This window comes from Mustela putorius, unplaced genomic scaffold (genome assembly GCF_011764305.1).
Source record: "Mustela putorius furo isolate JIRA1106 unplaced genomic scaffold, ASM1176430v1.1 tig00003976_pilon_pilon_pilon, whole genome shotgun sequence".
Taxonomy (NCBI): domain Eukaryota; kingdom Metazoa; phylum Chordata; class Mammalia; order Carnivora; family Mustelidae; genus Mustela; species Mustela putorius.
In genome coordinates, this window is record NW_025422118.1 from 8849365 (window position 1) to 8993543 (window position 144179).

The following is a 144179-nucleotide window of genomic DNA, read 5'->3' on the forward strand; positions in this document are numbered from 1 at the left end:
TGGGGAGGGTATGTGCTATGGTGAGTGCTGTGAAGTGTGTAAACCTGGCAATTCACAGACCTGCACCCCTGGGGCTAATAACACATTACATGTTTTAAAAAAATTAAAAAATTATAATTAAAAAAATGCATATCGCTAAGTGGAAGAAGCCAATCTGGAAAAGCTATATACTGTATGGATCCAGCTCTATCACATTCTGGAAATGGCAAAGCTATAGAGACAGTAAGATCAGTGGATACCAGGGTTGAGGATGAGGGAAGAGATGAATAGGTAGAGCACAGAGGATTTTTAGGGCATCACATTTCTTTGTATATTATAATGATGCATACATGTTATTATTCATTTGCCCAAACTCATGAAATTTACAACACCAAGAATAAGCCCTAAGGTAAACTATGGGCTTTGGATGGCTAAAATGTGTCAATGCAGGTTCATCAAATGTAGCAAATGTACCACTCTGGTCTGTGATGTGATAATGGGGCAGACTGCCCTTGTGTGAGGGCAAGAAGTTATATGGAAAAAAAAAAGCGTGCTAACTTAAATTCTTAAATTTCCCAGCATTTTGGTAGCATAAAGGGAACATCTGAAACAGCAAACCTCAGAGCTCAATTAAAAATAGGTAAAAAGAGAGGAGGCTAAGTGTCTCAGTAGGTTAAGCCTCTGAATCTTGATTTTGGCACAGGTCATGATCTCAGGGTTGTGAGACTGCCATGAGATCGAGTCCTGCATCAGCCCCACACTGAGCATGGAGCCTGCTGCAGCCTGCTTAAGATTCTCTCTTTCCCTCTCCCTCTGTCCCATCCCCACCCAGGCACATACTCAGTCTCTTTTTCTCTATCTCTAAATTTTTTAAAAAGGGGGGGAAAAAAAAGCTAAAAAGAAAAAGGAGTTAAAAAACCAAGTCCAGGGGCACCTGGGTGGCTCAGTGGGTTAAAGCCTCTGCCTTCAGCTTGGGTCATGGTCTCGGGGTCCTCGGATGGAGCCCTGCATCGGGCTCTCTGCTCAGCGGGGAGCCTGCTTTCCTTCCTCTCTCTCTGCCTGCCTCTCTGCCTACTTGTGATCTCTGTCAAATAAATAAATAAAATTTAAAAAAAAAAAAAAAAGCAAGTCTGATGTCATTTGGCTACTTCTACCCAAGGGACCTTGGGAAGCTCCTCCAACCATTCTGGAGTTTGTCATTAAGGACTCTTCCAACTCATGGGTCAATGAGTCAAAAGGATCCTGATTACTGAAAATCTATCATCTGTTTTCCAATTGTTCTCTTTATTTTCGCTGAAATCAGTCTTTTTTTGTTTGATTAGTGGATGTCACCTTCTCCATACACTGATGGAATTAAGTTTCTGAATTAATGGTGGAACACTACGCAGCTACCCCAAAGTCACACTAAAGGAGTTCCCAAGAAATCCCAGCATAAAACAAACAGAGAGCAGCTAAAAGCCTTGGGGAACCTGCTGAATTAGTCAGGGAGGTGTAGATGTTTCATGTAAGTTACATATTACGTATATAATGCTCTGGACTGAATGTTTCTGTTCCCTCAAAATTCATACGTTGGAATCCTAATACCCCAGAATGATAGCATTAGGAAGTGGGCTTTGGGAGGTGATTAGGTCATGTGGATGGAACCCTGGATTAGTGTCTTTACAGAATGGAATGGATTAGTGTCTTTACAGAAAAGACCCCAGAGAGCTCCTTCTCCCCTTCACCATGTGAGAACATAGCAAGAGGGTGTCAGCTATGACCTGAGATGAAAGCTCTCACCAGAACGCAGCCAGGCTGACACCTTGATGTTGGACTTCCCAGCCTCCAGAACTGTGAGAAATAAATTTCATTTGTTTGTTAGCTACCTAGTCTGCGCTGTTTTGTGATAGCAGCCCAAACAGGCTATGACTTTTTTGGAAGATCATAGGCTTAGGAAGATAATAGGAAGAAAATAGGCTATGCAATTTTTTTTTAAAAAATGATAGTTATATATACAAAATCTAAAAACAGGGGAAAAAATCATTTGTTCCACCCATAATCACCACTAACATTTTGCTACAGATCCATCTTTTTGCTATGCAGAGAAATAAATGCTTTTAAAACAGACACAGACACACACACACACACATACACACACCACTGGAATCTGGTCTATTGACTCCTTTCTTCTTCTCCTAATAACATCATAAGCATTTTCCCATAGCTTTAAAAAAATACTTTGAGATCATTATTTTTAATGATCACACAGCACTCTGGATATAGATGTACCATCATTTATTTAACCAACCCCCTATTGTTTGACATCTAGGTTATTCCTACTGTTTGCTATTATTTTTTTTTAAATGTCGTGGTAAGTATCATCATACATAAATCCTTGGGCACATCTCTGATTATTGCCTTAAGATAAATTCCCAGGCACGGAATTTCTGGGTCAAATTGAGGGGTGTGGGGGGGGGGTGTTAAGGTCTTTGACACATATTGCCAAATTACTCTCTGAGAAGCTTGTTCATGATTACAACCCACAAGCTATGTTGAAAACTGCCAAGGAATTCTGATAAATGCTTGGTATGCCTAAAGAACCCCGGACACATATTACAGAAGAAATGCATTATTTTAAGTGGCATGCAACACATACCGCTTACCTTATTCTCACTTGGGATTAATTCCAGGAGAACTTGGTTTTGGGTATATCATCTTAGTGGATGGCTTATTTAAACACTGAAACTGGTAGATTATCAAAAGAAATGGTCTGAGTTATGGGAGACTCTGTGCATTAGTGATCACGTATGACTTTGTGCCTTGAGTTTTTCCTGCCATGAACATATTTTGCTTTTATAAAGGAAATCGCTAGAAAAACATCTTTTTATTTGCTGACCATATCCTATAGCTAAAATTTATAGAACTAAATTCTAGTCCAGAGACTGAGATATACCTGTTTTCATGTAAAAAGCTAGGGTCAAACGAATACCTCACAACTTACTTGTTTTCTCATCTTCTATGGACAGCAGAAACAAACCAATGTTAACATTCCCATTTTCCAAGGCGAGAAACTGAGACCTGGAGATGCAGACTGACTTTGCTAAAATCACCGAAGGTAGTGGAATCACCACAAAAGTCCCATTTCTTTATTGTAGGATGGTATCATCAGATACTTTGCTACACTTTTTTCATTTAGAAAAAAAAAAAAAAAAAAAAACCACCTCAGAACCCAAAACCTAGCAATACCTGTGTTATACACATTCAACACAGAAAGGTCTTTTCCAAGGTGACAGACAGCTGGCAGGAGCAGATGGCTGGGGGGAAAATGTTCCAGCCAGGGGCTCTGAAGGACAGATGGGTCACAGTGCCACATGCTCAGGGGTCCACAGGCTCTAGGAGCTTTCAAGAGGTTGTTCTGTGTTCTGGGGTTTGCCAGTGTAAAACAGTGTAAAACAACACAGACCACAAACACAGAGATCAGAGTTATTATTGGCATGAAATGTGGTGTCTAATTGGAAATGGACCTGGTTCTCTAGCAAGACCCTAAGAAAAATAATTTAATTAGAGGTTGATACAACTTTGATCACTGTGCTACTTTTGCTGAAGGGTATCGCTGCCCATTTCTGCATGTCAGAATCCTAGCTATTTCTCCGTGTTCACCTCAAAGACTGTCTCTTCCCAGATTCTCCAGCCAGAAGTAATCTCTGTTGCCCCTGGCCTCTCAAAGTCCTTCATCTCTATCTCTCATTATACTTAATCATTTTTATCTTGTATTAAACTGACTTACACATGGGGTGCCTAGATAGCTCAGTCAATTAAGCATTAGACTCTTGGTTTTGGCTCAGGTCACCATCTCAGTGTCATGAGATCCAGTGCCAAGTTGGGCTCCACACTGAGCGTGGAGCCTGTTTAAGATTCTCTCTCTCACTCTGCCTCTGTCCCTCACCTGCTTGCTCTAACTCTCTCCCTAAGAAAAAATAAAGAAAAATAAAATTACTTACACATGCATCCTATCTTGGCCTCAATGAGTTGGGATCCTAGCTGAGGAGAGTGCTGCGAATTTTTTCACACACACCTAACTGCACTTTGCACAATACCCTGGGGCAGAAACCGTTCAGTAATTATTTATGAAATAACTGAATGAATGAAACTGTATCATGTAGTCATTTCCTGCCAATTCTATTAAGTAGCTCAGATGCTAATCACGAATTCTCTCAGACTTTTGAAAGTTGCCTCACAGGCCAGAGGGGAATTATTATCACAACATAAATTTCCTCTAAAATACAAAGCTCAATTAGTCTAACTTTACTTGTTTTGTTTTTATTTAAAAACGGACACCAAAGGGAAAGATGAGAAATTACTGATTGCACATTGCACTAAGACATTCACCATTCTGGGAAGTTTTCCTCATCTGGTTTCCAATCAGCCAGATTTTTAGCATTATCAGTATTACTGAAGTTTCCCATACTTGTCCAGGAGGACCAAATTGCAATATCTCAGCAGATACTAACAATCTTGGTGGTAAAAATAAAAATACTGCCCATGTCAAAATGGTAGGCTCCGGGGCACCTGGGTGGCTCAGTGGGTTAAAGCCTCTGCCTTCGGCTCAGGTCATGATCCCAGGGTCCTGGGATCGAGCCCCACATCAGGCTCTCTGCTAGGCAGGGAGCCTGCTTCCCTTCCTCTCTCTCTGCCTCTCTCTCTGCCTACTTGTGATCTCTTTCTCTCTCTCTGTCAAATAAATAAATAAAATTTTTTTTAAAAAAATGGTAGGCTCCTTCTAGAAACAGCTGTTACTATCCACCCCTTCCCTTAGGAGGACTAGCTTTTCAGAGGCTTAGCAAGGCTCTATGCCTTCAGCAGAAGCCAAAAAAGCTGGGTAGATTATCTAGAAAGACAGTACACAAAACAATATTTCATTTTCAAATCACAGGACCTCTCTGAATATTCTTTTTTTTTTTAAGATTTTATTTATTTATTTGACAGAGAGAAATCACAAGTAGATGGAGAGGCAGACAGAGAGAGAGAGAGGGAAGCAGGCTCCCTGCTGCGCAGAGAGCCCGATGCGGGACTCGATCCCAGGACCCTGAGATCATGACCTGAGCCGAAGGCAGCGGCTTAACCCACTGAGCCACCCAGGCGCCCCCCTGAATATTCTTTAAGTAAGAATGTTTCAGTTTAACATTACAAATGACATGTGACTGGAAAGGGAAATATTCAGAGTATATCAAACACCCGGTGAAGCTTTCAACTGATTGGAGTTTGCAGACAGAGGACCGGCAAAAACCCCAGTCCTCAAAATGCATGTAACCACATTCACGACCGGTTAGAAGAAACGCATATGTAGTGCCGTGCCTGAGGGGATTGTGGGACCCGAGCTATTAGATTAGTACCCAGGAGATGTCAGCACAGAGTTGGTACAGATGGGTCTAAGGTGGGGAAAAAGCTGAGCTGAGGCTTTTTGTAAGGAAAAAGGGTTTTTTGGAAGCTGTCCTTTGCAGCAGTCATCTTGTGTGGGCAAGATAGTTATGCAAGACAGAAGAGACCAATCAATCAAACACACTTTACACGGTGAGCCTTCAGAAGGCTGAGTATGAAGATTTGGAAAATTGCTAAAGCCACTGGAAAAGTCAGTGCCCGAGCCACTGCCCGAGTCAGAAAACCAGTGAAAGGCAACAAATCTTGGAATGTTAAGTCAAAGGAAGAGCTTCTCTATCGCCACAGTACTTGCATCTGCTGAGGAAAAGCTGTGTGGCTCAGAGAAATGAAGGGCTGGGATTCAGGAGATATGAGTTCAATTCCTAGTGCTGTTACAAACCAGCAGGAATACATCGTCGTCCTCTAAAGCAAATCTCTGTGAGTTATGAGTATGTTGCAGGAGAAGATCCAAGATGCTGGCTGCGTGTGCCGGCTAGTCCCTTACGAGCCCAAGTGCGTTACAACTGAAAGTATTATTACTGAAATCATCTCTGAGAGCTGATTTATGATTCCAGGTTCTCCTTAGTTCCTTTGCTAGAAAATGGTAAAATTGGTTATAACTACAGCTGCCCAGACAACTGTAATCAGAACAATGTTTTCTCTGAAATAACAATGGGAAAAGTAGTTTGATATTGAAAGGAAACTTGTTCGCGCTGCCAATGTAATAATACAGCTCTCATTTCTTGATCCAAAGGTTTTCAGTTGATGAAACTCTATGGTTTCAGGGAAACTTACCAAAATTATGGGGTAGATGCTTCTAGAAATTGCTGATTTTTTCCACACAGTAAATTTTAGTGAACGCGTACAACCAATTTTTAAAAAATATTTCATGGATTTGAATGGATATGTGCTTGGATAAGTGTACATATGAATACCCTCATTATTTATATTGTTAAAAACCCAATGTAATTTTAGTTATTTTTTATTTATATCACCTGTCATGGTTATCCCATGAGCAGTGCATTAGAGATTCCTACCACTGGAACATCTATCAAATTCTCATTTACTTACTGCAATTTTAGCCTTAAATACTTTGATGCCCTATTAGTTGGTATAGAAAGATTAATAAGTTTAATTCTCAAGGTAGTGTACACCCTTTACTAAGATAAACTATTTATTTTGGTTTTATGTAATGCTTTTAGGTTTTCAATTCACTGTTCTCTAATATGAATAGTTACCACTCCTGCTTTTTTAACCTGTTGCTTGGTTTTGGTTTGGGGGTTGGTTTTTGTAGTCTATTTTCTGCATGGGTATATTCAGCTGCCTGGAATGCCTTTGCCTGTTGGTTTATATTTGATATTTTGAGGTTATTTTCTTTTAATCTGCCCCTCATATAATCTGAGACATTTTGCTTTATCAAATGCATTTGTTCCATCTGGACTCTTTTATGAGACACATGCTGAGTTTCCACTTTCCGTCTTATTTTATGTTGCTGTTTCCGAAGGTCTGTCCTCTGCCACCTTTTTCTTGGGGTCTGTATTTTCTTTTTTTTTCTTTTCTCTTTTTTTTAAGATTTTATTTATTTATTTATTTGACAGACAGAGATTACAAGTAGGCAGAGAGAGAGGGAAAAGTAGGCTTCTCGCTGAGCAGAGATGCCCACCCCCCCCCCACACACACACACGGGGCTCAATCCCAGGACCCTGAGATCATGACCTGAACTGAAGGCAGAGGCTTAACCCACTGAGCCTCCCAGGTGCCCCAATGGTCTGTATTTTCTTCATGGTAATTTCTTGCTCTGTTCTGATAAGGTAAAAGATTTGGTGTCAGTATCTCTCTCAAGGTCTTTATAACTTTAAATTAAATGCCACAACATCTACTTACTGACTTATCAATCTTGTGCAGAGTCTTTTGACTTCCAACTATGAAAGACAAGGAAATCAGTATAACCTCTTATACCTCCACTCCCCTAACACTCTTGCAGATTTTCTGGTTATGTTATTATCACTTTACGTGGTCAAGGTTTACATCAACTGCATCCCCTTCTGTTACCAAAACCCCCACTGCTCTTTTTTTTTTTAAACTTCCTTAAGTAATTAAATGAATTCATTGTTTTACCTTCAGATTTTGCCTACTGCTGCTTCCCCATCCCTGAACTCTTTATCTAAAATAATTTCATTTAGTTGGCCACTGGTTTCCATCATGAAATAATTATTTCAAAAGGCTTTTGGGGCATTATCCTTCTCAGTTACTTGCATGTTTAAGAATGCCTTTCTTTTTCACTGGAAAGATGAGTTGGTATGGAATACAATACTTAGGTTTCCTTTTTACCCCTATAGAAACCTATATACATTTATCCATTCTATTTTAAAATTGCATGATTACAGCAAATTGTATTCAACCTCACATCTTCTCTCTTTCTTCTTCTCTCCCTGGATTTCTATAGGATTTCTCCTTCCTTTGAAGGTTACTAAGTTCATTAGGCTACATCCCAATGTCCACTGTTGTACATTATTTTTCTTCTCTTGAAACTTTACACCTTTAAGACAATGGATCATTGAACAGTTTATTAAACATATCTTTTTCTCTCAATAAAAAGGATAATTAACATGTTGGATTCCACTCTGTCCCACATATCTGTTTTCCTCTTTGGAATGATCTTTACTTTTTGGTTCTTCATCTGTGATCTTCCCAAGCACATTCTCTATATCCCTGACTCTCTATCTTCTATATCCTGCTCCCAGCATGGATGGTTCTCCATTCTGGTAAAATGCTGGTGGTTATTTTCGATTCCTTTCCTGAATTCTACCACCCACTTTTTTTTTTTTTTAACTCTACCTTTGAATTCTTACATCTTTTTATGTCAGTTATTTTTTTCAAAATTCAGAGCATTTTCTTTTTCTCTCTAGAATAAAAACATAGTAGCTATATAATCCTAAGCAAGCCAGTTGCATAAGAAAACAGTTTTCTTATCTCCGTAACAAAAGAGAGTGCTATCTTCCTACCCAACTACAGACTTGCTATGAATATATTTTTAAAATTATGTCTGGGGCAGCTGGGTGGCACAGTGGGTTAAAGCCTCTGCCTTGGGCTCAGGTCATGATCCCAGGGTCCTGGGATCCAGCCCCACACCAGGCTCTCTGCTCAGCGGGGAGCCTGCTTCCCTTCTTCTTTCTCTGCCTGCCTCTCTGCTACTTGTGATCTCTGTTTGTCAAATAAATAAATAAAATCTTTTAAAAAATAAAAAAATAATAAATAAATAAAATAAAAAATGGTGTCCAAAACACAACTTGTTAACCTATTTTTTAAAACCTACTTTACAAACATGATTATCCATAAATGTCACATCATATCACACAGTAGCACATTTGTTCATAACCACTGCAAAGGTCATTGTTACAACTGCAGTCACTACTAGCCACCATTTACTGAGAACTTCTCATGTACCATGTGCTATATTTATCACTGAGGTCATTTAATCTTACTGATATCACAATGAAACTAGTATTGGGATGTATATAGGGCATGTTTTATAAATGGGATTACTGAGACAGAGACTTCAAGTATTTTACCCAAGGTCATAGAGTTTGTAAATAACTGGGATTCAAATGAATGTGTCTGATCCATCATTCTAAGCACAGATAAAGAGAAGCAAACAAAAAAATCAATTTCAAATTCCATATCCGTCGTAACACCCTCTAGTAACCTCAAATTTATTTATTAATTGACATTTATCCTTGTATTTTAGGTCTTGTTTTTTAACACATTTTTTAAAAAGATTTTATTTATTTAATTGTAAGAGAGACCACACACAAACAGAAGGGAGCAACAGACAGAAGGAAAAGCAGGCTCCCCGCTGAGGTAGGAGCCTGATGCGAGACTATTCTAGCACCGGGGATCATGACCTGAGCCAAAGGCAGACGCTTAACCAACTGAGCCACCCAGGCGTCCCTAGGCTTTATTTTTTAAAGCAGTTTTAGACTTTCAGGAAAACTGAGAGCAAAGTATAGAGATTTCCCATCCACCACTGCCCCACACATGTGCAGCCTACCACAGCATCCTGCACCAGACTTGCCACACTCATAAATTAGTTTCAACTGATAAACCTATATTGACATCTTATGACCTGAAGTCCATAATTTACATCAGGGTTCACTCTTGGTGTTGTGTAATGGATTTGTACAAATACATAAGGGTATGGATCCATCATGAATGTTTGATTAATTGATTAATAATCAATAACTCTACAGGACAATTTACTCCCAGAACCTCTGTGCTCTGCCCATTCTCCTCCTTCCTCTCTGACCTCAGGCAACCACTGTTTTTTATTGCCTCCACAGTGTTCCCTTTTCCAGGATGTCATAGAGATGGGAACATAGGTTATATACCCATTTTAGACTCCGACTTAATAATACGCATTTAAGTGTCTTCCACGTCTTTTCATGGCTTGGCACCTCATTCCTTTATACCCCTGAATAAATATCTCACTGTCTGGATGTACCAGTTTATCCACTCATCTTCTGAAGAACACCTTTGTTGCTTCCGAATTTTGGCAATTTTATCATTTATCAAATGTGTATGGTTATTTGTGTGGACGTAAGTTTTCAATTTATCCTGGGTAGACATCAGGAAGCTTGGTTGCTGGATTGTATAGTAAGAATAATTTTGTAAGAAAGTGCCAAACTGAAAAAGGGAGGAATCAAATGGTGGAGAAGTAGCAGGCTGAGACTACTTCAGCTAGCCGGACATCAGCTAGATAGCTTATCTAAAGATTGCAAACACCTGCAAATCCATCGGCAGATCAAAGAGAAGAAGAACAGCAATTCTGGAAACAGAAAAACAACCACTTTCTGAAAGGTAGGACCGGCGGAGAAGTGAATCCAAAGCGACGGGAAGATAGACCCCGGGGGGAGGGGCCGGCTCCCGGCAAGCGGCGGTGCAACGGCGCACAAAATCAAGACTTTTAAAAGTCTGTTCCGCTGAGGGACATCGCTCCAGAGGCTAAACCAGGGCGAAGCCCATGTGGGGTCAGCGTGGCCTCAGGTCCCGCAGGGTCACAGAAGGATCGGGGGTGTTTGAGTGTCGCAGAGCTTGCGGGTATTGGAACGGGAAAGCCGGCTACAGAGACAAAGCCGACAGTAAGCTCACAGCTCGGGGTTACCTTGAACCGGTCGCAGGCTCGGTGAGCTCGGAGCGCGGCCGGAGGTCAGGCAGACGGGAGTAATTGGGCGCTGTTCTCTGAGGGGGCACTGAGGAGTGGGGCCCTGTGCTCGGGGCTCCTCCGGGCTGGAGACCAGGAGGCCGCCATTTGTATTCCCCGTCCTCCGGAACTCTACGGAAAGCGCTCAGGGAACAAAAGCTCCTGAAAGCAAACCCGAGCGGATTACTCACCCCGGCCCCTGATAAGGGCGGTGCAATTCCGCCTCGGGCAAAGACACTTGAGAATCACTACACCAGGCCCCTCCCCCAGAAGATCAACAAGAAATCCAGCCAAGACCAAGTTCACCTACGAAGGAGTGCAGTTTCAAAACCAAGGAGAGCAGCAGAATTCCAGAGGAGGAGAAAGCAAAGCACGGAACTCATGGCTTTTTCCCTGTAATTTTTTCTGGTCTTGCAGTTAATTTAATTTTTTTCTTTTTCAATTTTTGTTTTTCTTCTCGCCTTCTGGTTAAATTTTTTTTTTTTTTTACCATTTTGTTTTTTAACGTTTTTTAACTAGTTTATCTAATATATATATATTTTTTTTCTTTTTTATATTTTTCTTATTTGTTTTCTTTTTTTTAATTCTTTTCTTTTCTTTTTTCTTTTTTTTTTTTTCTTTCTTCTTTTTTGAACCTCTTTTTATCCCCTTTCTCCCCCTCACGATTTGGGATCTCTTCTAATTTGGTTAAAGCTTATTTTCCTGGGGTTGTTACCACCCTTTTAGTATTTTACTTGCTCCTTCATATACTCTTATCTGGACAAAATGACAAAACGGAAAAATTCAACACAAAAAAAAGAACAAGAGGCAGTACCGAAGGCTAGGGTAATAGGTAATAGGTCAGATCTAGAGTTCAGAATGACAATTCTCAAGGTTCTAGCCGGGCTCGAAAAAGGCATGGAAGATATTAGAGAAACCCTCTCAAGAGATATAAAAGCCCTTTCTGGAGAAATAAAAGAACTAAAATCTAACCAAGTTGAAATCAAAAAATCTATTAATGAGGGGCAATCAAAAATGGAGGCTCTCACTGCTAGGATAAATGAGGCAGAAGAAAGAACTAGTGATATAGAAGACCAAATGACAGAGAATAAAGAAGCTGAGCAAAAGAGGGACAAATAGCTACTGGACCACGAGGAGAGAATTCGAGACATAAGTGACACCATAAGACAAAACAACATTAGAATAATTGGGATTCCAGAAGAAGAAGAAAGAGAGAGGGGAGCAGAAGGTATACTGGAGAGAATTATTGGGGAGAATTTCCCAAATATGGCAAAGGGAACAAGCATCAAAATTCAGGAGGTTCAGAGAACACCCTTCAAAATCAATAAGAATAGGCCCACACCCCGTCACCTAATAGTAAAATTTATAAGTCTCAGTGACAAAGAGAAAATCCTGAAAGCAGCCCGGGAAAAGAAGTCTGTAACATACAATGGTAAAAATATTAGATTGGCAGCTGACTTATCCACAGAGACCTGGCAGGCCAGAAAGAGCTGGCATGATATTTTCAGAGCACTAAACGAAAAAAACATGCAGCCAAGAATACTATACCAGCTAGGCTATCATTGAAAATAGAAGGAGAGATTAAAAGCTTCCAGGACAAACAAAAACTGAAAGAATTTGCAAACACCAAAAAAGCTCTACAGGAAGTATTGAAAGGGGTCCTCTAAGCAAAGAGAGAGCCTACAAGTGGTAGATCAGAAAGGAACAGAGACCATATACAGTAACAGTCACCTTACAGGCAATACAATGGCACTAAATTCATATCTCTCAATAGTTACCCTGAATGTTAATGGGCTAAATGCCCCTGTCAAAAGACACAGGGTATCAGAATGGATAAAAAAACAAAACCCATCTATATGTTGCCTCCAAGAAACTCATTTTAAGCCCAAAGACACCTCCAGATTTAAAGTGAGGGAGTGGAAAGGAATTTACCATGCTAATGGACATCAGAAGAAAGCAGGAGTGGCAATCCTTATATCAGATCAATTAGATTTTAAGCCAAAGACTATAATAAGACATGAGGAAGGACACTATATCATACTCAAAGGGTTTGTCCAACAAGAAGATTTAACAATTTTAAATATCTATTCCCCCAACGTGGGAGCAGCCAACTATATAAACCAATTAATAACAAAATCAAAGAAACACATCAACAATAATACAATAATAGTAGGGGACTTTAACACTCCCCTCACTGAAATGGACAGATCATCCAAGCAAAAGATCAGCAAGGAAATAAAGGCCTTAAACGACACACTGGACCAGATGGACATCACAGATATATTCAGAACATTTCATCCCAAAGCAACAGAATACACATTCTTCTCTAGTGAACATGGAACATTCTCCATAACAGATCACATCCTCGGTCCTAAATCAGGACTCAACCGGTATCAAAAGATTGGGATCATTCCCTGCATATTTTCAGACCACAATGCTCTAAAGCTAGAACTCAACCACAAAAGGAAGTTTGAAAAGAACCCAAATACATGGAGACTGAACAGCATCCTTCTAAAGAATGAATGGGTCAACCGGGAAATTAAAGAAGAATTGAAAAAAATCATGGAAAAAAATGATAATGAAAATACAACGGTTCAGAATCTGTGGGACACAGCAAAGGAATTCTTGAGAGGAAAATATATAGCGGTACAAGCCTTTCTCAAGAAACAAGAAAGGTCTCAGGTACACAACCTAACCCTACACCTAAAGGACCTGGAGAAAGAACAAGAAAGAAACCCTAAGCCCAGCAGAAGAGAAATCATAAAGATCAGAGCAGAAATCAATGAAATAGAAACCAAAAAAACAATAGAACAAATCAACGAAACTAGGAGCTGGTTCTTTGAAAGAATTAATAAAATTGATAAATCCCTGGCCCGACTTATCAAAAAGAAAAGAGAAAGGACCCAAATAAATAAAATCATGAATGAAAGAGGAGAGAGCACAACTAACACCAAAGAAATACAAACTATTATAAGAACATACTATGAGCAACTCTACGCCAATAAATTTGACAATCTGGAAGAAATGGATGCATTCCTAGAAACATATAAACTACCACAACTGAACCAGGAAGAAATAGAAAGCCTGAACAGACCCATAACCAGTAAGGAGATTGAAACAGTCATTAAAAATCTCCAAACAAACAAAAGCCCAGGGCCAGACGGCTTCCCGGGAGAATTCTACCAAACATTTAAAGAAGAACTAATTCCTATTCTCCTGAAACTGTTCCAAAAAATAGAAATGGAGGGAAAAGTTCCAAACTCATTTTATGAGGCCAGCATCACCTTGATCCCCAAACCAGACAAGGATGCCATCAAAAGAGAGAGCTATAGACCAATATCCTTGTTGAACACAGATGCGAAAATACTCAACAAAATACTAGCCAATAGGATTCAACAGTACATTACAAGGATTATTCACCACAACCAAGTGGGATTTATTCCAGGGCTGCAAGGTTGGTTCAACATCCGCAAATCAGTCAATGTGATACAACACATCAATAAAAGAAAGAACAAGAACCATATGATACTCTCAATAGATGCTGAAAAAGCATTTGACAAAGTACAGCATCCCTTCCTGATCAAAACTCTTCAAAGTGTAGGGATAGAGGGCACATACCTCAATATCATCAAAGCCATCTATGAAAAACCCACCGCAAATATCATTCTCAATGGAGAAAAACTGAAAGCTTTTCCGCTAAGGTCAGGAACACGGCAGGGATGTCCATTATCAACACTGCTATTCAACATAGTACTAGAGGTCCTAGCCTCAGCAATCAGACAACAAAAGGAAATTAAAGGCATCCAAATCGGCAAAGAAGAAGTCAAATTATCACTCTTCGCAGATGATATGATACTATATGTGGAAAACCCAAAAGACTCCACTCCAAAACTGCTAGAACTTATACAGGAATTCAGTAAAGTGTCAGGATATAAAATCAATGCACAGAAATCAGTTGCATTTCTCTACACCAACAGCAAGACAGAAGAAAGAGAAATTAAGGAGTCAATCCCATTTACAATTGCACCCCAAACCATAAGATACCTAGGAATAAACCTAACCAAAGAGGCACAGAATCTATACTCAGAAAACTATAAAGTACTCATGAAAGAAATTGAGGAAGACACAAAGAAATGGAAAAATGTTCCATGCTCCTGGATTGGAAGAATAAATATTGTGAAAATGTCTATGCTACCTAAAGCAATCTACACATTTAATGCAATTCCTATCAAAGTACCATCCATCTTTTTCAAAGAAATGGAACAAATAATTCTAAAATTTATATGGAACCAGAAAAGACCTCGAATAGCCAAAGGGATATTGAAAAAGAAAGCCAACGTTGGTGGCATCACAATTCCGGACTTCAAGCTCTATTACAAAGCTGTCATCATCAAGACAGCATGGTACTGGCACAAAAACAGACACATAGATCACTGGAACAGAATAGAGAGCCCAGAAATAGACCCTCAACTCTACAGTCAACTAATCTTCGACAAAACAGGAAAGAATGTCCAATGGAAAAAAGGCAGCCTCTTCAATAAATGGTGCTGGGAAAATTGGACAGCCATGCAGAAAAATGAAATTGGACCACTTCCTTACACCACACACGAAAATAGACTCAAAATGGATGAAGGACCTCAATGTGAGAAAGGAATCCATCAAAATCCTTGAGGAGAACACAGGCAGCAACCTCTTCGACCTCAGCCGCAGCAACATCTTCCTAGGAACAACGCCAAAGGCAAGGGAAGCAAGGGCAAAAATGAACTATTGGGATTTCATCAAGATCAAAAGCTTTTGCACAGCAAAGGAAACAGTTAACAAAATCAAAAGACAACTGACAGAATGGGAGAAGATATTTGCAAACGACATATCAGATAAAGGACTAGTGTCCAAAATCTATAAAGAACTTAGCAAACTCAACACCCAAAGAACAAATAATCCAATCAAGAAATGGGCAGAGGACATGAACAGACATTTCTGCAAAGAAGACATCCAGATGGCCAACAGACACATGAAAAAGTGCTCCATATCACTCGGCATCAGGGAAATACAAATCAAAACCACAATGAGATATCACCTCACACCAGTCAGAATGGCTAAAATCAACAAGTCAGGAAATGACAGATGCTGGCGAGGATGCGGAGAAAGGGGAACCCTCCTACACTGTTGGTGGGAATGCAAGCTGGTGCAGCCACTCTGGAAAACAGCATGGAGGTTCCTCAAAATGTTGAAAATAGAACTGCCCTATGACCCAGCAATTGCACTACTGGGTATTTACCCTAAAGATACAAACGTAGTGATCCAAAGGGGCACGTGCACCCGAATGTTTATAGCAGCAATGTCCACAATAGCCAAACTATGGAAAGAACCTAGATGTCCATCAACAAATGAATGGATAAAGAAGAAGTGGTATATATACACAATGGAATACTATGCAGCCATCAAAAGAAATGAAATCTTGCCATTTGCGACAACATGGATGGAACTAGAGCATATCATGCTTAGCGAAATAAGTCAAGCGGAGAAAGACTACTATCATATGATCTCCCTGATATGACGAAGTGGTGATGCAACATGGGGGCTTAAGTGGGTAGGAGAAGAATAAATGAAACAAGATGGGATTGGGAGGGAGACAAATCACAAGTGACTCTTAATCTCACAAAACAAACTGAGGGTTGCTGGGGGGAGGGGGTTTGGGAGAAGGGGGTGGGATTATGGACATTGGGGAAGGTATGTGCTTTGGTGAGTTCTGTGAAGTGTGTAAACCTGGTGATTCACAGACCTGTACCCCTGGGGATAAAAATATATGTTTATAAAAAATAAAAAATGATATTAAAAAAAAAAAAAAAAGAAAGTGCCAAACTGTCTTCCAAAGTAGTTACACCATATCACATTCTCACCAGCGATGAATGAGAGTTTCTGGTGCATCATAACATCGCCGGCCTATGGTATACCAGCTTTGGATTTGGGCTATTCTACTAGTTGTGTAGTGTGTCTTATTGTTGTAATCTGCAATCCCTAATGACGTGTGACATTCACATCTTACCAAATGTTTATTTGCCATCTGTATGTCTTCTTTGGTCAGGTGTCCAGATTTTTTTCCCTCGTTTTAAGGCAGGTTATTCATTTTCTTATTGTTGAGTTTTAAGAGTCCTTTGGATATTTTGGATAATAATGCTTTATCAGATGTTTTTGCAACTATTTTCTCCCAGTCTGTGGCTAGTCTTCTCATTCTCTTGACAGTGTAGTTCACAGACTGGAATGTCAGATGTTAATGACTCCAGCTTATCAGTTATTTCTTTCACAGATTGTGCCTTTGGTTCTGTATCATTACCAAACCCAAGATCATCTAGACTTTTCCTGTGTTATCTTCTAGGAGTTCAAATTTATACTTTATTGTTCTTTCAAGAACTCCAACTCCTTAATGCATATTATTGATATCCACCTGGTGCCAACTTTATTTTTCACTCAACTTTTATTTTAAGGACAAAAGTTACATATACATGAAATGTATATATCTGTATGTTTGTGTGTGTTGGTTTCCATTTCAAAAATTTTAAATTTTTTCCAAAAATAATTCCATAAAATAAAAGCACTTGTAAGATGGATGATGTGCTTAGGCATCATGGCAATATCAAATTCCCAGGAAAGTTTCTAAACACTGTCAATTTCTAGCTCTTAGCACATCTCAAACTGGTAAGAAACACTTCACAGATCACCACCAATCTACAGACAACACTTCGAACAGTCTCATGAAATGGATTAGCAAAGTCAAAAAAAAGTTGCTTTCTTGAAAAGAAAAACAAAATTATTATATTTCTGCAATAATGGATCAAGGGGGAAAAAAAAGATTTGGAAAGAGATCTCTACACAGAAAACAAAAGACTCGAAAGCTAAAAGAAGATCCAGATGAACGGACAGGTGTTACCATGTCCATAGATTAAAAGGCTAAATATTGTGAAGATGCCATTTTCAAACATTTTATCTAGATATTCAATGCAATTTCAATGGAAGTCTCAGCAAGGATTTTTCTTTTGTTTGTGGAGGTTGGCATGCTGATTCTAAAATGAATATAGAAATACAAAGGACAGGGCACCTGGGTGGCTCAGTTGATTAAGCTTCCTACTCTTGATCTCAGCTTAGGTCTTCATCTCAGGGTCATGAGTTTGAGTGCACACTGGGCTCCATGCTGGTCATGGAGACTACTTTAAAAAAAAAAAAAAAGGAAAAGGAAATAATTACAAGAGGCAAGAATTGTTGAGACAATTTTAAAGAGGAAAAAAAAAATCAGAGAGAATTCAAATAATATACAACAGGAGACACATACACAAATGGAATAGAAAAGAGATTCCAAAACCTATGAGGATCCACAGCTTGGCTTCTGTTTTTTGAAAAAGGCACTGCAGAGTGGGGACAGTTTATCTTCTAAACCAATGACACTAAGCCAGTGGAATACCCTACCGAGAAACGTTTATGTTCTGTGAAGTTGAGATATTAAAAACCAGATGGCATGAACCAGGAAGGTATTCTATGGGGTGTGCCTGTAGCCACTTCATGCAATGAGTGAACAGAATCACCAGAAAATGTCGCCTGTTAATTTAAGGTTTAGCAATCACCTACTGAAAGTGAAGTCAATGTCCTGTAGCACGATTATTTCTCCAGATACATGTTGCTGTGGGACAGACAGACAGAAGGCGGAGTTGGGTTTGGGGAGAGAGACATGCCGTGGGTATGTATAATGAAGTGATTATAATGCCGGATCATGGACTTCAGGCTGGGGGACAGCAGTAGGCACAGATGACTAGTGAGAAGATACCCCAGGACTTTCTTTTCATGAGTGGTTTGAAGGTTCTAAAAAAGTTTTTGATGCTTCCAAGACTGAAAATGATGTATGAGGCTGAGCTTGACACAGGGTGGTCAGGATGGACAGGCTGACTGAGAAAATTTAAGGTTGTCCCCACTACCTTTTTTAGCCCCCTGCATTTGTCTGATTCTTCCTTTCCTCTTCTCCTTTCCCTCTTTTCTTTCTCCCCTACTTTCTATGTTCTCGACTTGCTACTTCTCCAGCCTAATTTACTTCTTTTCTGATTCTCTTTCCTTCCCTTTCCTTCCAACTCCTGATTCAATCTTCTGCCTTCTGTCCATCTTCCCAGGAAATACCAGGATCAGCAGACAGCGGTGATAAAAGGGACGAATGAGTAAAGAGCTGCTCTCTGAGCTCCTTGTCCTTCTGCTACTCACATCCCTTCGATTCAACTGTTATTTTTGTAGTTTGTCATGTCTTCTTAAATAGTATTTTGCCAAGACACCTGGGTAGCTCAGTCAGTTAAGCATCTGCCTTTGGCTCAGGTCCTGATTCTGGGGTCATGAGATAGAACACCCCCAACGCTGCCCCCCTCCGGATCCCTGCTCAGAGAGGAATCTGCTTCTCCCTTTGCCGCTGCCCTTCCCTGCCCCCACCGTACTCTCTCCTCTCATGCTCTCTCCAACAAATCAAATCTTGATAAATAAATAAGTAAATAAATAGCATCTTGCCTATACCCTTTCAAAGGTTCTCACACCCATTAGGTCATGCAGGTCCCACAATATCTCCTTAGCAAGTTCAAGGCAGCCAGTGCCTTCCTGTCTTGTGCTCAGCAGAGAAGGAGAGCAGTTTTGGACACGATCCTCTGAAGACCAGCCACAGCTCTTCTTTGAGAGAGAGTTAATAATGTGCCCCTCAGCCTTAATTTAAAAGTTTCTAATTCATTACCAGTGCAATTTTCAAAATGAGGTTTGGTATGAGATACTGAATAACTAAAACGCGCCATCCGTCTTCTCCCCTGTAGAACCTAGATTCTAGGCTGGGAGTTCCGAGAGCCTGGCTCAGAATGGCCGGGCGGGGACTGGAACTCCGCCACCAGCCTCGTCCTGACACGACAGTCTCAAGCAGCACTTTACAGTTTAGGAAACACGTCCACAGGCATCAGGTCACTTCTTCTGGCAACACCTTGGCTGTAATTAACGAGCGTGGCTACAGTTCTCCCGTCTCGACTCGGAGGCAGCAGCGTTAGCCCAACCCAGATGGGGGCCTCTGGCCACAGCCCATACGTTATGCTGCACTAATGATGCAACTTATCCCTACATTAGCTGACACATCAGTCCTTAAAGTAAAATTTCCAAGTAGAAACCTTACAAAAAAAGAAAAAAAAATCGAAAAGGCAAAGCGGAGGGCCAACTTAAAAAGACCGTACAAAGAATCTTAATTCATTCCTAGCTTCTGCCTATTATACTGACAAATACACTACTTTAATCTCTCCCTACCAGACCCCGTACACAGTAGTCAAGAGGCCACTTTATTAGAGTTTCTTTTTTCATCCGTTGGTTGTGAGAAAGGTTATGGGTACAAATACCTCAGAGCCAGTATTAAAAGGACATACTGGCAGGAAAAAAAATTATATAGTCAGTCTTGCTAAATTAGTTTACCTAAAATTGTATGTGTGAGTGATTTTAATCAAAATCTAATTTCCCCTCTTTTTAGAGTAACTGAAATGAGATTTTTCTAATTTACTTTTTGCGGTTCAAGTTTCTCATAATTCTTCTATGGTCGTGACAGCACCGTGAACGCGTCTGCTTCTACAAAGCATTAAAAAAAAATTAGATTTTCAAATTGATGTGCTAAATTAAAAATGTTTAATGTTTCTCATCAAAAGGCACAGAGTATGCAAGGGGCCTCCAGTACAGTTAAAGGCGTAATATTTTTTTCATCTGTTTCTTTAATTCACAACCCAGGGCAACTGTACTGTGAAAATTAACAAGCTCTAAGTAAAGCAATCCTTGTAAGCAGTGTCCTCTATGAAGCTTCTTTTTAATTTCCTTCCATCCCTTGACATGGTGACCTTAAGGATGTCATAATAAAAATGGATGATGGTGCCTTGGGTTTGTTTTTTTGTTTGTTTATTTGCTCATTGTTGCATATGGTGTAGGGTTTTTTGGTTTGGGTTTTTTGGGGTTTTTTTTTTTTTTTTGGATTTTTGTTTTTGTTTTTGTTGTTTTCTCTTCTGCCCCAGTTGGAGTTTGCCAGATGTTATTAGGGCTTGTGAGCCTCTGAGTAATTGTAACTCTCAGGCTTGACTAGCTAATTCCAATGATTTAGAAAATCATATTACTTCTGTAAATTGGATCCAGTTGTTATATTAAAATTCAAGCTACTGCCCATCGTAGATGTCTGCTGCCTCACTCAGGGGCAAGGCTGGGCACATCCCAGGAGCCACAAACCCAGACTTCGGAAGATGACTCGGTGGGCATAAAGGCTTGGGAAAGCCTCAGATATGCAGCCTTTTACTCAACTTCTACACAATACTTCCCCAAGTAGAGTTTAGAACCACATCTTGGTATGAAATTCAAATTCATTTATTTCTGAGATAATGAAGTGTGAGACCCAGTTCTCAAAAACTACAACCTCCTCTGCTTTTATAAACCACAGGGACAAGTTTCAGTGAAGGACAAGGCAGGTACTCCCGTGCTGCTCCTCTCTCCACCACCCCTGACTCAGACAGGTAAAGAAACAGGGTCTCTACAAAGAAAAACAGGTTTGCCGCAGGCCACCCAGTAATTCCTGGCGGAGCCAGACCAATGCTAATGCTCTCTGGCCCCTATGAGAAGTGGTGCATTTTGGTTCACAGCAAAACAAGCAAGCACGCAGGATGCAAATTACCGTTTTTCAGCCACACTTCTTTTTTTTTTTTTTTAATTAACATACAATGTATTATTAGCCTCAGGGGTACAGGTCTGTGAATCACCAGGTTTACACACTTTACGGCACTCACCATAGCACATACTCTCCCCAATGTCCATAACCCCACCACCCTCTTCCTACCCCTCTCCCCCTGGCCACCCTCAGTTTGTTTTGTGACATTGAGATTCTCTTATGGCCTGTCTCCCTCCCCATCCAAAAGAAATGAAATCTTGCCATTTGCGACGACGTGAATGGAACTAGAGGGTTTTATGCTTAGCAAAATATATCAATCGGAAAAAGACAACTATCACATGATCTCCCTGATATGAGGAAGTGGAGATGCAACATGGGGGGTTTGGGGGGTAGGAAAAGAATAAATGAAATCAGCCATACTTCTTGATGAGGAAATAGCAAGAGGAGAGAAGGCAGAAACCATGGCTCCCCCTAGCCCCTGGAGGACCAAAGACTTCAACAAGTTTTTCTAAAGCCACCAAAACTTGAGAGCAGCCCTAGAGTTTCTCTCCTCTGTCTCCCATATGTACAGCATTAAACCTCCTCAACTCCTTTTCCCCAGCTCACTTCTCTCCCTTAGATGAAACTGAACCCTAACAGACTCTCTAGATAAGTAAAGCCCTGCTAGGTAGAAGCTATTCAAGACATTAGCCTCTGGGGTAATAAGGTCTTAATCCATTTATAGAGCAAATGTCTCCAGAAAGCACCTACCTGCAAATTTTTAGTAGGGACTTGGGCTGCTGCTGGCCAGGAGAAGAACTATTGCACTTCATCTTGACCTTGAGGTTTCTTGGGTCACACCACATAGACAGCAGGTCTGGCGTTGCTCCTCTGTCAACAGACAAAGCAGTGGGTTATAAACTTGTGTGCTGCCTCTTTCTAACAACATTGGAAGCAGTGCAGTTTTAGAGAGAGGTCAGCCCAGACTCTGTCTTCATGGAAGGCAGTGGGGACATCTTAATTCATGCGGTTTTTTTTTTTCCTCCCTCATGCGGTCTATCCGTTGATGCTGCCCTGAGCAGAGATCCTTCCCCTCCCCAACCTTCTCCAAACAACTCAGTTTAATTCATGTTTCAAAAAAAAAAAAAAATCCCATTATTCTTCCTCCCTGTTTACTGGTTGTAGGATTTTCAATATCTCATCAGGCTATTTTGTGATTTCTAATACTTCTGTAAATTATTTGTTTTGTGGATGCTGCAATTAAGCCAAGCAATATTGTCTTGAGGCCATTCCTCCCTCACTATAGTTTAAGCCTAATGAAAAGCATGCCTTTTGCTGTCATCAATGTGGAGAAGGTGATAGTTTCTGCAGAGTGCAGTGGATATTGAAGGCAGAGGACAAAGGAAAAATCAGCTCCCTAGAAACCAGAAACATAATTATGAAGGGACTAGCCTCCTCCACTCGGTTGCAAGCAAGCTCCTAAGAACAGGACTGTGTCTTACTCACCTCTGTTCAGGTCTCCGTAGTTGATTCACGGTAGGTATTCTGTGAATAGCTACTGACTTAATGAGGACTTCACTTCCTCAGCTGCAATGCTTTGCCCTGCAGAAATTGGTGTTTCCTGGATGATATGGAGAAGCTCTGCAACTGAGAGGTCCTATGGGCTGACGACAACACAGGAAGGAGCCTAAGGTTCCAGTAGGTGCTCAGAAACATGGGACCTGAGGGCTTAGGGTGTGGAAGCAGGAGGGATGGCCAGTGACTCACTGAGTTAAACAGATGCAACTGCAAAGAATCTCTTGGAGTTTTCAACATAAGCCTGCATATCGAGTCAAACCAGACAAAGAAATGAAACTTCTAAATCAATGGCCTACACATAAAGGCGAACCTTGTGAGAATTCAGGATTCCAGGGCTTACTATGATGTTTACATAGAAGAAATGTGCACACACACACCCAAATCTTGGAAAAACCACCTTGTCACCACTCAAAACAGCATAAATATCATCTGTCTTTGAGTTTTGATAGTAGAGCCCCTCTGCCCCAACCAATTCTACATAAGATCCTGTGTAAGCACGAGTCCAGTGACAAAGGTCCTCGCTAAACCACTTAGAGGATAAATTGTTCTAAGCACTTTAGTCACTCACACTGATGTATAAACAATAAAAGTTAATTACATATCATTCTGATACATTCACACAAAGATCTATATTTGGCAAAATATCCTGGCAACGTTTTGTTTGCCTAGCGTATTTACGGTGCCCATTTGAAAGTAATAAAAACAGCATTTCTGAAAAAGTATCTCATAATTCAAACTATTCACTGCCCCCTGTGTGAGAAGAAACCAGGGAGATTTCACTGTAAATCTTGAGAAAATTCTCTGCCTAATCAAGTGCTACTGGCTGGTGTTTTAGGTTATGAGAATACAGGAGTTGGGAGGTATTAAGTAGTCACAGACTCTTAGACTGTTACAGCCAGACTGGGGAACCGACCACTCGCTCTAAGCCCCACGTTATACTAATGAAATTTCAGAAAAAGTTCAGCAGTTTGCCCAATGTCAAACAAACACTAATAAGGAGTTGGGACTTGAACCCTGGGACCTCCTGCCTCCCACACAATCCAAGTTCAGAGGATGGCAGATCCTACTGTTATCTCTTAGTCTGTAACAAATAATCTCGGACTAACAAAGCTGACCGCTGTGGACCACTGACTGTCTTGCGGACACTCTAACTGCACAGTGATACCGTCTGCCCCTGTTCCATTCTTCCAGGACATGGCTAGACATGTTGTGTTCCTCCTCTTCTCAAAGACAGCATGGGCTTCTATACCCTCCATGAGCCTGTTTTGTGGATGGGTTCAATCAGAGGAAAACTTCCTTCCTTCCTTGAGAGTGACATGGGGAGATAATGCATTTTTTCCAACTTAGCCCCAAAGCAATCAGTTGACAAGTCCAGAGCAGACCCCTGCAGTAAAGTGAAATATAAAGACTCTCTGGGTAGCAGGTGTTTCCCTTTTAATGACGGCTTAACTGGCGAAGTGTTGAGCCCGACCCTGCCGTTTCTCCCTGCTGTTTGCATTGGGCTGGGAGCCAACACAAACCTGCCTCAGTGACATTTCAGGTCAGACCATTATGTCAGGAATTTCCCACACAGCCCGTGGAGGGAGGGGGGCTGCGCCCTGCACACTTGTAACCGGAGTGGGAAAAGGACAAATCTGAGGGAAGGACGACATGCTCGGGGCTGTGACTTCACGGCGAAGGCTCGAAGGTGGCAACCAGGACAAAGGGTGGGCTCTGCCTGAAAACCGCGGCCCATTTACAAACATGGGGTAAAGAAGACAGACACTTTTCAGTAGGGTGACGGGATGAATGGAGAACAAATGAAACGATGTGTATGGCTGCGGTGGCTCTTCCTCCCGTCATGCCTTCATGCGATAGATTTATGTCATTCGGCTCCTGCAAGTGGCAAAGTGCCTGCTGGAAAGTGGGCGGGAAACGAAAAGCTAGTATGTTTTAACTTCTACCTTCGTAAATTTATAATCTGGCAGAGTAGGAAAGAGATATATGAATAACTCTAAAGCACAGTAAAATACGATCTAAAAACAGAATAATTCTCTAGTTTAAAGGCAGCAGGGAATACTGTCCTGATTTGTAGGGGGTGGGGTGGGGGAGTACGGAACTCTTAAAGGAAACCTGCATTTGCTTAAGGAGCAGAATCTCTCTAGGGGAAATAAAAGAACTTTCTAAGTTTAGCAAAAGGGATAAACCAAAGACTGGCACATGGCATGGAATACCGGGAGAGAAAGAAGACCCTATTTTAACCAGAACAGGGCTTTTTGTAGGGAAAGCATAAAAGTTAAGCCTGAAAATATTGTCTTGGCCAAGATGGTGACGTGCTAATATATCTACCTGGGAAGTGTTTGCTTTCACTGGAAGATGCTGAAATTTTGATCGAAAGGGTGATGGCAACGTCTACATGTCCACTCAAGACAAGCACAAGAGAAAGGAAAGAACAAAAGAGAACGGAACGGGAAGGTAAAGGAAAGGGAGAGAAGGGAAATGAGGTCGAGTCAGGTTGGATTCATGGTGAAAAAAGAAGAAAAAGGGGATTCCCGGGTGACTTAGTCGGTTAAGTGTCTGCCCTCGGCTTGGGTCATGATCCCGGGGTCCTGGGATTGAGTCCCACATTGGGCTCCCTGCTCAGCGGGGAGTCTGCTTCTCCCTCTGCCTGCCACTCCTCCTTTTTGTGTGCTCGCTCTCTCTCTCTCTCTCTGACAAATCAATAAATAAAATCTTCAAGGAAAAAAAAAAAGAAAAGAAAAAGAAGATGAGGAAGGAGCAGGTGCTGGAAAGGATGAGAATACGTAGGACTATCTTAGGATAACAGGAAGAGGCATAGGGCACAGAGGAGTGGCATCTCACCACTAGGCAGGCTCAGGCATTGAGGATGCGTCGAAGCATTTAAGTCCAAAGGAAACAGACAACCAAAGACAGAAATGACTAGAGTGGCAACCTGGACAGATAAAGTTGCTGGGACTCAATGGCAAACAGAAGGGCCACGAGGAGTCCTTGAGCCAACACAAGGGAGGAGAAGGGTCTGCTGCTTAAGAGCCTGTTGCGCCAATCATGGTGTAACAGAGCCCGGGTAAGGCGTCTGATGACGTCGCTAATTGGTTGATCATGAAAAGGAGAGTGAATTTAGCGAGTTCAGGTCATCAACTCCCTTTGCATCCAGAAGAGAAGAGATGAAAGCTTAAGCAACAGCAGTGGTCTTCAGAACTAAGCATCCAAGGGCAAGAAAGAACTGGATGTATAAGGAATTCTTCGTGCAATGTGTCAACTTCTTGGGTGTGGAAAAAAATGAGAATAGAGATGACATTCTGGAATGGCCGAGATGCTGCCAGTTGCATTGATTTCAAATATAAGCAGATCAAAAATAAGAGCCAATTTGTGAGCAGAAAATGACAAATTTGGCCCAAGTCATATTGGGTTTGAGAGGCTAGCAAAATGTTCAGATGGTGACGTCTAACCAATTAAAATTCATGAATTTAATTTAGCTCAGGAGAGAAAATGTGTTGTATAAAAAACTTAGACCTAAAAAGTGTTCACACTTTGGCTATAGTTGACTGGGGTTGTGGAGAGACAAATGAAAATACATAACCACACAAATTCAAAGAATACAGGTTCTAAGTACAGGGGAACCACAGTGAGGTGACCCAAGGCTGCCTTGGGTCAAGGCTACCCTCAGAAGGTTATACCATATACTGACACAAAATAAACCCTAGAGATATTTCAAAATCTGAAAAGGGTAGAGTGACTCCTAAAATGAAAGCTATCCCCTACCTCTAGAATAATCTTGGCTCATAATAGGCGATAAACAAATGTTAGGCTGTTAAAGAGGACTAGGAATTGATTAAATTAGATTGAAGATCCACATCTAAGGAAAGAAGGTATCAGTAAGAAGTTGGATTGATCAGAGGTGGAGTAATGAAAGGGCAGATGTGGAATGTGCCCACCCAGAGCACCTGATCCTTTTCATGGCCCCTGGGCAGGCTGATGCGTACTGCAGAAATGAACACAAAATGCCAGGACTTCACTTTATGGCTGAGTGCTTAAAGGCTTCAGGCTATTAAAAGCAGAAAACTCTCCTACTTACTTATGTTTCTAGGCACACCTGGAAACCTGATTAGAATTTGGCTCCCATGGAGTTTTTCTACAGGGATAAGATACCTGTCAAATGAAAATGAATATTTGCTCCCTCTGGTCATTCTGCTTCTCACTGTAACTTAATAAATTGCTATGGTGTTTAACATATCATGTCTTACGAACTTGGTATCCCAGGTCTTCCAGCATGGCTAAGTCCAGTTACTTCTGGGACATCAAACAAATCAAGTTTCAGGGTTTGCAGAGCTGAAGGCAGGACACTGGACCACTGGGAATCCAGCAAGTTCCTAGCATTCTGAAAGACCTCTCAGGAGCCAGCCTACTGACATTCTTTAATTAGTTGATGGAATGTCCTATGCTGAACCACACTACATTTTTGGAAAGTTAAATTGAGATTCAATAAATTTTAGCCAACTTTCCAGGACCAGAAATAGATGAACTTTCAAACTGGCAGTAGAAGTATTTCAAGCCTTTCTTTCCTGTATTGATTGAAATAAAATCATAGCATAGTACATTACGAGCATCTGTTCTGGGTTAGATGCCTGAGCTCTGCCCCTTACGAGCTGCACAACCTTGAGCCAGTAACTTGATGTCCCCTGCCGTTTCTTCATCAGTAAAATTGATGAGATATTTATTATTAAATAATTATCAAATTGTTATGACTGCTATTTACCATGAGGTATAGATAAATAATAGCATCTACCTCAGGGTTGAATGAGTTAGTATTGGTAAACATTTCAAAGAGCAGCTGCTGAAATGTAAACGTAACTGACAAGAGCAAGTGCAGACAAGGAGGCGGAGTGACTGGAATTCTCATACATTACGGACAGGAATGCAAAATGGTACAGTCATTTTGGAAAACACTTTGACAGCTTCTTACAAAGTTAATATGAACGGGGGGACACCTGGATAGCTCAGTTGGCTGAGCATCAAACTCTTGATTATGGCTCCAATCAGGATCCTATGGTCCTGGGACTGAGCTCCGCACTGGGCTCCCTGCCCAGCAGGGAGTCAGCCTGAGATTCTCTCTCCCCCTCTCCCTCCGCCCCTCCCCCAACTCAGGCTCACACTCTCTCTCAAATAAATAAATAAATCCTTTTTTTTTTTTTAAGTTAATATAAACCATATGACCCAGCAATCTCACTGCTAGGTAATTCCACAAGAGGAATGAAAACTTATGTCCATGTAAAAACCTATATGCACATGTTTACAGCTGCTCTATTCATAACGGTCAAAAACCAACACAACTCAAAACTTCTTCAGGGGATGATGATTAAACACAGTATAGAAGATCCATACAAATGAATACTACTCAGCAATAAAAAAGAACAATGTACGGATCCCAAATGGATTATGCTAAGTAAAAGAAGCCAGACTCTAAAGGTTATGTACTGTATGACTTCAATTATATGACATTCGGGAAAAGGCAAAACTATAGGACAGGAAACAGATCTGTGGCTTCCAGGAGCTGGAGGGTGAGGGTGTACGAATTTACTACAAAGAAGGACAAGGACATCTGCAGGGGTCAGAAGGTGAGGAAACTCTTCTGTATCTCAGTGATTTTGGTGGTTTTACCTCTGTATGGGTTTAACAAGACTCATAGACCTGTACTCCAATAGTCGTAAATTTTAGTTCGATTAAAATATAAGTAAAAGACAGGGAAACAGAGATATAGTCAGGGAGACAGAGAGAAAATTCTGTCTGGCATATAATAATATAGTAAGTGCTATAGAAATGCTTGTTGAATAACAAATTACATTTCTTTCCTTGACGTGTTTCAGATAATAATATGACTCTACTCTCCCCCAAAAAATGGTGGTAGAATAGTGATTTCCTAAGCTCTTACAAGGAAAATATCTGGGGTAGATCATTACATAAGTCATTTGTGATCCTTATGAGAAAAAAATAGAATATACAGATAAATAAAAGGGAAAACAATCACCTATAATTCCACCATCTAAACATAACCATAGTTGAAAACTGATTTATAGCCTGCCAGACTTTTCACTATAGATGAGAACAATCAATTTTTTAAATTAGAAAATGGTTTCATACCATGCATTTTGTTTGAAAACTACTTTTTCACTCAGCAATATATTCTGAAAAAAAATAAGGATCTGCATCATCAGTTTGTTTTTTTTTTTTAAGATTTTATTTATTTATTTGACAGACAGAGATCACAAGTAGACAGAGAGGCGGGCAGAGAGAGAGGAGGAAGCAGGCTCCCTGCTGAGCAGAGAGCTCGATGCGGGGCTCGATCCCAGGACCCTGGGATCATGACCTGAGCCGAAGGCAGAGGCTTTAACCCACTGAGCCACCCAGGCACCCCTGCATCATCAGTTTTAATGATTGCTAATTTATACTACCAAGTCTCTCTTGCTGAACATTTAACTTGACTCCAATTTCTGGTAAACCAAACCATGTGGAATATTCTTGGTATATTCAATGTATCTTTATGGACACAGCGTTATTTCTTCATTGTAAATTCTTAGAATGGGAACTGCTATGTTGAAAAAAATGCATATTATACAACTTTTCATTCATATTAGCAAATTCCTCTCCAGAAGATTATAGAATTTACTTACACAAATGTGGAAGGGGACTTAGGGCTGTGTTTCAGTGGTCCTTTTCTGACAGATCTTTTCTCTTAATTACTTTGTAGATTATAAATGTTCATTTTTTTAGTGACAGTATTTTTAAGCCATCCTTAAATAGATTTTTGTATTGGGTATCAAGCAATGTAAAACATAATTAGGAAGGCGTACCAACTGCTCATCTAATATTACCTTGGGATTATTTGAGAATATCACCTACTGTCCTACTACCTACCTTTACTGGGCAGTTTGGGGAGAAGTGACTTCATTTTGCAGGTAGGGACACTCCCTAGAAAAACGGTAGTGTTATACTCTGATTATTTCTAGGACAATTGATCATGACACTTTCCAATCTCATTTTACTGTTTAGCATACTTATAAATGGTCTTAAGTTATACTCATCACAGTGACCTTTTGGGCAGGGCCCTAAATCAATGAGCAACAACATTCCTCTAAGGTAGACCAATGGATACTGTCTATACTTCTTTGGTCTATTTAAATCAAATGTTTTGGAAGCCAGTGAATAAGCACCACCCACTGCGACCTCTCTGAAGCTAGAAACGAATAAACAGAAATCTGAATTTCATTCTGCACAACAGATCTATTCCTCAACTCATAAAACATGGATTTCAACCCCATACTCAATCCTGCATTAAATCCTAACCTAGTTTTGAAAGTCACCTCTAGGCTTGGTTCAAGTAAGTCTTGGCCAAAGGAAGAGAAAGTCAGTTGAATTTTAACAACCCTGAAGATCAGAAATAGTTAAGTAGAAAAGAGTATTATGCCTCCATCAGAAAGGATGAATACCCAAATTTTGTATCAACATGGACAGGACTGGAAGAGATTATGCTGAGTGAAATAAGTCAAGCAGATTCAAGTATCATATGGTTTCACTTATTTGCAGAGCATAAGAAATAACACAGAGGACATGGGGAGATGGAGAGAAGGGAGTTGGGGGAAACTGGAGGGGGAGAAGAACCATGAGAGACTATGGACACTGAAACAATCCGAGGGTTTTGAAGGGGCGGGGGGTGGGAGGTTGGGTGGGCCTGGTGGTGGGTATTAAGGAGGGCACGTATTTCATGGAGCACTGGGTGTGATGCATAAACAATGAAATCTGGTACACTGAAAAGAAATTTAAAAAGTAAAAAAGTTTTTTAAAAAAAGTGACTATATACTTACTTCAGACAGAAAACTAGGTTTTTTCAGTGAATTGACTTGTACAACTGCTAACCTGTAACTTTCTAAAAATACACTGCTTTTTTTTTTTTAAGATTTTATTTATTTATTTGACAGAGAGCGAGAGATCACAAGTAGGCAGAGAGAGAAGGGGAAGCAGGCTCCCCGCTGGGCAGAGATCCTGATGCGGGGTTCTATCCCAGGACCCTGAGACCATGACCCGAGCCAAAGGCAGAGGCTTTAACCCACTGAGCCACCCAGGCGCCCCAAAAAATACTGCTTTTAAGGCCTTGAATTACTTTCCTTAAAGTCTGAACTTTCCAAATAACCAAATTCTAATTCATGCTGCATTAAGATAATTCAGAAGATGTCGGTTAAGCATCTGACTCTTGATTTCTGCTCAAGACATGATCTCAGCGTGGTGACATCGAGCCCCATATTGGGCTCCATGCTGGGTGTGGAGCCTGCTTGAGACTCTCTCCCTCTCGCTCTGCCCCCTCCCCCTACCATGTGCACAGGTGAGCAAACATGCACGCTCTCTCTCGCTCTCTCTCTCTCTCTTCCTCTCTCAAAAATAAATAAATAAGGGTGCCTGGGTGGCTCAGTTGGTTCAGCATCTGCCTTCAGCTCAGGTCATGACCCTGCAGCCCTAGGATCGAGTCTGGCATCGGGCTCCCTGCTCATCAGGGAGCCTGCTTCTCTCTCTGACCCTCCCCCTTCTCATGCTCTCTCTCAAATAAATAAAATCTTAAAAAATAAAAAAGAAAGAGAGAGAGAGAAAGAATTATAAATAAATAAATAAATAAATAAATAAAGACTTGTAATGTCTTAAAACTAAATGGTGTCTTAATCTCTCAAGGGGTGTCTGAACCCTTCATTTTATAGCGTTGTTCCCTGGCCTGCCCCAACTTCTAGTTATTAAGGGAAACAGGCTGTGCTTGATCTCCTGCACTCCCATTTGGGATCTTCCAATAATACCCAGACCTTCTTTCCACTGTTCCCACTTTTAAATAACTTATAAAGTGATGTCACTTGTAAAGTCTTTTAGGGAACTATACCTCAACTCCTTCTACCTATGTCTAACTATGTAATCTTAGATCTGTTAATATTATTCAGAGGTCAACTACAAATTCCCACGCTGAATCCACAATACGATCAAAAAGCAAATTACTAATAATCATCAATATGAGAACAAGAAAATACTTATAGGATAAAATGGACCTTTTCTGGGTCAAAATCTTAACTAAAAATGTTGACTCCACATATCAGCATTCTTGGGGTCCAGTAATTTACATAGCCTAAAAATGCTTAAGCTTCTTTTCTGTTTTTTAAAAAAGGAATACTTAGAGGTATATTCATTCTAGTTTTAATACATATCTTGGAATAATACATATCTTGGAGTAATCCAAAGATGTATAAATTCTAGCACCTGCTTGCAGGAACTCATTCACCAATAGTGAAGATGTGTACAGAAAAATATCGAGAAAATAAGTCTAGGATTTTCAAGAAGGAAGAGGGGTCTTTTTACTGGGGTGATAAGAAAATGCTTCCTGGCAGAGGTAGCATTTATGCTGGGTCTTAAAGAATAAGATTCAGGCCGGAGATGCACTGATGGATGGGTCATTTCCGATGAAGGGAAGAACAGGGTAACAGGAAATTGTAGGTTTTGCTTAGCAAAAGATGAGTATCCTAGATGACTGAGTTGCGGGATACACAAAGTGCACAGTGGGAGAAAAAGAGTCCAGTTAACATTAAAACACTTTACGGACATTAAAGCCCAAACTTTAGGGCTCTTTTGCTCTTTCTTTTTTTTTTTTTTTTTAATATTTATTTATTTATTTATTTATTTGATAGACAGAGAGAGATCACAAGTAGGCAGAGAGGCAGGCAGAGAGAGAGGGGGAAGCAGGCTCCCTGCTGAGCAGAGAGCCCGATGTGGGGCTCGATCCCAGGACCCTGAGATCATGACCCGAGCTGAAGGCAGAGGCTTAAACCACTGAGCCACCCAGGCGCCCTGCTCTTTCTTCATTGTGTAGGCATTTCAGGCTTCAGAGGGGTTAGGATACGCTTATGGAACCATTTGACCTATTTATGAAGTCTTGCCTGGATGAAGTTTGCATCCTGTATGGAGCTGTATTGTTTTATCAGTTAACTAACAATTACCTCATTCTGTGTGGGTAGACAGGAAGCAGAGTCTACATTTTATTTTGGTGTAGTTCAAAGCTAATCTGAACATGTCTGTGGCTTCCTACTACTGTTCAAGAGCTTACACACAGGGAGGTTTGGCCATCCTTACCCGACAGAAGACTTTGGGAGTTAATAGATTAGGTTTCATCATTTAATTGAGCTTCATCTTTATAACCTTTCAAATATTGTTGTAGTTGCCCATTTAGCACTTTCAATCATCGGCAATAAATTGTTGCAAATCCAGGATATCTAGAACCTCAGCCTAGCGCCTCAGATGGAAATGGTCCCACAATTCTATGCCAATGATCCTAAGGGAGAAACGGGATTTTCTGAACCTTTTTCTGGATCCTGTCTTGTTTGAGATTTATCTGTTCTCCAGGGAGCTCAGAATCAGGGAGCAATGCTCTGTGTGGGAGGCAGAGGCCTGACAAATCCTTCTGTTCTTATCACTGTTTTCTTTTGCTATGCTGATGAGAACCTTGAAATGACTCGGTTATTGACATGTGTATTATCTCCCTATGAACCATGGGAAACTCACCCACATACCATTCTTCCAGATTCACTCTTGCATCAGTCTTAGCTCTACTTGGACATGAGCATAAACTTCTTGGTCCTTCCTTAGATTTGGTCCAAGACTGTAAGCCCTTTTACTGGACAGAGGATGGTATTGGGTTTTCCCCTATTTCCTGGTAATTCTATTCATTCCTCTTCCTCCTACATCAGTCTTTCTTAGCTCCCCGGCACACTGTATGGCCAACAGAGCTGAAACATCTAGGGGTAGGGTGGAGAAAGCTCACTACAGAGAGCTAAGCAGATCATAAGCTACCCATGTGCCCAAAGAAGCCTTTGGCCAACTAAATTCAGACAGAACAAAACTGTCCAGGCAATATCTTCAAAGGAAAAGCAGCACTTTCTACTATGTTCTAATTGATCGCAATCAAAGTTCATTCCTCTAGATACCTACTTTCATCTACTTAGTTATATATGATTTAATTTAGGTTGTATATTACAGAACGGGAGATAGAATGCTTAACTTCTGCTGTACCAATTGCATTATATAATAAATACTTCTAGTATCAATTACGTCAATGCCAAATACTGAGCAGGTTACAAACTAAATCTGAAATGACTTCTCTACCCTATACTAGAGTGAAGATCATATATTGTTTCCTCCCTAAACCAATGCTAGAATAACCCAGCCAGTTATTATCAACTCCAGGGTGCAAAGTAATAGCAGTTCTCTTTATGGGTATGTGATGTGAACTATTTACAAAATTACACTGTAATTACTATGTGGAGTTAAGGTAATTACATAGCAATTGTCCTATAATCATTGGATTTTTTATCTGATTTATAAAATGCTGTATGAATTACATGGTAATTAATACTGGGTCTTCCTGGTGTAATTTAGTTATTATTCATTAGTTCATTAGTAAATCCTGTATCCACAGAGATCTGTGTGTTTCAACAATAGCAATCAGTATTTAAGCCTCTAAGACGTGGGGATCTGACTTAGGCATTAAATAACTGGAAAAACTGGTGTAAAGCAATATATGGTTCAGCAAAATTAACCAAGAAGTGCTCCGACGTGATCCTAATACAAATTACGATATTTAGGAAATACACCCACATACCCACACACACATATATTTATACTTTGTGTTTATTTATTTCTGTGAGTTACCACCAGTTCCACATCTGTTCCTACCCAGCTGATGAATGTGGGGCGAGGTTTACTAGGGAGCCAGGGACTAAAAAAAAAAAAAAATCCTCTCCAGCACCACTCAAATGTCTTCATACAGTTGTCTCCAACCCTGATCAGATGTTGTAATCACCTGGAGAGATTTAAAGATATCCGGATCCACCTCCAGAGATTCTGATTTAAATTGGTCTGGAGCAGAGCTGGGGTGTTAGGAATTTTAAGAGCTCCCCAAGTAACTACAATGTATATCCCAGATTATTTTTATTTGAAGCCCAGGTTGAGCGCCATTAGCTTTGAAATACCACTAGAGACAAGACCTAAAGATTGCTGACTATTTGCAACTTCTAAAACTCTGGAGTTGATTTTTTCCTCTATAGCTTATAGCTTTGGGACAACAGAGTCAAAGAATGTTAAATATAACACGATTGATAATAAAGTGTATGTGACTTGCCAGCTTCACTAAATGTGTTCTATGACATGTTAATTTAATTAATCATTTAAAAACTTTTTATCAAAGCATGCATGTGCATACTTCAAAAAGTCATGGAGTATTAGGTGCCCGGGTGGCTCAGTGGGTTAAGTCTCTGCCTTCGACTCAGGTCATGATCCCAGGGTCCTGGGATTGAGTCCCACATCAGGCTCTCTGCTCAGCAGGGAGCCTGCTTCCTCCTCTCTCTCTCTCTCTGCCTGCCTCTCTGCCTACTTGTGATCTCTCTCTGTCAAATAAATAAATAAATTCTTGAAAAAAAAAAAAGTCAAGGAGTATCATTGGGCTTATAATGGAAATCAATAGTTTCTCATCTTACTTTTGCCCCACGCCAGTACCATAACCCCAGAAACAATCAATGTTACCTCTTTTAACTGTATCTAAATAATACAGTTGCTCTGCTATAACTTGATTTTACAATTTGATGCCTTATCATTTGAAGTCCTATCCACACAACTCATTTCCCCCAACACATACACATACACACACCACCCTCTACAACCTTCCAAAACACTTAAACCACAATGTTAGTTAAATCAGTAGTTAATGCTTATATAATCACGACAGTAAATAACCTTGACATCTGGAATTTGTACTATGAAACTGTAATCGTCTCACAGAGAGGTCTATTTGTTCAATATTCCACATGCCTATCAGGAATTCCTCCCCCCAAATATCCAACAGAACTCTGAAACATTTTTAATAACAAAAATGTAGCGACAATTGAGCACTCACGTACCAGAAGCTATTTTTAAGAACGCCACATGATTCACGTAATCCTCCCGTCAACACGATGTGGTAGAACTATTATTATTTCTCTTCCGTGAAAAAAGAAAACTGAGTTAAGTAATTTGGCTACCTGGTAAGGGATGAAATGAAGCTGAAACCCAGACCCTCTGGCTTCCTAAGGCTAGGGTCTCCGCCCTCACACAGAGCAGGCCACCAAAAGACCAACCATCAAGCCTTGTTTTCCCCGCCTGGTTCTGCTTCCGTCTGGAGCGATTGCCCTCGCAAACCTGCACGGTTATAAACCTTGCCCTTCCTCTTATTGGTCTGTTTCCTGGACCCCACTTCAGACTCTTTCTTACGCTGGGCCCTCACTAAATAGAAGCCATTCTCTAGTAAATTCCTGATCAAAGGAAAAGGGAGGTGAAAATTTTGAGGCAAGCCTATCTAAATGTTTTTACTTGGCCTGCAAACTTTGTTAATAATCTGGCCTGTACATTGGTTTCTTCTTGCTGCGATAACGAATGAGCACAACCTTAATGGCTCACAACACACATGTAGTAAGTATCTTTCTGTTCTGGAGGTCAGAGGTCTGAAATAGATCCACAGGGCTGATTTCTTTGAACAGTTCCAGGGTACAATCCATTTTCTCATCTATTCCAGCTTCCAGAAAACATCTACGTCCTTTGGCTTGTGGTTCCCTCCCCACAGCTTCAGAGCCAGCCCTATCAAACCTTTTTCTCCCAGTGTCTCTGCTCCACCTCTACAACGTGTTACCCTGTGCTGCTCTGGAGAAGCTCGGGGCCAATCTGATGCCTGAACTTGTTGTGTATGTGGCCTGGGAAATTTTCAGGATCTGACTTTTCAAACCACAGTGAATGTGCTGGGGCAAGATTCTTTCCTTAATTATGAGTATTTGGGAGGCTTTTCATACTTTTCAGTTCTGGGAAATGTTGTAGAGATGTTATTTCCTTCCTAAACCCTCCACATTTTCTTTCATTCTACAACTCATTCTACAACTTTGAAATCAGTGCTCCTAAATGGACCCCCAATTTTCTATCGTTCTATTATTTCATGCCTCTAGGTGATTTCTTCAACTTTATCTTCTAAATCAACAACTATATCTTCTTTATCTTTATCTTCTAACTCATCAACTTTATCTTCTAAATCATCAACTGATTTTTTTTTGTTTCCACTGTTAATATTTTTACATTCTGAGAGTTCTGCCTGGTTCTCTTATGTTGTCTTACTCGTTGGTTCATTGTGGTTGTTGCTTTTGTTAAAACGACCCTATTTTGTTTTTATGGATATAGTGCTATATGTATCTAAGAATATGAATCACAGCTATGTTTGTTGTTTTGTGTGTTTCATTTTATTATCAAGTTCTCATTTGCTCCCTGCCTGGTTTCCTTATTCTCAGATTTACTTTTATTCACTTTGCTTGGTTTTTGTCACTGTCTTTCCTCTTTGGGGCTTTTCTCAATTGTGAGGTAATCCTTGGCTCAACAGAACTTCTAGGATGGAGGCACTGACAAGCTCAATGGAATTTCTGTGCACGAAGACCACCTAACAATTAAGTGAGCAGTACTCTCCTATGTCAGGGCCTGACCTTTTCACAGGGGGACGTCCAAATGTTAGTGTCTACCATCTTTTGTCTAGGGTCAGACAATTTATAGAGAAGAATGTTCCAATCCTCTACCTTGCCAAGACAGACACAGACACACACCTGGCTGCAAGCATTCTAGGAACCAGGAGGTCTGGGAGACAAACACGGGCAGCCATGGGTTCTAACATTTTAGTGAATGGACTTTCACTGCATTCCTCCTGTTATCTTTAAGATAAATTGCTCCTGTTCATTTCCATGCCAATTGTCCCCAAATCCACATTCTCATTGACTTGTTTTCTCTAGAAAAATCTATCTGAGGCAAGGGTTTAAAAGGCTTTGTGGGGATCCCACCACTGCCCCTCACACAGACCTTCATTCATTGCTCCTGATTTTACTTCATCCTTCATCTCTGCCTTCAGGTTCCTGATGCCTCAGTTCCCTTAGGCTCTCTATGGGCGCCTGCAAAGGGACTTCACTTGCTTACCCTTTCTGCCAATTCTTAATTTCAGAATATTCTGCTCTATTCAGATTTCTATGCTTCTATTGATATAAATGGAAAGTGTCCCATCTTTCAAAAATATTGTTTGATTACTTTTATCATCTTTCACATTATTTTTGCCCATATGGACTTAAAGCTTCTTATCCCCCTAAAAGCAAGATTTCCAAAGGTATAAACAGATGTTCAGTTTTCTGTGTTTAATAGAAAGACTCCAACATGTCAGTCCAGGCCTTGGCAGGGAACAGAAGACAAACAAGCTGGATGACTGAGGACAGTTGAATAAAGTGTCCAGACAGTTCCAATGATGACATAGAGCCCTTTTTACCCCCAAAGAATAATAAACAAACAGAGAGAGAAGTTACCAGAACCCAAAAGAGAGCTGTGTGGACACAGTTGTTGGACAAGAAATGTGACTTCTGCTAAATCATCAAAATGGCCATGGTTCTTTACTTCTTCCCATCACTGTGTCATTTCTAGTGTTGTAGTTGTTTTTACTAAAAGCCAGAGTCTACCTCCCCCACCCCTTGAATGTAAGCTGATCTCATGCAACATTAGCCAATGGAATGTAGTAGAAGTGAGGGCCAGGCAGCTCTAAGGGAAGAAGAGGCCTCAAGACACCCAGTGGGTTTCAGCTTGCTCTCTGAAGCCCTGTCCTGCTGCCATGAGAATGACCTTGAGCTGGCTTGATGGAGGATAGGACACAAATGTCCCCTCCTCCCCTTTGGTCCCAAATGACAGCCAGCCAACTGCCAGATTTTAAGTGAAAGCATGCCAGGCCAGCGGGTACCTAGCCAACCAACAAGTGGACACAGATTCAAAAATGACCTAGCCAAGCCAGGCCCTGGCCAGAGCCAGCCAATGGAACTCAGCACAATTTTTGAAACCACAGAATCATGACTAAATAAATGGTTGTTTAAATCACAAAGTTGGGAAAAACTTCTAAATACAACAACAGAAGCTTTTAATCAAGGGGAACAGCTAACATGTAGTAATAAGGTAGGAGGAAGTCATAAAAATAAGTGCCCTGACCCTCCTCTTCCTGTCTTTCCAATTACCTGTGAGTACCGTCTGTTCATCTAGCTGGAGAGGGACAGAATGCATTCATGCACTTCATGTGGGTCAGGCTCCCGGCAATCACAGCAAGATGAATAAAGTAACAGCATAGACCTGGAAGAACAAAATAGGAGAGATTCAACATACCTACTCATCTTTCAATTCATAGAACATCTGGAGATTTTTGTCAAATGTCTGCAGTAACACTGGAGGCTCCAAAAAGAATCCTAAAGCTAGATTTGGGAGCAAAGAATTTTAGCCAATTATAGTAGCAAATGGATGGGAGAGACTGTGTTTATTCCAAGTGTATTATTCCAGTACTACTTTCTGATATAGACCAGGCCAAGGATTCGTATTTTGTTCTGTCTTCTCAACACATAGTCATAATAATAAATTATAAATTATACACCCAAGCTAGGATCTGTTTAAAATATTATGTCAGGTCTCAATGAAACAAAAATCCAGCTAATCTTAACAAAATTCCAATAAACAGGATTGAAGTCATACTTAATGTTTAAAGGGAAAAAAGTATGACACTATTAATCATTTTGGATTGGGCATAGCTGCAAATCAAACCATTCTGAACACCTACAAACACAACAGGAGATCAAAGAGAAGAAGAGCAGCAATTCTAGGAACAGAGAAGTGACCACTTTCCAGAAGGTAGGACGTGCGGAGAAGTGAATCCAAGGCAAAATATTGGAAACTAGACCATGGGGGAGGGGCCAGCTCCCACAAGTGAGAGAGCAGCATAGGACACATTCGGAACTTTTAGAAGTCTGCTCCACTGAGGGACATCACTCCAGAGGCTAAGTGGGGGTGGAGCCTTCATGGGGACAATGTGGTCTCAGGACTCTCGGGGTCACAGAAAGACCAGGGGTGTCTGAGTACAACAGAGCTCCCATATTAGAGCAGGGAAGTCAGCTGCAGAGACGGAGCCAGGGAGTGAGCTCTCAGCTCGGGGTTACCTCAAACCGTGATCTAAGGCACAGTCAGGCCACTGCTCTTCAAGCAGAGACCCCACAAGTGGCAGTTCCAGGGAGACTCACCTTCCTCCGCTGGAGGGAGTGGTGTGGGAGTGCTGTAGGAATCTGCTGGCTTTGGAGACTCCAAACAGGGCCATGCGCCAGAGACAGAAATGCTCGGTCACAGACTAGGTGAGCACGGAGTGTGGCCAGAGACCAGGGAGACAGGAGTGATTGCCTGCTTTTCTCCAAGGGCCCACTGAGGAATGGAGCCCCGAGCTCTCGGCTCCTCCAGGCCAGAGATTGGGAGGCCACCATTTTCATTCTCCTCCTTCAGAGCTCTACCGCAGGCTCTGTTCCATAAAGCTTTTGTTCCCTTGAAAGCTCCTGAGAGAGAACCGAGCAGATTAAGATGACTTAGCCCGGCCCCTGGCAAGGGCAGTGCACTTCTGCCTCCGGCAAAGACATGTGAGAATCACTGCAATATTCCCCTCCCCCAGAAGATCAGCAAAAACATCCAGCCAAAACCAAGCTCACTGATCAAGGAGAACTACAGAACTCGAGGGCTAGGGGAAAGCAACACATAGAATTCATAGGGTTTTTTTCCCATGATTCTTAAGTCTTTCAAACTTAAATTTTTTCAATCTTCATTATTTTTTCTTTTTATCTTTCTTTAAAGTTTTCTCTTTCCTATTTTAACTTATTTTAAATATTTTATCAAAAAGTTTTTTTTAAGATTATTTATTTATTTATTTATTTGACAGACAGAGATCACAAGTAAGCAGAGAGGCAGGCAGAGAAAGAGGGGGCAAGCAGGCTCCCGGCTGAGCTGAGAGCAGGGCTTGATCCCAGGACCCTGGGATCATGACCTGAGCTGAAGGCAGAGGCTTTAACCCACTGAGCCACCCAGGCACCCCTTATCAAAAATTTTTTTTAAATATTTTTAAATTTTCATCATTATAGTCCCATTCTATATACCTTCATTGTATTTAACCTTATTTTTTGTATACATTTAAGTTTTTCCTTCTTTAAAATTCTGGAATACAGTTTCTTCTAACAGAACAAAATATACCCTAAGTCAAGTGTGTGGCTTTGTTCTACTCTCCAGCCTGATCACATTTTCTCCTTTTTTCTTCCTTTTTTCAACCAACTTCTTATCAACTCCTTTTTTTTAAATATGTTATTTATTCATTTGAGAGGGAGAGACAGAGAGAGCGTGAGCAACGGGAGCAGCAGAGGCAGAAGGAGAAGCAGACTCCCCGCTGAGCAGGGTGCCTAACATGGGGCTAGATCCCAGGACCCTGAGATCATGGCCCAAGCCAAAAGCAGACACTTAACCCTCTGAGCCACCCAGGTGCCCCTTATCAATTCATTTTTTTAAATTTTTAAATTTTCATCTTTAGAGTCATATTCTACCCCTTCGGCATGTTTACCCTTATTTTTGTATACATGTGTTTTTCTTTCTTTAAAATTTTGGGAGGCAATGTCTTTTAACAGGCCAAAATACACCCAAAATCAAGTGAGTGGCTCTGTTCTATTCACCAGCCTAATCATATTTTTTTTTCCTTTCTTCTCTGCCCAGTTTCAGGTCTCTTCTGATTTGACCCCAGAAAAATTTAGACCCCAGAAAAATATACACTAACCAAATCAGAAAAGACCCAATAATTTAGGCTGGTGCAGCCACTCTGGAAAACAGTATGGAGGTTCCTCAAAAAGTTGAAAAAAGAGCTTCCCTGTGACCCAGTAATTGTACTACTGGGTATTTATCCGAAAGATACAAATGTGGTGATCTGAAGGGGCACATGCAACCCAATGTTTATAGCAGCAATGTCCACAATAGCCAAACTATGGAAAGGACCTAAATGTCCATCAAAGATGAATGGATAAAGAAGATGTGGTGTACACACACATACACACACACACACACACACACACACACACACACACAATGGAATACTATGCAGCCATCAAAAGAAATAAAATCTTGCCATTTGCAATGACGTGGACGGAACTAGAGGATATTATACTAAGCAAAGTAAATTAATCAGAGAAAGACAATTATCATAGGGTCTCACTGATATAAGGAATTTGAGAAACAAGACAGAGGACCATAGGGGAAGGGAGAGAAAAATGAAATGAGATGAATCCAGAGAGGGAGACAAACCATAAGAGACTCTCGATCTCAGGAAACAAACTGATGCTTTTGGAGGGGAGGAGGATGCAAGGAATAGGGTGGCTGGGTGATGGACATTGGGGAGGGTATGTGTTACAGAGAGAAAAAATAAATTGAAAATGAAAAGGAACGAAAAACAGACAATAGGGAACAACCTGTAAGTAGTCTCTGCTTCGACTTTTATTAACTAATTATTCACCCAATACCCAACTTCGAAGGTCATGTTATAAAAGAGTCATAGTTTATTGATAGCCTTTGTACATGGATTCTACTGTGAAGTATTGGTTGATAATTCGGAACCTGTGAGCATCTTCAATTATCAAATATTTAATGTTTTGTATAACCCTGAATTTACTAAGGCAGGAAGATGGACAAGAATGCTTTGGTGTGGCTTTGTTTTGATAACCACAGCCCGACAGGGTCTTCTCTTCATTTCTTCTTTAAAGATTTTTTTATTTATTGACAGAGATCACAAGCAGGCAGAGAGGCGGGCAGAGAGAGAGGAGGAAGCAGGCTCCCCACTGAGCAGAGAGCCCGATGCGGGACTTGATTCCAGGACCCTGAGATCATGACCTGAGCTGAAGGCAGAGGCTTAACCCGCTGAGCCACCCAGGCGCTCCCCAGGGTCTTCTCTTTAATCCACTGCAAACATTCGAGAGAATTTAGCCTGGAAGTCATGAGATAATGGATTAAACTTTGTAGAAATGTATTTCTCTTCCACATAAAAGTCTAGCAGCATATAGTCCAGGATGTGAGGATGACTTCATATAGACACCAAGAGCCCAGGGTCCTTCTTTCTTTTTTTCTCTGCTGTCCTCATCCTGTGGCTTTTACCTCTGGTGCAAGACAATGACTTAAGATTCACTTGTCTTGCACATATTCCAGCTGGCAGGAAGTAAACAGGGTACCAGGACAGATGTATGGCCAGTGGAGGATGGTGGAGTGTGGTGGGTGTGGAGAGTGGGCAGAGGAACATAAAGAAATGAAGTAAGATTTAATTTATATCTATATATAAGACATTTGGTCTTCAAAATCATTAGGGAAAAGAAGTTAACATAATGTCAACGTCTACTCCTGGCCCCTTCTCTGGTCCTAATCTGGCTATCATTTACATCCTTTTATACGGATGCTGGACAGTATTCCATCTTCATGTTACTGAGGGGATAGAGAGACACAGATGTTCAATATTCCCTTTGGGCCCACAATCTTTCCCCCGTTACAGATGCTACCTTCCTTTCCATGTGATAAAATAAAGCTATTTGTAACTGGACACAGGGACCCAAGGAGTAATGACCATGTTATCCAGCCTTCCTTGTAGCCAGACGTGGGCACGTGAGAAAGTTTTGCTCTTTGTATGTAAAGAGAATCCAAAGCAGCACTTTGATAATACAAACAACTTCACGAGTATAAAAGAGTACTTATCCTCGGTGAATTAGAAACCTTTATCCAGCACTCCTGTGTCTTCGGGTGTAAATCATCATGGTATCTGAGCTTTTACACTTTATCTTTAAGGGGAGTGTCCGAACACTGGTGCATAAGAATCTTCTAGGTGCTTGTACAATGCGAAGCTTCCTTGCTTTCACCCCGGACCTACTGAACCAGAATTTTCCCAGGGGTTTTAGAAATCTGTATTTTCCTATGTAACTTTTATAAGTAACTCCAAGGGAGTTGATTTCCAACAGAGGGGGATAAGAAAGGGTAGGCAATGCATGCCCTGAGCTGCCACCAAGACGCTAGTAAGAAAAAAGAGATTTGTTGATCTTCGGATTTGTTTTCCTAGGACTGTAGAAACTTTTTTTTTTTTCTGTGTGTTAATTTCCAAGGAAAATTCTAGCAGCAGCTTGGAAGAACAAGTGCAAATATATTGCATTGCCCCTCAAGTGCCATTTGCCCTTTGCTAAAGCCTTGGTCTCCAGACCACACTTTCAGAAATACCACTTTAAAATAAAAGGATAGTCCTTTAACTTTATCTCACTGAAAACTCGCTGTGAGCAGTGTAGCCATCTACCCTGGCTTTCTGATTCCGTAATTTTCACAGAGAAGGCGGTGTGGGTGGTGGAGCTCGCGTTAGGGCTGTAATTTTAGAATTATTTATGAGCACAAAGAAGAGTCCTTAAGCAAATGGCTTAGAAAGAAAGTCAATGAAGTTCTTCACACCCCTTCCCTGCCATGCCAGGTGTCGTTACAGTGCAAGGAGCACCTGTCACAGCATGCCAACAGCCTCACCTGCTTCCTTGCCAGTTGTGTTTTCTCCTTCTGGGTGCAAAGAAAGCCATCTAACCTGGGGACTCTGGCTGGGGTGTTCAGCAAATAGCATTTTGCTTCACATCAAGTGATTTCTTCCTAAGGAATCCTCACGTTATAGAGATGGGAAGCAGTGAGAAAGATGTGGTTAATACTGCTTCCAATTCTTCGCATCTAACATGAATGTGGGTTTCTGCACCAGAATCCATCAAGAAGTTTAAGTCCCAGGGGCACTGGGTGGCTCAGTCAGTTAAGCGTCTGCCCTGGGCTCAGGTCATGATTCCAGGGTCCTGAGCAGGGAGTCTGGTGCTGCCCCTCCCCATCCCCTTCTCCCAGCTTACTGCTCTCACGCTCTCTCTCTTGCTCTCTTTCTCTCTCATTTAGGTCCCAAATGGGTACAACAGTGGTGGTGTCTTCTAATGTGTGCTATGCAGCTCTGCGTACAGGTGTGTGGTGTGTGTGTCTGTGTGTACATTTTAATTGCTTTTCATAAATCAAACATAATTAGGTGTATATTTATGCATAGCTTCCTCACCACTTTGCAGATCTGCAGGAAGTGTTTACTGCACGAAGATTCATTTTGTTTCATTGCAAACAGAAGCTATGTGTGTACGCAGAAAAAGTTCTTCGGAGGACGAGGTGGGTAACCCACAGACTGCTACTGAAGTCTCAGGACGCTCAATGACAGTACAAGTTGCTGTGCAATCCCAGCTTATAGAACTTCTTAGCTATGGAAAGTGCATTTTGCAAACACATTCATGTATGCACACACACACACATTAGAGAAAATGTTTTAAACACAGCTAAGTGTTGCTTTACAAACATAATTCTCATTGTGAATATTTTAAATTCACTGTCTCTTCCTATATTTTGGGAAAAGTCTATTTTTTCTGTGTTCTTGTAGCTTAAAAAGAAAAAAAGCAGAATATCATAGGACAGTCAATGGGCAATTTGATGTCAAAACAAGATTGTGTGCTTTTTAAGGTCCCTTTTTCCTTTGGGGCCCCAGCATGACACATTTAATTTGCAAAGAATTTCCAACAATATAGAGAAAAAAAAATAAAAAGAACCCTAGGAACAAATCCCTGGAATACCAACGTTTTTAGTAATCTGACTTTTAATTATGAGCCAATGCTTAGATATCCCATGTAGATTGTTTTAATCATCAGGTCTTAAACTCAGAAGTTAGCTTGTTTCTACCACCTGTGCTGTTTAGTACACCACCACCCACTGAGAACCATCGCTTCCTCTAATCATTTTCCTGTTCTCTACCCCCTGCCCTCATTCTCTCTGGATATGCACACACGCAACACACACATGCACACCCATACATCTTCTCCAGTTTCCCCGTTACACGTATTCTTTCACTTAATCTTGGAAATCTCTAACCACCTTTAGTTATACAATACGTGCACACAGGGTCCTAAATGATGGCGTAGGTTTTGGGCGTGCCTTATGGAAAGCAGTCTCATTTCCATATAGTCCCATTTTTTCTTTATTTCCATCTTTATTCACATATAACTGACATCTAACACTGTGTAAGCTTAAGGTATACAATGTGATGGTTTGATATACATATATATCACCAAATAATTACCATGATAAGCTCAGTCAGTATCTCCATCACCACACATAACTACCGTGTGTGTGTGTGTGTGTTGCGTGTGTGCATATCCAGAGAGAATGTATGAGGAAAAAATGAGAGCATGTATGAGAGAAAATATGAGAAGTATGTAATACAGTATTGCTAAACATAGTCACCATGCTGTATATTACATCCTCAAAACTTACTCATCTTATAATCGGAAGTTTGTGCCCTTTAACCAGTATCTCCCCATTTCTGGCACCCACAGGCCTTGGCAACCATCATTGTACTCTCTCCTACACAGTGATGTTTTAATGTATATGGGCATGGACAATTATAAGTCTACATGTTACTCTCAAACATCTGCACGGAAGATCTAAGATCCTAGACTGTTTCAGTTATCACTGTTGTCCAACCAACCTCCCCAAATTCGCTACTTTTAAAAGAAACATAACTTTATCTTTCACAATCCAAAAGTTGACCGGGTGGTTCTTTTGATGATCTCTGGTGACCGCTCATGTGATTACATTCAGCTGACAGGACAGCTAGCCACTGGGCCCCGCTGAAGCAGCTAGCATGTGGGCCTGGTTATCCCCAACAACACAGGGCAACATTCCAAGAGGAAAACCCCAGAACGCAAGTGCTTGACAAGGTCCTACTTGGGTCTCATTTGTGACATCACATTGGCCAAAGTAAGCCAGTGGCCAAGTCCAGAGTCCCTGTGGAAGAGGCCTATGTAGTGCTTGGATCCTGGAAAGTGGAACTCATTGGAAGTCATTATAATAACAATCTACCATGTGGCCCAGTGTCAAATAGTTGCCCAGAGATATTGGATAGTGTCCCTCCAAAGATGAGATGAGAATCTGAACCCAGACAATCTAAACACCTCCTTAAGGTGTGTTCTCTGAGGCACACTTCACCTTGAAGACAGGCTTACCAAATGAAATTCACTCCCAGGTTATTAACAACAATTGATAGCTTCTCTAACACAGGATACACATACTTCCTGCTGTGAACAAAAATGAGAAAGAGAGAACGAACAAGAGAAATGGGAAGAAGACAATTCAGAATAGATTTCTTTTCTCTGTTAGCTAACACTTCCTGTCCGTACGCCCCCTCCGAGACCCTGTGTCCGCCGCTGTGGCTGTCTGGATTGGTATTAGATTTGAAGGGGTCCAGCTCCACCTTTTCCTCTCTATCTGGCATCCTTATCCTACGGTGTCAACAAGTCGTTATTGGGGGACCTGGGTGGCTCAGTGAGTTAAGCCTCTGCCTTTGGCTCAGGTCATGATCCCAGAGTCCTGGGATCAAGCCCCACATCGGGCTCTCTGCTCAACAGGGAGCCTGACTTCCTCCTCTCTCTCTGCCTGCCTCTCTGAGTACCTTCCAAAGAAGCAAACTTTATGAACTGAACCAAACACCTTCATTTCTAAGCACATGTGGACATCCTTTATCAAATTTTTATTATCAACCCCAGGAGGGGAGGTTTTCCTTGGCTAGATTTTTGAGGTTGCCTCATTAACAGACCCCCTACCATGACCTTCTTTGTGAGCTCATTTGAAGCACTACTGTACCCTAATCTTCCATAAAAACCAAGACCTTCCAACCCAACATAGGATGAGACATGGGGAAGGACTGCTTGGAATGTATTTCAGATAAAAGTCACTTCCTGGAAACACCCTATGGGAGCAACACTTTCCCTTTTGCCAAATTTCAGATCCCAGGCACAAGCAGCTAGAGCCAGGAGCTTGGGCTGAAAGCCTATTTTAATAGATTGGGCCAACTAATCCTGTGACCAGATACTATCCACTGTTAATTAAGTATTAAATACAGTCAGACTCCCTCAGAGGCATAAACATCTGCTGTGGCATAAGATGAAATCTCTGTATTAATAAAAAACCAGACTGAATGGAAAATAATCAGGTGGCATGGATCACCAAGGATAATTTTGTTGGACATTAAAGGAACTAGAGTGAGTTCATATTTTAGCCCCAAAATACCAGGGTATGTTTATGGAGCCAACTCTACATAAAACCTTGAATTCGTATTTAATTTGCACTTAAACCATCCTAATGGTGAGAACTCGGGGTCCATCCTGTCAGCACATGCTTGTCCCAGCCATGCCAAAGTATACTCGCTAAAGACCTGAAATCTAGTATTGTAGTCCCACCTAGGCCCAGGAACAGTGAGCATCTTTGCTTTGAGCCTTCATTCTTTGTACTCACTTGCAAATCCATTCTAATCCGACTTCTGCCACTATCATTCTTTCTCGGCAGCTCTCCCTAAATGCATCAGTGGCTACATCCCAAATTCACAGATTATGTTTGGTCTTCATCTTATCTAACTTCTCTATTGACTATCTCTTTCTTCCTTGGTTTTATAATCTGTTTTTCAACTAATATACAATTTTTTATATTTCAGATTACATAATATCTCCACACCTACTTTTTCTAGTCTTCCCCTTGAGCTCCCTTTCTGCCCAACATGAAGCTAGCCAATAAAAAAGATCTGTAAATTACAAAATCCCAGCCCCACCATCAGAAAGCAAAGCATACAAGAATGAACTCGGGGTGGAGACACAATAGCTTAATGACCAGGGAGAAGGACAGATCGTGCTATGTTATTTTTTCTAGTAGTTATTTGGTAGGATGCTCATATGAAATGATCTGGGTCTGCAGTTCTCTTTGTGGGAAAGAAAACAGTAGATTTGAGATTTTGTATAACTATAAAATTATTTCTTCTTGTATCAGTTTTGACAAGTCACATTTTTAAAATATTATCTGCTTTATTCAGATAATATTAAAATATTATTAAAATATTCATTCATATGAAATTATTTATAATTTCTTTTTAAATATCTGTCAAAAATGTAGTAATGTCTTGATATTGATTTTTTATTTTTTCTCAACCTTCCCCAAAATATATAAATCTATTAATATTTTGAAGGAACCAATTTTTAAATTTGAATTTAAGGATACACTCATGTATATGATTTAACTAACTGTATTAATTTCTGCCCTTTTTATTTTATCCTACTTACTTTGGGCTAAATTTGTGAGTTTTTTCTAACTTCTTGACATAAACACATACATCATCGGTTTTTAGCCTTTCTTTTTTATTTCAATATGTGTGTTAAGACTATATATTTCCCTTTAATGTAATTTTAGCTCTACCTTGCACATTTTTATATCTCACATTTTATATCTCATATTTTCATACTCTTTGAATTAAAAATATTTTCTAATTTTTTTTAAGATTTTATTTATTGGGGCACCTGGGTGGCTCAGTTGGTTGGGCAACTGAGCTCAGGCTCAGGTCATGCTCTTGGAATCCCAGGATCAATTCCTGCACCAGGCTCCCAGCTCCACGGGGAGTCTGCTTCTCCCTCTGACCTTCTCCCCTCTCATGCTCTCTCTCACTCTCTCTCAAATGGATAAATAAAATCTCTTTTAAAAACTTTTTTTAAAGATTTTATTTATTTATTTGACAGAGACACAGCAAGAGAGGGAACCCAGGCATCAGAGTGGGACAGGAGAAGCAGGCTTCCCACTGAGCAGGGAGCCTGACTCAGGGCCTGATCCCAGCACCCTGGAATCATGACCTGAGCCAAAGGCTGACACTTAATGAGAGCCACCCAGGCACCCCAATATTGTCCAATTTTGATTGTGATTCTTGTTTGACCCAAGAATTCTTAGAAGTCTCTTTTATACTGTGAAAATATCTAAGGACTTTTCTGTTATATTTTATTATTAGTGTCTAATTTAATTTTTGTAAATAGTCCAAGTGCAATTGAAAAATAGAATAACAGAAAAAATGTTGCTGTGAAGTGTGTTACAAATGTAAATTATATCAGCTTATTAATAACTATTGAGTTCTAGAGTCTTACTGATATTTTGTCTTTTCATTGGTTTACCACTTGTTGGGGAAAGTATATTAAGATCTCTCATAATAATGAGTCTGCTTATTTACCCTTTTAGTTCTGTCTTTGTCATCTTAAAATATATCTTCTGACTAGTACAAATTTAGTATTATTATGTATTTCTAATGGACTGACCCTTTCATCTTTATAAAAGGCCCCCCCTTTTTAGCTAGTGATGTTTTTAGTCTTATTGTTGTATCCTAGAAGGTGATGTATCTTTTTTCTCCCACTTCTTTTATGACTTAATCTTCATCTCTTGTTTTCAGCAGTCTGAGTATGATACGTGAGTAGGTGTCATTTTCTTTGCATGTATCCTACTTGCATTTGTGGCTTGATGCCTGTAATTTCTGGAAAATTTGTGGTTGTTATCTCCTGAAAGATTGCTTTGTCCATTTTTTCTCTTCCTGGGACTTCAACTGCATGCATGTTAGAAGATTTTCACCTTGTCCCACATATTTTCTATGCCTTTTCGTGTATTTTCTTTCTATCTCTCTCTCTTGCTTTTCAGTTCAACCTTTTAGCCACCGCTTTTTAGGTGACAAATGCCTCAAAGAGGACAACGATGTCATGGGTGACTCACTTCTCTGGGCTTTCTCCCTATCTGAGATCTTATACTCACAAGTCCTCACTGTCTCAATTGCCCTCCACTACTTCAAACTTATTAATCTTCTCTTTTTTTTCAGAACTTTTTTTAGTTTTTCTTGGTAGAGGACTGATATGAAACAAGCTATTTTGTCATTGCTTGAAACAGGACTTCCACAGAATTAATACCTCAGGTTTTCATTAGTTTTCAGGTTTAAGTATTTTATTTTTTAATCAGTATTTATTTTATGATTTGTGAGTTATTTAGAAGACTTCTTTTCAATAATATAGGAATTAAACCCATATACATGTGATCAACCGACTTTTCAACCAGATTGCTGTGGAAAGGGAAAGAACAGTCTTTTTAAGAAATGATGTTAGGACAGCTGAATAACCATAGCAGTAGAATGAGGGTGTGCCTTACCTCACACCACATGAAGAAATTAACCCCATATGGATCAAAGACCTATATGTTAAGAGCTAAAACTATAAAACTCTTAAAAGGAAATTTAACCAGTGAATCATCATGACTTTAGATCTGGCAATGGATTCTTGGATGTGACAGCAAAAGCCCAAGCAACAAAAGAAAAAAATTGCTAAATAAGACTTCCAAATTAAAAACTTTTATGTATTGGGGCACCTGGGTGGCTGTCAGTTAAGCCTCCGACTCTTGCTTTTGGCTCAAGTCACGATCTCAGGGTTGGGGGATTGAACCCTACATTAGGCTCTGTGTTCAGTGTAGAGTTTACTTGGGATCCCTTTCTGCCTCTCCTTCTGCCCCTCCCCCTGTCCACATTAAATAAATACATAACATCTTTTAAAAAATAAAATAAATGAAAACCTTTATGTATCAAATGACACTATCAAGAGAGTAAAAAGACACTCCACAGAATGGGGAAAAAATATTTTCAAATTATATATCTGATAAGGGTCTAGTTTCCAGAAGAAGTAAAGAACTCTTATAACTCAACAACCAAAAGACAAATAACAAATGCACAAAGACCTTGAACAGACATGTCTCACAAGAAGATATACTAATGGCCAATAAGAACATGGAAATATGCTTCATATAAGTCATTAAGAAAATGCAAATCAAGAGGCACCTAAGTGGCTCAGTCAGTTAAGCACCTGCCTTCAGTTTGAGTCATGATCCCAGGAATCTGGGATTGAACTCCGCATCAGGATCCCTGCACAGTGGGGAGCCTGTTTCTCCCTCTCCCTCTGCCCCTTCTCCTGCTTATGCTCCCTCTCATTCACTGTCTCTCAAATAAATAAATAAAATCTTTAAAAAAAAAAAAAAGAAAATGCAAATCAAAATCATAATAAAAGATTAAACCAGTTCATACTCACAAAGATCACTATAATTCTTTTAATAGAAAATACCAAGTGTTGGTAAGGATATAGAGAAATTGAAACCTTCATATGTTATCAATGGGAATATAAAATGATGCATCCACCATGGAAAACAATTTGGTAGTTTATCAAAAAGTGTATACATAGCATTATTATATAACCCAGAAACTGTATTCTTAGATATTTACCCTAAAAAAATGAAAACATGTATCCAAATTAAAATTTATATATCAACGTTCATAGCAGCATTATTATAATAACTAAGAAATGGAAACAACCCAAATGTTGTTCATCAACTGATGAATGGATAAATAAAATATGATATACCCATACAATGAGATATTATTCAGCAACAAAAGAAGTATTGATATGTGCTACAATCTGGATAAATTTGGAAAACATTATGCTAAGTGAAAGAAGCCAGGCACAAAAGACAACACATTGTATAATTCCATTTATGTGAATGTCCAGAATAGACAAACCCATAGAGACAGAAAGCGGACTAATGGTTACCAGAGTTGGAGCCAAGGGGGGAAATGAAGAAAAATTGTTAACAAATACAGGGTTTCTTTTGCTGTTGATGAAAATGTTCTAGGATAGTGGTGATTTATCCAACACTGTGAATGCAGCACAAGCCACTGAACTGCACATTTTAATATGGTTAAAACAGTGAATGTTATGTCATGCTAATTTTACCTCAACAACAAAAAAAGGGTTTTTTTGTTTGTTTTAAGATTTTATTTATTTATTTGACAGATATAGATCACAAGTAGCCAGAGAGGCAGGCAGAGAGAGAGAGAGAGGAGGAAGCAGGCTCCTCGCTGAGCAGAGAGAGTCCAAGGGGGCTGGATCCCAGGACCTTGGGAACATGACCTGAGCTGAAGGCAGAGGCTTTAACCCACTGAGCCACCCAGGTGCCCCAAAAAAGTTTTAATAAATAAAATAAAATACAGGGATTACTTCTGGGTTTTGCTATGAATTTAATAAAACTGTGATCAGAGAATGTGATCTCTGTAACAAGTCATTGAAATTTGCTGAAACTTGCTTTGTGACTTCACACATGGCTGATTCTCATAAATATTCACGTGTGCTTTGAAAGAATGTGTGCTTTCTAATGATTGAGGACAGAGTTTTATATATGTCCAAAGCACCAAGAATGTTGATTACATTGTTGAAATACTTTATTTCTCCAATGGCTTTTTATTTGCTTCATCTACCAAAAGAAAACACACATCAAAATTTCCTATTCTGATGGTAGATTTCTCAATTTCTTCCTGAAGAAGTTCCATCAAGTTTTACTTTCTATATTATTGATGATATTAGTTAGAAGAAAGCTCAGAAATGTTATATTTTCCGGATAAATTAAATTTCTTTTTTTTTTAAGATTTGATTTATTTATTTGCCAGACAGAGATCACAAGTAGGCAGAGATGGGTATTGTTTGGCAGCTTCCCCGCCAAGCAGAGAGCCCCATGTGGGGCTCGATGCCAGGACCCCTGGACCATGTCCGGAGCTGAACGCAGAAGCTTTAATCCACTGAGCCACCCAGGTACCCCCTGGTAATTTAAATTTCTTATCATTAGGTTAATGACCTCCATTATTTCTTGCCATGTTTGCTCATTCAAAAGTCAGTTTTATTGACTACAGTAAGTTTTATTTGCTTTTGGTTTGGATTTATTTTTTTCCTTTGCTTTATTTTCAACGTGTTTATGTCTTTTCTTAAAAGATTTTATTTATTTATTCGAGAGAAAGAGAATGAGAGAGAGCATGAGAGGAGAGAGGTCAGCAGGAGAAGCAGACTCCCCCACAGAGCAGGCAGCCTGATGTCGGACTCGATCCTGGGACTCCAGGATCATGACCTGAGCCAAAGGCAGTTGCTTAACCAACTGAGCCACCCAGGTATCCCTCAGCCTGTTTATGTCTTTATGCTTTAGATTGTCTTTAAAAGGTCAGGTAGCTGCATTTGTTATTGTTCTTAATCCAATTTGACAAACTCTATATTTTTGTTTTGTTTTTTATCATGTTTAGCAGTTTTACTGATACATAATTCATATGTCACATAATTTACCCATTTAAAATGTGTAATTCAATACTTCTTCACATATGCACAATCATCACTAGAATCTAATTTTAATACATTTTTGTCCACTACAAAACAAACAAGCAGAAACCCCATTTGCAATTATTCCCTATTTCTTCATGATAAGCCCTACTTCTTGGCCCTAGGCATACTCTAATCAATTTTCTGTCTCTATATATTTGCCTATTCTAGACATTTCATATAGATGGGAATCGTACAATATATGATATTTTGGGATTGGCTTCTGTCACTTAATGTAATGTTTTCAAGGTTCATCCATGTGGTAGTACTTCATTCTTTTCCTTTTTTTTTTCCTCATTCTTTTTTATGCGAAATAGTATTCCATTGCATATATGTACTTTTTTTATCTTTTCATCAGTTAATAGACATTTTGTTGTTTCAACTTTTTGACTGTTATGAATAATGTTGCTATGATTATTCATGTACAAGTTTTTGTGTGCCCATATGTTTTTATTTCTCTTAAGTATATACTTAGGAGCAGAATTACTGGGCCATATGGCAATTCTATCTTCCAGACTGGTTTTCAATCGGTTACACCATTTTACATTCCCACCAGCTATGATGGGGGTTCTAACTTCTCCATATCCTCTACAGTATTTGTCATTGTCTGCCTTTTCTGTTATAGCTGTCCTAGTGCTTGTAAAATAATATATTGCTGTGATTTTGATTTGCATTTCCTAATAACACTGACCATCTTTTTATGTGTTTATTGGCAATTTGTATTCTTCTTTGGAGAAATATCCATTCAGATCCTTTGGCTATTTATTCATTGGGTTCTCTTTTTTATTGTTATATAATTGACACATAAAATTATATTAGTTTTAGTTGTACAGCATAATGATTCACTATGTGTATATATTGCAAAATAATCACCACAATAAGTCTAGTTAATATCTGTCATCGTATTTCTTTGTCTTGACTAATTATTCTGGATGAGATTTCTAATACTGGGTTGAATAAGGTGGTAAGGGTGGGCATCCTTGTCTTGTTCCTGATCTTAAAAGAAAAGCTTTCAGCTTTCAGCTGAGTAAGATAATTAATAGCTGTGGGCTTATCATATATGGCCTTTCATATGTTGAAGTATGTTCTTTCTATATTCACTTCATTGAGAGTTTTTATCATAAATGGATCTTGAATTTCCTCAGATGCTTTTCCTGCATCTATTGAAATAATGTGATTTTATCCTTCATTTTGTTAATTTCAGGTATCACACTGAATGATTTGCACATGCTTTTTCATCCTTGCCTCCTTTTAATGTATTACCAAATTCAGTGTGCTAATATTTTGCTGAGAATTTCTGCATCTAAGTTCATCAGAGATTTTGATCTGTAATTTCCTTTTTTGTGTGTGGCATCCTTGTCTAGTTTCAGTAATGGTAAATGCTGGCCTCATTAACGAACTCTGTATTTTGATCAAGCTTAGTCCCTTTAAATTTATTGTGATCACAGATGTTATTTCAACCTGTTTTTATCTTAAACTTTGCTTTTGATTTATTGTCTTCACTTCCTTTTTTATAGAATTTTTGTTTGAGGCCACCTGGGTGGCTCAGTCAGTTAAGCATCTGCCCCTCAGCTCAGGTCATGATCCCAGGTCCTGGGATCAAGCCCCATATAGGGCTCCCTGCTCAGTGGGGTGTTTGTTTCACCTCCTTCCTCTTTCCCTACCCATGTTCATGCTCTCACTCTCTCTCAAATAAATAAAAAATAATTTTTGTTTGAATAATTTTCTTTTCCCAGTTATTTACTACTTATTTGGAAATCACACACCCTAGTTCTATTGTTTTAGAGGCTGACATTGAAATTTAGCATTTATACATAACAAATCTAAAGTTAAAGAGATTCCCCCTTATTATGATCAATTCAAGAACTCTTAGAACATCTTAACTCTGTTCACCTCAATTCTGCCTTATAAGCTATTTCTCTCCAATATTCTGTCTGTCTTTTTTTTTTGCTATAACAAGCTATTTGTTGTCATTACAATAGACATTATTTATCTACATGTTTAAATGTTCCTTTTTCTCCCATTTCTTATTTTGCATTTCAGAACTTCTTCCTAGAATAATTGTTCTTCTTCCTGAAGCATGTCTTTCAAGAGTTTCCTTAGGTCTGTTTGCAATTAACACTCTCACTATGTGATCAACATTGACTTATATGCAAATGTCTTCATATTACTCTTGCTCTTAAGCTAGATGTAATTCTAAAAGAACAGTTTTACCTCTCTGAATTCAAAACACATTATATTATATTATCATTATTATACGTAGTTATTCTGCATCCCATCTTTTTTCTATTAAAAAAAAAAAAAGCCTGTTCTCAATCTTGGGTGGGGAGAGGCAATCTTGCCTTTCTTGCCTAGATGCACCTTGGAACTCTCCATCTCTGACATACTACAGTTACCCATCCTCTTAATTAGAAGCAGGTTTCTTTTCAATTTATTCTGCTTGGTAAACATTGTTCCTAGATCTGTGGATTTATATCTTTCATCATTTTTGGAAAGTCCTCAAACATTTATTGTTCCTAGATCTGTGGATATATATCTTTCATCACTTTTGGAAACTCCTCAAACATCGTTTTCTAATATTGTCTCTCCTCTGGTGTTTTTATGTTCTCTTCCTAGGGCTTCTGTTAGAAGCAGATTAGACATTCTTGTTCTCATTCTCTTTCATACTTCCCACTTAAGCATTCTGGATGGCATCCTGAAATAGTCTTCGGTTTTATCTTCCAGTTCACTAATTCTTCATCTGCATCTACTCTGTTGTTTAGCCCATGCTTTAAGGTTTTTTTTTTTTTTTTTTTTTAATTGACAAGCACATTTTATTTTAAATCTATGGTTATTCTTACATATTGCCATGGTGCTTGTCTTTTTTGTCACTCTATTCTTTGAACATTCATGCATAGGGTAGTACACAGAATAATGCAACCCCACACACACAGACAATGATGTCCTCAATCTAATCCCCAAAACCTGTAAATATATTATCTTGCATGGCAAAAGGGACTTTGTAGATGTGACTAAGTATCTTGAAAAGGGGGAGACTGGGTGCCTGGGTGTCTCTCTCGGTTAAGCATATGCCTTCAACTCATAATCCTAGGATCCTGACTCCCTGCTTAGCAGGGACTCTGCCTCTTTCTCTGCCCCTCCTGCTGCTCATGCACTCTTTCTTTCTCTCTTAAAAATAAATAAATAAACTCTTAAAAGAAGAGAGAGAGAAGGGGGAGAGCATCCTGGATTATCTGGGTGGAGCCAATGAAATAATAATAGTTGGTATAATAAGAAAGCAAGAGAACAAACAGATAAAGGAGATGGGACAATAGAACCAGAAGTTGGGATGATACACACTGATTATGGAGAAAAGGGCTGTGAGACAATGAATCCAGACAGCCTCTGGAAGCTAGAAAAGGCAAAGAATCTTACAAAGCCTCTAAGAGGAACACACTTCAACCAGCACCTTGATTCTGGATTTCTGAAGTCCAGAACTGTAAGAAAATAAATTTGTATTGTTTGAACCTACTAAATTTGTGGTAATAAGTTGCAACAGCAATAGATAACTAATATACAAAGTTATACCCACAGATAGTAATTCCATTATCTGAACTCCTTGGAGAACTAAATCTATTGTTTCTCTCTTCAGGATGATTTATGAGTTCATATTGGTTGGTTTTAACCTATGGAAATCAGAGGCTCCATCTATCCAGCATCACTCCAGTTCATTCTTAATCTTACAGATTAAATCTGGGAGTCTTGAATTCAACTCCCTCAATTTGTCACCTGCACAAAGCACTTTTTCTACTATAGTAAAGGTATATTCATATGTCCTCAGAGAAACAGAGCCACAAAGAAAAGATATGCAGGTTGTATAAAAGGCCCTACAGAGAACCTCCTTAAATGTGCCCATTGCTTAACTTTTAGTTTCAGTTTATATTATTTCCTTCCCTTTTTTTCCTTCCTCCTTGAAGATCTTAGGTCATGTGAGTCCAGCTATACAATAAAATCTTTTTGAATGAAAGTTTTTTTTTTTTTTAATTTGAAGAGACTCCCTACCCAGAATATCTAAAAATCAAACCTACTGAAGATTAAGTTTCTACTCCATCCTTCATAACACATTTTTTTTTAATTTCTAAGGCACAACACTTATTATTCTGGCTTTCTAGCCATTGTTATTTTGCCTATTTTTTAGACTTATTCTCCTCTATCTGATCAAAAAGTTTCAGAGTTTTTCAATGATTTGTCATAGAGTCTATCTTTTCTCCCAATACTCTTTTCCTAGATAATCTCCTCCACTCAGCTAGTGAAATTTCCCTGTTACATAGGGATTAGTATCTAATAGCAGACTGACAGGTAGGAAGAAGAAAGAAAGAAAGAAAGAAAGAAAGAAAGAAAGAAAGAAAGAAAGAAAGGCAAAAGCAAAATGAAAATGGAGAAGGAAAGGAAAGGAAAAACAACTAGTCAAAATTATCCTCCCAAAATCCCTCAGGAAATACCATATTTGGATTTGGTATTCCATCTCTTCTTTTTTTTTTTTAAGTTTTTATTTACTTATTTGATAGAGAGAGGGCACAAGTAGGCAGAGCTACAGACAGAGAGAGGGAGAAGCAGGCTCCCTGCTGAGCAGAGAGCCCCATGTGGGACTCGATCCCAGGACCCTGAGATCCTGACCTGAGCCAAAGGCAGAGGCTTAACCTACTGAGCCAACCAGGTGCCCCTTGATATCCCATCTCTTAACAAACTCAACACAGATGATTTTTTTTTTACCCAAGATTTAAAAGATTGCTGATTTATTAGGTATCTCCAGAAGATGTTGGCTTGCATTTATATATTATATTGTGTGGAATCTCTGTGCAGTATTTTTAAATATTAGAATCACATTCAACTCAGTGAAATACTCACATTAGTGCTGGACTGAGTGAAGAAATAGCTAATTCTTATCTCCCAAATCCCACTTAATCCAGGGCATGTACTCACTGAATGAAATGACACCAAGAAAATTCCACACTATTTAAAGCACTGCATTCCTTTTTTATTTTTGTTTTTTGATTTCTGTATTGGTTTCTGGGAGATTGTGTATGTTTAATGTCTTTCTCCTCCACTGAAAGCTCATTAAAAAAGGACTATTTATACATTATTTCAACAAATATTTACTAAGTACCTACCATCAGCCAAACACTTTTTTAGGCACTGAGTATACAACAGTGATGAACACAAATTTTCCCACTCTCACTTTAGTGGATTGAGTTGAGCAATAAACAAAATAAGATAGTACATATATCACATATATATATATGTACATATGTACACAGATTATGTAATGTATATATATATATTATACATATATAATATTTTTAGTGTGATAAAGAACAAGAAAAATAAAACACAAATAGAGGATGGGGAATATTGGTGTGGAAGTTGAGACTGGACCATGCAGACTCATTCAATCAGTCTTAGTACCTCTTTTTAAAGATTTTATTTATTTATTTGAGAGAAGCATGAGAGAGGAGAAGGTCAGAGGGAGAAGCAGACTCACCAAGGAGCTGGGAGCCCAATGAGGGACTCGATCCTGGAAGTCCGGGATCATGACCTGAGCCGAAGGCAGTCACTCAACCAACTGAACCATCCAGGCACCCAGCCCTAATACCTCTTAATTTTCTGCCTATCCAGAAAATTTTATAGCCTATTTATTAAATCACATTGCACTTAAGCTATCTATACTAAGAAATCCTGATTTATAAAGTAATTTATAACAGAAAAATTGCAGGCAACAAGGCTTCAAAGAAATGATAATACATAATTACCTAAACTAGTAGGGTTTTGAAACTAATGGATATCTTTTTAGTTTGGAGGATAAGATATTGGCTTTCTATGGCACACAGTGACAAAAGCAATTACTTAAATTTTTAACTGTGCTCACCTGAATGGAGTGCCTAGTGAAGTCAAACCTTTCTTTAAATGTTTTATTTAAATTCAATTTAGTTAACATATAGTGTATTGTAAGTTTTTGGAGTAAAATTTAGTGCTTAATCAGTTGCATATAACACCCAGTGCACATTACATCAAGTGCCCTCAATGCCCATCACCCAGTTACTCCATCCTCCACACTCCCCACCTCCAGCAACCCTCGGTTTGTTTTCTATGATTAAGAGTCTCTTATGGTTTATTTCCCTCTCTGTTTTTATCTTATTTTTCCTTCCCTTCCCCTATATTCATCTGTTTTCTTTCTTAATTTCCACATGAGTGAAATCATATGGTATTTGTCTTTCTCTGACTGACTTACTTTTCTTAGCTTAATACCCTTCATGTCATTGCAAGTGACAAGATTTCATCTTTTTGATGGCTGATTTGATATTTCAGTAATATCCCTTTGTGTGTATATATACTGCATCTTCTTTATCCATTCATCTGTCAATGGATATCTGGGCCCTTTCCTTATGTTGGCTACCGTGGACGTTGCTGCTATAAACATTGGGATGAAGGTGGCCCTCAAATCACTATTTTTGTATCCTTTGGATAAATACCATTCAGTGTAATTGCTGAGTCACAGGGTAATTCTATTTTTAACTTTTTGAGGATGTTCCATACTGTTTTCAAGTGTGTGTAGCAGTTTTCATTCCCACCAATAGTATAAGAGGGTTCCATTTTCTCCATACCCTTGTCAACATCTGTTGTTTCCTAAGTTGTTAATTTTAGCCATTTTGACTGGTGTAAGGTGGTATCTCATTGTAGTTTTGATTTGTATTTCCCTGATACCAAGTGATGTGGAGCATTTTTTTCATGTATCTGTTGGTCATCTGGGTGTCTTATTTGGAGAAATATCTGTTCATGTCTTCTGCCCATTTCTTAACTGAATTATTTGGGTTTTTTGGTATTGAGTTTGACAAGTTCCAAAAATTGTTAGAAATGATACAGAAATTCAGCAAAGTCACAGGATATAAAATCAATGCACAGAAGTCAGTTGCATTTCTATACACTAACAATGAAGCAACAGAAAGAGAAATCAAAGAATCAATCCTATTTACAACTGCACCAAAAACCATAAGATACCTCAGAATAAACCTAAACAAACAGGTAAAAAATCTGTTCTCTGAAAACTAGAGAACACTTTTGAAAAAAACTGAGGAAGACACCAAAAAATGGGAAAGCATTCCATGCTCATTGGAAGACCAACTCATGTTAAAATGTCTATGCTACTCAAAGCAATCTACACATTCAATGTAATCCCTATCAAAATACCACCAGCATTTTTCACAGAGCTGGAACAAATAACCCTAAAATTTGTATTGAACCAGAAAATACCCCAAATAGCCAAAGTAATATTGAAAAAGAAAACCAAAGCTGAAGATATCGGTCTCCAAGCTGTATTACAAAACTGTAATCATCAAGACAGTATGGACTGACACAGAAACAGACACACAGGTCAATGGAACAGAACACAGAACCCAGAAATGGACCCTCAACTCTCTGGTCAACTATTCTTCAACAAAGCAAGAAAAAATAAGTAAGTCAGAGCAGGACAAATACCAGTAGAGAAAAGACAATCTCTTCAACAAATGGTGTTGGGATAATTAGACAGCCATATGCAGAAGAATGAAACTAAACCACTTTCTTATACCATACACAAAATAAAATCAAAATGGATGAGAGACATAATTATGAGACAGGACTCCATCAAAATCCTAGAGGAGAACAAAGGAACCAACTTCTCTGGCCTCAGCCTCAGCAACTTCTTGCTAAACACATCTCCAAAGGCAAGGGAAGCAAGGGCAAAAATGGACTACTGGGCCTTCATTAAGATAAAAAGTTTTTGCACAGCAAAGGAAATAATCAACAAAACTAAAGAGATCCTACAGAATGGGAGAAGATATTTGCAGATCTTATCAGATAAAGGGCTGTTATCCAAAAAATTTGTGAAGTCTAAACTTCAAAGGCTAAGGAAGTAGCTCCTATAGACCATGATGAATAGCATGGAAAATATAGGTACTGAGTGAGGAAAATGAAGGAAGGAAAACGGAAGGGAGGAAGAGAGGAAGGAAGGAAGAAAATGATGCAATCAAAACTTTAAGTTCTCAATTCAAGGCATAGTCAAGAACCTATAGCTTCTATGCCCTAAATGTATATCATGTCTTCTGGTCATGGACCTGGTATCAACTAAAATCAACTCATGTTCTGATTTCAGGGATGCTGGCCACTCTGTGGGTTAAATTCCAGTATCGACATCTCTTCTGTGAAAAACGTAAGAGCAGAACACTGAGAATTTGAATGAAGATATTTGACAGGATTTGGTAAGTTCATTTTCCCTAAATTCCAAGGGTTGATGAGACTTGTTACCAGCGAAAGCACTGAGTTCTCCCTGTCTGATAAGGTTGATCATGGCTTGTTCAAATGCCCTAACACACATTACCCATAGAAGTCACCTGAAAAATAAGTAATAATGTTACTTATTCTCCACTCCTATCATATATATGTTTCAGCTGGTTAAAATATAGACTTAGTGTAAGCTATTTAAATAATGTTGACCTATTATAAATTCTTGGATGTGATAAAGAAGAAGGAGGTAAAAGTATGGGAATGAATTTATTACAGGAAATATGATGGTTAATTTTGTGTTTCAGTTTAAGTGGGCCATGGGATGCTCAGATTAAATATTATTTCTGGCTGTGTCTGTAAGGGTGTTTCCAGGTAAGATTATCATTTGAATCAAGGGACCCCATAAAGTAGACCACCCTCTTCAATGTGGGCTAGCAACTTTCAACCTACTGAAGGTCTGAACTGAACAAAAAGCAGAGAAAGGAAGGATTCATTCTTTTCTGCCTGGCTGGCTGAGCTGGGACATCAGTCTTTTCCTGTCCTTGGGCTGGGATTTACACCACAGTTCCATTGGCTCTCAGGCCTTTGGACTCAACCTGGGATTATACCACCATTTTTCTTGGGTTTCTAGCCTTCAAGCAGCAGGTTGTGGGACCATTCAGCCTCCATGAACCAATTGCTTATAGTAAAAATTTCACATATATGGAGCGAGGCTTGGTGAAATCAGAGTGGTCTGACAAAAGATATTCTTGGCAGTGGATAACTGCCATAAGGTCTCTACAGCCAAACTGAATAGCCTACACTCTAAGGTCCTCCCTACAGCAGGCATATAGAGACCAGATTTGCAGCCTCCTCTAATTCCAGAGGTGATTATTTCGTGGAGGTCTATGAGTAAAGAGAAAACTCTGTACCATTAAGGAAGGCCCTCTCGATTTTGTGACATTTATGTCTTTTAAGTAATCTGTCTGTTCTTCTTCAAAGGAATCTGTCACCACTTACTACGATGATGATGTCCAAAAGAAAACAATCAGATATTTCAGGGATTATTGGACACTGGCTCTGAGCTCATTTTTTTTTCATTGTTTATACTCAAAGAATATCCTAAGATCTACCAGAGCTCATATGGGCTTGATAATAAATTTTGGTCTCAGCCTATTTTATAATAGGTCCAGTTCATCCTATGGTTATTTCCCCCAGAATAAACATGCAGTTGGAATAGATATGCTCAACAGCTAGCAAAACATCTACATTGGTTCCCTGGCCTACAGTATAAAGACTAGAGTATAGGAAACACCCAAATGGAGGCGCATCAAGCCCCATCTCCCTTCCACCATAGTAAACAAGAACCAATTCCATATCCCTGAGGAAAGATTAGTGCCACTATGAAAAACCTGAAATATTCAGGGATGATGATTCTTAGCACCCACATTTCTCTCCGCTTTGGTTTGTGGAAAAGGCAGATGAGATTCGGAGAAGGACAGTAAATTATCATAAACTGAATCACAAAATTAATCCGCTGCTCCAGATGTGGTCTCTTTACTGGAGCAAATCAACACATACTGAAACACCTGGTATACAGCTTTTATCTGGAAATTATTTTCTAAAACATGAAGTAAAAAATCACGAGAAGTGATTGACTTTCACTTTTTGGTCAGGAGAATAATTTCACTCTCTTGCTCAACTATCTCAACTTGTGCCATAATTTTGTTTAAAGAGACTTTATCTCACCATTTCATAGAACATCATGCTGGTCCCCTTTACTGATGTCATCACATGGATAGAAATAAGTAAACAAGGGATGCCTGAGTGGCTCAGTTAGTTAAGCGGCTGCCTTCAGCTCAGGTCATGATCCCAGGGTCCTAGGATCGAGTCCCACATCGGGCTCCTTGCTCAGTGGAGAGCCTCTGCCTGCCACTCTACCTGCTTGTGTTCTCTCTCTCTCTCTCTCTCTCTGACAAATAAATAAATAAATAAAACCTTTAAAAAAAGAAAGAAAGAAAGAAAGGACAAAGTAAACAAGAAGTGGCAGTTACCCTAAATGCCTTGGTAAGACATAATTGTGATACTGGATGGACAATAAGCTCCAAGATGATTCAATTCAGTGAACTTTCTGGAATTCTGGTGTCTAGACTGGATATCCTCCAAAGTGAAAGACAGTTTTCTCTACCTTACATCTCCCACCATTGCAAAATAGAATGAATACTTGATTGAGCCTTTTGAATCAACACATGGCACATTGGCTGTGTTGCTTTGAGTCATTTACCAAGGATGGAACTTTTCACTGAAGTGCAGAAAGAACAAGAGAACGTCTCTAGCTGGCCCAGACTGTACTGTAGCAGCTCTGGCAGTGGGTCCTTTTAGCCCAAAGGATCCAATGATACTATCCCTATAACAACTTGGAATTCTGTGAGTAATGCTATTTTATGAAAAGTTCCACAAAAGTTCCACCACTTTAAAAAGTGGTGGTTTATTTTTGGTTTGTTTTTTTTTAATTTTTTTTTAATTTTTTTATTTTTTTTAAAGATTTTATTTATTTATTTGACAGAGAGAGATCACAAGTAGGCAGAGAGGCAGGCAGAGAGAGAGAGAGAGAGAAGCAGGCTCCCTGCTGAGCAGAGAGCCCGATGTGGGACTCGATCCCAGGACCCTGAGATCATGACCTGAGCCGAAGGCAGCGGCTTAACCCACTGAGCCACCCAGGCGCCCTAAAAAGTGGTTTTTAAGCAGAAATTATGTTGGGGCACCTGGGTGGCTCAGTGGGTTAAGCCTCTGCCTTCGGCTCAGGTCATGGTCTCAGGGTCCTGTGATCGAGCCCTGCATCGGCCTCTCTGCTCAGCAGGGAGCCTGCTTGATCCTCTCTCTCTCCCTGCCTCTCTGCCTACTTGTGATCTCTCTCTGTCAAATAAATAAATAAAATCTAAAAAAAAAGAAAGAAAGGATGTTACTATCTCATTGGGAATTAAAGATGTTTCATTATCATGATAGACTTCAAGTCCATTTCCCTCACATCACTAGGTTCCTTTTGTAAACTTGATCACAATATGACATTGTTTAATAGTTTTAAATTACTTCTGAACCATCCATGATAAATCTTAATGACACAGAGGGGCCAGCAGTTGAGAATTTAGTCTAGTTCAATTCCTAGAAATTTTTAGTAGCAAAGATGGCTTATTCGATAGCTTTAAGACATACAAAACTGAATAACATGAAGGTACATTTTTAAAAAGTGATGCATGAGCTATCGAAGAACACATTGGAAGAGCTTTTCTTCCACTTAAACAATATTATCTAATTCTCATTCTATGATCCCAGAGTTTTTTCTCGCACACACTGGGGAATTTGGTAATACACACAGCCCAAAGGAAAGCCAGAAAATTTAAAGTTTTTAGTTGTCTTTCTAAGCAAAAGACAATGAGAAGAAATATATTGAGACGTGTAACACCCACAGTCTGCCTGTAGTCATTCTTTGCCAGGGGTGGATATAAAATGACTTGTCGAGAGACTAAAACTGAGTAACCACAGTAAGATTTTTTTTTTCCTGTATTTTAGAATACTGGTTATTCTTAAATTCATTCCTTCCAGCTCCCTAATTCATATGTAGCTCAAATTCAAGTTTTAAATACAAGGATATCCAGTCTAGACACTGGACTTCGAGAAATTTCACTGAACTGAATCATCTTGGAGCTTACTGTCCATCCAGTATCACAACTATGTCTTACCAAGGCATTTAGGGTAACTGTTACTTCTTGTTTACTAATTTCTATCCATATGATGACATCCATTAATACAATTTGGTTCTTGTTGTTGTTGTTGTTGCTGTTTTTGTTTTTAGAGGTGAGGCCTGGGGCAGTGGGAGAAGGAGAAAGAGAATCTTGAGCTGTCTCCGTGCCCAGCACAGAGCCGAACTCTGGGCTCATCTCACAACCATGAGATCCATGACCTGAGCAGAAATCAAGGGTCAGACACTTAACTGACTAAGCCACCCAGGTGCCCCTACAATCTCCTTTATTAAAACAATTAGAAGAGAAAATTTTCTAGTCTTAAGAAGATATGATTTCCATGGTAATCACAACAAATTATAAGAATAAAAGAAAAAAATATGTTCTTACTACTGGTATGTCTTCAATGAGATTAATCTCTGCTTCTCCAAAGAAACTGAGTGGGAACACCAATGGCAAGTGCAAGAACACATTGGCCGGACCTGATGAAACTACTGGTAATGGGAAGGGTCTTAAAATTAAGCAATAATAGGTACATGCAGCACTTAAAATTGGAAAACTGAAATCTTATTACAACAATTACTTTGTCGCAATGATTTTATTTCAGGGTTTAAAGCCACATTATCAAAGGAAGGAAAAAAGAAACATCTTGTTTCTTTTAACTGGTGAGTTAACGTATTCATGTAAGTACCAGAAATGTTCCCCTTTTAAAAGGCGATGCTTTATCTCAGTGATGTTATCATGGCAAAAGCATGGCTGGGCTTGAGTCCTAGCTCTGCCCTTTCTGGTTATGTGACCTTGACAGATACTTGATATTTCTAACCCTGTTTTCATCTGAAATATAACTATAAAAATATTAATTCACAAGGCTATTTTGCAGATTAAAAGTATGTTCACTTCCCTTATTATTACATCAATTAGCTTCACAGTTTCATCTGGCAACTCTCAACTGGTCTTAAATTCAGGAACCATTCAAAGATATCAATGTAGGATGGGGAAAAATCCAAGACTCTTTTCAGGTCTGTCAGTATGTTTCCCCATTCCAGGAGTATTTCTGGCAATATTGCAAAGATCATAATTTGCCCCTGGTAGCTTGACCTCTACTTCCTTTGTCATTTTGACTTCACCGGAACATCGGTGGTAGATGTTAGATGGTAGAAGGCAGTGGAGGACACAGAGCCCTGAACTCAGCAGCCAAGAAACCTGGATTTAGTCCCAGCTGTGCCATAGTCTTGAGGGGAGGCCTTGAACAAACCTCAACTTTAACCACTAACATGTTATAAGTCATGTTCATTCCTTGGCAAAGCCACACTGGCACACTTGGCAAAGCCACACTGGAGTTTCTGAGTACTTGGTAGGCTCCAGGTAATTCTAGAACTCTAGATAAAAGTGTTCCTCAGTCTCACTTTTCTTACAAACCACTTCTGGTTTTCTCTACCAGCTATGCCCAGTGCCAATCTGCGTGGCTTTCCATTTTGGTTTTCCTAAATTTTTTTTGTCATTTTCCTGTTTTTTGGAATATGATAGTCTGATACTAGGCTTCTTACCAAACTTTGAACCCCATATTTCATGGTAATAATAACAAAAAAAATAGCAACAAACATTTATTGAGTCCCTACAATGTACTAGGCATTGCATGAAATGCCTTAGAAACCACTTCATTTCATTCCAACTAAGGCTCTTTGAGGGAGGCATGTTTATTATCCCCATTATGCAGATGAACAAACTGAGGCAGAGAAAGACGTAAATGTATGTTTGAGAAGAGAATTCCAGTTAGCAACAGCAAAGCCAATACTTTTACTCAGCTTTTAGAGGATCCAAATGAGACTCACTCTTTCCAATCAGCTGGTATGTCACTTGGCTCTTCAGTCTCTTTTAATTTATAAATGCTTCTTTCTCTTTCTTTTTTTCTTATAATTTATTTATCAAGGAAACCAGATCATTTGTGTTATAGACTTTCCAATAATCTGAAATCCCACTGATTACAGCTCCATGGTATTGTTGATCATGTTCCTTTGTTCTCTGAGTTTCTTATACGCCTGGGTAGACCTATAGGATGGATCAGATTCAGGTTTGATTTCTTAGCAAGACGGCTTCATTTGCAGCTATGTGCTCTTCCATTAGGAGTTACAGATGCCTGGTTCTTTCTCATTTTATAATGTTTTCATTCTAATTTTATAATTTAACAGCTGCTCATGTTCAAGGCCTAGGTCCAATAGTTGATCACAAATGGTGATATTCTAATTGTATCATTCCTTCTTCATTTATTAGCAGGACTACTTCTATAAAGATTAATCCCCTATAGCAACTATTCAATTATCCAATTTTATAGTTCAGGGGAATGGCGGCCTGATTCTCTCCCTTTATAAACCAGCTTCCTAAATGAGAAGTGGATTCACAAGTTTCCTTCCATGATGAACAGTTAAATGTGTTTTCCTGGGGTCATTATAAATTCATTGTAAACCCATAAATAAATTCATGGGTTTAATTATATGTACCTTTAATTTCATTGTGGTTATCCTTATTGATGTTCATTTATTCCATGTTTGGCTTAACTTTGTTTCCTAAAACTTTAGGACAAAACCCTAGGGGTTTTTAATATTTGCCTTGCTGTCTGTTCGAACAAGGCTTTCCAAGTTAATCTTGTGCATTACCTTTCCCAGATATCTTTCCAAAAGTCTCCGGTTCCTTCTGATGGAAAATGGTATTGCAGGACTCCAATCTCCACATCACCACCAAATTAATCATTTCTTTTAGGTCTTTTCCTTGGAAAGAACCAAGGAAAAAATTTTTAAGACAAAATACATCATGAGTTTATACTCCTTTCAATGCCACTTCAAATTCAGACCTCAAACTTTTTACCTAATAACTTCAAATTGTTACCTGTGTTTCCTCTCCCCTACATGAAGAATTACAGTTCTCAATGACACCCAGAATGAAAGAAGTATACACATAATCATTTCTTTTACTTACTCGACAAAACACAGAAGAATAACACAAGAGTAAAGAGTAACCAAAATTATGAATAGTAATATAAGAACTATGATCAATTTAAGTTTGGGGTTTTGGGTTTTTTGTTTTATTTTGTTTGTTTTTGCAGTTCTTTTTGTTTGTGGACTATATGCCACTAGAAATGTAGTCAGATCACTGTGTTTTAAAGTCCCTTGGAAAAACTAGAATTCTAACTCGGGCAGTGTGACTCAAAAGTTGGCTCCTAACCATTTGCCCGACTCTGTAACCCATTGCTCAGGACCCGCAACTCCCTCACCCCTTTGGAACAGGTGATCAGAACTTTGAGGCACGACAAACTCTGACATGCCTCCAACCTCTAATATTATACAACCCTAACACCACAAGTACAACTCCCATAAAAGGTGTGGATTGCAGATCTATGTTGCAATTACTTTACTTACATAAATCCATTCTTAGAACCAAAGATTTTTAAGATTGATGAAATTTCACCTATTTTCCTAAGAAACGAATTGACCGATGCAAAACTGCCAAGCTTCTAAAATCCCATTGAGCATTCTCCCAACAAAGAATAAACTCCAATCTTCCCCGTACAGTGCAACTTCTAAGAGCATCTAGAGATAATTCTGGGGACCCAATACCTTCCTCGTCACCTCTTTTTACTATTAGTAAGGTAAAATAATATGGCATGTTTACGTTTATTAGATAGTGTCACTCTGTGTGGAACCATTTCACACTCCACCAGAATGAGATAAGAGATCCTGTCCTGTTTCTCCACATTTTCACAAATGTTTGGTAGAGAACTTTTATTGACTTTTGCCAATCTGGTAAATATGAAATGAAGTCTCACTGTGATTTCAATTTGCATTTCACTGAATACTAATGAAGTCAAACATCTTTTCATAAGTTTATAGGTTATAGGTTGCCTCTTCTCTGAAATTTATGTTCATAACTTTTGCCCATTTTAAGATTTAGTTGTTTTCCTTTTGCTTAATGATTCATAGGAGGTCTTTATATGTTCAGGATACTAAATCTTTGTTGGTTACATTTGTTGCAAATATCTTTTCTCAGCTTATGGTTTGTCCCTTTATGGTATCTGTGGATGAACCAAGTTCTTATTTTTAATGAATTGAATTTATCAGCCTTTTATGTTTGTGCTTTTTTATTAATCTTATAAAAGAAGTCATTCATAGCCAAAGCTGATAAAGATATTCTTATATCTTCTCAAGTGTTTATTCTTTTAACTTTCTTAACTTTCATATTCATCTTTAATTCAATGGGCATGTATTATTGCATATTATTTGAAGCAAAGATCCAATTTATTTTTGCCCATATGGATGATGGTTTGCTAGATAGTTCATTTTTCTTCCTTGTAGCCCTCAGTGCAGCTTCTGTTATATATCAAGTTCCTGTATAATCATGGGTCTGTTTCTGGCCTAACTATCCTTTTCCATGGGTCCTTTCCCACTGTCTTAATTGCTCCAGCTTAACAATAAATTCTGATATCTGTTAGGGAAAGGCTCCCATCCATCATGCACATAACTTTTCCTACGTTCTCCGAAGTACCTTGGCTATTTTTGACTCTTTGCTAACTCTGTATGAATTTTAGAATCATACTTTCAAGCTCTACGTAAATACTTACTGAGATTTTTATTGGAATTTGCTGAATCTATGTCAATTTAGTTCAGTCTGGGAATCAAATTTAATTCAACCTGGAAATAACTGACATCTTTATGATATTAAATCTTACATTGCATACAATTTAGAAAACACGAAACAATACCGTGTTTACTATCTACCAGTAGATCTATACTAATTAAAGGTATATAGAAAAGAAATTTGAAGTATAAAGAATAACCAGGGAATGATTCATTCAACATTCAGTGATCACCTATGAAGGGGAAGGAGGAATGTAAGGTGTGCTCAAAGGGAAAGCACAAAGAGATCTCTTAGGTAGTAGTTTATTTCTTAATTTGGATGTATATCATTCCTTAAGCTAGATGTATACATTTTATAGGCCTTATACATTGTATAGACCTTTTATACATACAGCATGTTCTGCAAGACAAAATTTAAGGCATGCAATAAAGGAGATAATTGCCAAACCACTGATTTAGGACAAAAGTATTAAATGTTTTATTTTTTCTTCACATTATATAAATCTGCAGGTAATGAATGGTTAGCCCAACATTTTCTGGAAGAGCCTTGCCCCTCTAAGTACCATGGGGAAAAGTCTTTGTTTAAAAAAATTATTTTTTCTGTTCACAACCACCACCATTTTAGAGTTTACTATCTCTTCGAATTTCAGTGATTCTTGTTCTACACACAATCTAGCACAATTCAAATTGACTTGTGCATACATTCATTCATGCATTTCTTTGCAAAACATATTCATGATTCATTGTGCTAGTGGGCTGGAAAATATGACGACAACTATTGAAGATAAATATAAACATTCCACTGTACAAAAGGATAGACAAAGTAAAATGAAATAAATAGCCAAATAACTACCATGGTTCACTGAAGAAGTAAAAGTAATAACAATAATACAAAAGGAAGGAAGTTCAAAGGAGGGTGAGTTGACATCAGATTGAAGAAGACAGGGTTTAGGGATAATCACTAATCATTACTTTTTGTTTTAAAAATATGCAAGAAAATGTGTATATGTTTCAGCCCTTTTGCTCATATTTCAAGTTTCTGCCTAGTTAAAGGGCTAACAGCTGGATTCATGATCACTGGACCATTCTCTTTTGGCTCTGAACTGTGTTGGTTTGGGGTTTTCAAACTAGAAAGAATTTCAGCGCTGTTCTAACCCTACCACAACAGAGAACTACACAGCCTTAGGCATTGCAAATATAGCACATTTTGAGAGGGCAAAGAGACTGCTTTCTTGCAAAGGTTTTACCTGCCCAAAAGCATGTAGCCAACCCTGCATAATTTATATGCACCTCTGAGAACAAGCCTGAAAAGAAGCCAGTGCTAATTGACTGAATTGACCATGTCAGCTGGCTTCATAGAAACCTGCTCACACATCCAATAAATTCACTGAGGGGAATAAATTAAAAAACTGATTATCTGATATTGTATTGCCTATTCCCTGCTGTCTATTGCCTCTCCACCCCCCTCCCCTAGATTCTAAATGGTTGTTTGACTAAATTTTTCTGTTTTCAATTCATTTCACTGGTTCTCTGTTTATATAACTTGTTAATACCCTGTAGTCAGTGGAAGGTGTGTTCAGTTGCCAAAAGAGCTTAAAATATTCCCGAGATATGGACGTGAAGACAGAAACAGCATGCATGTTATACAGAGAGGCCTACAAAGCTAATGGCACTTTTCCCACTTCATATCCCAGAGTCAAAGTGTTCCATGGGACACGCTCAGCAATCATTGACATTTCCAAAACGGCAATACTAGTGATATGAAGAGGCCTGCTCTTCTGAAGGTGCTGGTGATTTTTAAGCCTGGGCACAGATTGAAGGCTATATTCTTGGCCCAGTACAACTACATTCACACTTATCGATGCAAGGGTTTATAATAATTAAATCCAGGACCAGTCACAACTGCTGCCATGAGAAATTTGTCTCCCAAATGTGTACAGAAGGAGAGTCCAATTGCCCACTGAAAGGATTAGTAGAGCCATGAACTATCCTGAATCCTCGGCACTGTTTCAACCTTGCCCAAAGTATGTGAATCGATAATAAGAAACGGTCTGAGACATTGGCAGAGTAGGTATGAGTTGGGAAAGCAGAGCAGATGAAAATTTACACCACCTCTTTGAAACAGTTCTTTCTTTAGGTTGTTTAGGAGATCACAATTTGTAGAACTACATCACCCTATGGTGCACTATGTTCAGCTTTAAGAAATTATTTCCCAGGGATTTTAATAGAGAGTGTAAAGAAGACACATGGAGCTCTACCATGCTCTTGGGGTGGTTAATGGCATGCGTCAACTTGACTGGGTCATAGTATGCACAGATATTCGACTAACCAGTATTCTGGATGTGTCTGTGAGGGTGTTTCTGAATGAGATTAACATTTGAATCAATAGGCAGAGTAAAGCAGACTGCTCCTCCTAATGTGGGTGGGTTTCATAGTGTTAAAGGCCTACACAGATCAAAAGGGCAAAGGAAGAGAAAAGACTCTCTCTGTCTGGTGATCCTCAAGCTGGGACAGTGGTCTTCTCCTGTCTTTGGCTTAGCACTCAGAATGGAACTTCCATCTCAGCTCTCGATTCTCAGGCCCTTGGACTTGGATACAACTACTCTATCAGCTCTCTTGGGTCTCCACCTTGCCCCTACAGATCTTGGAACTTCTCAGCTTACATAATTGCATGAGCTAATTCTTCATAACAAGACATTCTACATCCTTCTATTGGTTCTGTTTCTCTGGAGAGCCCAGACTCACACAGACCATGTTCACACAATTTCTGAATGAGGACTCCATTTTGGAGAGTGTAGGCTTCCACATGTCCATTGAGCAACTGGAGGTCATAACCACGGCACTCTAAAAAGTTCTTGATTTTTTTGTTTAAAAGAAATAGAAAAAAAACTGTGACCAAATAGCATATACATCACTCAAGTACAAAGGACCTCAAGTCATCTTATTCAACTGCCCTACCTCACAGCATCATCGACACAAACAAAATATGTAACTCTCAAACTTATTAAATCAAATCTCTCAAGCATTTGTTTGAATCTTTTTAATTTTCACTTCAATTTTCCTATTGATGTACACAAGACTTGACCTACTCTGGTTTGACCCATGAAGCAATTAAGACATATAATCACACACACAGACACACACACACACACACACACACACAAAAAAAAAAAAAAAAACAGGACCTAAGGGGAGCCTGGGTGGCTCAGTTGGTTAAGAGCCTGCCATGGCTCAGGACATGATCGTAGGATCCTGAACTGAGCCCCGCATTGGGCTCCCTGCTTAACGTGAAGATTGCTTCTCCCTCTCCCTCTGCTGCTCCCCCTGCTTGTATGCTCTCTTTCTCTCTGTCAAATAAATAAAATCTTTTTAAAAAGAAAAAAAGAGGGGCACCTGGGTGGCCAGTTGGTTAAGTGTTGCCTTTGGCTCAGGTCATGATCCCAGGGTCCTGGAATCAAGCCCCGCATCCGGCTCTGTGCTCAGCAGGGAGCCTGCTTCCTCCTTTCTCTCTGCCTGCCTCTCTGCCTACTTGTGATCTCTGTCTGTCAAATAAATAAATAAAATCTTTTAAAAAAAAATAAAAAATAGAAAGAAAGAAACAGGGGCTAAGCCTTATCACTGAACTTTCCAGAAAGGAACAGCCTGCACAATAGTAAATCAACATCTTCAGGGACAAGAATACCATGAAACTAAAAAAAGGGGGGGAGGCTTTAAATTCTATACAGGAAATTCCTGTTTAAATCAAAGTTGATTTGATAGAATATGACTTTAAATATACAACACAGCATTGGTAATACTTTCCTCGCTCCTCAAATGAAGATATAATATGTGGAAATAAAATACTTATGTGAATCTCAAATACATTTGGCCATAGCAGCCTTCTAAAAATAAAATCTTTCTGAACAGGTAAAAACTGATCTACTTGATGAAGTGGGTAATCTTTGTTCTCCAAGTTAGTTGCCTTGTCCTTCTTCCCACAAATGCATCCCGAGGCACTTCTGCCATACTTGGGGGTTGGGAGGATCTTTATTTGTTTTACTCAGATGTCATCTCTGGAGTACATCACCGAGAGCACAAGCAACAAAGAAAAATATAGATAGATTGAACTTCACCAACATTAAAAACTCTTATGCTACAAATGATGAAATATCAAACTTCATAATGGGAGGAAATATTTGCAGATGTCATATAGAAGGGATCTGAATCCTAATTACATAAAGAACTCTTAAAACTCAATAATAAAAAGATAAATGACCCAATTTTAAAAGGGACGAAGAATCTAAACAGACGCATCCCAAAAGAAGATGAACACATAGCAAATGAGCACAGGAAAAGATGCTCAACATCATTAGTCATTAAAGAAATGTAAATGAAAACCACACTGAAACATTACCTCCTCCCCCTATAATGACTACAACAAAAAAGACAAATGATAACAAGCATTACTGAGGATATGCAGAAAATAGAACTCTCACACAATGCTTGTAAGAACATACATGCATTATTCAGAATAGCCAAAAAGTGGAAACAACTCAAATGTCCATCAACTGATGAATGGATAAATAAAACATGGTCTGTGGGACAATGGAATATTATTTATCAATAAAAAGAATGAAGTTGGGGTGCCTGGGTGGCTCAGTGGGTTAAAGCCTCTGCCTTTGGTTCGGGTCGTGATCCCAGGGTCCTGGGATTGAGCGCACATTGGGCTCTATGCTCAGCAGGGAGCCTGCTTCCTCCTCTCTCTCTGCCTACCTCTCTGCCTACTTGTGATCTCTGTTAAATTTAAAAAAAAAAAAAAAAAAGAATGAAGTAATGACACATGCTATAACATGGATAAACCCTGAAGACATTACACTAAGTGAAAGAAGTCAATCACGACAGAATGCGTGTATTACAGGATTCCATTTATACGAAAAGTCTAGAAGACAAATTTAGAGACAGGAAGTAGATTAGCAATGGCCAGGGACTGGGGAGCAATTGCTAATGGATATGGGGTTTCATTTTTGAAGAGATGGCAATATTCCAAAATAGATGCGGTGAGGTTACCCAACTCTGTGAATATGTTAAAAAAAAAAAAAAAAAAACATTGAATTGTATAGTGCGTGAATTACATCTTCATAAACCTGTTGTTGTTGTTAATCATCTCAGGATCAAAAACTCCATTACTCTGTGGGGGTTCTTTGGAACTGGGAGTTGTGGAAACACTGCAAAAGAGATTGGAGGGTTAAAATCACCATTTGTGGAAGTCTGAAGGAGTACATTTGTGGAATCTCCTGATATTTCTCTTTTGTTTGTTTGTTTTAAAAATTTTATTTATTTATTTGAGAGAGAGACAGTGAGAGAGAGCATGAACGAGAAGGTCAGAGGAAGAAGCAGACTCCCCGTGGAGCTGGGAGCCCAATGTGGGACTTGATCCCGGAACTCCAGGATCATGACCTGAGCTGGACGCAGTCACATAACCAACTGAGCCACCCGGGCACCCCTCTCCTGATATTTCTAACCTACCTTTCTTCCCTACTATTCACTCTAAAAAGTTTTGAGTCACTAACACAAAAGCAGATATGGGAAACTGTCCAAAATTCCTGAAAGTCCCTTAATTTAAGACACAGCCAAACCTAGGAAGGAAGACCTTTGTACCATGTGGCTGTGAGTTTCTGAGTACCCCACAATTTTGGCAGATGCTCTCTCTCAATAGGATGCTTCACCCCAACCCACCCTCCCAGTCTGATACACTACTGCTGATACTCTCTCATCCTCACACCAGGAAGGTTCACTGGCCAAGTCTCACAAAATAGTATAAGAACACAGTTTCAAGGAGGGAGGAGTAAGATGGCAGAGGAGTGGGAAACCTAAATTTTGTCTAGACCAGGAGTTCAGCTAGATAGTTATCAAACCATTCTGAATACCTAAAAATTCAACAGGAGATCAAAGAGAAGAGGAGCAGCAATTGTAGGAACAGAAAAGTGACCACTTTCTAGAAGGTAGGATGTGCAGATAAGTGAATCCAAGGTGACATATGGGAAGATAGACTGTGGGGGGGGGGGTGGTCAGCTCCCAGCAAGTGGTAGAGCAGCAAAGCACAAAATCAGAACTTTTAGAAGTCTGCTCCACATAGGGGCATTGCTCCAGAGGTTAAGTGTAGTGGGGGAGAACCCTTGTGGGGACAGTGTGGTCTCAGGACCCATGGGGTCACAGAGAGACCAGAGGTGTCTGAATGTGGCAGAGTTCCCAGGTATTGGAGTGAGGAAGCTGGCTGTAGAGACAGAGCAGAGCAGTGGGCTCTCAGTTCGGGGTTCTCTTAAACCATGATCTGAGGCAGAGTCAGGCCACCACTCCTCGAGAAGGGACCCCACAAGTGGCAGATCCAGGGAGACTCACCTTCTGTCCTTCTCTGGGACATGCAGTGCAGGAGCACTGCAGGATCTGCTGGGTTTGGATTCCAATCTCTGGGGCTGTGTGCCAGAGATAGAAACACTTGGTCACAGGCCAGTTGAGCACAGAGCGTGGCCAGAGATCAAGGAGATGGGAAGGATTGACTGCTTTTCTCTGAGAGTACATTGAGGAGTGGGGACTTGAGCTCTAAGCTCCTCCGGGGCCAAATATTAGGAGGCTACCATCTTCATTCCCATTCTCCAAAGCTGTACAGAAAGTGTTTAGGGAACAAAAGGTCCCAAGAGCGAATCCCAGCAGATTACTTAGCCTGGCAAGGGCAGTGTAATTCTGCCGTGGGCAAAGACATTTGAGAATCAAGGCAACAGTCCCCTCCCTTAGATCAGCAAGAATATCCAGCCAAAACCAACTTCACCAGTCAAAGAGAACTGCGAAACTCCAGAGCTAGGAGAATACAGCATATACAATTCATGGCTTTTTTCCTATGATTTCTTGGTCTTTCAAAGTTAACTTTTCTTAATTTTATTTTTGTCTTATTCCATATTTTTTATTTTTCCTCTTTCCTATTTTAACCATTTTTAACTATGTTATCTTAACAATGCCCTTTTGAAAATCATTTTTAATTTCATTATTATAGTCATATTCTATACCTTCATTGTATTGAATCTTATTTTTTGTATACATATAGGTTTTCTTTCTTTAAAATTTTAGGGTAGAGTTTCTTCTAACAGATCAAAATATACCCTAAATCTAGCACATGGCTTCCTTCTAGTCTCCAGCCTGATTACATTCCTTCCTCTTTTTTTTCTTTAAAGATTTTATTTATTCATTTGACAGATCACAAGTAGGCAGAGAGGCAGGCAGAGAGAGAGAGGGAAGGGAGCAGGCTCCCTGCTGAGCAGAGAGCCCAATGCGGGACTCAAGCCCAGGACCCTGGGATCATGACCTGAGCCGCAGGCAGAGGCTTAACCCACTGAGCCACCCAGGCGCCCCCCCCCACTTTTTTTGTTAACCAACTTCTTATCAATTCCTTTTTTAGAATCCTTTTTAATTTTTATCTTTACATTCATATTACATCCCATCATTGTGTTTACCCTTATTTGTGTGTGTGTGTGCATTTCTATCTTTAAAATTTTGGGAGGTAGTTTCTTCTAACAGACCAAAACACACTCAAAATCAAGTGTGTGGGTCTGTTCTATTTACCAGTCTTTTCTTTTTTTTTTTTCCCCCATATTTCTTGGCCCCTCCCAGTTTCAAGTCTCTTCCAATTTGGATAGTGTATATTTTTCTGGAGTCATTGCTACCCTTTTAGTATTTTGTTCTATCATTCACCTATTCTTTTTTTTTTTAAGAGTTTTTTTTTAATATTTTATTTATTTATTTGTCAGAGAGAGAGAGAGAGAAATTGAGCATGCTAGCACAGACAGACAGAGTGGCAGGCAGAGGCAGAGGGAGAAGCAGGCTCCCTGCCGAGCAAGGAGCCTGATGTGGGACTCGATCCCAGGACGCTAGGATCATGACCTGAGCCAAAGGCAGCCGCTTAACCAACTGAGCCACCCAGGCGTCCCTATCATTCACCTATTCTTATCTGGATAAAATGACAAGGCAGAAAAACTCACCTCAAAAAAAAAAAAAAAAAAAAAAAAAGAACAAGAGGCAGTACTGATGGCTAGGGATCTAATCATTATGAACATTAGTAAGATGTCAGAACTAGAATTCAGAAAGATGATTATCAAGGTGCTATCTGGGCTTAAAAAAAAAAAAGCATGGAGATATTACAGAATCCCTTTCTGGAGAAATAAAATCCCTTTCTGGAGAAATAAAAAAAACTAAAATATAACCAAGTCAAAATTTTAAAAGCTATTAATGAGGTGTAATAAAAAATGGAGGCTCTCACTGCTAGGATAAATGAGGCATAAGACAGAATTTGTGATATAGAAGCCCAAATGATAGAGAATAAAGAAGCTGAGAGAAAGAGAAATAAACAATTACTGGAGCACAAAGGAAGAATTCGAGAGATAAGTGATACCATTAGACAAAACAATATTAGTATAATCAGGATCCCAGAAAAAGAAGAAGGAGACAGAGGGGCAGAAGATACATTAGAGCAAATTATACCAGAGAATTTCCCTAATTTGGCAAAGGGAACAAGCATCAGAATCCAGGAGGCACAGGGAACTCCCCTCAAAATCAATGAAAATACATCACCACACCAGCATCTAATAGTAAAACTTACAAATCTCAGAGACAAAGAGAAAATCCTAAAATCAGCTAAGTACAAGAGTTCTGTAACCTACTATGGTAGAAATATTGGATTCAAAGCAGACCTATCCACAGAGACCTGGCAGGGCAGAAAGGACGGAATGATATATTCAGAACACTAAATGAAAAACTTACGCAGCCAAGAATATTATATCCAGCTAGGCTGTCATTGAAAACAGAAGGAGAGATAAAAAACCTCCAGAAAAAAACAAAACTAAAAGAATTTGCAAACACCAAACCAGCCTTACAGGAAATATTTAAAGCAGTCCTCAAAGCAAAGAGAGCCGAAAAGTAACAGACCTGAAAGGAAGAGTGATGTTATACAGTAGCAGTCACCTTACAGGAAATACAATGGCACTAAATTCATATCTTTCAATAGTTACTCTGAATGTAAATAGGTTAAATATGCCAATCAAAAGACACAGAGTATCAGAATTAAAAAAAAAAAATGACCCATCCATAGCTGTCTGCAAGAAATTCATTTTACACCCAAAGACACCTCCAGATTTAAAGGGAGTGGGTGGAAAACAATTTACCATGCTAATGGACATCAAAAGACACCTGGGTTATATCAGAAAAATTTGATTTTATGCCAAAGACTATAATAAGAGATGAGGAAGGACACTGTATCATACTCAAAGGGTCTGTCCAACAAGAAGATCTAACAATTTTAAATATCTATGTCCCTAACAAAAGAGAAGCCAATTATATAAACCAATTAATAACAAAACCAAAGAAACACATCAACACTAATACAATAATAGTAAGGGACTTTAACAGCCCCCTCACCGAAATGAAAAGATCATCTAAACAAAAGTTCAACAAGGAAAAAAAAAGCTTTAAATGACACACTGGACCAGAGGGACATCATAGATATATTTAGAACATTCCATCCCAAAAAACAGAATACATATTCTTCTCCAGTGCACATGGAACGTTCTCCAGAATAAATCACATCCTGGGGCATAAATCAGGTCTCAACTGGTACCAAAAGACTGGGATTGTTCCCTGAATATTTTGAGACCACAATGCTCTGAAACTAGAACTCAACCACAAGAGGAAAGTTGGAAAGAACTCAAATACATGGAAGCTAAAGAGTGTCCTACTAAAGAATGAATGGGTCAACCAGGAAATTAAAAAAGAATTTTAAAAATTCATAGAAACAAATGAAAATGAAAGCACAACTTTTCAAAAATTATTGGGACACAGCAAAGGCAGTCCTGAGAGGAACGTATTCAGTGATACAAGGCCTTCTCATGAAACAAAAAAGGTCTCAAGTGCACAACCTAACCCTACACCTAAAAGAGCTGGAGAAAGAACAGCAAAGAAACCTAAACCTAAATGCAGCAGGACAAAGCATAAAGATCACAGCAGAAATCAATGAAATAGAAACCAAAAGAACAGAACAGATCAATGAAACTAGGAGTTGGTTCTTTGAAAGAATTAATTAAGATTGATAAACCCCTGGCCAGACTTATCAAAAAGAAAAGAGAAAGGACCCAAATAAATAAAATTGTGAATGAAAGAGGAGAGATCACAACCAACACCAAAGAAATATAATTATAAGAACATATTAGATGAACTCTACACCAGCAAATTTAACAATCTGGAAGAAATGGATGCATTCCTAGAGACATAAAAACTACCAACACTAACCCAAGAAGAAATAGAAAACCTGAACAGACCCATAACCAGTAAGGATATTGAAGCAGTCATAAAAAATCTCCAAGCAAACAAGAGCCTAGGGCCAGACAGCTTCCCAGGGGAATTCTACCAAACATTTATTTGTTTTTGTGGGGTTTTTTTTGAAGATTTTTATTTATTTATTTGTTAGGGGGAGAGAGAGAGAGAGCACGAGGACAGGCAGGCGGAATTGTAGGCAGAGGCAGAGGGAGAAGCAGGCTCCCCGCCAAGCAAGGAGCCCGATGTGGGACTCCATCCCAGGACGCTGGGATCATAACCTGAGCCGGAGGCAGCCGCCCAACTAACTGAGCCACCCAGGCATCCCACTCTACCAAACATTTAAAGAAAAATGAATACCTATTCTCCTGAAACTGTTCCAAAAAATTGAAATGGCTGAAAACTTCCAAACTCATTTCATGAGGCCAGCATCACCTTGATCCCAAAACCAGACAAAGACCCCTTCAAAAAGGAGAATTATAGACCAATATCCTTGATGAACACAGATGCAAAAATTCTCACCAAAATATTAGCCAATAGGATCCAATAGTCCATTAAAAGGATTATTTACCACAACCAAGTGGGATTTATTCCTGGGCTACAAGGTTGGTTCAACATCTACAAGTCAAACAATGTGTTATAATACATTAATAAAAGAAATAATAAGGACTATATGATACTCTCAATAGATGCTAAAAAAGCATTTGACAAAGTACAGCATCCTTTCTTGATCAAAACTCTTTGCATTGTAGGGATAGAGGACACATACCTCAATATCATCAAAGCCATCTATAAAAAACCCTCAGTGAATATCATTCTCAATGGGGAAAAACTTAGAGCTCCTCCCCTAAGGTCAGGAACATGACAGGGCTGTCCACGATCACCACTGCGATTCAACACAGTACTAGAAGTCCTAGCCTCAGCAATAAGACAACAAAAAGAAATTAAAGGCATCTGAATTGCCAAAGAAGTCAACCTCTCACTCTTTGCAGATGATATGATACTTTCTGTGGAAAACCCAAAAGACTCCACTCCAAAACTGCTAGAACTCACATAGGAATTCAGTAAAGTGTTAGGATATAAAATCAATGCACAGAAATCAGTTGTATTTTTATACACCAACAGCAAGACAGAAGAAAGAAAAATAAAGGACTCAATCCCATTTACAACTGCACCCATAACCATAAGATACCTAGGAATAAACCTAACCAATGAGGCAAAAAATCTGTACTCAGAAAACTATAAAGTACTCATGAAAGAAACTGAGGAAGACACAAAGAAATGGAAAAGAGTTCTATGCTCATGAATTGGAAAAACAAATATTATGAAAATGTCTATGCTACCTAAAGCAATCTACACATTTAATGCAATCCCAATCAAAATACCACCCATTTTTTTTCTAGGAAATGGAACAAATAATCCTAAAATTTATAGGGAACCAGAAAAGACCTCCAATAGCCAGAGGAATGTTGAAAAAGAAAGCCAAAGTTGGTGGCATAACAATTCCAGACTTCAAGCTCTATTACAAAGCTGTCATCATCAAGGCAGTACGGTACTGGCACAAAAACAGACATATAGATCAGTGGAACAGAAGAGAGAGCCCAGAAATAGACCCTCAACTCTATGGTCAACTAATCTTTGACAAAGCAGGAAAGAATGTCCAATGGAAAAAAGACAGTCTCTTCAACAAAGGGTGTTGGAACAATTGGACAGTCACATGCAGAAGAATGAAATTGGACCATTTACTTATACCACACACAAAAACACACTCCAAATGGATGAAAGACCTCAAAGTGAGACAGGAATCCATCAAAATCCTTGAGGAGAACACAAGTAGCAACTTCTTCGACCTCAGTCACAGCATCTTCTTCCTAGAAACATTGCCAAAAGCAAGGCAAAAATGAACTATTGGGACTTCATCAAGATCAAAAGTTTCTGCACAGCAAAAGAAACAGTCAACAAAACCAAAGACAATCAGCAGAAAGGGAGAGGATATTTGCAGATGACATATCAGATAAAGAGCTAGTACCCAAAATCTATGAAGAACTTATCAAACTCAGCACCCAAAGAACAAATAATTTAACCAAGAAATGGGCAGAAGACATGAACAGACATTTCTGCAAAGAAGACATCCAAATGGCTAAAAGACACATGAAAAAGTGCTCAGCATCACTCAGCATCAGCAAAATACAAATCAAACCACAATGAGATATCACCTCACACCAGTCAGAATGGCTAAAATTAACAAGTCAGGAAATGACAAATGCTGGCAAGGATGTGGAGAAAGGGGCACCCTCCTACACTGTTGATGGGAATGCAAGCTGGTGCAGCCACTCTGGAAAACAGTATGGAGGTTCCTCAAAAAGTTGAAAAGAGAGCTACCCTAGGACCCAGCAACTGAACTACACAGTGTATTCACCCTAAAGATACAAACGTCGTGATCCAAAGGCAGACATGCACCTGAATGTTTATAGCAGCAATGTCCACAACAGCCAAACTATGGAAGAAAGACCCTAGATGTCCATCAATCGATGAATGGATAAAGAAGTTTTACATATATATATATATGTATATATATATATGTGTATATATACATATATATATAGTATTCTATATTATATATTATTATATATATTATAGTATATATATAGTATTCTATATAATATGGAATACTATGCAGCCATCAAAAAATGAAATCTTCCATTTGCAATGACGTAGATGGAACTAGAGGGTACTATGCTAAGCAAAATAAGTCAATCATTGAAAGACAATTATAATATGATCTCTCTGATATGAGGAAGTTGAGAGGCAGGGCAGAGGTCATGGGGGGAAGGGAGGAAAAATATGAAACAAGATGGGACTAGGGAGGGAGACAAACCATAAGAGACTCTTAATTTCAGGAAATAAACTGAGGGTTGCTGGAGGGGAAGGGCAGTTGGAGGGATAGGGTGGCTGTGTTGTGGACATTGGGGAGGGTATGTGCTATGGTTAGTGCCGTGAATTGTATAAGACTGGATTCACAGATCTGTACCCCTGAAGCAAATAATACATTATATGTTGAAAAAAGAAAAAGAATACAATTTCCATTGATTTACTACTCCCATCTCTCATGCAAAAGTCAGGATCAAAATTTGTGCCCATTATTGAAGCCACCCTAAGTAGCAAACTGAATATGTGAGGAGGCACATTTACCCCGTGGACTTTCAAATGTCAATGCACTTGCCGAGAGAGCCAAGAATCCTGAGATGTTTTGCCATTGTCCCCATAGACTCAATTTAATTCTCAAAAGGCATTGCCCCCCCTCTCTTGTACCTTACAAGGAGTCCCACTAAAAGAATAAATTGAATTATCATTTTCAGTTAGTATATTGAACACTTAATGCAAAGCAAATGAAATCATTGCAAGAATAGGTCCTTTTTTAAAAAAATTTATTTACTTGAGAGAATGCAAGGTGGGGGTGGGGGGTGGAAAGAGGGAGAAGCAGAAAAACCCCACACGGGGCTCAACCCCAGGACCCTGAGATCATGACATGAGCTCAAGGCAGACGTTTAAACAACCGAGCCATCCAGGCAGCCCATGACTACTTCCTTCTAAAAAATGTTTAAATGGGGGGAAAGGATTTAATGATTCTGTCTAGGTAGCAACATTTGATTTTACTGAAATTCAGGAAAGATTTTTATAGTTCTTTATCTGGTGAAATATTCACAGATAAGATAGATGATGGATATATAAGACGCCTTCCTCTCCACTGCCCTCTCCCCAAATTTGGGTAATGGCTGAAGCGAACCATCTCAGAAAGGCTTTGCCCTCTGAAGTGTGGGTGTCCCTGCCATCCTGGAAACCAAAGGAACGCACAGGGGCCTCGGCAGAAACAGACCTTGAGTGGAAAAGCAGCTCTCAGAAATGAGATGAGGCAAGGGAAAAAAATTTAGCACTGCATGTCTTGCTGATGAATCCTGGCAAAGCAGATCAGTGGCTGGCAAGAACAGTCTCAAATGAGAGTTAATAAAACACAGAATATACATTGCCCATTTACATTTATTGCACATTAAACTTCCTCACATACAAAAGATAATGACAGATGCAAAGCAAATGCTGAATACGGCAGGTCTGTCAGCAGGGAATGGACCAGGCGCCAGCTCCCCAGAGTAGACCCAACAGGCAACTCTTCAAGGAGGCGGGCGTCCACGGGACCAGGGAGGGAACGGAGTCAGGGCCTCTGGGGCTGCACTGAAATGGACATCTTCCTAAAATAGGAACTTAAGCCTCCTGTGCGCCTGCCTTCCTGGCTACCATGGTACATGGGCCAGCCCCCAGGAACGGAGTGCCCTGCCCATCACTTAGGTCTCAAGTAGATGCCAGATGGTCCACACAGTGTGATTTGGCCTTTTTTTTGGAACATCTTCTGCAAAATTTTCCATCTAGACCACGTTATCTATTGTATCCAAGTTCCCTGAGCCCCAGAAAGGGCAGCAGAGCCAGTACTCAGGCAAAGCACATGGGAAGGGTTTATGCTGTGAGGCAGCCCAGCGCATGCCCCGGAGAACCCGCTGTGAAGAGGGTTCTCATGTAAGTCCTTGTGACACCTCGGCTCCTGTCTAGTGCTGTTGGCAGAGTGACTGTCTTCTTGACAGTTCAGACACCCTTTCTCTGGCCGCTTTCCTCCAGCTTTGCTACCAGTGTCCGAACACCACCTATTCTGATGAGACCCTGATTTTTCTCAAGAGAACAGACACATTCCAGATGTGTTTGTGATGCTGAGCTGGTGGACGGGTAGATGCTACTGAGCCAACTTTAAGCCCCGTGACGTAACACCGTCCAAGGTTTGCACTCCAGGGCCAGAACAAGCAAGGGAAAAAGCCATGAAAGCCCTCAGGCAAACCTCTCAGCTCTCTCTCTCTCTCTCTCTCTCTGCATCTGCAAAGAGCAGCGAAGCAGGTGTTCCCACGGGGGCCCTGTTAACTCAGTCCTGCTCAGTTGGAACCAGGGGGATCCACTTTCCTCCTGGACTGCGTCCCCCTGGGGCAACGCCTGCTGGAGTCACGTTGCCATCTCCGACACTCTGAGACGCTTGCAAGCTTCTGCACAGCTGGGAGCCGAGCTGCAGCCTCCTTAGCACAGCTGAAGAGAACAAAAGCTTCCAGGGGCTGGGAGGTAATGAGTCCCCATCGCTCTCACCCCCTCCATCTGCACCCGTCGCACCCCCCTTTCCTCAGACAAGTCCAAAATCGCCCAGAACCTCCACTCACCCCCCCCCACCCGGGGCCTTTATTTATTTATTTCCTCACGGAGGCTGATGGCGTTGCTTCCCTTGCTTTTCAGAAGCTAAAATGCTTTGGCAGCCAAGAATGAAAGTGTTTGTCTTAATTCTGCCCTCTCGGCAGGAGCCGGTGCAGAAAATGGCTTGCCTGTTTCCTGTGCTGCCGCCGCTGCCCCTGTAGTGGTGGCAAAGATAAACAGCCCATCAGTGCGGAGCTGAAAAGAAATATAGAAAAGGGGACGGGAGTAGTTTAATTACTTTGAATGGCTTTTTGTGTTCTGTGTGATTGCTTCCTATGATACAGTAGTTTCTCATTCTCCATGCAAGCTCCGTGTTTCTATTCATAAGAATAAGATTGCAGCAGGAAATTGGCTTTCAAGAGGAGAAGAGAGAGGGCGGAGAGGTGGGCCGTTTCCATCAGGGGAAAGCCAGCGGTGGAGGGTTCCCACAGTGGCTGAACTCAGCCAGGAGCTGGGCCAACTCAGCTTGCCCTGCCTTGGGGAATGCAGATGACCTGGTCCCAGCCAGAGTTACACCCTGAAGCAAAGATGGGTTCTCATGGAGCTTAGGACAGGTCAGAGCAGGGTTGAGGAAGGTATGGGAACAAAGCCAGAATCATTCTAGGGCTTCAGGCTGGGGCCATCTGGGCCTTCTTCCTATCTGAAAAAGTAGAGATAGTGTGTGTGTGTGTGTGTGTGTCTGTGTGTGTGTGTGTGTATGCGTGTGTTTGTGTACACGTGTATACACACGCACATATATGTATGCATCTCCAATTCCATTCAAGTTATCTACCCTGGGAGAGATTTTGGGCTCTGCACTGGAACCAAGGAGAATGCTGCTTCTTCCCTCCTAGCTACCCTTGCATAGTCTCCATTTCCACCAACTAAGAGCTCGTGGTTTATAATAAGTAAAGTCACCTTTCGATATGACATAACTGTAGGATCAAAAGAGATACCACTAGGGCCATTAGTCACTGACTAAGAATCAAGAGCTCTTACCCCAAAGACAACTCTTTGTCAAATCCCCGGTTTTTTCTGTGTAAATTGAATAGCCTTGTAAAACGACAAAAATAACTTGAATACACCAGAGGAGTTTCCTATTAAAGGAAGTCCTGTGATAAATCCTTTTGTAATACAAATAATATATGCTGCTGTAAATTCTACTTTTATGTACTGGATTTTCTTAAATTACAGTAAATCTGTACTAGGGACATTTGAGTTAGGGACTGAGATTTACAAGCCCATCCAGAAAACTGAGTGCCCCTTGTGTGCAAGGCATTCTTCAACCAGAGGGTGAAGTTTGGAAAGGAGGAATTAATGGCATCTCTACTCCTGAGTCTGGAGTCTTAAGAGGGGTAGAACCATCAGGTGCTTGGAACATTCCCTCAGACTGGCAGTTTGAAGAGCCACAGGAGGCAGGCCTGCAGATATCCCTACAGTCTTCAAGGTAATAATCAGATGACAACATCCACCATTGTTGTTACAAGATTCCCATAAACATAGAGATAAGAAGTTTGGGGAATAAACTGAGACTCACATGCTTCCAATGGAAAGAGCAGATACCAAGCCTTGAAATGCTATGTTATGTACTCTTGAATGCAAAGGGAGTCAATGTTTGCTTCACATTCAGAATCCCAAACAGCCTGGGCAAAGGCAAGGACCAGCTAAAGCCAGCCACCCTCAGTGGAGAACTAGAGAGAGTTCACCAGGGGAGACCTCTTGGCAACAATGTAACACAGACACGCTGCTCACGGTTTCCAGAAGAAATGTGTCCAAGAGGGCACTGCAGGAAGCAGAACAGGAAAAACACTGAAAACAGGTTACAAACTATAAAACAAAACAGAACAACAAAACAAGGAAGGGAACCAGAAACCGTGGGAGGAGAGAAGTGACACAAAATGATCAATAGGCAGCAATGAGGTGACCTGGACGAGCCATCTTCGGTGGTGCTTTCCACCCTGCTGTTCCCCGCACTCTCCTCCCTAAAGGCTCCTGCCTTTACTCCCCCTTTGCCGGGTGCCCTTGAGCTAATCCCAGCACAAGTTTTATGTCCTGTCGCATTGACAGTCATTTTCTTTTTTTTTTTTTAATTTTATTTATTTATTTATTTGACAGACAGAGATTACAAGTAGGCAAGAGAGGTAGGCAGGGAGAGAGAGGAGGAAGCAGGCTCTCCTCAGAGCAGAGAGCCTGATGTGGGGCTCAATCCCAAGATCCTGGGATCATGGCTCGAGCCGAAAGCAGAGGCTTTAAGCCACTGAGCCCCCCAGGTGCCTTTGACATCATTTTCAATCCCATGCTCTCCTCCTGGAAGAGAAAGGGCTGAAGAGCAGGGTGGACATGACGGAGTTGTAGCCTCTGTGCAAAAAGTGGGTTCAGAATCACAGCTGCAGCCCGGGCTAACGCCTAAGAGCTACAGATAGTGGAAAAGATCCCTCTGTCCAAAGTCATCTTCCCCTTAGGGCAGTCAGGATTTCCACAGTTCCACTTTTTCTATAATTGTCATAAGAGGAGGAGAGAGGAAAAAACACAAACTTGGGGTTCTGGGTATCTCAGCTGAAAACAGGGCTTCCTGTTAGTGTTACCTTCAGGGTCCCAAGGTCAGAGTATGGTACCAGAATGGGAAGTCTGGATGTAGGAGCCATGTAGCAAGTTCATAGAACTAAGGGAAAGAGCAAGCCTCTTGTTTTATTGTATCCCATTCCTGGGATACAATAAAACAAGATGAAACCAGAGAGGGAGACAAACCATAATCTCAGGAAACAAACTGAGGGTTGCTGGAGGGGCAGGGGTGGGAGGGATGGGGTGGCTGCGTGATGGACACTGGGGAGGGTCTGTGCTATGGTGAGCGCTGTGAACCGTGTAAGACTGATGAATCACAGACCTGTACCTCTGAAACAAATAATATACTATATGTTAATTAAGAAAGAAAGATAGTTAGTTACAAGAAGTACAGCCCAGGGGCGCCTGGGTGGCTCAGTCGGTAAAGTGTCTGCCTTCGGCTTAGGTCATGATCCCAGGGTCCTGGGATCCAGTCCGGTGTTGGGCAGTCTACCCCTCCCCCTACCCAAACCCCGCTTGTGCTCTCTCATTTGCTTGCTCTCACTCTATCTCAGATAAATAAATAAAATAAAAAACAAAATAAACAAAGTAGAGCCCATCAGAGTCACAGGGATGCATCTGGTGGCCAGAGGCAGACAGGAAGTAGCACCAAGCCCCTGCCTGCGTGCTTGGCAAGAGCACAACCAGGCACACCTTTCATCAGAATGGGGAGACGTGATGGGGAATGGAAAAGTACTGAAGGAAAGAATAGCCTACTTTACAGTTTTACTCTTGATATTTTTTGACTGAACTTTTAACCACATGTGGATAATATGAAAAAACAAGAGTTGTCCATTTGACCTTAGGCAAGACTTTGCAAAGAATGTTGGTCTGAGTGCCCAGTTCTAATCCAGACCTGTTATACATGTTTAAATGGTCTTCACTCTTATTATCTAAACTGATGGATTTTGCCAGGCATCTCTGTTACAGCTGTATGACTTATAAAGATTATATTTACCTTTTCTCCTTATGACAACCTAATTAGACCAAACTGGCAGCATGCAATCCAGGTTTCTCTTTAACTATAATATGACCTGACTTCTTTAAGCCTGACTTTCTTCAGCCTACAGTAAGGGTGGCCTCTAACATTTTCTGATTCCATAATTGCTTTTGCCCTTTACTATATGTTATTCTAGACTAATTTAGTCCAATCTAGGTGAAGGAAACAAACATCCAGAGCAAAGGCCTGAATCACTAAATAAATAATCCAAATATTTCTCTCCTAGTGGGATAACTTGAAGAGAAAGTTTCACAAACCAACTGGAGGTCCAAGGTCTTGGGGTGTTAGTTGCCTGGAAATGCAAAGACTGGAGAGGGAACATGATCTCAAACGATAAAATCTTCCATAATACAAGTAAGGTGAAAACAGATTTATTTGCCAAATCTCAAAATACTAGTATGAGAGGACACCCTTTGAAACTCTATAGGGGAAGCTATTCACCCAAAGAGTAATAAACGTACCAATGCATTACACCAGCAGGTGGTACAGGATGGAAAGAGATGTATAAATGGCTTCCCACATGGTTTGAGAAGGTCTTACAAATGGCCAAGTCATCACAGGGTAGAGCATTACAGAGGACCGGAAACATGTAAGATTGACATCTGGGAAAACAATAAAGCTGTCCCTCATCCCTAAGGTCCTTCTGAGTCATATTAAAAGTTCTACTTCTGGAAGGGCAGTGAATGTTTTGTCTTAGTAAAATGGAAGGAGCCTCCTAACAAGGGAGGGAAGAAGGTACTCTGGACTAAGAGCTAGCCAACAGGCTATCCACTGACAAGACAGCACTGATGTTAGCCACTGAGGCCAACTATGTCGTCATATGCTTATCTGTCTTTGAGGGGAAGATCGACACATACTAAACTCTAACTTGGGTCGTATTTTGCGCTGGCTCTAAGAGGAAATAACGATGGGAGTCTCAATTATTTATTTCAGCTGTTGAAGTGAATGAACTCATAGTTTCTCATCACGAATGGTTGGGGGAAGGGGGGGTCATCTAATCTTCAGGGCCACAGTCCCCTGGGCCAGGGGCGAGCGGAAGATGCCAACCCTACACTATGGGAAAATAAAGCAAAGAACTCAGCTGTCATTTTCTGAGATGTGTGTCTCATCCCAGCCCTCTGGACGAGCTGATGTTCTTAGGTTGAAAACATGTTAATGGGTGCTCTGCCTAGGTAAGGATTTTCGAAACAGGCCCTGAGAGCATTTACGTTTCTCCTTGCATTTGTAATCAGCCTGTCATTTCATTATCTGCATTCTGTGTTGGGTGTTTGGGATCATTAGGCAAAACCTAGCTATTGCTGCATATTACTCAGTACGTTTGCTCTAATAAGCTTTCGTAAATAAAACCCGAAGAGATGAAAAAGGCCAGTGTCTGATTACATGCAACCAATTTGGTCTCATTAGGTTCTTATAAGGAGAAAAAGTAAATATAATCTTTATAAATCATACAGCTATAACAGAGATGCCTGGCAAAATTCATTAGTTAAGATAATAAGAGTGAAGACCATTTAAATGTGCGTAACAGTTTGGTTTATGAAGCTGTTAAGTACTATTTCATCCATTATAAACTTTTACAAAGCTCAAAGATGTAATCAGGCAGAGGAAATCATATATTCTTACATGATTCCCTAAGGTTTGGGTTTAAAAAGTTGCAATTAAAACAATGATAAAAACTAATGCTTGTCTTGAATCTTTCAATTCAAAGACCCCTGAGTAGACTCATGAAACATTAATTTATTTTCCCTAGATGTTCAAAGTTTGTTCAACCTATTTTACAGAGGGTACCGTTGAGGCACAAACAGATCAAATGATAAACAAAAAACCAAACACACCACAAAACTGAGAGTGAAGAGAATAAACCCTAAGGTTATTGCTTCTCAAGCCAATATAAAGCCAGAATTATCATTTTAAAACAAACAAAGATGAAAGCTGCTTTTATCAGCTTGTCCCTAAGCAAAGTGTTTTGATTTAATTCTTGGATAGCAAGTAAGGCAAGGGTTGATCAGTGATACTTGAATATTATTGCTTCCCAACTGAGGAATTTGCTCAGGAAAATAATAAAACAATCGCTAGTTAGGAAAAAACTTACAGTTGGACAACTGCCTTAACTCTGTGACCTTGAGCAAAGTCACAGAGTGGAGCCAGTATTGTCTTACATGAATTAAGGAAAGCAACACTGTGAGGAAGAAATGAAATGATTAACATTAGGGGGGAAAAGTCCTTACAAACTTTTTCATGCTGCACATGTTACCTATTTTCCCTGTATCTCTTCCTCCTATTCATTATATGCTATGATGTTTTAAGAATTAGCTCTTTAAAAAAGAAAAAGGAAAAAAAATTAGCTCTTATCTCTAGAAACTATTACTGCTGCTGCTGCTGCTGCTGCTATTATTTTACAAATACCCTTAATACTGCCCTCAAGGCTTTGCGGATTGGGTCAGTAGGATGTCCCCATCTCAGCACTGGGGAAACTGAGGCAACCCTAATGAGTGAGCTCTTCATCTCACCCTTCAGCCTCACCACCTCTAACTAGAGTCAAAACTATCATTCTTACACTTGGCCCAAACCCATCAGCCCTGGAGGAAACAGGTTCTCTAGACTACCAGAAAGAATGGAATGAGAGAAGCAGCAACTGGCTTCCCTCCCATTCCCTTTCGCATTTCAGCCAGTTTGCCATCTTCCTGGCCATAGGGACTGCCAAGCTGCTCCCTTCAGCCCCAACCCCACACCTCACCCAATGCCTCCCCAGGCTGCCAGGAACCCCTATGCCCTGGCACAGCGTGGATGTCAGCAGCAGCATGGAAGGGAAAATGGGAGGATTGGGGCAGGAGTAGCAAAACCAGGAAAGGCAGGTACTATCCTAGGCTCTCAAATGAATGCTCTCTGCGCTTGATCTGTGCCTACACAGCAAAGGAAGTCAGAGAAACGCTGATTTTAAATAAATCATTTGAGGTTCAACAATATACAGTGTCCTTGGACAGAACGGAGGAGGTGTGCCTAGGAAGAGCAGGCTGTGATGTTAGGAGCTCCAGGCTGGCATGGGGGAAGTTGAATTTTACTTTTTTTTTTCTTCTCTTTTTTTCTTCTCCATCATAAATAGCAGGGACGCGGCCAACCCAAGCGCAGCGCCACTTACAATAGATACAACAGTGCCACCTAGAGGCCAAGCAGCAATTGTCCTCTCAACCCGCGAGAGGCCAGGACGGAAACCAAGATCACAGGCCACCAGCACGGCAGAACTGAAGCTGCCGCGTCACCACACGACCGGGCCTGATGGCTGCTTCACGAGCAATCCACACCCAACACTTGGCGGAACTGCTTGCAAAGCCAAGCATAGGAGGGCTGTCTTTGCTGACATTAGGCAGGTCAAGGCCACTTCTCTGGCGTGTAGTTCCAAAACATAAAAGGAGGAAGGACCTTCTGGATTATAGCCTCAGAGCCTCCATCTCCACCCCTCACCAAAATGCAAATTTCCTTGAGTTTTTCCTTCCTGTGTCCTATTCTTTGCATGTTAAGATAATTCATGCAAATTTTATGCATTTTGCTCAGAGGCATCTAATTAGACAGATTAGCTCGTGGACTCAGTAACCTTCTATTTTATTCTTCTGAAAAAGAAGGTTATGTCAGTTAGGAACCTCTCACTCTTAATAGGCATCAGGCACAGAGTGTGCCTATGTATGAGCAAGAGCTCACTGGGCTCTGTGGGTGTGGAAAACATAAACATCTGCATTTTGTGTGTGTATCTCCCTATGTTTGCATTTGGGGGCTTGGTATGGCTTCACATCCCAAGTCCAGCAAGGGTACATGGGCACCAGTGCAATCGACCTTTCCACAAGAAAAAGGGAAACGAAAAGTTAGCTCACAGAGGTCCAAGAAGTCTGAACATCTGATTGGCATCATAGCTGAACAAAGGAAATGCAAGAGAAAAAAACATATATATACTTCCTCCTTTGTTCTGAAAATGGATTGCAATTCTTGTTGGCATACTGCCAGGCTACATTCCAGAAGAAAAGAAAACTCACTTACCAGGGGAAGATAAACTAGAGACGCTAACAAGCTCTCAAATTGGCAAAAGCATTGTGGGTTGCCATGGAAAGCGATCTTTTAAACTGTGAGGGTCATTATCCCCTGCCTCTAAAAATCTACCAGGTGTACCAGCCTAGGATCTAATTAGATGAACCAGATTCCTCAGAGCAGCATCTGGGATGACTTCCTGACACTCTTCCTTCCGTGAAGAGTCAGCCAAGTCCCAAGAGCCATCCAGATGTGTGTTTCAGTCAACCGCTATATAATGCTCCCTGAAACAGACACCAGCTCTCCCAAAACACAGCCATCCGTAAAGGTTTTGGGTCAAAGAGGGACAACACAAATACCTGCCTGTACCATTTGATCGGGGCCAGTTAGCAGCGGGGACAGTGGCAAGGCAAAGAAGTCAGCTTGCCTGTCTAAGAAGAACTGTCATTATTCAATTCTAGCCAGTTGTCGCCTTAAGGAAAGGCAGGCACAGTTTCGCTGGGTTGTTTTCAAGAAAAGCCTGACATCTAAATGTGTATGTGAAATCTCACGATTTTTTTTTCTTTAGGCTCCCTGCTGAGCAGAGAGCCCGATGCGGGACTCCATCCCAGGACACTGAGATCATGACCTGAGCCGAAGGCAGCGGCTCAGCCCACTAAGCCACGCAGGCGCCCCAAATCTCACGATTTTTAAAGGTTGGCAGCAACTCAGAAAAATTTAAAACCTTGTGCAAGGCCAAACAAAATATGGCCAAAGGCCTGATTTGACCCGGAGAATAATAGCATGACCCCAGCCTCAGGTCATTCACAGCCCTTGAAAATCTGTGTTCAAACCACACCCAGTGGTTCCACCTCTGATGCATATCTAGGGCAGAAACTTTCACACTTCTGCTTTGTCTATCCTCTTCTCACTTTTCTGAGTTGGTCTTTTCCTCCAGTGTCTGCTTGTCAAAATCCAATATCAGGGGCCAACTCAAATGTCAATTTGTTTGTGAAGTCAGCCGGAATCACTTTAGTCAAAATTAATCATTACTGTAACACTTGGTTTTTATCTCTGTGCTTGTACTTAGTGGAGTCTGCCTCCCAGTAGGGGGGAAGCAGTGTTGGAATGAGTCCCAGCAGGGGGTCCCTGAAACCTAGTAATGTAGCCAATATTCTCTCTCTCTCTCTCTCTCTGCCCAGTGCCCACCATGGAGCCTATGCTGACAGTTGCTTCAAATTTACATTTGAGTAAGTTACTAAGTGGGAAGTAGGCACAAAATTCATTGGCTAAAATACTCCCACACTTAACTTCAATCCCAGCCTTGCAGTAAACATGTCAGGTGTGTGTTTGGTATGGCTTGGTATGGCAGTGCCCAGGTCTATATAATGATGATTCAGACAACAGCTATTTGAATAAGGTGCATCTCCCTGCCAGACCCCAGGGGTATGTTACTACTATCAAGCTATATTTTGACTTCCTAGAGGACAGGTTTCGTTCCCCCTCCCGCCACCCCCTCCCACTCCAGTGTTTTCATTCTGTAGACCTACCACACTCTCTGGCACAGAGAAGGGATTCGATAAAATGCTTGTGGAGTTTAATCATCATCAAAACAAGTCTATAATGAACACCCACCTCATGCAAAGAACAGCATGCTCTGGGTAGTGATGTGGTAAAACGCCCTGGGGTGGCTACAATCTGGTTGGAAAGCAAAACATATTTAAATGGGCGAAAAAAAATGTAGTTGCGCCATCAACACACGGTATATGCTGAAAAGTGTTTTTTGAGTTCCAGGTCTGTATGTCTCTTGCTAAGTGCTGGGCATCCAAAGAGCACCCCACCCACGCACTCACCCACCTCATGGAGACCAGGTATCATACAGGGGAGTTTGAAATAGAAAGAACATTGTACTCTGAGCAAGTCAGAAAAAGTGCCACTCGAAATCCCAGGAAGCAGGAAACTAACAAAAGTTTTAGATGGAAATTGGTGTCCTATTGTTTTAACATTAGGATGTTAATGGGGGAGGGTGTTGAATAAATTGAAATGTTGCTAAAGGAAAATATTCAAAACTAAGCTATCTCCTAGATCCCCTTGGGCTTTCTGGGACCTATGTATGTAAAATTCCCTCTCAGTCAACCTTGGGATCACACCCAGTTAAGAACTACACTGAAGCTCCCAGGAAGTGGATGCTGAGCTCTGAGGGGTAGGAGAACTCTGCTGCGGCCACAGTGACCCCTGACTCTGACTGCCTCTGGGAACCCCTGAACTGATGGGAAGAGATACAGTGAGACTGTCCCTCTTCTACCCTAGCATCACCGCGTTCCTGCCTTTCATGTCTCCCAAACACGACTCCCTGTCTGTCTCAGTCCGTGCGGGGGGCTATCACAAAAAAACACTATCAACTGGGTGGTTTACAAACAACAGAATTTTTTTTCTTATAGTCTGGAGCTTGGGGTCAAGTTCAAGGGGACGGCAGATTCCATGTCTGGTGAGGACAGCTTTCCGCAATGATGGCCATCACAGGGCAAAAGGGACAAGCTAGCTCTTTGGGGCCTCTTCTTGTCAGGGCATGAATCCCAGTCATAAGGGATCTGCCCTTATGATGCAACATCTCCTAAAGGCCCCACCTCCTAACGCCATCACCTTGGGGGTGACAGTTTCAACAAAGGAATGTGGGAGAGACTCAAGCATCAGATCCCAGCAGTGTAGAAACTCCCTATGCCCTCATGGATCTCCTCCGTCCATGCCCACACTTCACGACCCATGCATCACTTCCCGGCTGTGGGTAGCCAGAGAGAATAACGGTGACCACTGTCCACCCTTTCTTTTGGCCCCAACTTCAATCTGGCCAATTGGTCTAGAAAAGCAGTGACAAAAGGAGAAAGGGCACTGCTTTCAGTGAAAGCTTTCTCTTCCAACTGGGGAAATTAATGTCATGAACTCTAGCTGTGACCCCCTAGCCCACTCTGCAGAACAATCCATCCATGACCCGGAAGAGGATATAGCTTAAAACTGTCCTGTAATAAAGGGGCGCCTGGGTGGCTCAGTGGGTTAAAGCCACTGCCTTCGGCTCAGGTCATGATCTCAGGGTCCTGGGATCGAACCCCACATCAGGCTCTCTGTTCAACGAGGAGCCTGCTTTCCCCTCTCTCTCTGCCTGCCTCTCTGCCTGCTTGTGATCTCTGTCTGTCAAATAAATAAATAAAATCTTTAAGAAAAAAAAAAAAAAAAAGTCTTGTAAAATGGGAGAAACCCTAGGGAAGGAAATAAGGAAAATCTGGGTGGAAGGGGAGGGAGGGGGAAGAGAGATCAGTATGGCAGGTGAAAATTTAAAATGAAAATTTATTGAGAGACTCTGAGCTGGATCTGGAGCTTAAGATCAGGAACTGCTGGAAATAAACATAAAGAAATGTAGAAAAGAAAAAAAATAGAATCAAATCTCTGCTTTGCAAGCTCATAGTCTGCCAATTTATCCTTTAAAAAAAAAAAAAAAGGCAGAAGGAGATCAGAAGACGGGAGGAAAATAATCAACAGGAAAGTGGAGGTGTCAACCTGAACAGATTTCAAACTGAAACAAAGAATTTATATGATTAGCTACAATTACATGGAGAGATGTAAACAACTTGGGCCAAATGGTACCAGCAACACTCTAGCACTTCACGGTGCCTTATGTATAGCTTAGTCTTTTGATATTTATTGTGCATCCTGCCAGCAAAATTTTTGTCATATCTGATGTGTTTTGCCAAGTCTTTTATTTGGGATGCTTCCTGATTTAAATATTTTTAGCTGCAGTGGTCTTTTAATCATGAGGGTATTGTTTCAAAAAGCAATTATTCTATGTGCATCTAAAAGCAAAATTGAAGCCCAACCCAAATTCATCTGAGATCATCCTGTAAGTGAGGGGCACTGTGGAAAGGGGCAGAAAAGTACCCTTGAGGACTATTCTATGAAGGGATCTCAGATTTCTCTCATAAAATATGGCTACTGGGGTGACCTTTGCTGATGTCTCCCAAAGCTGTTGATTGAAAATGGTAAATTGCAACTTCATCTGTGTTCATCAGAAAATAAGGTCCTTTCGCTCCTCCCACCCCCAAATCCAGACTCTTTGCAATCAGCCAGCCTTCTGAGTGGCCTATAATTTGGATAAGAGGAGTATGAATGGATGACTTTCTAGAAAGAAACATAATGTCTTGCCATGTAATTGCTTTTGTAAGGAAGGAAGCAACGCCGCCCTGGTTTGGAGTTTAGAGGCTTAGGACAAACCTCCTGGAAGGAAAAAGAACTAAAACATCCAGACTTACCTATTCTTGAGCCATCCCCTGGGTGGGAATCTTCCTCCAGAGCCCAACTCTGCAGAGTTAGGAACAAATCCGTTTGGTCCCTGAGGAAGCTGCTGCTGGTTTCCCAGTGACCCTCAGCACCACGGTCCACTGCCACACAAAAATTACAGGAAAGACAGGGTCAAGTTCTTTATGGCAAAGCAGACATACATACAACTGTCAGAGAGCAAAGAAACACCCCTTAAAGCCTTGGCCTTGGCTACAGGGACATCTTGATTTTTCAAGCTCCCATATAGGCATTGGGTAGCTTTCTTCAGAAAATGCTCTTTCTTGTATATTTGAGTTGATCCAATAAAAGCGTGGTTCAGAGAGGAGATGTGTAGCACAACCAACTCGGTCATTTTTACAGCAAATGAATTATGGGCCTGAGAAACAATGAGAAGTCTCTTTTCCGACCATTCCTAGGAGTGTGTTCATTCCAAGCCATTACCACATGTGTCTGTCAGAGGGAATATCTGCATCAGGCTATAATGAGGCACATTAACTTTCTTTTCACAGCAGAGAGTTCTGTGCCCCAGCTCTATGGCAGGTCCAACGCTGTGGTTCGGGGAGCTGCTTTAGATGCAGCTCTTTCTGAAAAGTCCGTGGCCAACCAGCCAGCAGTTATTACAGCAGCTCTTAAAACCACAGGCAAGGAAGGAAAGAGGGAGTCAGCCTAGAAAGTTCCCTCTGGGAGGAGCCCTGCCGCAAGGTGTAGATGGGAGCCGCTGCCTGTGGAGATGGGAGAGAATGTCCCGAGAGCTGCAGCTGGTGCCTGGAGAAAGCGCAGGAGGGCAGCGAAACGAGATGAGGCAGGGAAGCCTGAAGGTCTAACCAGTACCTCTCCTGCCAGCATCTACTCTTTCTGCCTCAGAGTCTACCTCAGACACCAGGGCTGCTTTGCTCTCTCATGATGTCACCCTTGTGCTCCGAAACTCTCCTGGTTCCCACTGCCCTGGCAACCAAATTTCATTCCTACACAGCGTTCTCAAGAGCTGGCAAGACTGGGCACCAGCAAGCCCTTCTCAGAGTGGTGCTTCCACCCTGAGCCAGATACCGTCTGTCTGCCCCTCCAGATCCACACACCACCAGCTTTCATCTGCTCCCAAGGATGCAAGGACAGAGACGTGGGTTGGGCTTGGCCAATAGGGAGAGAGGGGCGGGGCCAGGCAGGGGGTCCAAGGGATGGAGCCGAGAGAAGGCATTTGCAGTGCTGGCTCCTTGGTGCTGAGGTTCCTTCTAACCGTGCCCTCACCTGACCCGCACTGCTCCGTGAGAGGTGGCTTCCTCTACACTACGTTTGCTGGCTCTGGTGACCGACCTGTCCCCTCAGTCCCAGAGGTCAGAGGATAATATCCCATTCCCTCCCTGAACCACCACTGCTCAGGGTTACTGCACTATCATTTGTAAATAACTCATCCTCCTCTTATCCATTTAAATACTCCACCGGTGTCCTGTTGGGATCCCAACTGAAACTCTCTTTCCCTCTTTCTACCTCCTTACAGATGAAAAATTATTGAGGCTAAAAGGAATGGGAACAGGCTCTGAACCCAGTCTAGCTCCAGAATTCTCTCTCGTAGCCCCTGAGCTGTATACCGCCCCACTCACACACTGGGCTAGTATTGCATTGTCGCTTCTCTGCTCCCAACAAAATCCACCTAATCCTCATTATGATATTTCTCTTGTCCCTCCAGGTCCATCAGAAGCTCAGTCTCCAGTAAGCAGAGTGTCTATGCCATCCCCCCAAACACATACACGATCCTTTTGGGATTCACATGCATATTCTTGTTTCCCTGCAGGATGGAAGACTTCCATAAAGACAGAAATCGTGGTTCCATATAATCTCCACTGTCCTAGCTCACAGCAGATACAGTGACCTCACCACTCAGCTGAATAAATGAATGGGAAGGAAGTTCTGCGGCTACTTATGTTGTCAAGATGAATAATTGCTCATGTAATTTATGAGTTCTTAAAAAAAAAAAAATTGAGCAGTGGAAGAAAAGGTGACAAACTCTAAATAAGTAACAGTCATTCAGAAGCAATTCTAGCATTTTCTTTACCAGCAAAGCTCACTAAAGATTCCTATAAAAGTCTCATTGTATACTAACTGCTGCTGGAGAGCCCTTATAGCTTGGTGACCACGAAGCAATTCCTGGAGCTCTACCGCCAAGGTTCACATCCAGGTTCTGTTCCCTGTTAGCTGTCAATCTTGGGAAATGGCAATTTAATCTCCCTGCAGCTCAGTTTTCTCATCTATAAGGTAGGGCTGCTAGTAGTACTGACCCAAGTGGCGCTGTGAGGATGAAATGAATTCATACACTTCGGAGTCAACACGGAACCTGGATGCATTGTGTGCACTATGTATCGGTTATTACTGCCAAATATGCAACATTGACACGGTTATGCTGTCCTGCCAGCCCTCTGTCCTGGACTTCCTAATCCCTGGAAGTTTCCAGGGAAGGCAACTATGACTCTCTAGCACTCATTTGTAACAACGAACTGTAACTGCAAGGAGTTAAAACTGCAGATTTCTAGTGACTAACATGCTGATGAAGAATTTTCATGTATAGCAGGAAGAAGGAACAGGGAGGCTATTTTTAGTGTATTCTACTATTATACAATAGTAAAATGAGCCATCAAAGGCACAGGGGAGACTAATTAACTTCTAAATGAGTCTTTACTTGGCACCTACAGTGTACCCAGCTGTGTAGTCAAAGAGATGGAGGAGGCAAATAAACCGTACGGCACCTGTCTACGGTGACCCAGTTGGTCACCTCAGTGCGACGTAGAGCCCAGGAGTTGTGACCCAGTTTGCTGCCATGCCGTTAGAGCACTCAGAGAGCGAGGAGCAGCTCTGATTTCTGAGAACTAGCTATTAATCTCTCAAGGTAGATGAGTGGGTTTCCATCCCCCAAAAAGAAAAGCCTGTGACAACACTGGGGACATTGCAAATTTATCTAACAATCCATCTGACCCTCATTTGTTCTTCTGATACCTGCCAGCCAGCCAGCCAGCCTGGCCCCGCCCCCATGTGTCGAAATGGCAGCAGAAAGGGAAGAAGACCAGGACAGGGAGCCCATACACAGTCTTCTCTCCTTGATAGGCCTCCTCCTCCCTTATAATCGGACCTTTTTATTGCCTTTACTAAGCTCGGCATGCACAGAGGGCCTTAAAAAAGCACGAAAGAAACAATTTGACTGTCGGTTTTGCAGCGGCTCCCCCTCCCCTGAGAACTGCGCTTACACACAGAGTTTATTACCTTCTCATGCTCCTCAACACTGCTTAAAGCCATATAATATCTTTTGCTGGGTAAATGAGTAGCAGCTCTCTCTCACCTGCCAATCAAGCCCATTTCCCCCTTGAATAAAGGAGGCGAACATCTTACCCCTCTGAGAGTTGAGAGAAGTGAGCTTCGTCTTGCTCTCTGACAGGAATTTTATGGCAGGAGGAGAGAGGGAAGGGGTGTCCTGGCAGTCCTGGGGTGCCTTGGCTGTGTGGGCCCCGCGGAACGGGGAAGGGTCTCTACATACTCCCGTGGTGGCACTAGCTAGACTTTGGCTGTTGAATCAAAAAATCACAGCCACTCTAGTATTTCCTCCAGAGCCATAGCTTGGCCAAGGCCACACCAGTGGCATTTCATTGGCGTGACTAAGACGGACTCCAGATGGCAGTGGGTTGAAGAGCAAGAGGAGAGTAAAGCTGTGAAGAAAACGGAGAGACAGATGAAGGGGGGAAATGTCTATCTCCTTTTCTGGGCAAAGCCATCCCACCCCATACGGATGAAATGTTTGGTCAGGTTTTTTGTTTTTTCTTTTAATATTTATTTATGTATTCAAGGTGGGGGGCATGAGCAAGAGAGCGAGAAAGAACATGAGTTGGGGGGAGGGGCAGAGGGAGAAGCAGACACCTTCTGAGCAGGGAGCCCGATGCAGGCTCCATCCCAGGACCCCTGGATCATGACCTGAGCCAAAGGCAGACTCTTAACTGAGCCACCCAGGTGCCCCGTTTGGTCATATTTAATTCAAATTATATCAAAAATGGTTTATGAAGCTGCTACTATGACAAACTTTTTTTTATATTTATCTACTTTATTATGTTTATTTCTACCTGTCAGTTTCCAAACACACACCCCACCCTCAGGACAGGAATCGGTGAGATTTATCCCCTCACGTACTTTAAGTGCCTAGAACAGTGCCTGGTATGTAATAAACGATCAAGAAATAGTTGTTGAATGAAAAAGAATTGTTTCTCCCAGAGCTCAGATACTTTCTTAACTACTTCCTGAAGAAGCTTCTGGGATTGTTGAGAACTTATAACAAAAATGGCCATTTTCCCCAGTGAATGCTCCCAAGGGTGAGAGCAGTGAAAGGGTTTTGGCGAATGAGTGGAGCATTCTTACAGCTCACTCATCTCGCTGTGCAGCTAGCTGACTTTGCAGGACTCAATATCCCACAGTTTTCCCTCCCAGGTCATCCCTCAATCACTCTACAGCTGGGTCATCCCTCAGTCTGGCTCTGATGTTTCATTCTTGAGACTGATGCAATTAAAACATCATGTGTATGTATACTCCTGGTGTGATACAGAGAATTGATTCGGCTACATGCCAACAAACATGCATTTCAAAGGTATGTAATAACCTTCAACATATAAGACAGTTTCATCATTAATAGACTCCTACAGTCTGGCCCCATATGATGCCATAAATATCCACCGCTCCCCCAGGCCCACCACCCAGGTTCTAAAGAGGCAGATCCCACCCCAACCCAAACACTCTCATTGACTAGGGTGGATTCCAAAATGCTCCTAACCAACCCCACTCTCACAGGCAAGTCTCTGAACCGGTTCATCCCAACCTCATGACAAGTTCTAGAACACCCATCTAGAAATGGTGGCAGGTAGCCAGGTATTTGTGCTTTACGATAAATAATCTGAAGATCCCAGATATGAAAAGTTTCACTCGAGGTCACAAAATTGGCTCATGGTAGTGAAATGAGCTCATGTTTCCTACATGGCTGGATTTCATAAGTGACCCCCACAACTTAGGGCTACAGCAGGCTTTGATTTTCAATATTTCTTCTTTTCCTGGGGCCCCTGCCTTTCATCTGTGAGGGGATTCCTTCTGAGATGAGCAACATCAGGGAAAACAGATGCCCACCTGGTGGGCATTCCCTTCCATAACTTCCCAAAGACTAGAGCTCTATCATCTTTACCTTTACCTTCCTAGAAAAAAAAAAAAAAAAATGTATGCAATTCTCTTGCTATTATGACCTGCCTTGCTCAGGTCCTAAAAGGCAGAGAGACACACACCTGCTTTACACACATGCCTCTGTATTTCCAAAGAGAAAGCATACCAGGAGAAGTAATTCACTGCACAGAAGAAGCCTCATTCAAGACCAAGTATATCTGCTCTGTGGCTCAGCAGGGATCATACTCCTTGAGCTAGACCTGGCTATTGTAATTATGAAATCTTACACTAGCATCTGCTAACCTCAATGAAAATCCCTTCCTCTTGACCCCTCCTACACTGTTGATGGGAATGCAAGCTGGTGCCGCCACTCTGGGAAACAGTATGGAAGTTCCTCAAAAAGTTGAAAATAGACCCAGCAATTGCACCACTGGGTATTTACACTAAAGATAAAAATTTAGTGATCTGAAAAGGGCATGTCTACCCAAATGTTTATAGCAGCAATGTCCCCAATAGCCAAACTATGGAAAGACTATAGATGTCCATCAAGAGATTAATGGATAAAGATGTGATATATATATACACAATGGAATACGATGCAGCCATCATAAAATGAAATCTTGCCATTTGCAACAACGTGGATGGAACTAGAGGGTATTATGTTAAGCAAAGTAAGTCAATCAGAGAAAGACAATTATCATATGATCTCTCTGATGTGAGGAATTTGAGAGGCGGGGTGGGGGGGCAGGGGGGCTGGGGAGGAAAAAATGAAACAAGATGGGACCGGGAAGGGAGACAAACCATAAGAGACTCTTAATCTCAGGAAACAAACTGAGGGTTGCTGGAGTGGGGGAGGGTGTGAGGGATGGGGTGGCTGGGCTGTGGACATTGGGGAGGGTCTGTGCTATGGTGAGTGCTGTGAATTGTGTAAGACGGATGATTGACAGACCTGAAGCAAATAATACCCCTGAAGCAAATAATATAGGTTAGTAAAAAAAGAAAAAGGAAGGAAGGAAGGAAGGAAATCGCTTTCACTGTTTAACTCTGCTCATATATATATCAGAAACTAGCTTTTGCCATGAAACCAACCACTCCAAACTTGGTGACCATTTATGTCATGCAACTTGAACTCGTTGAGCCGGCAGCTCCTGTCATGGTCTTTTGTCTGAAGACAGTGACTCAGCTTCTAAGTGTGAGGCTTGTTGCCCACTGGGGCTCCAGGGCTACTGGACCACATGCCTCTTACTCTGCTTGAGGCCAGTCACATCTTGCTCACGAGGGTCCAGGGCCTCGGGAGCAGCAGGGCTGCATTGTGCAAACATTTTTCAGGTCTGTATGTGTTCTATGACTGCTAGTGTCATTGGCCAAAGTGAGTCCCAAGCTTAGTTCAAGAGTGGTGACACTTTTTAAAAGAAGCTTCAAAGTCACATTGCAAGGGCAGGAATACAGAGAGGGAAATAAGTGGTGACCATTTTTTTGCAATGCTCCATCAAGAGATGTGTAGAAGGGTTGAGAGATATGGAAGTCCTGTTAGAGGAAGATGACTGGGAGCTTAGCAATCACCAAATTATCTAGTCACACCTGCTCTCCAGAAGGGACTACTGGCTTGGGGCACCTTATACACTCATTCCTTCAACAAATATTGATTGAGCACCTACTATTCCCCAGCCCCTATTCTGGGCACTTATGATAGAAACAGACAATGTCCCTGCTCATATTAAGCTGACAAACTAGCAGGGTACATTCAGACAATAAACAAACAAACGTACAGCAGATCTGACTGTAAGTGCTATAAAAAACTAAAAAGAGTTAAGAGTGTGAAGAGTAACAGGAATGTGCTGTTATTTTATTTAGGGTAATTGTGGATGATCTCACTGATAGTATCTTGAAGGAACACTTGAAGGAAGCAAGGGAACAATTTGATATAGGTCGCTGGAAAGGAGCATTCCGGGCAGAGGGAGGAGTAAAAGCGTCGCTCTGAGGTAAGACCATCTCTGCTTCTTGAGTTGCGGCAAAGAGGCAGATGGGGCTGGTGTGGGGTGAGTGAGGGGAGAGAGAGGGTAAGGGAGAAGTGTCAATGGGCCAAAAGGCATTGTGAGAGATAAGCCACGATCAGAAGTTTGCATTTTATGGAGTGAGAAGGGAATCTCTGGCCGGTTTAGAACACAGATGTGCTATGACGTGATCACTCTGTTAACTTTGTACAAATGCACTCGGGGGAGGTACGGGTAGGAGCAGGAAGCCAGCTGTGAGTTTGGTGTTCTGTCGTACTGGGTTCCCAGGCTACACAGATCAGAGCTAATAAATACATTACTCAGTTCCGTCTCTGGTCTCCTGTGTTGGATTAGGGGTGAATTTGGCAAAATGGCCAGGGGAGAGAAGTCCTTCAAGACCTTGCTCACAAAGAAAGATATGAGCTTCTTTTCACCCACCTGTTGGGTAGTTGAGGAATGGAAGGGGGGAAAGAACATGTCCATCTGGAGTCTAGCTCTTCAGCCACGTAAGAATCCATCTCTCCTTCCTTCACTGAGTGGACCATGGGAGGGACGGGGGCTGACAGCTGGTGCTGGGGAGCAGAAAGGGATAGGACTGGAAAGGAATCATCGCCATGTGACTAAGGCCAAGGCTATTGGTATTTACCACAGGGCTGGCCTTTCAAGGCACAAGGAGCTCTGATGAGTTTAAAAAAAAAAAAAAAAACAGTGGGACTGACCCTCAGAGGGACTGACCCTTGAGAGGAGTGACCCACTGGACCAGAGGAGGAAGTTGGTGTCTATGGCCTGCTGTTTGGGAAATGGATTTCACCAAGAGACATGACTTAGCACCAAGACATGTCTAATTTTCCAAAGTTCACATCTTCCGTCCTTCCATTTCCATCTCTCCCCACATTCTGATGCTCCCCACATTCTGATGCTCTCTGAACCCCTAAGAGTTAAAATCAAGCAAAACTCCCTGGGAAACTGAGGACTTTCATTCTCTTGTCAACTGGGTCCAACCAAATGACATTCTCTCTACTTTCCCAGATCGCTCACCCTGTGGTTTTTTTTTTTTTTTTCTCACCTCTATTGTCTCCACTTCTTTTTTTTTTTTTTTTTTTTTTTTTTTTAAAGATTTTATTTATTTATTTGACAGAGAGAGATCACAAGTAGGCAGAGAGGCAGGCAGAGAGAGAGAGAGGAGGAAACAGGCTCCCTGCTGAGCAGAGAGCCCGATGCGGGACTCGATCCCAGGACCCTGAGATCATGACCTGAGCCGAAGGCAGCGGCTTAACCCACTGAGCCACCCAGGCGCCCAATTGTCTCCACTTCTTTCTTTCTTTCTTTTAAGATTTTATTTATGTGCCAGAGAGGGAGAGCACAAGCAGGGGGAGTGGCAGGCAGAGGGAGAAGCAGCAGCAGACCCCCACTGAGCAATGTGGGACTCAGTCCCAGGACGCTGGGATCATGACCTGAGCCAAAGGCAGACACTTAACTGAGCCACCCAGGTGCCCCTCTTGTCTCCATTTCTAACAAAGGAGGCCCTGAAGCAGGTTGCAGTTGCCAAATATGGGAGAGACGTCATGAACAGGAGGAACCATGATGGACCCCAAGCACCAAACCTATTGTTCCATCCCCACCCTATGCAAGGTGTGCCCATCCCAGGCAGGAGTGGGTAGGCAGAGTTTTTACAAAATACAGAACACACTGATCAAGAATACGGGCCTAGCAGGGGCATCTGGATGGCTTAGTCAGTTAATCATCTACCTTTGGCTCTGGTCATGATCTCAAGGTCCTGGGATCGAGCCCCGTGTCAGACTTCCTGCTTTGCAGGGAATCTGCTTCTCTCTCTCTCTCTCTCTCCCCTCACCTGACCCTCCCCCCAACTGTCTCTCTTTCTCTCAAAAACAAATAAAAATAAAATCTTGGAAAAAAAAAACAAGTCTAACAGTCAGGGGGTCTTACCTTGCTTCAGTTCCTTTCTCAAGGACGCACTTGCAGTGTAACCTTGGACAAATAACTTAACCTCACCAAACCTCAGTGTTACATTTATAAAATGGTAATAATACTATCTATTCCACAGGGGTTTTGTGTGGATTCAATGAGAAATTACATATAGCATGCTTTTAGCATAGTATCTGACACACTGTAAAAAATGGGATATATTATTGTCATTAACATTATTTTACTAAGAAGGGCAGCTGGTATCCAGCTCCTTTGCACAGAAAGCCAACCAATGAGTGGTTGCACGGCCAGTATGAGTTGGAGGATGCAAGCTGTGTTCAGAGTGGGTTTGCTAGCAGGGGGTTAAGGAGTGAAGTCTATCTTCTCACTATTAAGTTCATTTAAAAATAGGGGCGCCTGAGTGGCTCAGTAGGTTGAGCACCTGACTCTTGATTTCAGCTCAGGTCATGATCTTAGGGTCAGGAGATGGAGCCCTGTGTCACGTGCTGTGCTGGGTGTGGAGCCTGCTTAAGGTTTTCTCTCTTCCTCCGCACCTTCCCGCTCAAGCACTATCTCTCTCTCTCAAAAAAAAAAAAAAAAGAGGGATCTCTGAGCCACACAACAGCTGCTTCTGATGACCACCACTACCCACCTGGAGGAAGGCTCTAACAAGCTTTGTTTCTCCTCCTGGGGCATCTGCCATCAACAAGAGAGATATGATTGTGAGCACAGCAGTAAATGGAAGTGACACCTGAGGTGTCCTTAAAGAGCAGGAGCGCTGTCTTCCCTGTGGTACTTTCCCAGCCAGGACCTCCCCGACTGGTCACAAAAGCCCGCTAGCTCTGACAGCCACTGTTCCTCCCAGACTCAAGTCCAGCTCGTACTGAGTGTGGGCCACATGTGCACGCACACTCACATGCACACTCAAAGCAAAGGTTTACAAAGCCTTGGTCTCGTGTCAGTCTCTCACAGGTATTAACTTCATTAACCATCAACACAATCCTGTGCAGTGCATACTGCCTTGTCCGTTTTAATCATGACAACGCGGTAGCAGGAGGCTCAGTAATGTGTGCACGATCGCCCAGCTAAAAAGGGTAGGAACCTGGATTCAAACCCAAATAGTAAGATGCCAGAATGAGCACTTTTATGTTCCCATCCGTAACTTAATCTCCGGTGGTAGAATTCTAGGCACCGTTTTATGAGAGAGTCCTAAAGGGTCACAAATCCCTACACTTCATCCGTGAAATAAGGAGAATTGGAGGCACAGACTTTAGCTATTCTTTTCAACCTTAAAAGTCAATTAAACTGAACAAAGTTTTGTGACCCCCCCATTACCCAGGCCAACAGATCTCCACGTGGAGAGGGCAATCTGGAAACATGCAGGAGTATTTTAGGTGGTCACAATGACCAGGGACTCAGAGCATGAAGAACCTTCAGCTGCTGAATGGTCCGAAGCTCTGGAAACAGGTTCGCACTGAAAATTGCCCTCCTGGGGTGCCTGGGTGGCTCAGCCAGTTAAATGTCTGCCTTCAGCTCAAGTCATGATCTCAGGGTGGTGGGATGGAGCCCTGCCTCGTCCTCCCTGCTCAGCGGGGAGCCTGCTTCTCCCTCTGCCTCTGCTTCCTCACCACCCTCACTGCTCACGCTCTCTCTCAAATACATAATAAAATCTTGCTAATTTTTTTTAACCTGACCCCTGAGTTTTTTTTTTATTTTATTATGTTAGTCACCACAGAGTATATCATCAGTTTTTGATATCGTGTTCCATGACTGTTTGCATATAACCCCCAGTGCTCTATGCAATCCGTGCCCTCCTTAATACCCATCACGAGGCTCACCCATTCCCCCCAAAACCCTCAGTGTGTTTGCCAGAGTCTTTTTAAAACTTTAAAAAGAAAAAAGAATCGCCCTCCCCCTGCAGAGACAGCACCCATGGAGGAACTCCCGCAGGCAATAGAGGAGCGACGTCCATTTGAAGAGTTCTAACAGTGCTCCCCCAAGACAGGGAGGACTATGAGCAAACAGTCTCCTCGAGCCCTCTCTTACAGAGTTTCAGCAGTCTGACCATTCTTGTTACAAGATTCTGTTTATGAGAACTTGGGCAATTTCAGACAAGGTTATCTCTGTCAGAAAGAAAAGAAAAGAAAAGAAAAGAAAAGAAAAGCCCTACCAGCATGTGGGTGTCATCCCATCATCTACCTGAATTATACTGAATGTCTTTTTGTCGATGATCTATGTGGGTAACTAGGGCATGAAAGATTGCACCAGCATAAACAAAGGCAGGATAAAAATGTGCTCCTTCTTTGAGTCTGCACCCAGTAATGGTTATATTAATCACCATTATCATTATAGTTACCCTCCCCGGTATCATCAGAATCAATTCAGCAACTGTTTCTCGTGGTGACGTCTCCTTATTACAACATGGTATTAATTGTATCCGAGTTGATTTTCTGCTCCTACTGCTGAACAGCTGTGTGGGAGTAAATATCCTTCAGTGAAACACCAGCTCAGGCTGTCAGGACTCAGGAAATTGATCCGCATGTGAGCAGGAATGGCGGGGGGAGGGGGGACCACTTGCAGATATTCCAGTGTCTGTGCTAAATTTAGTGACCAGTGTCCAGTTTGAGGGATTCTAGTTCTTCTTTTCAAATACAGCGAGCCATCAAAGAGTTAACAGCTGGGGTTTTGCTTTTTATTAGTTTAATCTAGGTCAGAAACATTCATCCTGAGGAACTTTGTCCAGTGCCTTCCTTATAAAAAAAAAAAAAAAAAAAAGGAGAAAGTACAACCACCAAGAGAAAAACCACACAGATCCCTTAAACATATGACTGAAACTGTAACTATCCCAAATTTCTATTGTGGTTATTGGGGAACAAAGCCATCTCAGCACTTTGATTTTTTTTTTTTTTAAGTACATTGCAAAGCACTTTAGTTTGTGACTTCCGCAAATTAGAGCTCTCACGCTTTTTTCCCTAGATAGACTGAGCCAATTACATACCACGCCAACAGCAATTTTGGTCCCTTCTCTTAGAGTCTCCAACTGACCAGCAAAACTACCAGAAGACCTGTTGATTTGTATCTCTCTTGTTGCTTTTTATCATGGCTCTGGGCATCATGAACTGTGTTTATTTTACTTTATTTTGTTTTAAGGATCTAACAATGAGTTAAGATTCCAATCACTTAACTACCCCTTTTAACTGTTCGTTTATCCACGTAACCTTTGTGAGCTTATCTGGACCACCATTTCTTCATCAATTAGAAATGGAAGCAATCTGGGGAGCCTGGGAGGCTCAATCAGTTAAGCGCCTGACTCTTGGTTTCGGCTCAGTTCATGATCTCAGGGTCCTGGGATCGAGCCCCACTTTGGGCTCCCTGCTCAGCGGAGACTGTCCGGTTGAACATTCTCTCCCTCCGCACCTCCCCCAACTTGCATGTTTGCTCTCCCTCTAAAATAAACAAATCTTTTAAAAGTAAAAAAAATTTTAAATAAATAAAAATGGCAGCAATTCCACTTCTGGACTATCTATCTGAAGAAAATGAAAAACACTAATTCAGAAAGATACATGCTTTCCTGCATCCACTGTAGCATCATATATAATATATAAGACACTGAAACAACTTCAGTGTCCATTGATAGATGAATGGATAAAGTTATGATATGTATTTTTGCATATATATATATATATATATATTTGTATATAAGTATATATATTTCCATATATATATGGAATGGAGTGCCACTCAACAAAAAAAAAAAGAAGGAAACTTTGCCATTTACAACACAGATGGATCTTGAAGGTATTATGCTAACTGAATAAGACAGAGAAAAACAAGTATCCCATGATTTCACTTGTAAGTGGAATCTAAAACACAAAACAAAACAAACAAAATAAAACAAGACCCAGACTCATAGATACAGGGAAAAGTGGTGTCTGCCTCAGAGAGGGGGTATGGGGGAGAGGGAGGGGGTGCAGGCATAATGGGTGAAGGTGGTCAAGAAGTATAAACATCCAGTTACAAGATAAATAAGTCCTGGGGATGTAACGTACAGCATGGGGAATACAGTCAGGAACGCTGCATTAACTTTAAGAATACATGGTAACCAGACTGATTGTGGTAATCAGTTTGCAATGTACACAAATGTCAAATCACTATGCTGTACACATAAAATTAATAGAATATCATATCAATTATCTCTGTTCAGTAAAAAAATGTTTATTTTAGTTTTAAAAAATAAGAAGAATAGCAGGTCTTTGCTCACTAGTTGAGCAGCAGTAAGGGAGACAGAGGAGGGGCACCTGGGTGGCTCAGTGGGTTAAAGCCTCTGCCTTCGGCTCAGGTCATGATCCCAGGGTCCTGGGATCGAGCCCCGCATCGGGCTGTCTGCTCCGCGGAGAGCCTGCTTCCTCCTCTCTCTCTCTCTCTCTGCCTGCCTCTCTGCCTACTTGTCATCTCTGTCTGTCAAATAAATAAATAAAATCTTTTAAAAAAAAGGAGACAGAGGACACCACATGGCTGAGCTCAGGGCAACTCAGAAGCTGCTGGAGTTTCTGGGAAGGTAGAGAAAAGCTTCTAGAAAGTCATTGGCAGTACCTGGCAGGAACCTCGCCGTGTTACCTTTGGCCCTACCATTCCCCTTCTAAGAAAATGTCCTGGGAAAGGTCATACTAATGGGCTCATAACCTTTTACATATGGATGCATTTCCTTCAATATTTACAATAATGAAAAGTTTCAACCAATCTACATATCAGTAATATGAGTTAAGTAAATTATGACATATTATAATGAAATATTATATAGATAATGAAATATTATGTAGCCATTAAATTGTGGTTTTCAAAAATTTGGTAATGCCACTGGAAAAATTCATATAGCTAAGTTTAAAAAAAAAAAAGATTAAAAAGCAATCCTTTTTTTTTTTTTTTTTTTTTTTTCAAAATTTGTCACATCCACAGACATGGATAATCATAGTGCCTATGTGCATGTGAGGGCATGTGTATAACATGTATACTTATATAAAAGGAGGGAAGGAGGGGAGGAAATTGAGAGAGAGAGAAAGGCACCAAAAATATTAATAACTGCTTATCACTTGATGGGCTCTGGTATGATTATATTCTTTCTGTTTTCAATTGTCCAAATTTTCTAATAGGAATATGAATTACTTTTACAATCAAGAAAAGTAAGTATTTTAAAGCTCATTTTGTGTGAAATGATTTTTTTTTTAAGATTTTATTGATTTATTTGAGAAAGAGAGAGAACACATGAGCCGGGAAGGGCAGAGGGACAAACAGACTTCACAGTGAGTGTGGAGCAGGACGCAGAACTTGGTCCCAAGACCCTGGGATCATGATCTGAGCCAAAGGCAGACACTTAACCAACTGAGCCACCGAGGCACCCTTGTATGAAACAATTAAAATCATATTTTAAAGTAGTTTTGATGTGGAAAATGCCTCTACAAAAAAAATCAAGGTGAACACTTATTTCACTGAGGGATATACATGTACGTTTCCTCCATGTGTTTTCATAGAGAATAAATTCTTCTGATTGCAACTCTATCCAAAGGTATAAATGAAAAAAAGGTAAATACATTAAAATATTAACATTGGTTATTTCTGAATAACAGAATTGGGGTGATCTTAACTTTCTTCTTAATTTTTTTAGATTAGAACATAACAAACAACAAAAATGTGTTTTCAAGAGTAAAAAAAATAGAAGTTCTGATATTGGCAAAAATGTGTTCTTTCTAAATTTAATACTTAACATGTTAAAAATATTTTTTTAAGATTTTATTTATTTATTTGACAGACAGAAATCACAAGCAGGCAGAGAGGCAGGCAGCAGTGAGGGGGAAACAGGCTCCCCGCTGAGCAGAGAGCCCGATGCAGGGCTCGATCCCAGGACCCTGAGATCATGACCTGAGCCAAAGGGAAAGGCTTTAACCCACTGAACCACCCAAGCGCCCTAAAATTATTTTTAAAAACATTTGTGGACCCAGTTATATGAATTCCTTCCTCATACATAAAATATATATTCTAATATATAGAATGAGAAGGGACTTTCCTTATTCTGGACCAAGTACCATGTGTCCAAGCAAAGTAACTCAATAGCCCCAGAGAAGAGCCAAAACACCATTGCCCAAACACCCATCTTGGCGTCCATCCTGGACTTGGAGCCACCATTCCCATCAAGGCCAGTGAAGCTGTGAGCTGTTGCTTCTTACTACATCAATACCTAGAGAGACTGGTCAAAGTTGAAGTGGAATATTCAAAGGTTTCATCTCAAATCCCACATCGACTATTCTAAAGCCTGTTTCTAGTAGCCTCTTAATATTACCTCATGCCAATGGTGTGGAAAATCAAGCTGTGATTAATTAAACATATAATTCCAAATGAGACAGACGTCACTTCTTGGCTTTCAGAAATGTTGCAGAATAGATCACTTTAAGAAACACATTTAAAAAAAAAAAAAAACAAAAAACTGAATCCTGAGGACATATGAATCATCGCCCACACTCTGTAAAATGGACCAGTCCTTCCGATCTATAATCCAAGATACCCATACATACATTTGTACCTAAGTTGTAAGTTTTAGACAAATGGGTATAAATTATTCATATTTGTCCAATATATTTTTTTGGAAGGAGAGAGAAACTGTAAATGCTACTAAAATGAAAGTTGAATTTTAACTTTAATAAACATTTTGAGATCTTTTTCATCTGTACAATGACTTACGGAATTGTTTTTTTAAGTCTTGGGGTTTGTGCCTCTGTCTTGCCTATAACAAGGGACTTGGACTCCCTAAATCTCTGTCTCTTAACCCCAGTTCAGCCTTGGCCTGGCTCCTGTGGTCTTGGGTCTCTCTCTTCCGGAGCACAAAGACAACTGATCACTCCATATGTGACTGGAGGAGCTGTCTACCCAAAGCATATGTATTTAATCAGCTTTAATACCCCTGCAGTCCAGAGAAAATGAAATGCCTGGGACTGGGAATAATTATCATTTCCATTACATTAGCAAGGTTTGCTGGAGTGCCAGAGGGGCAGGGCTCTCTCCATCACTCTGCTATTGCTGGCTGGCAGCTTAGGGGAGGGCAGGCACCGACTGCCCAGTCACTAACTGAAAGCACGCACACCCAGCCTCTTCCCTCTCTTGCTCTCCATTGCCCTCCCTCAATCTTCCCTTCTACCTTGAGGTCACAGAGTCTCCTGTAATTAACAAAAAATGTGGCTGAGATTTCAGGTTTTCTTCAATGTGTCCTTAATGTTACTCTTTATTAAAAGAGGGAAATCAAAATCTGTGGCCTTTACAGTGAAAAATTAGTGGGCACATAAGAAGTCCAAATAAGAAACTTCCGGAGAGCATCTGGAATCTTACCAGATGGGTCAGCAGCTGGTGAGCCAGGCTGAGATGGCCAACTCCACATCACCTTTCAGATAGGAAGTGCCAGGTGGTCTGGCTCCCACACTGTTCTCTTGAAGGGAAATATCTGGTGCCTGAGAGTACCAAAGAAAGACACGGGGACTGGAGATCTTTTCTGAGTTTTCTTGCAAACCGTGCAAACTACCTGGGCTGTGTGACCTCTCTGAGTATGACCTTCTCTTCTGTAAAGTGAGAAGAAAAAAACCTGGCCTTCCTCTTCTTGGCGTTGTCATGAAGATCAAAGGAGATGATATGTGTGAATACTTTTTGTACAACATAAATCATTCGGACAATAACAAAGAAATGGCTTAAAGAAGTATTGAACTGGGGCACCTGGGTGGCTCAGGGGGTTAAGCCTCTGCCTTCAGCCCAGGTCATGATCTCAGGGTCCTGGGATTGAGCCCCACATCGGGCTCTCTGCTCAGCAGGGAGCCTGCTTCCGCCTCTCTCTCTTTCTGCCTGCCTCTCTGCATACTTGGGATCTCTCTCTCTCTGTGTCAAATAAATAAAATCTTAAAAAAAAAAAAGAAGTATTAAACTTGTCCCCCCAAATTTATATATCATATACATATATAGAGAGAGACACAAATATATATATATATATATATATATATATATATATATATATATATATCCAATTTTGGCAAGGTGGGGGAAAATATACCCTCTCTCACACTGCAGAAACAAGGATAAACAAGTGTAAATTTTGCAAATAACCAATGCATATCAAAAAGCATTCAAAGTGTGCATACCCTTTGAACCCAAAAAACCCACTGATTGTGATATAATTTTTAGTCATAGCATGTCAGATTGACATGTGAATTGGTAGCGCATAAAAGGATTACTTAGGTTGAAGTCTTTTTGTTCTTCAAAAACTTAATATGACCCAACTTGATACTTGTTAGAGTAATCCTAGTATTAAGAATGTTCTCAGTGACATCTGTGTTCCATTAATTTCACATAAGACCACAATATATCTCATAATTTAAAAATTATGTATGGTTTTCATCCCAGATGATCACATGTCAACATGTGCCCATGTGTGTATGTGTGTGTATAAAAAAGCTCAGAAAACAGTAAAAGCAAGATGGCGGACAAGTAGGAGAACTAAATATCATCAGGTTGCAGGAGTTCAGCTGGATAGTTATCAAGCCCAAGCCATTCTGAACACCTACAAACTCAACAGGAGATGGAAGAGAAGAAGAGCAGCAATTCTAGGAACAGAAAAGCAACCACTTTATGAAAGGTAGAACATGCAGAGAAGTGAGCCTGAGGTGATAATATGGGAAGATAGACCATGGAGGGGAGGGGCGGCTCTCACCAAGCAGTAGAGCCACGGAGCACAAAATTGGAACTTTTAGAAGTCTGTTCCACAGAGGGACGTCATTCCAGAGGCTAAGCTGGGAGTGGAGCCCTCATGCGGACAGTGTGGTCTCAGGAACGGTGGGGTCACAGAAAGACCACGGGTGTCTGAGTGTGGCAGAACTCCCAGGTATCAGAGCAGAAAGGCCGGCTGAGAAAATGGAGCTAAGAAGGGGGCTCTCAGCCTGGGTCTACCTTAAAATGTGATCTGAGGCACCATCGGGGCAATGTTCTTCAAGCAGAGACCCCACAAGTGGCAGATCCAGAAGACTCACCTTCCTCCCTAGGGAGGAGTGGTGTGGGAGTGCACTGCAGCAATCTGCTGGGTCTGGAAAATCCAAACAGGGCTAAGCACCAGACAGAAATGCTTGGTCACAGGCTGGGTGATCATGGAGTGTGGTAGGAGAACAGGGAGATGGGAGGGATTTACCATGCTAATGGACATCAAAAGAAAGCTGAGGTGGCAATAATTATATCAGATAAATTGGATTTTAAACCAAACACTATAATAAGAGATGAGGAAGGACACTATATCACACTTAAAGTATCTATCCAACAAGAAGATCTAACAATTTTAAATATCTATACCCCAATTATATAAACCAATTAATAGCACAAAGAAACACATCGACAATTACACAAAAATAGTAGGAGACTTTAACATCCTTCTCACTAAAATAGATCATCTAAACAAAAGAACAACAAGGAAATAAAGGTTTTAAATGACACACTGGATCACAATGCACCAGAATATATCACAGATATATTCAGAACTTCCATTCCAAAGCAACAAAATGCACATTCTTCTCTAGCGCACATAGATCATTCTCTAGTATAGATCACATCCTGGGTCACAAATCAGGTCTCAACCAATACCAAAAGATTGGGATCATTCCCTGCATATTCTCAGACCACAATGCTCTGAAACTAGAACTCAACCAAAGAGGAAAGTTGGAAAGAACTCAAATACATGGAGGCTAAAGCGCATCCTGCTAAAGAATGAATGGGTCAACCAGGAAATTAAGGAAGAATTTTAAAAATCCATGGAAACAAATGAAAGTGAAAATACACTATTCAGAATCCTTGGGACACAGCAAAGGCAGGCCTGAGAGGAAAGTATATAGCAATACAAGCCTTTCTCAAGAAACAAGAAAGAAAGAAACAAGAAAGATCTCAAATATACAACCTAACCTTTACCTAAAGGAGCTGAGAAAAGAACAGCAAAGAAAGCCAAAATCTAGCAGAAGAGATATAATAAAGATCAGAGAAAAAAATCAATGAAATAAGAACCAAAAGAACAGTAGAACAGATCAATGAAAGTAGGAGCTAGTTCTTTGAAAAAATTAATAAGATTGATAAACCCCAAGCCACACTTATCAAAAAGAAAAGAGAAAGGACCCAAATAAGTAAAATCATGAATGAAAGAGGAGAGATCACAAACAACACCAAAGAAATACAAACAATTATAAGAACATATTATGAGCAACTATACAGTACCAAATCTGACAATCTGGAAGAAATTAATGCATTCCAGAAACATATAAACTACCAAAACTGAACCAGGAAGAAACAGAAAACCTGAATAGATCCATAACCGTTAAGGAGATTGAAGCAGTCATAAAAAATCTCCCAACGAACAAGAGCCCAGGGCCAGATGGCTTCCCAGGGGAATTCTACCAAACATTTAAAGAAGAATTAATACCTATTCTCCTGAAACTGTTACAAAAAATTGAAATGGAAGGAAAACTACCAAACTCATTTCATGAGTCCAGCATTACTTTGATCCCAAAACCAGACAAAAACCCCAAAAAAAGAAGAAATACAGATCAATATCCTTGATGAACACAGATGCAAAAATTCTCACCAAAATACTAGCCAAGAGGATCCCACAGTACATTAAAAGAATTATTCACTATGACCAAGTGGGATTTATTCCTGGGCTACATGGCTGGTTCAATATTCACAAATCAATCAATGTGATACAATATAGTAATAAAAGAAAGAACAAGGACCATATGATACTCTCAATAGATGCTGAAAAAGCATTTGACAAAGTACAGCATTCTTTCTTGATCAAAACTCTTCACAGTTTAGAAAACTGGTACATACCTCAATATCATCAAAGCCATCTATGAAAAACCCACAGTGAATATTATTCTCAATGAGGAAAAACTGAGGGCTTTTCACCTAAAGTCAGGAACATAGCAAGGCTGTCCATGATCACCACTGCTATTTAGTACTAGATTCCTAGCCTCACCAATCAGACAAAAATAAATAAATAAATAAATAATAAAATAAAAGGCACCTGAATCAGCAAAGAAGTCAGCCTCTCACTCTTTGCAAACGACATGATACTTTCTGTGGACAACCCAAAAGACTCCACTCCAAAACTGCTAAAACTCATACAGGAATTCAGTAAAGTGTCAGGATATAAAATCAATGCACAGAAATTAGTTGCATTTCTGTATACCAACAACAAAACAGAAGAAAGAGAAATTAAGGAGTTGGCCCCATTTAAAATTGTACCCATAACCATACGATACCTAGGAATAAACCTAACAAAAGAGGTAAAGAATCTGGACTCAGAAAACTACAAAGTACTCATGAAAGAAATTGAGGAAGACACAAAGAAATGGAAAAATGTTCCATGCTCCTGGATTGGAAGAACAAATATTGTGAAAATGTCTATGCTACCTAAAGCAATCTACACATTTAATGCAATCCCTATCAAAATACCATCCATTTTTTTCTAAGAAATGGAACAAATAATCCTAAAATTTATATGGAACCGTAAAAGACCCCCAATAGCCAGAGAAATGTTGAAAAGGAAAGCCAAGTTGGTCGCATCACAATTTCAGACTTCAAGCTCTGTTACAAAGCTGTCATCATCAAGACAATATGGTACTAGCACAAAAACAGACAGATAGATCAATGGAACAGAATAGAGAGCCCAGAAATGGACCCTCAACTCTATGGTCAACACTTCTTCAACAAGCAGGAAAGAATGTCCAACGGAAAAAAGACGTCTCTTCAACAAATGGTTTTGGGGAAAATCGGGACAGTTGCATGAAGAAGAATGAAATTGGACCATTTCCTTACACTACACAAACAAAATAGACTCCAAATGGATAAAAGACCTCAATGTGATACAGGAATCCCAATCTCCTTGAGGAGAACACAGCCTTGAGGAGAACAGTCTTGGCTAGTGGCTCTCAAACCTGTCTGAGCACCTGAAGAATCCAGCTGGATTAAAAGACCCTATTTCTATTCTCCAAGAACCTTTGTTATACAAACATCCTTGAAAAGATAGTCTAAGACAAAAGTTGTCAAAAGATGTGTAGGAACTTGTGGTGCCTGGGTGGCTCAGTGGGTTAAAGCCTCTACCTTCAGCTCAGGTCATGATCCCAGGGTCCTGGGATCGAGCCCCACATCTCTGCTCAGCGGGGAGCCTGCCTCTCTCTCTCTCTCTCTCTCTCTGACTGCCTCTCTGTCTACTTGTGATCTCTGTCTACTTGTGTCTCTTCTTAAAAAAAAAAAAAAAAAAAGATGTGTAGGAACACCATGGGGAATTGAATATCCAATGCTGGGTATCATCCTTTCTCTCTGTGACCTCTCCCTCTGCTCCCTGTGGTGGCTTCTTCATGGCATGATGGGCTCAAGACAGGCAGATCTTTTATACTGTGACAGGTGTCCAAAGGGCAGAGTTGGAGGCTACTTTCAGGCACCATATTACTTCTAGAGCATACTGTTGAGTCAAAGTCCAACCCAAGCCAGTCCAGATACAGGAGTAGAGGAAATGGAATCACCCCTCAATGTGAGAAGCAGTATATGCTCCGGGGAGGGAATAGATGGACCGAAGTCATGATAGGTGCCTATCTACCAAACTCCCAACCAGGTGGGAGCAGTGATAATCCACATTACGGGAAGTAAGTATTTAATGTATGTAGAACAACATAAAAAGCAATAGTTCTGGGGAAAGTGACAAATAAGAACAGAAAGGCTGGGTGGGAAATGTGATACTGTTCAAGTATACCCTGTACTGAAAAATTTTAAGAATCAGTCTTTCAAAAATGCCACAAAGACTTGAGTGTAGTGGTTGCCAGCCCTGACTTCCAGATATCTCAGATTTACCCCAGATTTACTGGGAAATATGACTAAGAGATCTTGGATGGGCACAGGAGGTATGTGTTTTTAAAATACTGTGTCCCACCCAGATTAATCAATTGCCTATTCATGGCCCAGAACCTTCTGGCGTTGGTTTCTCCCTTGATAGAGACTTTGAAGCATCCACAGAAATTATGTTTCATGGGACATCTGGGTGGCTCAGTTGGTTAAGCATCTGCCTTCAGTTCAGGTCATGATCCCAGGGCCCTGGGATCGAGTCCCGCATAAAGCTCCCTGCTCAGCAGAGAGCCTGCTTCTCTCTCTCTCTCTCTCTCTCTCTGCCTGCCACTCTGCTTACTTGTGCCCTCTCTCCATCTGTCAAATAAATAAATAAAATCTTGAAAGAAAGAATGAAATAAAGAAATTATGTTTTGTTTGGATCTCAATTTTTAATTTTGGCAATTTCTAGTACTTCCACGACAACACAGAACAGCCCTCATAGTGTTCCCCAGTTCAGGCTCCACACTCTAGTGGGTTTTCTCTAGGAATTCTAAGAGTCTTCCTGATCCAAGAACTAAGGCACTAAAACCAGTCTTGGCTAGTGGCTCTCAAACCTGGCTGAGCGCCTGAAGAATCCAGCTGGATTAAAAAAAAAAAAAAAAAATTAAGATTCACTGATCAGAGTCTAAAGATGGGGGCCGGAAATCTATAAGGTCCCAGATGATTGCCATGTAGCCCTTCTGGAGCACCCGTACCCAGGGACCTGTGCTTTAGCTGATTTCTGCCCATCCACTCTGTCACCATCCCAAGGGCTCTCCCCTCTTCCCCAGGGACACCATCCCAGCTCCAGCCTCCTCCCCTTCGGTTCTAAGGCTCCCCAGTGAGGTGGCACCTCAGACAGAACCGTATTACTTTAGTTATCGGTGAAATGAGGGAAAGCGAGGCACCCCAGAATCTCAATAAACAAAACAACTGCTATGATCGTTGGCACTTTGTTGGTGAAGAAAGAAAAGCAGCACAAGGTTTCAAAAAGCTTCAAGCAAGCCATGGGTTAAAATTTGAAAATGTGCAGCCCATCCCTGAGGCACTTTGCAATTTCTGCTCAGTGCCCCTCTGGAATTCTAGAGTTGAGGGGCAGGTCTGTGGTCAAGTGCAATCATCACACAGGTCAAAAGGTAAATAAAAGCTAACTACTGTCCCAGTCCAGTGCCTTACCGTCGTCTTTCCAACACATATTTTTACTCATCATCCTTTGAACAAATACATTTTATCAAATATATTTCTAAATGAAACAAGGCCTGTTTCAAAATATTTATACTTCACGGTTCTGTCATGCCATGAAGAAATGATGGTCTCCGATGAAGATCACGACGCATCTCCTGGAGGCTGGCCGCAAGTCCTTAGTCATGCTCTGTTTGGACATCATGGGCTTTGTCAAGATTGTGCTAATATCTTAAAATTCCACATCAAAATCCAGATTTCTGGCATCTTCTGAGAAGTCAGGAAACTGAAATCCCTGGGCTCACTGCTGAAGGCCACAGTCATCTAAGGTGACCAGGATTTTCTGTCAGATTTGGCATAAGCCCTCTGATTTGCCGCATTTCCCCATTCAGCCTGGGACAAGGCCTGTCAGCTTCCCAGCCCCTGAGACATCTGAGTCTGTCTCCAGTGCTAAGTCATGGGACCTCTGTAGAGACCAATACACAAGATGTTCGGGAACATGTTCTGAGAGAAACAAACAAAGTAACAGTATCAAGATCAAGGAAAGTTTTAGAGCGAAGAAGAAACAGAAGTCACAAAACTATAGCAGGAACCAAATGTCATGAGATCCTTGGTCTAAAGGTCTCTGCCCTAATCTCAGCTCTGCCATGCAACCAAGAGAGACTCCAGCCACATCCCAGAAGGTCTCTGGGCTTCTGAGTCCTGATCTGTGACCCAATGGAAGGAAGCAAACTGATGTCCTAGCATCTGTGGCTCTAAGTTGAGGGTCAGCAAACTGCAGCCCACGGGCCAAATCTAGCCAGCTGCCTGTTTTTGCCTGGCCCACTGGCTAAGGATGGTTTTTGCAGTTTTCCATGGTTGGCAGGGCGGGGAAGGGGAACTCATGAAAAATAGTATTTTCTGGTATAGGAATAGTATAAGAAATCCTAATTTCATGGGGCGCCTGGGTGACTCAGTGGGTTAAGCTTTTGCCTTCAGTTCAGCTCATGATCTCAGGGTCCTGGGATCGAGCTCTCTGCTCACCTGCTCCCCCACCCCTGTCTGCCTCTCTGCCTACTTCTGATCTTTCTCTGTCAAATAAATAAATAAAATCTTTTTTTAAAAATCCTAATTTCAGCAGCCATAAAAGAAGTTTTGTTGGAACACTGCCACATTCATTCACTTATGTACTGTCTGCGGCTGCTTTCAGGGTACAACAGCAGACCAGGGTCTGTGGCCCACCAAGCCTAAAATATTTACTGTGTGGCTCCTTACTGGAGAAGTTTGTGGGCCCTGGTCTAAGACGTCATTCTAAGCTGTTCTCTAAAACCTAAAACTGCCCCCAGAGAGTCCCTCACTTGTACTTATATGAAATATTCTTTCTAAAAGAATGTGATGGTGCCAGGTGATTATTTCAGTATCTGGGTATTTCAAGTATGACCAAGCATTTACATAGGCCTTTTTCCCATGGGAGTATTAATAACAGCTATCGCTTACTGAACAGACACGAAGTTCCAGGCATTTCACTAGTGTTACCTCAGCAAAGTCCTCTGCAAACCCAAAGTAGATTTCATCATCCCCCCCTCTTTTATAGTAAGTAAACCAGGGGCACCTGGGTGGCTCAGGGGGCTGTGTTTGCCATCCACTCAGGTTGTGATCCCAGGGTCCTGGGAATGAGCCCTGTGTCTGGCTCCCTGATCTACAGGGAGCCTGCTTCTCCTTCTCTCTCTGCCTCTCCCCTTGCTTGTTCTCTTTCTCTCTCTCAAATAAATAAAATATTTTAAATAGATAGATAGGTAGGTAGGTAGGTAGATAAATAGATAGTAAGTAAACCAAAGCTTGGGAAATTTAAATAATATTCCCAAGATCCAACAGTGCATGAATGGCCAAGTTCGGTCCGTCAGACTCCACAGCCCAGTTCCTGATGAATGCCACTGTTTACACAGGGAATGCCCATCCCCAGGGACAGGAGGCCCAAAAATAAATTGGGAGGAACACCACACTCTGCTGCAACCAAAATTTCTTCCCTCGTCAACCCCATCTGACCCCTAATTCTATAAACCCTACCTACAATACACAGCCCCGACCAACTTTCCCCTTGGATCTCCTCTTTTTCATCAAAAAACCATTGCCATAGAAGCTGAGGACAGCTGATGTTCTTTGATGTGATGATAGGATGCTTGGTCCTCATGAAACCCAAACCCCATCAGCCACTGCTGTGTTCAGCCAGTGGGGTGTCACCAGTCCCCACAAACATGGCCTCGAAAGCATGCTGCCATTCTTGGCCATTCACTTTCAACCCAGCAGCATTTTTTTCACTTTTTTTCATTGAAGCCGATGTTTCAGAATAGAGGGGCCCTCATCCAGCAGGAGTGCCCTTGTGCCTGGAAGCAAAAATTAACCACAAATAAAAGAAAGGGCAGAGTAACAAGAGTGGAGGCAGAGCGGTGGTGAAGACGGGCTGATGGGAAGGAAAAGAGACGAAAACAGGCAGGCAGCGAACGAGACATAAAGAAAAAAGAGTATGAGAAGTATGAGAAAACAAAGAAGAAGAAATAAGAGTCCATCATTTCTCCCAGAGGAAAAAGAAAACAACCAACCACCCTACATCCCTAATCCTTTTCCCACCTGGATTAATCCGCAACAGTTTCAATTTGAATCCAAATAATGTCTGAGATTTGGGATTCACTGGTAAACTAGTTCTGATTCCCTAATCCCAGCACCGGATGTTGGGGGTGTTGGGATTTGGAGTTAATTAATTCAGCCACCTGTAACACTCATTCAGATGTTGCTACCTTTTCATCTTTGTGCAAAGTTATTTGCAGATGCTGAGCAAACACTTCCCCCACCCCTCCCTCCCACAGCCCTAAAGAGCCAGGCCTCAGGCTTCCTAGGCAAACTCTCACTCCATGCTCCTGTATTTCCAAGTGCAGACCTTGAACTTCATGTAGGGATCTCAGAGAGTTTCCAGTTTTCTATTCTCTTTAAAATTGTTTAGGTATCATCTCTTGATGATGCTGGCTGCATGTCCATCCAGCTATGGAAAATAGAAAACCTATCGTAGATAAAGGGTACAATTATAGTCTTTCAAACACAAGCTCCTCCCTTTGTGAGATAAAGCAGATTCAAAAGAATCTCACAAAGGGAATTTGGGGCCAGCCTGATGCGCCTCCCCCAGCTTGCCCACACACAGATGGAGAAGCCCACTCTTCAAAAAAGTGACCCCACTGGGTGTGTCCTCAGATTTTTACTGTCATATCCACGTAGAGTGTTTATAGATACTCACCCTGCAAACAGTGATCATAGCCATTAGACAGTTTAAAAGTACTAAACTCCTTACCACCAAGTATTAACTGAAAGCTTTAAGAGGCACAATATATAGGGGTGCCTGGGTGGCTCAGTTGGTTAAGCAACTGACTCCTGATTTTGGCTCAGATCATTATCTCAGGGCTGTGAGATCACCCAGACTTGGCTCTGTGCTGGGCGTGGAGCCTGCTTAAGATTCTCTCTCTTCCCCTCCATTTCCCCTCCCCCGCCTCTTTCTCCCTTTCTTTAAAAAAAAAAGTGGGGGCGGGGGGCTGGCGTGGGTGGCTCAGTGGGTTAAAGCCTCTGCCTTCAGCTCAGATCATGATCCCAGGGTCCTGGGATCAAGCCCCGCTTCGGGCTCTCTGGCTCAGCAGGGAGCCTGCTTCCTCCTCTCTCTCTGCCTGCCTCTCTGCCTACTTGTGATCTCTGTTTCTGTCAAATAAATAAATAAATAATCTTTAAAAAAAATATATAGGCACAATAAACAGATAGGTTTGTCTGAAGGACATCAACTAAAATCATTCCACAGAACATTTGCCTAGCAAATGCTAGGATCTAGTTTGCCCGCGCTAAAAAAAAATGGGAATCTTGGAGAGCAAGGAGAGACATCAAGTGCTCTATTGTTTTGTTCCCATTTGGTAGTCCCCTTCCCCCCACCAAACCCCTTATGGTACCTGTCCTCTACCTACTCTACAGAGAACTGAAAATAAGCAAATTTGTAGGAGAATTGGAATTAAAACCCTTGTCCCTGATTTCAAGCCCATTGTCCTCCCACTGTATCACATTCTTCCCACCTTCAGTAATAAAATAATTTCTTCCAAGAACACAGGTCCCCTCTCCTTTGTAACATAGGTATCTGTCTGGCCAACAAGCAGTTTAAGCATCTTAATATATTTCCTTCCATCTTTGAAAAACAAGGCTGTAAGGTAAACAATCTAATCAAACGTAGAATTTGTAATATCCGCTGGAAGTTGAAGGACATTACCATTGGTAGCTTCTAATAAGCATGCTGGGATTGTTATCTGTGTGGCAAAAGACCTCTTGGGAGAAGGAAAAAGGTTGGTCAAGCACAATTATCTTGTTTAACAGTGAAAATTTTTAACTGCTCCAATATGTTGATGGTGAGATTTAATCTTAGTGTAAAGATACCTTTATCAACCATTGGGATTTATCACACACACAAAGCAATTTAGACATGCATTGCCTTTAAGGATCTTTCTAAAATGGGATTCCTCTGCATGGATACTCATTTGTATTGGTGGAATTTCTTGCTAAGAAAACAAAATGTCTTTCAAAATCCCATGTTGTTACCAACTTGTCATATTGGAAAGATAATACAATTTTAGCGGAATATTCCCTCTCCAGTCAAAAGTTAATGAGATAATGAGCTCAGTTTAATTTCCTGGTAAGGACACCATTTTCAGATCACAAAGTCCCCAGACAATTCTGGCATTTCTCACTGCCTTCGTTCCTGGTGCCCTTCATTTACAAAGAAACAATAAAAGATACAAGTTCCAATTTTTAGCACAACCTTCCCCCCCCCCAAATGAATTTCATCTTAAGCCTATATTTTATCTATCGGTTTGGTCCCACTGTCCATCCCCTTCATTAAAGAGAGACAGAGAGAGAGAGAGCATGCACAAGGGCGAGCGTACAACAGAGAAGACATTGCTTTAAGGGACAAAGAACACAGAACCGAGTTAAGAGCCTGTTTTCGGGGCACGCAGCCTAGTGTGAAGAGCTAACTGCCCCCACTAAGTCTTCTGTGCTGGGAGAAGGGGTGTGGCCTTGTAGGAACACCATGGAGGAGATTTTTTTTTTTTTTTTTGACAGACAGAGATCACAAGTAGACAGAGAGGCAAGCAGAGAGAGAGGGAGAAGCAGGCTCCCCGCTGAGCAAGGAGCCCGATGTGGGACTCGATCCCAGGACCCTGTGATCATGACCTGAGCCGAAGGCAGAGGCTTAACCCACTGAGCCACCCAGGTGCCTCCATGGAGGAGAATTTAATCCTGCTTCGAGGAATCAGAAAATTCTTCCTAGAGGAGGTATTTTGAGCTGAGCCTTCAGGGATGAGTAAGAATACCGGAGGTGAGGAAAAACAGATACAAAGACTCCCTAAATCCTTTTTTTTATTATTTCATTTTTAAGTAACCTCCACACCCACATGCGGCTCAATCTCAGAACCCCACAGTTCAAGAGCCACCTGCTCTTGCAGTTGAGCCACCCAGGTACCCCTCTTATTAACCTTGAAATGCACCAGGGACTTGGGCTGTAGGACAGAAAAGTGAAAGAGGATGAGTATACTGTGAACTGAGAAGCGACCTAACTCTGACATGGAGACTTTGTACTTTATCCCAAGATCTAAAAAGGTTATCCTGGATTTTTCAGCAAGGATCGGCAGCTTCCAATCTGTATTTGAGAAGGAAAACCGGCAACTGTGGTTAAAGGAGAAGGCAGAGAAACCTGTCAAGGGAAATTTCAAAGACAGACTAGGAGGGGCGGAGACCCTAAAGCAGGATATTGGGACTGGACAGGGGAGAACGGGGTGTGTTGGACCCCCTCCTGCTTCCTGGTGTCACCAGCAGATCTCTTGGGAGCGCTTCTGCTCTCACATCGTCTACTCTTTAAACCCTGGACAGTTTCCCGTTCCTCATGCCCACTTTGGCTGAGCTAAAAACAAGGAATCCTGCATTCGTTTGAATCTCTTTTTACGTTTTGAAAATGAAGACTGGCAGTCAATAATATCTCATCAGCTCAATTCCCAAAACGCCAGCTGATGGCCTCTTCAGGGTGACCTGGAACCAGCCCCAGAGAGCATGGCTGACTGTGTTTGCTGCTGATTAAGGTTCGCTCCAGGTTTCACGGGCTGCCACAGATATCCAACAGTATCCAACAGATACTTCACGTCGATCTTCATTTGCACTGAAGGCAGAGACTCACACCTCTCATCAGCGTAATGAGCAAAGACACCCACAATAACGAAATTGGATTCTTTGTGTGATGGCGTCTCTTCCTAATCCTGCCATCTGTACCAATTCTTCATTCCAGCTCTCTATCATGTCGGAAGGGGCTCAGGGACATGAATACCTTCCCCCCAACAACATCCTCCAATTCAGGTTCTGAATTAATTTTCTGAATTTGGTACTGCAGAATCTTCAGGACATTTTAGATCTCATACACTATAATAGAATTTATTGACAGAGCTCGGTGTTTCCAAGTTACCTCTTTGCCCTATGGTTCCTGGGGGATTTTTCTAGAGAGGTAAACAGGACTTGATAACAAAACCACTCCTGCCCTTTCACACCCCAAGGTCTTAACTAACATATCATAAAACTGGTCTTTTAAAAGAATACAGTTCAGGTCATTAGTATATTTGTAGGGGCCTACTTAGCCAGAGCGACTCCATTTTGTTGTTTGTGCAGTAAAACTTAAACTGACCCTGCCCTCCTCTCCACCCCCCTTCCCCGCCAGGGAACTTACTTAAAAGCAAGTCTGGGAAACCAGTAAAATATGGTCGACCAGTCCCTGATAACAGAGCCCAGAATACAAGAACGAGTCAGGCAAGGTGGAGACCCAATCAGTAAAGCGCACATACTATCTCCCTAACTACCAAAGAATGTGGGGGCCCCGGCTTTTGGGCACCAAACGTGGACACCAATTCTGACCAAGGTGATAGGCTAGTTCAAATAGCTACTATGGGGTGAATTGTAATTCAATTGGCCACCCACGTGTGACCTAGCATGACTGTGCAGCTTTCTCTGTGTGTTGCAATCTCGTTGGCCACCTGTGTGTGGCCAGGCCCAACCACATGGTCTTTGCTCTATAAAAGTTAGTCTGTGAGGCTGGGAGGGGTCTCTCTCTCTCCATAAGAGACGGTCTCGACCGGTTGGTCTGATTCTAGATGCTGGTGCGAAATAAAGCTTTGCTTGAACTTCACTTTGTATCAGTCTCACTCCTTTGATCACGGACCCCAACAATATTCACAGAGTCATGCAACCATCACCACCATTTAATTTTAGAGCATTTTTATCACCTCACAAAGAAAGCCCATATTCACCACAGTTACTCTCCACCCCTCCCTCCCTCCAGTCCCCGGCAACCACTAACCTACTCTCTGTCTCTTCCCACTTACCTAGTCTGGACATTCCATATAAACAGAATCATACAATATGGGGCCATAACGTTGTCAGAGTTCCTCCACAGTACAACATATATTCTCTTTTATCGACAACATTCCATGTTATAGATATACCAGATAGTATTTACCCATTCCTTTGACAGACATTTGGGTTGTTTCCAATTTTTGGCTATGATGAATAATGTGCTAGGAACAGTTGGGTGAAAGTTTCTGTGTGGTCATATGTTTTCATTTGCCTTTGACATATACCTCCAAGTAGAATTGCTGGTTCCTATTATAACTCTATGTTTAACATTTTGAGGGACTGGCAACCCCTTTTCCAAAGTACACCCTCCCAGCAGTGGGTAAGTGTTCCAAATTCTGCACATCTTCACCAGCCCATTACTATTTGTCATCTTTATCCTAGCCATGCCCCTGGCTGTGATGTGGTATGCCACTGTAGGTTTGATTCACATTTCTCTAATGACTAATGATGCTGAGCATCTTTTTAAGTGCTTTTTGGCCATCTGTATACATTCTTTGGAGAAATGACTATTCAAATCCTTTGCCCATTTTTTTTTTTCATTGAAGTATAGTAGACACGCAATGCTACATTAGTTTCAGGGTACAACACAGTGATTGGACAACTCTACATACCTAACACTATACTCACCAAAAGTATAACCACCATCCGTAACAAACAACGCGATTACAATACCATTGGCGATATTCGTTATCCTGCGCCTTTTACTCCCATGATGCATTCATCCCCAAACTGGAGGCCTGTATCTCCCACTCCCCTTCACCCATTTTGCCTACCCCCACTGCTCCCCTGTGGCAAATGTTAGTTTGCTCTATTTATGAGTTTGTTTCTGCTTTTTTTCATTTTGGTTTTTCGTTTTTATTTTTAGATTAAAATATGAGTCAAATCATATGGTATCTGTCTTTCTCTGATTTATTTCACTTAGCGTTATACCCTCTAGGTCCAACTATGGTCTCAAAAATGGCAAGGCCTCATTCTTTTTTATGACTGAGAAATATTACATATATATTTGTAATATATAAAATGTGTTCTATATGTTCTAAAAATGTGTGTATACACACACACACATGCACACACACACATATTCTTTATCCATTCATCTATTGATTAACCCTTAGATTGTTTCCCTATCTTGGCCTGTAAATAGTGCTACAAAAAACATAAGGATACATGTATCTTTTCAGATGAGTGTTTTCATTTTCTTTAAGTAAATACTAAGTAGTGGAATTACGAAAGTGTATGTTATTTCTATTTTTAATTTTTTCATGAATCTCTATACTGTTTTCCTCCTTTGCCTCTTTTTTAATTGGGTTATTTGGTTTTTATTGTTGAGTATTAAGAACTCTCTATATATTCTAGAAACAAATTCCTCATCAGCTATTTGATTTGCAAATATTTTCTCCCATTCGGCAAGCTGATTTTTCCTTTTCTTTTTTAATTATTTTAACTTTTTATTTTTCTAATTTTTTAATTTTTTAAATTTTGTTTACTTGTTTTTTTACATCTTCTGGATTTCATATGTAGCACAAATGTTTTTAATTTTGATAAAGATCAATTTATCTGTTTTCATTGTTGTTGCTGGTGCTTTGGGTTCCATATCTGAGAAACCATTGCCTAGTCCGAAGTTACAAAGATTGCCTACTATATTTTCATCTAAGAGTTTTATAGTTTTAGATTCCTCTGGAGTTACTTTTTATATATGGTATGAGGTGGGGACCAGGACCTTAACGATTAATATATAAATTATTTTCCTTTCTCCCTTCCCTGTGGCCCCAACACACACACACACACACAAATACACACATTCCCCCTTTCTCTCTCTTCAACCCTCCCTGAAGGTAACATCCTTCAGTTAAAATCCCAGCTCCAGTTCTTCAAAACAAGAGCATTCTGGACCTCAGTTTCCTCAACTATAAGATGAAAATAAACAAGGGCATCTGGGTGGCTCGGTTGGTTAAGCAACCAATGCTTGGTTTGGCTCAGGTCATGATCTCAAGCAGGTGAGATCAAGTCCCATGTCAGGCTCAGAACGTGCTTGCAGAGTCTGCTTGTCCCTCTGCCTCAAACTCTGCCTTTCCCGCACTTGTTTTCTCTCTCTCTCTCTCTCAAATAAATAAATAAAATCTTTAAAAATAATTTAATTTAATGCAAATAAACATACTCATCATGTAGGATTGCTAGAAGTGCAAAGTCCTTTCTATAGTTCCCACCGAAAACGTCACTGTAGTTCTTCCTAAGAGAAATTTTGAAAGACTATTGTTCTAAGCCAGCAGTTATCAAACATGACTGTACATCCCACTCAGCTGGCAAGCTTGTTAATACACAGATTGCTGATCTCTACCTACTAGTTTCTTGCTCAGAAGATCTGCAGTGGGGCTTGAAAATTGGCATTTATAATAAGGTCCCAGGTGATGCTGATGCTATAGGTCCAGGGACCACAGGAACCCCAGAAAATCATTAGGAATATAAAACAAACATGTGGTAATGAGGAGACCACTTCATAGCAGGAGGAAAGCAAATGCCCAAGTCTGGAAGGACTTTATTAAAAGTCACCGTGTGAATTTGAATCATAAGTTTTATGTCTGTTGTGATGAAGGGCACCAGGAGGTAAACTAAGAAAATCATATTTTACATATCCCCAGATAATGTATGTAATGTAATAAATCTTGATCTTGTCTTTGTAAGTAGCAGTATAGTTCCATTGAAATTATTCTCTAGGGCTGCCTGGGTGGCTCAGTGGGTTAAGCCTCTGCCTTCAGCTCAGGTCATGATCTCAGGGTCCTGGGATCGAGTCCCGCATCGGGCTCTCTGCTAGGCAGGGAGCCTGCTCCTTCCTCTCTCTCTCTCTACTTGTGATCTTTCTCTGTCAAATAAATAAAATATTTTTTAAGAAAAGAAATTATTCTTTAAATATGAAAGGCTGAATTGGAAAACTTGACCCCAACCAAGCCCATTTCATCCCTGCCTCTTCCTTTTGGATAGGGACCTGACCCCGCTGAGAATCTGCACATTGTTGAGCCCAGTGCTGATTACCCACACCTTCATGTAACTACCCAACCCAGGGTCTCCCTCTCCCTTAGTTGGTCTATCCTGTACTGGCCCAAATCTCCTCTTTGAAATTTCAGCTCACCTCAAATTCACTGCCATTGCTCCTACTTCTGACTCACCAGCCTTGGTGCTTATTCTTGTTTTCCTTGGTGGCTGAAACCTTTCCATTTCTTGTGGATCTGGACTTGCCTCATCCTTCTAGCTCCAAGCATCCAAAACCTCTTCAGTGTGGAACCCTTTTGATTGTAATAGTAAGATGTTCTTGGTATGTTAAAAAGAAAAATAGATTGCCTAAACTTACGTGTGACATGATGCTGTATTATAAAAATAAGTATATATGGGGTGCCTGGGTAGCTAAGCAAGCATCAGACACTTGATTTTAGCTTACATCATGATCTTGAGGTCGTGAGATCAAGCACCACATCAGGCCCCATGCTGGGTGTGGACTCTGTTTAAGATTCTTTTTCTGCCTCTCCCCCTGCTTCCCATCCTCTCTTTCCCTCTCCAATAAGTAAATAAATAAACAAACGTGTATATATACATAGAGATAGGTCTAAAAAAATTACACATCAAGTATTCAGGGTATTATCACTTAGGATGATTTTATATTTAGGGGTGTTTTTGCATTTTTTAGTAGAATAATTAAGATAATTAAATACCTTATTTGAGTACCTAAATATCAAGGCAACTGACAATCCAGACGAAATGACAAAGGACTTTAATAATTCACTGAAAACACAAGTAGCCCTTAAACATATGGAAATATGCTCATTTCAGTCATCCTAAGAAAGCAGCAAAAAAAAAAAAAAAAAAAAAATTGACAACACTCCCTAATAGTAAACGTTTTGGGAAAACATAAATTTCAATACCATGCTAGAGGGAATATAAATTTGTTCAACCACTGTGGAGGGCAACTGGCAAGAACCATCAAAATAACAAATGCATTTATCCTTTGACGCAGCAACTTCATTTCCGGCAATTACTCCTAGATACATTTGCATACGTACTGAATGGTTTGTGTACAATTTTTTTCCAGAATTGACTACAACAACAAGTTGGAATAACCTAGGAGTCCTGCAATGGGGGGCTGTTTAAGTAATTTGTGGCGCATTTGTATAATAGAATACTATGCAGTATAATGTAGAATGAAGAAGCTTTCTTCTTCCAAAAGACTTCCAAAATACATTGTTTTGAGACAAAAACAAGCTCCAAAAGTCTGTATGTGTATGCTACCTGTTGCCCAAAATGTTCACATGTCAGGGGGATAAAAATAGATGTTTACATTTGCAGAAGATGGAAACTAGGTAACAGGGGTATTAATGGAATAGAGGTTGTTCAACATGCACTTTTTATGTTGTTTGGACTTACATTCCATCTGCATGCATACTCAATTACTTATACACATTAAATATATCTAATATAGATATACAGATAGAGAGAGAGAGAGAAGAATTAGCTCACTTGACTATGCAGGCTAAATCCCATCGTCTGCCATCAGCAAGCTGGAGACCCAGGAAAGCCTGTGGTATAAATTCCAATCAGAAACCAAAGACCCAGGGCGCCTGGGTGGCTCCGTGGATTAAAGCCTCTGCCTTCGGCTCAGGTCATGATCCCAGGGTCCTGGGATCAAGCCCTACATCTGGCTCTCTCTCTGCTCAGCAGGGAGCCTGCTTCCTCCTCTCTCTCTGCCTGCCTCTCTGTCTACTTGTGATCTCTGTCTGTTAAATAAATAAAATCTTGAAAAAAAAAAAGAAAGAAAGAAAGAAACCAAAGACCCAAGAACCAGGAGCACAGATGGTATAAATCTCAGTCCATGGGCAGAAACCAATGTCTCAGATCATATAGTCAAGCAGAGTGAACACTCCCTTTTTGTTCTAGTCAGACCTTCAGTGGGTTGAACACTTACCCACACTAAGGAGGGCAATCTACTTTACTGATACAAAGGCTAATCTCATCCAAAATACCCTCACATATACACCCAGAAAATATGTTTCATCTGGGCTCCCCATGCCCCAGTCAAGAAACCATCACCACTGCTGTCTTGTACACATCATTTTCTGTCTCAATTCTTATGTTCTGAAGAGATAAAGAAAACTTCATGGTTTTTAGTGAGGGATAGTTGAGAATATATGTTTAATAAAGCTGATAGTATATGTAAAATTCTTGAACTTATTTAAAGTAAAAATATTAGATAACATGACAGTAATGTTATTCCAGACCACCCTGATTCTGACATCCTCTGAATTGGTTTTATTTTTTTCTTTCTGAATTGGTTTTAAAAGGCTACACTTACTTAAAACAATAATGTTGAGTTTTAAAAAATCAATCGACAAAAATCAGGTTACAGATAGTATTATAATATAATTATAGCTCTAGTTTTAAAGATAAATAGGTATTTTTCTGTGAATAGAGAAAGAGACTGTAAGAATACAAAATAACCAAATTACTACAATTTGAACAATTCCTGTCTCTGGATAGTGTGACTGTGGGAGACACTTACTGTTTCCTTTTTGTTTGTCTGCATTTTCTAAATTATATGTAAAGAGCAGGTTTTAAAGAAAATAAAAGATTTTTTTTTAAATAGAATGTTTTAAGTTCTCAATTATTTCAGTATTAATACAGTACCTGTATTTGTTGTCAATCTTCAGATCTTACCAAATGCAACGACCCACAAATATTTTTAATGAATCATTTCTTGTAAAATAAGATGTTCTCAGCAAGTTAGTCAATTAGATATCCCTCAAATACATGGGATAAACCAAGAAAGAAGATGTCTTCTGGTCCAGGCATTACTAACTCTAACCAAGGAGAGGGATGAAGGGAAGCAGGAGGCAGGAGACTGGGAGGGAGCTAGACCAGGGTTGGCTCCAGGAGAGCAAAGTCTAATGGTGTGGGGAGGGGGTGTTATTGAGAAATGCATTACAAAATTTAGAATTTGAAAGCTCTTAAAAATAGGACTTAGGGGCACCTGGGTGGCTCAGTGGGTTAAGCCTCTGCCTTCGGCTCAGGTCATGATCTCAGGGTCCTAGGATAGAGCCCCACCTCGGGCTCTCTGCTCTGCGGGGAGGCTGCTTCCCTTCCTCTCTCTGCCTGCCTCTCCGCCTGCTTGTGATCTCTGTTAAATAAAAATTTTTTAAAAATCTTTAAAAAATAAAAAATAAATAGGACTTAAACTCAACGTCTATGAAAATGATGATTACAGAACAGAATGTGGATGTTTATAAACATTGACAGTACTGCGCAGGGGAGGAAGGGAAGAGCTGTTGGGGGTGCTAGTTCCCCCATCTTCCTAGCGAGGCATTCCTCAGTACTGTGAAAACTGGAAGCACAGAGCTAAAAAACACACACAAGGACTTCCATTTCTTAGATTTTTGCTAATCTTTTCTCATAACCTTAAAAAGATTTTTTAAAAACTAAAAACTCTGGAGGTAGAGAAACATTGACGTGAATTCAGCACGTCCTATAAATCCACTTGTTTTTTTTCTGTTGACTTGATATAAAACTAAAGTTAACACATTGTGCCAAAAGCAACTTATTGATCTGATTCTATTTGATGATCTTATTTCTTTCTCTCCATCTGTGCATACAGTGCATATGAACAGAAAGATGAATTTAATGTTACTATTAAAAAATGTCTGGGTAGTGGAATTGTGGTGCAGGAACTTTCATTCTCTTCTACACCTCTATAATTTTGCAGAAAATCTTCATCAAAAGTACAAAGTGCAGATATTCTCAACTGATTTGATTCTATCATCGTGGGTCTACTAAACTTAGAGCACTTGATAAATAGTGTTGTTCATCTAGGGAGAAGAGAAGTCTTGAGTCATGGCACCCTCTAATTGAAGAATCTTTTTATAGCAGTGAATTTGAGGTATTAAGCCTTCTTCCTAGCATGTTGCCTATTGGCTGGTATGTGCAGAGTGACCCGTTTCCCAAAAGATATGGAGTTCTCATGGGACTCCATCTGGGTGGCTCAGTCAGTTAAGCAGCTGCCATTGGCTCAGGTCATGATCCCAGGGTCCTGGGATTGAGTCCCCCATTGGGCTCCTTGCTCATCAGGGAGCTTGCTTCTCCCTCTGCCTGCTCTGCCTGCCATTCCCCCTGCTTGTGCTCACTCTCTCTGATAAATAAATAAATAAAACCTTTAAAAAAAAAAAAAAGAATTCCTGTTCTTAAGCTAACAACAAAGACGATTATCTTCTTTCTAAAATCTTCGGAAGAGAGACACTTGCCGTCAGTTTCTTGACAAAGATTGGCCAAATTTCTAAATTTTGGAAATCAGGGATTTTGATTAGATGAGAATTTTCTCTACATCAGCAATTTCATCATCTTTGCAAAACTTTCTTTTCCATATATCCAAACACCCAGTGAAGGAATATTCAGCAAGCTCACTTTCTAACTTGTCAATCTGGAAGAGGCTTCGAGAATAAATCTGGTATGTGCTCATTAACCTCAAATCTACCCAGTACATAGTAGGTGTTGGAATTCCAAAACAGGAACCAAAACAAGGCATTCCTCAAAGTGTATGCCTGAAAACCATTCATCTAAGTCACTGACTTAAGTATTGCTACTTAAATTTCTTAAATGTTCAACATTCCCATGTAAAACCAAGAGCCTCTCTGTCTCTAATCTCCTAGGGAAGCATATGGAAGAATATTGAGTACGAGTTGAAAAATTCTGTGAATAGCTTATGTATTTGATAAAGGCAAGGGTCTGAAAACCTAATCATTAAATAGCATGGAATCATCACAATGGAAATAGCTCTAGGTTTAGAAGTCACATAGCCCTGGGTTCTAATTTTCCCCTCTGCTGAGAACTCTTCTGTTGGCCATATGGCTTCATTTTTCTGAATCTGTATTTTCACATTTATAGAAATAACCCCTTAATGTGCCTTCTAACTCTGACTTATAAATTCTGATCCATGGAAACCAGGCCAGTAAAGCACAAAAAGCCATTTCCAGTTAGAAAGCAGCCTGTCCTCATGCTATCACTGGGACAGCAGGTCCAGGGAGAGACCAAGTCAGTGCCATCATTTCTTGGTGGGCTTGTCAAGGAGGAGCAGCAGGGCACTGAGTGTTTTTCACAGTCACAAATGCCACAGCAGGAACGACACAGACTGCGAAGCATGTCGATGAAGAGCCCAGATTAATACTTGTGGTTCACATTAGCACTCAAAAGTTTCCTATAAAACAACCACCTCAGAGTTGGAAGACTGCTCTGTATTTATTCATCTGAAAAGGACTCTGTCTTTTTCAGATTAGATAATATAATCGTTTTGTATCTATACCCCTCCCCACAGTGCTCTCTGATGGAGGTAAGGGAGGGGAAGCCTGGGCTGAACTCAAGTTTCAGTGAAATCTAGAACAACAGGGATGCCTGGGTGGCTCAGTCAGTTAAGCATCTGCCTTCGGCCTCAGGTCATGATCCCAGGTACTGGGATAGAGTCCCACATCAGGCTTCTTGCTCAGCAAAAAGCCTGCTTCTCGCTCTGACTACTCCTCCCCCTCTTTGTGCACACTCTCTTTCTCTCTCTCTGACAAATAAATAAAATATATTTTAAAAATCTAAAACAATGGGAGCAACTCTTTTTAACTTGTTTAGTTGAAAGAATGGAAAAATTTTAAATAAGCATTTTACCACCCTCTATCCGCCATACCCATATGTTCCTTACCTCTTCCCATAAACCCACACACACAGTTACAGGGTTTATACGCACTCCAACATGCACACTGTGAAACCAGGTAAAGGAAACCTTATTTTGAATGAAGTCAGGAAACCAGAAAGGGGAGCACTCACACACTACCACTCTGTGTCAGTTGCAGACTCAATGGGAAGAGTCTGACCTTGCCTCCTTGCCCCGCAATACAAAAATACCACTACTCAACCAATGAGAAACCATCATCAACCAGAGCTCTTGCTGTGCTCCGATGGATCTCCCTTCAAAGCAGCCCATCCTAACTTCCTCCTTTTTTCTTTTTTCTTTTTTCTTTGTTTTAAGATTTTATATATTTATTTGACAGAGAGCAATCACAGGTGGGCAGAGAGTCAGGCAAGGGGTTAGGATGCAGGCTCCCTGCTGAGCAGGGAGCCCGATGTGGGACTCGATCCCAGGACCCTGAGATCATGACCTGAGCCGAAGGTAGAGGCTTAACCCACTGAGCCACCCAGCGCCCCTCCTTTTTTCTATAAAGTAACAATCCTCACCTTTGATCTCCAGACTAACTCTAGTTTGCCATAGCTTGCATGTCCTTAACTGCAATTCCTCTGCTATATTCCCCAATACACCCATGTTGCTGACAAAATAACTGTCTGTTAGACTCTTAAGGCAGACAACACATATAATCATCTCTCATTTGAATCTCTTAAAGATGCATATTTACCTTGTCAAAAAAAATTATGCATCAGATTCCATTGTATATCCCCAGAAAAATCCATTTGACTTTAAGATGACCAATGTCACCCCCCCCATCTGCTATTGTCATCAAATCAACAGAAGAGTAGAAAGTAGACATGGAAATATTAGAATAAAAGGACCCAGACGAGCCAGTTAACCATGCTTACTCTGCTCACCAGAATCTCCAACAGAGAAACACAAGTAGGAATTTGTTAGCCCATGACAAAGAACTTACTCATGCACCATCAACAGAATTCTAGCACTCGACTGCCCAAAGCATATCCAGAATAGGTCGTGAATGAGCTCCACTAGTTGAAAATTATCAGAAAGAAAATTGCATCTTTATTCCTATCTTAAAGCTTATGACTTTCTGAGTTCAAAGTATCTGTAATCTATATAAGATCTATTTTCAAAACTCCAAAGGTAAAGTAGATCAGCATCAAAGAAGTGAGAGTGATTATATGAAATTTCACATGAGCCTGAGGCACTCCTTCTTTCCTTGTTTGTTATTATTTATTTACACCTGGCCTCATTCTGAAAAAGAATTCAATACTGAATGGGAAAAATCATACAGAACCAGCCAACCTTGTGTCACATGGTACTATCCCCTTGCCGTTGGTTCTTTAGGTTGACCTTAATGAGCATGGCAGACACCCTCAGTAGACAGGAAACCATACAGACCTAGGGGTCCCCTCCAGTTTGCTCCAACCTCTTCTTCGGTGTCTTAGATCTATAATATCTAACAGACTCCCTCTGGTCCTAGGATTTGGTGTTTGTCCCTGATCTTCACAGCATTCAGAACCTGACTTCTTCCATTTCATGATCCTTCAGCTAGAAAGTTCCACCTACCTCCAAATCCACAGGAGCCAATATCTAACAAAGTCTTTTGGCTTCTGCTCCTTTTGACCCAACTCTACTCAGGCAGAGAAAAGAATATTGAGGACAAAACTAGATGTGTTGGACTCATCTCTGAAATTCAGCCTCTCTCTTTCTCTCTCTAACTTTGACCCTGACCCAGTCTTCAGCTTCCTTAGCTGCAAAATGAAGGTGATATTTTCTACTCTGCCTATACCCGTTTGTTATATCAAACCCACTGAAATGATGAAATTGAATTTGCTTTAAGACTTCAAAAGACATAACACACGTAAGTAAATAAAATAATCCCAAAGCTTCAACTTTATTTTAGTTAATTTTAAATTTGTAACACTGCAAAACAGAAAAAAATATTTTCTGCTGGGAAAAAAACTAGTTTCAATCTTTGTTCTGTTACTAATTTGCTGTGTCATTTTAGAAAGTTCCTTGGCCTCTCTGAACCTCAATGTCATCATCTGTACTCGTACTCAGGGCTCTTTTCTTTGAGATTAACAGAAGCCATCTTTGATTGCCGGAAAGTGAAAGAACACTAGGCTATTTTACACAACCCAAGGACAGGAAGTGCAAACAGGCCTTGCAAGCAACAAGGACCAAGAAACATGAAGTCCTCAGGAATCCAGGCTTTTTGTCACTCCTCTTCCTTTTCAACTCATGTCTTGTGCGTTATCATGACTGTAATGAGGTTTCTAGAATTCAAAGTTCTTACCTCAGAATTTAGTGACATGGTGTAGAACTGGTCTCCAGAATTTTGTCATCATTTTGTAATCAATGTTGTAATCTAACTGCACACTATCTCTCAATACCATTATTGATCCCAAATACTGTTATTCTTTTAAAAAGTGGTCATTCTCACAAATGAAAACTGGTATTTCCATCTGATTTCCATTCCTCTTATTACTGATAAGACTGAGAATTGTCATGTTGGTCTGCCTTTCCTTTTAATTTTTTAATTTTTTGAGATATAATTGGCATACAAAATTCTCTTAGTTTCAGGTACACAGAATAATGATTCAGTATTTATATATATTGTGAAATGATCACCACAACAAAGCTAGTTAACATCCACCACCACAATTAGTTTCAAATACATTTTTTCTTTTAATGAGCACTTTTAAGCTCTAGCCTCTCAGCAACTTTCAAATATACGGCTAGTATTATTAGCTATAGTTACCATGCTGTCCAAACTGGCTTTCCCAATATCTCCATGCATACGGCATAAAATGGCTGCCACCACTCCAACCGGCCCCAAGCGTGTCAGTCTCAGGACAGAACAGCTCATGGGCCCAGTTTGGGTCTAGGATCTACCCGGGGTCCACTCAACTACTGTCTGGAGAAAGGCATCAGAGTAAAATATGGCTGTGGGGCCATAGAAGTGATTTTCAGAGCTGAAGACCATGGGTTCAAGGAAGACTAGAAACATATTGCGGATAAACTGAAGCCTTTGTTGTGACTACAGAGTCGCCCAGATCCTCCCTCCACCCAACGCCTGCCTCCTTCATTTCCCCACAGACATTAAACCCAGGAACTCTCCCCAGTACATTTCTCACATGGCAGGCCTGCCTCCTGGAGAATCCCCCATACCAGCTGCATACTACGTCTGTAACAGAGAGATACGATGGGTAGGGTGGTGATGGCTGTCCTAGGACGAGTGTAGAAGACACTTAGTTTCCTTTGTCTGCTTTTCCAGAGGGTAATTCACAGCAAAACCTGCTAGTTGACTCTCCAGTATCAGGGTCCTTATTTGTATGACTCAGATCTGAGGCCAGAAATTAAGACCTATGGGGCACCTGGGCGGCTCAGTCGGTTGAGCGTCTGACTTCGGCTCGGGTTGTCATCTCGAGGTCCTGGGACCAAGCCCTGCATCAGGGTCTCCCTGCTCAGGGAGGGATCTGCTTCTGCTTTCTCCCCTCCACCCCGCACTGCTCATGCTCTCTCTCTCAAATAAATTTAATTTAATTTAATTTAATTTAATTATTTAACTTAATTTTTAAAAGAAAGAAAGAAATTAAGACCTAGCCAGGATCAGCTTCTCTCCATCAGAGAGCAAGTTCCAAGCAGATCAGCAGCTGGACCAAAAATGGGAGCCAGGAGGCATTGCCGGTCCGAAATCCTGGGCCCGTTCCTCCTCCTCCTCCAATACCACGTATACTAGCCCACCAGGCCTCAGGAGCAGACACATTGTTTTTAGGAGATTAATCACCAACAGTACATCCAGTGCCCACCATGTACCAGACTCTCATCTCAGGCAGATGATGAAGTTTGTATTTATAAAAGTATAATCAGCAACACAAGACACAGTTATGACAGATGAGTGTCTGAGACCAGAACAGACCATAAATAAAGGTGCAAGGGAAGGACAGTATCACGTCCTCCTGAGAGGATGAAAGAGCGTTTCATGGGAAGATACTATCTAGAGCTTGAAGAATAAAATGGATTCGTGAATTTAGAGCTTCTAAGAGGCAGAGCTGATGGACAGCAACCCTGAAGCAGGTGCTTGGGCCTGAAGAGAAGGACAGCATCCAGGCTTCCTGATACTCAACTCCAGGGGTCTTGAAATTCGTGGAGCCCAGTACAGAATTGAGACCCCTGAGTCGTTCAGGCTGTAGCCCAGGACTAAGCATATTTAAGAAAGGTGAACGGTGTGCTTTAGGTAGTCGAATGACCTTGGACTCAAAGGGAGGGAGGTGAGAGGGAGAGAGACACTAGGGCCTCTAGACCACACTTGTCTCTTCTTTATGGAGGCCTGCGTGGCCATGACCAGAATTTGAGTCCAGCAATCTAGAACGGTATTAGGCCACCTCATCTGCTTTAAGCCTCTTAGGAAGCAGAGGTAGTGGAGTTACCCCCAAGACCCTAGAGAGCTCACTCAAAGATCAAAGCCAGAGAAGACTTGCTCAGAAGACTAGGTGAATGCTCTGAGCCAGGCACAATGGGCTGGCCACTGAGCCAAGTGAAGGGGCACACTATTCCCATTTGCAGATGCGGAAATCAAGGCACAGAAATGTTATGTGACCTTCCCGTGATCCAGAAGGTCAAACCTGTGCAGTCCACTGCCAAGGCCTATGCTCAAACCTCTCCATTGTACAGCAGGGTAACTTCCCACTTTAAGGTGAGAGTGGTGTGGCCTGATGCCTAGAATGAGGCTTAATATTATGTGCTGCCTTGACATCCGGTGACATTCTTGAATATCCCCCCAGCAAGTCATACTCCCCACTGTGTTCCCATGGATAAAGCTTAGCCATTCTGGTGGGTTATTATATAGCCATTATGGTGCCTTACGGTGGTCACCAGGCATGTTCCTGTGTACCCCAGAGCAGCAAGTGTCAGTTCCCTGCCAACCCACAGTATGATTGAAATAAGCCAATCACTTCCTTTGAGGGTCACTTGGCCCTTGACCCCACAAAGCCACCTCCCCCAGACCCCAGATTTTCACTTGCTTTCCAAGCACAGCCACCGTGGGCCCTGCACAGCCCAGGGTCCACCTCCTCAGGGAAGGGAGCGTGTGTGACTCATAAATTGTTGTTGAGCTCATCGGACCAATGTCAGGTTTCGTGTATTTGGCCGTAACCCTGGGGTAGGTTCCTTCCCTCACAGCAGGGTTAATAGGAGGCAATTAAAAACACGTCAAGCCAAAAGTGAGAGGCAAATGGGCAGTGGCCAGTGAAATCGGCCAGTAAAATGTACAAGAACAAAGGTAAGAACAGAGAAGACCATATAATGGCCATGCATGATTTATAAGTGTGTGTGTGTGTGTGTGTGTGTGTGTGTGTGTGTGTGTGTGTATTTGTGGGTGGGGGCAAGAGGTGAGTGTAGAAACAGGCACATTCGATCCGTCAGCTTGGTGAAGCTGAGATAAAGAAAAACATTCAAGTGAGGCAGGAATGAGTAATTGATGAGCATAACTGTGATTATAAGGCATAATTACAATTAGCTGCACAAGAGTGTTAATCATGAAAATAATTACATGTCAGCTTTCCTCCCAAAGAAGAGAGAATGTAATTAAGTGGCCCAAAGGGGGCGAAGAAAACACGCCTCCGGGTGCTAGAGCTATGGGGTGAAGAGCTGATGTTTTAAGGGGAATAGTTTTCTCTGTTTCCAATGAATCAACTCATTTCTTCCATCAAAATACAGGGACCTAGGTAACTACAAAGCATGACTTGAAATTGTTCTTCCAGGGGCTCCTGGGTGGCTCAGTGGTTTAAAGCCTCCATCTTCAGCTCAGGTCATGATATCAGGGTCCCAGGATCAAGCCCCACATCGGGCTCTCTGCTCAGCGAGGAACCTGCTTCCCCCTCTTTCTCTGCCTGCCTTTCTGCCTACTTGTGGTTTCTGTCTGTCAAATAAATAAATAAAATCCTTTAAAAAATAAAGTTGTTCTTCCAAACAAAGCAAACCTAAACTTAAGGTATGAAGCAGAACAGTGAAGTTTAAAAGCCAGACAACTTTTTTTTAAAAGCCAGTCAACTTTTTTTTTAATTTTGCTAGTTACCAACTCCATGAGATTAAACAAACTATTTTCTCTTTCTCCAAGTGTTAGTTTCCTCAATAGCAAAGCAATCAACATACATGATTCTCTGACTTGTGAGGAAGTAAAACAGGTAAAGCTCTTTTGTCCGTGCCTTACGCATGGCGGGGTTTCCGTAAATGTCTGCTGTTGTTACATAACAGACAAAGAGAAAAAGGCAAGAAAGTTAGGAGCATCTGTACTAGAGAGATGCTAGCTGAAGGCATTGCCAAATTCCCAAGCACTGTGAGGCGATTAAGTGACTAACCAGAACAGAGGTCTCTCTGGCTGCAAGAAGGAAACAGTTCTAGCAACTGGGAGGTGAGGAGACTCCAAAGGACCCACCAGAGAAGCGTAAGAGAGGAAGATTCTAGTTTAAATATCCACCAAGCTTAGAGAGCCTGAAGCCAGCTTCCTAGAGTGCCCATTAAATAATATTCTTCTGCTCCCTTGGTCCTTCCACCTGCCCTCTCGTCTCCAACCTGGAGGGATGAGAAATAACCCACGTAGAAGCAGGAAACAGAGGAGAAATGGACCACGCACCTGTCTTCCTGCCAGAACCTTCCGGGAGCTGGAGACGGTGGGAGAAGTCTTAGCCGAGAGGCAGAATGGACTTAGGGCTACGCTGAGGCCGTACACATTCCACCTTCTGAAACGAGGCTGTTTGGTATTTCAGGTCACGGTTGGATTTTGT

General features: G+C 41.0%; 1 long non-coding RNA gene across 1 annotated transcript; it reads right to left on the minus strand.

Annotated features, from left to right (window-relative positions):
* Window positions 1-21639: 21639 nt before the first annotated feature.
* On the minus strand, window positions 21640-98116 carry LOC101681171. Its single transcript, XR_199881.3, has 3 exons — window positions 97992-98116; window positions 38942-39053; window positions 21640-22136 (listed from the first exon to the last, which is right to left on the minus strand). It is a non-coding gene; the product is annotated as an uncharacterized LOC101681171 (long non-coding RNA).
* Window positions 98117-144179: the final 46063 nt, after the last annotated feature.